General features: G+C 34.5%; 18 protein-coding genes across 20 annotated transcripts; 9 read left to right on the top strand and 9 right to left on the bottom strand.

The window, feature by feature from the left end:
• Positions 1-4,315: 4,315 nt before the first annotated feature.
• Positions 4,316-10,715, bottom strand: LOC145629491 (serine/threonine-protein kinase D6PKL1-like). Its single transcript, XM_081682103.1, has 3 exons — positions 10,345-10,715; positions 8,466-9,570; positions 4,316-5,426 (listed from the first exon to the last, which is right to left on the bottom strand). Exons 2-3 carry the CDS (start codon positions 9,422-9,424, stop codon positions 4,544-4,546), a joined length of 1,842 nt encoding a protein of 613 aa, XP_081538229.1. The 5' UTR covers positions 9,425-9,570; positions 10,345-10,715; the 3' UTR covers positions 4,316-4,543.
• Positions 10,716-15,523: 4,808 nt separating this feature from the next.
• Positions 15,524-20,009, bottom strand: LOC145627487 (uncharacterized). Its single transcript, XM_081679879.1, has 9 exons — positions 19,872-20,009; positions 19,603-19,785; positions 17,882-18,011; positions 17,710-17,790; positions 17,382-17,581; positions 17,047-17,142; positions 16,873-16,966; positions 16,637-16,750; positions 15,524-15,981 (listed from the first exon to the last, which is right to left on the bottom strand). Exons 1-9 carry the CDS (start codon positions 19,941-19,943, stop codon positions 15,878-15,880), a joined length of 1,074 nt encoding a protein of 357 aa, XP_081536005.1. The 5' UTR covers positions 19,944-20,009; the 3' UTR covers positions 15,524-15,877.
• A 1,589-nt stretch (positions 20,010-21,598) lies between these two features.
• On the bottom strand, positions 21,599-28,331 carry LOC145629490 (26S rRNA (cytosine-C(5))-methyltransferase NOP2B-like). Its single transcript, XM_081682102.1, has 17 exons — positions 27,914-28,331; positions 27,532-27,704; positions 27,365-27,428; positions 26,948-27,081; positions 26,760-26,843; positions 26,571-26,645; positions 26,411-26,482; positions 26,244-26,317; positions 25,888-25,940; positions 24,953-25,062; positions 24,707-24,775; positions 24,263-24,337; positions 23,893-23,985; positions 23,737-23,816; positions 23,545-23,644; positions 22,338-22,651; positions 21,599-21,977 (listed from the first exon to the last, which is right to left on the bottom strand). Exons 1-17 carry the CDS (start codon positions 28,188-28,190, stop codon positions 21,914-21,916), a joined length of 1,911 nt encoding a protein of 636 aa, XP_081538228.1. The 5' UTR covers positions 28,191-28,331; the 3' UTR covers positions 21,599-21,913.
• Positions 28,332-31,982: 3,651 nt separating this feature from the next.
• Positions 31,983-35,027, bottom strand: LOC145629489 (heterogeneous nuclear ribonucleoprotein 1-like). Its single transcript, XM_081682101.1, has 6 exons — positions 34,854-35,027; positions 34,720-34,760; positions 33,915-34,078; positions 33,656-33,755; positions 33,322-33,491; positions 31,983-33,009 (listed from the first exon to the last, which is right to left on the bottom strand). The coding sequence occupies exons 1-6, from the start codon at positions 34,904-34,906 to the stop codon at positions 32,500-32,502; spliced, it is 1,038 nt and encodes a 345-aa protein (XP_081538227.1). The 5' UTR covers positions 34,907-35,027; the 3' UTR covers positions 31,983-32,499.
• Positions 35,028-38,414: 3,387 nt separating this feature from the next.
• LOC145627486 (GBF-interacting protein 1-like) lies at positions 38,415-47,922 on the top strand. 3 transcript variants are annotated; one of them, XM_081679876.1, is made up of 11 exons: positions 38,415-38,690; positions 39,420-39,463; positions 40,220-40,331; positions 41,270-41,314; positions 41,499-41,543; positions 41,753-41,885; positions 42,007-42,473; positions 43,299-43,533; positions 44,518-44,806; positions 46,181-46,639; positions 47,255-47,922. In XM_081679876.1, exons 1-11 carry the CDS (start codon positions 38,489-38,491, stop codon positions 47,543-47,545), a joined length of 2,322 nt encoding a protein of 773 aa, XP_081536002.1. In that variant the 5' UTR covers positions 38,415-38,488; the 3' UTR covers positions 47,546-47,922. The 3 variants fall into 3 exon arrangements, with proteins under 3 accessions (XP_081536002.1, XP_081536004.1, XP_081536003.1); XM_081679878.1 differs by lacking the exon at positions 41,270-41,314; XM_081679877.1 differs by lacking the exon at positions 41,499-41,543.
• A 1,742-nt stretch (positions 47,923-49,664) lies between these two features.
• LOC145627485 (nucleotide-sugar uncharacterized transporter 2-like) lies at positions 49,665-52,145 on the top strand. The gene is made up of 6 exons (XM_081679875.1): positions 49,665-49,997; positions 50,257-50,465; positions 50,564-50,657; positions 50,769-50,935; positions 51,039-51,209; positions 51,446-52,145. The coding sequence occupies exons 1-6, from the start codon at positions 49,947-49,949 to the stop codon at positions 51,726-51,728; spliced, it is 975 nt and encodes a 324-aa protein (XP_081536001.1). The 5' UTR covers positions 49,665-49,946; the 3' UTR covers positions 51,729-52,145.
• Positions 52,146-52,779: 634 nt separating this feature from the next.
• LOC145628332 (uncharacterized) lies at positions 52,780-53,325 on the top strand. Its single transcript, XM_081680613.1, has one exon. It carries the CDS (start codon positions 52,780-52,782, stop codon positions 53,323-53,325), a length of 546 nt encoding a protein of 181 aa, XP_081536739.1.
• Positions 53,326-53,955: 630 nt separating this feature from the next.
• Positions 53,956-58,550, bottom strand: LOC145627484 (uncharacterized). The gene is made up of 6 exons (XM_081679874.1): positions 58,003-58,550; positions 56,529-56,999; positions 55,754-55,977; positions 55,250-55,396; positions 54,760-54,984; positions 53,956-54,333 (listed from the first exon to the last, which is right to left on the bottom strand). The coding sequence occupies exons 1-6, from the start codon at positions 58,270-58,272 to the stop codon at positions 54,090-54,092; spliced, it is 1,581 nt and encodes a 526-aa protein (XP_081536000.1). The 5' UTR covers positions 58,273-58,550; the 3' UTR covers positions 53,956-54,089.
• A 696-nt stretch (positions 58,551-59,246) lies between these two features.
• LOC145627483 (ABC transporter G family member 26-like) lies at positions 59,247-62,372 on the top strand. Its single transcript, XM_081679873.1, has 9 exons — positions 59,247-59,444; positions 59,547-59,836; positions 59,929-60,084; positions 60,194-60,377; positions 60,510-60,788; positions 60,892-61,176; positions 61,313-61,597; positions 61,735-61,842; positions 62,006-62,372. The coding sequence occupies exons 1-9, from the start codon at positions 59,247-59,249 to the stop codon at positions 62,273-62,275; spliced, it is 2,055 nt and encodes a 684-aa protein (XP_081535999.1). The 3' UTR covers positions 62,276-62,372.
• A 1,751-nt stretch (positions 62,373-64,123) lies between these two features.
• LOC145628331 (uncharacterized) lies at positions 64,124-66,868 on the top strand. The gene is made up of 2 exons (XM_081680612.1): positions 64,124-64,321; positions 64,847-66,868. Exons 1-2 carry the CDS (start codon positions 64,124-64,126, stop codon positions 66,866-66,868), a joined length of 2,220 nt encoding a protein of 739 aa, XP_081536738.1.
• Positions 66,869-68,088: 1,220 nt separating this feature from the next.
• LOC145629488 (uncharacterized) lies at positions 68,089-71,026 on the top strand. Its single transcript, XM_081682100.1, has 2 exons — positions 68,089-70,017; positions 70,548-71,026. The coding sequence occupies exons 1-2, from the start codon at positions 68,167-68,169 to the stop codon at positions 70,656-70,658; spliced, it is 1,962 nt and encodes a 653-aa protein (XP_081538226.1). The 5' UTR covers positions 68,089-68,166; the 3' UTR covers positions 70,659-71,026.
• A 15,765-nt stretch (positions 71,027-86,791) lies between these two features.
• Positions 86,792-91,146, bottom strand: LOC145629487 (uncharacterized). Its single transcript, XM_081682099.1, has 8 exons — positions 91,041-91,146; positions 90,431-90,591; positions 89,729-89,835; positions 89,541-89,582; positions 89,352-89,439; positions 87,581-87,680; positions 87,241-87,347; positions 86,792-87,145 (listed from the first exon to the last, which is right to left on the bottom strand). The coding sequence occupies exons 6-8, from the start codon at positions 87,587-87,589 to the stop codon at positions 87,022-87,024; spliced, it is 240 nt and encodes a 79-aa protein (XP_081538225.1). The 5' UTR covers positions 87,590-87,680; positions 89,352-89,439; positions 89,541-89,582; positions 89,729-89,835; positions 90,431-90,591; positions 91,041-91,146; the 3' UTR covers positions 86,792-87,021.
• LOC145628329 (farnesyl pyrophosphate synthase 1-like) lies at positions 89,102-96,009 on the bottom strand. Its single transcript, XM_081680611.1, has 17 exons — positions 95,896-96,009; positions 95,157-95,181; positions 94,915-95,030; positions 94,727-94,813; positions 94,517-94,633; positions 94,333-94,421; positions 94,174-94,225; positions 93,471-93,566; positions 93,257-93,298; positions 93,074-93,163; positions 92,711-92,782; positions 92,508-92,630; positions 90,431-90,534; positions 89,729-89,835; positions 89,541-89,582; positions 89,264-89,439; positions 89,102-89,140 (listed from the first exon to the last, which is right to left on the bottom strand). The coding sequence occupies exons 1-17, from the start codon at positions 96,007-96,009 to the stop codon at positions 89,102-89,104; spliced, it is 1,491 nt and encodes a 496-aa protein (XP_081536737.1).
• A 2,057-nt stretch (positions 96,010-98,066) lies between these two features.
• LOC145628328 (uncharacterized) lies at positions 98,067-102,139 on the top strand. Its single transcript, XM_081680610.1, has 5 exons — positions 98,067-98,800; positions 98,921-100,037; positions 100,151-100,245; positions 100,393-101,536; positions 101,651-102,139. Exons 1-5 carry the CDS (start codon positions 98,067-98,069, stop codon positions 102,137-102,139), a joined length of 3,579 nt encoding a protein of 1,192 aa, XP_081536736.1.
• Positions 102,140-104,694: 2,555 nt separating this feature from the next.
• On the bottom strand, positions 104,695-111,523 carry LOC145627482 (cytochrome P450 CYP72A219-like). The gene is made up of 5 exons (XM_081679871.1): positions 111,110-111,523; positions 108,499-108,713; positions 107,601-107,845; positions 105,700-106,108; positions 104,695-105,220 (listed from the first exon to the last, which is right to left on the bottom strand). Exons 1-5 carry the CDS (start codon positions 111,396-111,398, stop codon positions 104,789-104,791), a joined length of 1,590 nt encoding a protein of 529 aa, XP_081535997.1. The 5' UTR covers positions 111,399-111,523; the 3' UTR covers positions 104,695-104,788.
• Positions 111,524-113,718: 2,195 nt separating this feature from the next.
• Positions 113,719-118,196, bottom strand: LOC145627481 (cytochrome P450 CYP72A219-like). The gene is made up of 5 exons (XM_081679870.1): positions 117,827-118,196; positions 116,596-116,813; positions 115,387-115,631; positions 114,655-115,060; positions 113,719-114,291 (listed from the first exon to the last, which is right to left on the bottom strand). Exons 1-5 carry the CDS (start codon positions 118,107-118,109, stop codon positions 113,863-113,865), a joined length of 1,581 nt encoding a protein of 526 aa, XP_081535996.1. The 5' UTR covers positions 118,110-118,196; the 3' UTR covers positions 113,719-113,862.
• A 5,452-nt stretch (positions 118,197-123,648) lies between these two features.
• On the top strand, positions 123,649-126,704 carry LOC145627480 (E3 ubiquitin-protein ligase At1g63170-like). Its single transcript, XM_081679869.1, has 3 exons — positions 123,649-124,577; positions 125,007-125,373; positions 126,463-126,704. The coding sequence occupies exons 1-3, from the start codon at positions 124,057-124,059 to the stop codon at positions 126,604-126,606; spliced, it is 1,032 nt and encodes a 343-aa protein (XP_081535995.1). The 5' UTR covers positions 123,649-124,056; the 3' UTR covers positions 126,607-126,704.
• Positions 126,705-131,020: 4,316 nt separating this feature from the next.
• LOC145629486 (farnesyl pyrophosphate synthase-like) lies at positions 131,021-135,048 on the top strand. Its single transcript, XM_081682098.1, has 12 exons — positions 131,021-131,303; positions 132,457-132,481; positions 133,038-133,153; positions 133,244-133,330; positions 133,416-133,532; positions 133,616-133,704; positions 133,784-133,835; positions 134,069-134,164; positions 134,273-134,317; positions 134,406-134,495; positions 134,569-134,640; positions 134,762-135,048. The coding sequence occupies exons 1-12, from the start codon at positions 131,193-131,195 to the stop codon at positions 134,888-134,890; spliced, it is 1,029 nt and encodes a 342-aa protein (XP_081538224.1). The 5' UTR covers positions 131,021-131,192; the 3' UTR covers positions 134,891-135,048.
• Positions 135,049-141,052: the final 6,004 nt, after the last annotated feature.

Genomic DNA, 141,052 nt, shown 5'->3' with positions numbered 1-141,052 from the left:
GCCCACCTTATTGCACTCCTGGAGGTTATTAGGGAACATGGTAAACATTTCGGCAATTTTTTATTTCCCGACGAAAAAAAAAAAAAAAAAAATTCAAAACTGAAGTCTAATATCCACGTTTTTAAAAAAATTTAGAGGTTTTGGGGCCTGGTGTAGAAAATTATTAATATTTTAGGGGATACATCTCGGTGTCATATAATGCCGTTTGAAACCATATATGATCATTATATGTTGTCATAAATGTTCGTAGTAGGCTTGAGTTAATGAAATCCGTGAAAGTTGTAAACCGGTAATTAAATTGGCCGTTTAAAGGCAAAATGGATGGTTTCACCAACCCAATTGGACTCCCAGAGGATATAAGAGACCATGGTAAACATTTCGGGAATTTTTATTTTTGGGTAAAAAAAAGTCTAAAAATTCCAAAATTGAAGACTAATATCCACGCTTTTTGAGAAATTTTGGAGGTTTCAGGACCCGGTGTCGAAAAGTCTTGAAATTTTAGGGGATACATCTTAGGGTCATATAATGATGTTTGGAACACTATAAGATCATTATTTGTTGTCATAAATGTTCGTGGTAGACATTAGTTAATGAAATCGATGCAAGTTGTAAACCGGTAAATTGGTCGTTTAAAGGTAAATTGGATGGTTCCACCCACCCAATGGGACTCCCGGATGCTATTAGGGACCATGGTAAATATTTCGGTAATTTTTATTTCCGAGCGAAAAAAAGTCAAAAAATTCAAAAACTGAAGGCTAATATCCACGCTTTTTAAGAAATTTTGGAGGTTTCGGAGCCCGGTGTCGAAAAGTGTTGAAATTCTATGGGATACATCTCGGGGTCATATAATACTGTTTGGAACTTTATATGATCATTATTTGTTGTCATAAATGTTCGTGGTAGGCTTGAATTAATGAAATCGGTGCAAGTTATAAACCGGTAAATAGGTCATTTAAAGACAAATTGGATGGTTCCACCCACCCAATTGGACTCCCGAAAGGTATAAGGGACCATGGTAAACATTTTGGGAATTTTTATTTTTAGGCAAAAAAAAAAGTCTAAAAATTCCAAAATTGAAGACTAATATCAACGTTTTTTGTGAAAATTTGGAGGTTTCGGGACCCGGTGTCAAAAAGTGTTGAAATTTTAGGGGATACATCTTGGGGTCATATAATGCTGTTTGGAACCATATATGATCATTATATTTGTCATGAATGTTCGTGGCATGCTTGAATTAATGAAATCGGTGCAAGTTGTAAATCGATAAATTGGTCGTTTAAAGGAAAATTGGATGGTTCCACCTACCCAATTGGACTCAGGGAGGGTATTATAGTCCATGGTAAACATTTCGACAATTCTTATTTATGGACAAAAAAAAAGTCAAAATATTTAAAAATTGAAGGCGAATATCCACGCTTTTTGAATAATTTAGAGTCTTAGGGGCTCGGTGTCTAAAAGTCTTGAAATTCTAGAGAATACATCTCGGGTTCATATAACGTTATTTGGAACCATATGTGATCATTATTTGTTGGCATAAGTGTTCGTGGTAGGCTTGAGTTAATGAAATCGATGCAAGTTGTAACTTGTAAACCGATAAATTGGTTGTTTAAAGGCAAATTGGATGGTTCCACCCACCCAATTGGACTCCCGGGGGTATTAGGGACCAATTGGACTCCCAGGGGGTATTAGGGACTATGGTATACGATTCGGCAATTTTTATTTCTGTGCGAAAAAAAAGTCAAAAAATTCCAAAATTGAAGGCTAATATCCATGCTTTTTGAGAAATTTTGAAGGTTTCGGGGCTAGGTGTCGAAAAGTCTTGAGATTTTAGGAGATAAATCTCAGGGTCATATAATGCCGTTTGGAACCATATATGATCATTATATGTTGTCATAAATGTTCGTGGTAGGCTTGAATTAATGAAATCGGTGCAAGTTGTAAGCCGGTTAAATGACAAATTGGATGGTTCCACCCACCCAATTGGACTCCCATAGGATATTAGGGACCATGATAAACCTTTCGGAAATTTTTATTTCCGGGCGAAATAAAGTCAAAAAATTTCAAAATTAAAGGCTTAATCCACGCTTTTTGAGAAATTTTGAAGGTTTCGGGACCCAGTGTCGAAAAGGCTTGAGATTTTAGGGGATGCATCTCGGAGTTATATAATTCCGTTTGGAATCATATATGATCATTATATGTTGTCATAAATGTTTGTGGTAGACTTGAATTAATGAAATCAGCGTATGTTGTAAATTGGTAAATTGGCCTTTTAAAGGCAAATTGAATGGATCCACCCAATCAATTGGACTCCCAAAGGTTATCAGGTACCATGGTAAACATTTCGGCAATTTTTATTTCCGGGCAAAAAAAGGCAAAAAAATTCCAAAATTGAAGGCTAATACCCACACTTTTTGAGAAATTTTGGATGTTTCGGGTAGAGCTTTCAATTCGGGTAAACGGGTCGGGTTTGGGTCGAGTCGATTCAGATTAATTTCACAATCTATGCGGGTCGGGTTCTGGTTGGGTCATGCTTGAGTCGGGTCATGTCGGGTCATACTTCTTATCGGGTTTGGGTTGGGTTTAGGTCGGGTTATTAACAGGTCGGGTGACATTTGGGTCGGGTTTTACGGGTTAGGGTGATTCTCGGGTTCGAGTCAGGTTCGATTCAAGTCAATGATATGCGGGTTAGAATCAGGTCAGGTCATTCTCGGGTTTGAGTCTGGTTCGGTTCAAGTCAATAATTTGCGGGTAATAATCAGGTCGGGTCATTTTTAAGTCGAGTCATTCTCGGGTTCAAGTCGGGTTCGGTTCAAGTCAATAATTTGAGGGTTATAATCAAGTTGGGTCATTTCCAAGTCGGGTCATTCTCGGAGTCAAGTCGGGTTATGTTCAAGTCAATAATTTGCAGGTTACAATCAGGTCGGGTCATTTCCAAGTCAGGTCATATTCAGGTTCAACTAACTATAAATAGATAATTACCATTTTTATCAAGCTAATTATTTCCTTTGAATATAATATATATAGCAATATACTAGGGAAATATAGTTTATAATTTAAGAAGATAATTATCTCCTTTGACCATACAACAATTATATACTATATTTAACTCTTAAATTTGAGGATGATGCTCCTTTCTTTTGCTGGCCTGGACCGACTTGGTCTCCCTAGACAAAATGCTTTGATCAACAGTAATAAGGTTGTCTAAATAGCATTTAAGGTGATTTGAAATCGAGTCAGGATTAATTTAGGTTGAATTTAGGTTGGGTCAATAACAAGTCGTGTTGATTTTGAGTCAGGTTAGTGACAGATCGGGTTGTATTTTTGGGTCGGGTTAGTAATAGGTCTGCTAAAATTCGGGTCGAGTCAAAAACAAGTCGGGTTGAATTTGGGTCAGGTCAATAACAAGTCGGGTTGATTTCGGGTCGGGTTTGTAAAAGGTTGGATTAAATTCGGGTTGGGTTAGGAACGGGTCGGGTTGAATTCAGGTCAGGTTAGTAACAAGTCGGGTTAAATTCAAATTTTGACGTGTTAAAACGGGTTTGGGTCAAGTTCGGTTTAAGTCGGGTTTAGTTCAGGTCAATAATTTACGGGTTACATTCGGGTCGGGTCATATCCAGGTCATTTCATGTTCGGGTGTCACATATTCGGGTCAACTCGGGTTTAGGTTTGGTTTCAGGTCGGGTCAAGTCGGGTTTGAGTCACCATTTTTTGGATTTAGATGGGTCGGTTAATAATCGAATTTGAATCGGTATTTCAGGTCGGGTCAACTTTTTACAACTCTATGCATAATTGCATAAAAATTCTCAAGCCAAAATCAAATACCAGAGTCCAGAGAACAGTACAGTGGTAATGAAAGCTCTTAGAAAATTAAGACTAAAAACACGTTTGACCCAGGAGGCCTAGAGTAAGCATAACTGTAAAAATTACTTTGTATAATGACAACTTTCTTACAAAAATTACACAAATTCATATTAGACCATGCGAAATTTTGAAATAATAATGTTACTTGACTAACTTGAGGTACATTAAGGTATACATCACACCTTTCATAAGGAAACCAACTAAAGTAAGACATAACGCCTTTCAAAAGGCAACCAACCAAAAATTACCCAGCAGATGTATTCAAATGACGAAACATGGAAGACGTTGATAATAGAACAACATATTTTCACATGAAAAGAACCGGAATCGATATCTAATACTTCGTATAATGCTTGAACAACTAAATGCAGCAAGTTTGTTCAAAATAGGAGGGGGCGGGGGAGGGAGGAAGTGATTATTATAGTTATACAACTATAGTAAGAAAAAGAAAGAAATTTGAGCACTTCAATTTCACTGAAAATACATTGAACTTCTGCCACTCTAATTATGCAACCCTTCAATGTCAATGTCAAACAAACATATGATCAATATATAAACCACATGAAAAAAAGAAAAAAAATACCTAAAGTTCATAATCTGTTGACATCATACCTGTAGTGTTTTCAGCCAACTCTACATCTTCTCTCAATTTTTAACGTCAAACAGCAATGGGCTAAATAATTTAAAAGAAATCAAATTCCAAATAATTATCGGACCCTTTCTGGTCCGGCATACCGACAGCCATAGCAGCTTTCTCGCTTGATGACGCAGGAGGAACGCGAATTCGCTCAAACTCCACTGGCCTTGGTATTTCTGGAGGGCTGGCACACCGGATCAAAGCCCAATTTACACCTTCAAAGAAAGGATGTTGCTTAATCTCTGTTGCTCCTCGTTTGTAGGCCAACCTATGCTGCGGTTCCTTCACTAACAAGCCTCTGATCAGATCCCTTGCCTGAAAACTGACAGCGGGTGACTCTGGGAACCGCAAAGGCTGCCCAACGACGTTGAAGAGGGTTGCTCGATTCCCCGATCCCTTAAATGGTGTCTTTCCAAACAAGAGTTCATACAAAAATATCCCAAAAGTCCACCAATCAACCGCGCTACCATGTCCCTCGCCTTTGATGATTTCCGGAGCCAGGTACTCATGGGTCCCAACAAACGACATTGATCGGGCACTTGTGGGTTCTGCAATGAGCTCAGGTAGTGGGCTAACTTGGTTGCCAACTTCGTTTTTTGTTTTAGATTTCTTCTCTTTTTTGGATTTGCTTGAAAAGAGTCTGGGAGTAAAACACGTTGTGGGGGCAACGCATGATGGCTGAATACAAGAGGGTTCAATGCAGGCAGGCTGTACACAATAACCAGAGCTCTTCTTTAAGCCTTCGTTCTCAACGGCTGCTGACTTGACAAGTGTGGGGCTTACAGCACACCGAAGTGAAAGATCAAAGTCAGAGAGCATAATATGACCATCTTCCCTCACCAGGACGTTTTCCGGTTTGAGGTCACGGTAAATAATCCCAAGCATATGAAGGTATTCCATAGCTAGGAGGACTTCTGCTACATAAAACCTGTAAGTCAACATGATAATGTAGAGAATAAGCATATAGGTTAAATCAATGGTCAGGAGTTCAATTAGAAATCTTGAATAATTTCACTTTCAAACATATACTCAATTCTCAGCAGACACTCAGCCACTCATAATGTCGTAAATTAGGAATAAATTACAAGGTAGGATTATAGTTAAAACATAACTTCACCCATTTTCATTATAAACATGGTGATTAGAAACAGTTAATGATGTAACAAAAAAAATGATAAGAATTGATGCCTGGAATGTCTACACTATCAGATTCGGACAGCAAACTACAAGAGAAAATGTCTCATGAACCATCAACATTCTGACTAAGCACGTTTGTGAGCTGCAAATGCAATTGACATTGTATTCAAAACACAGGCTAAATGGCGTGTCATAGATCCCTACCTTCAAGTAGTAAAGTATGTGCAATATAACATCTACAAAAATATGGGGATACCCTAACTTTTTTGTTCACTAGGAACCATTTTTATATTACCGCTTTGGTACTTCGATATTCAGGAAATCGTAATGTTATTATACCATTAAATTTTCGCGTCTAACAATTCTTGTGAAGTTAGTATATTCAAACAAGAAATATATATCATCAATTTTCGTCATCGTCATCACATCAGAAATCTGACATAGATGCATGATTTAGCCCTAATTGAGCAAACTAAACCAAATTACTTCTGTAATGACCCTAAGCGCTTCTCCAGCTCAGGCTGGTTAAAGCATCTTTAACCTTAGCAATGTTTGTATGAGTGACTAATAAGCATATTGCCTCTATTCCCACCTAAGATCAAGAAACTAGTTCTAAATAAGGAACCTAGTTCACATTTTATCTGTGAGGACTTAATGTAGCACAGCACTTGACCAAATTCAGGCAAAGCTCGTTTGTGATGAAATTTGCTGTTACTTATTCTACTCGGATCAAGCAAATCAAACCAAGAATATTTATATTAGACTAAGGGACCCAGCTTACATAAGGTGCCCACACACCTCACAGGATCTGAGCTATGCAGCTAGCTCTGCTCAAGCTCAGAGAAGATAGGGTTGAAGTGCAAAGCTTATGGCCAAAGACAGGTCATAAAAACCATCAAATCCACAAACCAGTAATACCCTGTTTATGCAGAATCCGGACAAGAAGTTCATCAAGAGCAAAATATTCAACAATCACCTATACCTATCTCTATTGATTTCTGAAGAGCTAGATCATTAGCATATCTCAATTAACAAAAAGGTTGGACCAGTGTTTCTGAAAAATAAAAGTGGTTCTTGTTCTTCCAATGCCTAGAATTGTCAGTTTCACTAGCATAAATGCCATTCAGCAAACACATATTTGTTCTTGCATCATGAGATGCACCTTTTTTCTCATAGCAGATACGGAATCTATATCCCATAAAACTATAAAAGTATAGAACCAACACAATATACAACAAGTCCTGCCATTACATCAATGTAAGAACTATTTAAGTTCTTAAGTTCCACTACATCAATGTATTCACCTCTTCCCCGCCATTACTCTTGTCATTATTTTTTTTCCCAAAGTTGACCATAGGAGTTGTTTGGTTTAACAAAATCAAATGGAGTGGATTGAGAACCCTTACTATGGTGGTCTGGATTGAGAACCTCAAATTATGTTAAATTGATTTGGTTTACCTTGGAATGAATTTGAATTTAGTTAGGGTTTGTGTCTATGGTGGATATAGAATTTAGGGGGTAAAGTGGGTATGAGATTGTATGAGGTTGGAGTAGAGTTAGATACTAATTGTATGAGGTTCCATAGCATAAAATTTCCATCAACATTGGAATGGATATAACACCATTCCACCCCATTCCAAAAGCCCCAAACACCCCCTTAGTAGCCTATCCTAGACATACATATATGTTACTGGATTTCTCTATCTTGATATGTAAAAGCATACATTACACCATCAACTGCTTGACTAGCACCAATACAGAGTAGATTGGGTCTTTTAGATCTAATGAACAATCTAGTGCAAACTACCTAGACTATATGTAAGGAAGCAATCTATAGTAGTTTTGCATTGAACCATAAACCCTGAACATCCTTGCATTTTGTCATAAGATGCAGCACTATCTGAAGATTGTATATTCTTCAAAAGTGAATACTAAAAGACTTTAATTTCATAATATTCATATACAAGAACGCGGTTTTATATTTTTAAGAAAATAAATCATTATCAAAGGTAAATACTCTAATTTTGACAGCATTTGTTCATTAAGTATGAGGACATGGTATTGGGGGGGGGGGGGAAATGGCACAATTTTTGTACATGAAAATCAAACACAACCATAGAAGGTACACTTGGAAAAAGATTAGCGTGGATTAACCAGTTCTGGGTGGTTTAATTTATTCATCAGTGTGATTTTGAAATACTCAAATACACCTTCATCTTCCATTACAGTGAAAAGGTATCTGAATGCCCTTGTCAAAAATTCTTATATACTTCTAGTTCATAAGAATTTCAATCACCGCAGGATATCAGCAATCAGGAGTCACCAAGCATAAAATACAGCAGCTAATCAAATCCATGACTGAGCCTATAAGGCTTGGCAACATAACTTAACAAAAACCCGTATTCCATGCTGTAAAATTTGGGTATAACTTCTACAAGTAATATTTTTAATGTCACTCTAAATGAACAAACTTAACTTCATTGCTGCAACAACTCTAGATTCAATTGAACACATAAATTGCACGCATCTAGATTTTGGTTTCTAACTTCAAAAAGATTGTGTTTGATTAGGCCCTTAGACGTGTAAATAAGTAGTACATGCAGGGCATATTAAAAATTTAGAACAGTGTCATTGGTAAAATAAAAAAGGAGCAGTTACAATACAGCCGACACACAAAATCTTCCCAGGTAAAGTGAAGATGCAAATGAAAGTTGAAAAGGATTAACATTCAGCATACATCAACTAAAATAAAGCTTCAAGAGATTTTCAGAAAGATAATCCATCATGCAAAAAATGACAAGCAGATAGGCAAAAGGACTAAAAATCTTACTTTACAGCTTGCTCAGTAAAATACTTCCCAGGCTGTCTCTGCCGGAGAGTGTGCAAGTCACCTCCAGGGCAGAACTCCATGACTAAGCATGAAAATTTCTCTGTCTCAAAGTGAGTATAAAGAGTTGGCAGGAAGGGGTGGTCCAGGGACTGCAAGATTTCTCTCTCTGTTTGCGCCCTGAGCAACTTCTTACGACTTGCAAGAGATGCCTTGTCCATAACCTTCATTGCAAAGTAACATTTCGTACCAGTTAGCTCCGACAGATAGACACTCCCTATATCACCGCATCCCAACCTCTTCAGAAGCCTGAAGTGGTTTAATCCCAAGGCTCCATCTCGTGCACGGACAGCCTGGATGGCTTCCCACCTCAAGTCTTGTGATTTGTGCGGTTTGTTGACACTACTTAAACTGCTACAAGTACTTTCATCACTCACATCGCTGCTTGTGCTAGCTCTGTACATACTACTCTTTCCACTCTCAACAAATTCAGCCCGGCCACTAGTCTTTGCGCTACCACTTGTCTTCGCAAGACTTCCTGCGCCATCGCTAACTTTGGCAGAAGATAATCCAACTCCTTGCTCTGATGTTTTCTTCTCATCCTCAGAACCAAATTCTACCGATCCTCTAGTCCCGTTACTTTGAGCAGATGACCCAGGTGGAACTAGCTTGTCATCAGCCAAAGACAAACTAGGACCAAATTTATCAGCTACATCATTGCTAGATTCCTTTTGATTAGCATGTAACAACTTCTTCTCAGCTACACTATCACTCACAACTTGCTTTGATGAAAAATTTTGCATAGATGGAGGTATCCTATTTGGAGTAAATGGTTCTGTTCTACTAGGCTTATTCGTTGGTGGCGTAGGTGAAGGCCTACGAGTATTCCCTTCAAGAGACTGAGAACCAGAGGCTTTCCTCAGCCTATCCGGAGAAGTTCTCGCACTCGGTTTTGACGACATTTAGATAAATATACACTTATACAGACAAGATAAATGGAAACAATTCTGCATACCCATCACTAAGCCAATCATTTCAATCCATCAAACCCACCAACTGCAGTTCCATAATCTCCCACTTCTAGCTCCATAAATAAAAAGGCTTTTGTCTGAAACAAGTCAACCAAAATGTTTCAGCACAACCATATAAGTAATCTACAAAATACCTTCAGTATATGGATCAACAAGCTACTCATTTCACAATTATCCCCTCTAAAAACCCATAAATTAACATGTATTGAATAATGAACATATGCTAGTAATCTGCCAATATACTATAAAATTGAAGATCATCCTTCAAAATCTTGTTTTCCCACAGTTTCTTACAATCTAAAAGCACCCTTCATTCTTTCAATGCATACTAGAGCAAGATCAAAAAACCTCAACGCCCAAATAACAAAAAAGAATCAAAACGAAACCGAACCCAAACCCGAAAAATAACACAATAATTGCAAACACAGTTACCTCAACAACCAAAAAACGAGTTCATTCCCCCCAAAAGAAAGGTACATTAGCAATTGTCCAAGAGCAAGACAAATTGATCAGTCAGTATAAATGCCGGGCCAAGTAATGGCTCAAAGTGATCATAAAAGGACAATTAACAAGCAGATAAGAGCAAATTGATTGAGAAATTAAAAAAGAAAAAATATATAAAAGTAAAGAGAGTAATCAAAATCATAAGCAAACAAAAGGGTCAATCAAAAAGCATGTATAGATCCCATCAATCACAATAGACCCACTAAAATTGATCAAAAACTTTATTGTAAAATTGGATCCAAGACCTAATAACACCCCCAAAAAATAAAAAAATAAAAACCCAAAAAACCAATGACAATAAACAAAAAAGAAAGAAACCCCAAAAACCCAGATACTACAAAACTTACCAGTGTTGCAAAGATCAAAACTTTAGGGTTTTGGGTGCAGAAAAAGGTGATTGATAAAATTGTAGAGAAAGATAAAAAGAGAATGTGAAGAAGAGGAAAGGGTGTTGTTGATTATTGTTGGGAGAGAGTTTGGTGTTTGTGGGCAACCATCAACTCTAACTCTAAGAGATGAGAGGGTCAAAGGTAAAGTGAAGAGGAAAAAGAAAGAAGAAAAAAAAAGGTTTTTTTGTATCAATAATTTTCAATGTATTTTGTCCCAAACTTAAGGGTCTGAATCAACATGTGGGCCTCTAAGACCTCCAACCTGTCTCTCATGCTTTTTAGGCAGTGTTTGGTTTCCATCCTTTTTACTACAAGTCTACAAGTACCAAAATTGGTATTTGAGTTCGGGCGATTATCGGAGTAAGCATAAGTACGAACTACGGAGTATATTATAAGGGTCTGTTCTCATGAATATTTTATAAAAGAAGGAAATTAGGAGCTGAAATGAAAATAAACTTATAAGAACAAATCCTAAGTACTCCGTAGTTATAAATACAAGTATGATCTAGTGTGTTGTATAATCTCATACCAATACTTGTGAAGTTATGATTAAATATTTAAATATATTTGACAAAACATAATTTCTTTACTATAGAGTACCTAATAATAATTTTGCGAAAAACACACCTAGTATGACACAACTCATTGAATAAGTACCTAGTGGAGGTTCTCCCAATTTATCATTTTGATCAACTTATTAGGTAAATCAAATGACATTTTGTAAATAATAATCATAGAAAATTATATTAATATTATTTTATTATTCACCATCAATGAGTCATGTCAGACTATTTAACATTTGCACGGCGTTAAATAACTTTTTAAAGTAGACTTAAATCGTTTCAGAAATAACCGGCACATCAATTCTCCAATACAAGTATATAATTAACTTATTCGTGAAAGTGTATTAGATTTATTTTAATTGTAAAAATTAATTTGATTAAATTGTGTCAAATATTGTTGAATAAAACGGTATGACCTCACAAGACAAAATCAACTTGAAGGATTATTGAAGGCCTCTCATTTACATGGTTTTCATAAAAAAAAATATATAGTTCTAAGTAACATCAATTTTATATCTTGTCAATTGTCATTGATAGATAGATTTGTATTGGCAAACAAAAGCAGCTCGATCGATTTCATTTATTGCTAAAGTATTCCTTTCTTGTCGATCTTTTCGTCATGCAATATTAAAATATAAATCATTTTTGATAGATTTAATTATATTTAGCTAGCTAGATAGGTGGACCATTAACCTGCCATTGCACTTTGCAATGAACTGGAACTTAAGTATTGAGATCACTATCAGATTAGTTGTTAATTACGTTCTAATTAGAAGAAGTGGATGATGATTAATTTAATATTTTCTTCGTTCAACAAATATTGCATTGTATGATTTTCGCATTAAAAGGACAGCTTATAATAATAATAATAAGTAATTTTGTTAAAATTATACATCAAAGTAAATGCTATAATACTCCCTCCGTCTAATAATCTTATTTAACCTAGTCATTGTAGAAAGAAAGGTTTGCAACTTTGCATAGAGTTGGTAGCAAATTGTTGTTTATTTATCAAAAGTTTAGGTAATACGTTGTCATCATCATATTAGTATTGTCGTCCAAAATTGTTCATCTACACAAGAATTGATTTTATATGCAATTTACATCCCAAAGCATGAAGATTGCATACGTACATTAAGGAGCTAGCATCGAATATGGTGGCGCTCTAGGAAACACATTAATAATATATCCCTTGCGGCCCTCATATATGTGTATGACTTTATGGCTTATCTATAATCTTTCCTCTGTTTCTGATCGAATAATTAAATTAGTTAAACTTAATTACACACATGTTAACATACTATTTTAATATTAGCTATTTGATTAAATATCAATAAACAATATAAAAAAGTTGATAATATAAAGTTTTATATTAATACGTATATAACAATATTGTTTTTATACATTAATTACTAGAAACATATTGTCAAATTAAAGTTAGGGTCTGTTCTCATACGTTGAAATTCAGTTAAGTTAAGTTCAGTTTAGTTCAGTTCAGCTCCTAATTTGCTTCTCTTATAAAATAATCAGTTCAGTTCAGTTTAGTTCAGTCAATGAAAACAGGCCCTTAATATATACTCCATATATAGTTAAAAAAAAAAAAAAAACATTTAAAAAACAACAGTAGGAATACAACGTATCTAAAAGTTATATGAAGTATATATTACTGATATTATAGTAAATAGAATACAAGTACTATAATTTATGGTCTTTTTCATCATGTATAAATTAGGTTCAAGTACAAATTCCAAAATAGTTTTGTCTCATAATTTGGTTGATGGCCCAAATTTTGATTTTCCCACGGCACGTGGAAAACTGGAATCCATACACATACGAGAATGTAGGTTTTTACGGTGACTCCAAGTTTCCAACCCTCCTTTTTGGCTCTCTCGCCCTTTCCCTTTGCATGTGCCATATTATACCAATGAAGTATATAATCTTTGGGGATAAGGGAAATCCTTTAAATGATCAAGTCTCGCGATGTTTGATCCCTAAAATCTCATGGACATGATCACACGAGACGGAAGCAATATCACTATTTCATCACTTCAACCTCAAAGCTAAATATATACTTATATGATATTATATTTTTTCTTTTGTTTCAAATTAGTTATTGTATTTTAACTTAGACACTTTTAAATGAGTATAAATGTATTTCAACAATCATGTAAAATATGTTAGATTTCTTTTAGTGAGTATATATTCAAAATATTCTCTTATATAATTTTATCTCATTGATTATTAGAAGATAATCATAGTTATGCATTAAAAACGTGTCAACTAATAATTACTCGTATCAACATACTCCGTACAAAAGTTTTTTAAATAATTATTTATAGACGTTAATTAGTGAGACACATACAAAATGTTATGAATGGGAGTTTAGAGATGCATACAAGTAATTGTTAAAACAAAATTAGACAAATTAAAAGTGATGATAAAAAAGAAAATGAAGACAAACTTTTAAGATCAAATATGAGTATAATATAGTAAGTATGTATAACACTAGTATATCTTTGTTAATTTGTACCAAAATAATGTTAAGATTGGAATATATGGTCATAAACTCATAATAATCTATTGTTTTGTTTTCCGTAAACAATTCTTATTTAGGTCATACAATAGAATCCTATGCCCTTCGTTTTTAATCATACGAGGCACCACCACATGCAATGCATGTGCATACATTTATATACAACTCCAAAAAAAAAAAAAAAAAAATAAATAAATAAAATAAATAAATATACGTTTTTTTTTGTTTTTTTTTTTTGGCACATATGTATTCCAGGTAAAAAAAAATAAATTAGTCTTTCTTTTTCCAAATAACAAAATGTCTAAATGTTTAGATTAGGGTAATAATGTCTTTAAATAGTATATGTAATAGCTTAACTTGGAGTTTCGACTTTTGACTCCTTGGTTATTATAGCCAATTGACCCTTGTGTGCTTGAAACTTTATATCTCCTACGCCTTTATTTGTATTAATTCTTCCATAATCAAAGTTCGTCTTAAATGTCATCTATTTTGTTGATCCCTACTTTTTATAGTAAATGTTACGGTGACAATTGATAATCTGATGAGCACAAGTAAAAAAATACCTTCTATAATAGTGTTATTTTTATTTCATAAAACAAGTAATAAGATAAGTAGTAAAAGTTAGGAGAACTGAAAACCGAAAATGATATCAATCACATAATCGGCGACATAATGTGGCAAATTGACAACAACATATGAAGATGAAGTGATAGTTATCAGGATTGGGTGGAGGGGGCTGCGTTGGAAATTGCCACAACCACAAAGACCCCCATTAATCCTTAACCTTAAGTTCTTATCAATAACAAAGTAGCTGTACTGTACTTTAATTTTGTATAACAATTTAGTGGTTTATAATACACAATAATTCTAAGGAAAAAGCTGTTAATTAAGTTGGGTGATACTTTCACTATAAGGTTTTTTTTTTTCTTTGTTTGGGACCACTCTTTTTAATACACAGACTAAATAATTAAGGGTAAGCCCTCTTTATTAATTAGGGTTTAGGCAAGATATTTTCTCATTATAGGAAAACACATAGGTTACATAGCCTTTACAATTATAATCCCAATATGTTTATCATCACATGGCCAACTAGTCATAACAATCAATAATCCCCTCTTCGTTAGAATATATTCTATTCACCTGATTTTCATTTATCAAAACTAGCTTATCTTATCTTATCTTATCTTATCTTATCTGAACTTACCTGAATTTATTAGACTAAAATTTATTTTAAGAACAACTTGTCTATTATGGCTCCGTTGAAGAGATGGAGATATCGATTAGGGGCACAACACCATCCTAAAACATACGTGTGTTAATGTGTTGTATATAGATATTGAAATGTCAAAGTCAAAAACCATATTGATTATGGCTCCGTTGAAGAGATGTGGAGGATGAGGGGGGCCGGAGACATTGGTCCCAAGTTAGATTATAAGTGCAAGAGCGTATGGCATTTCAAATATATGTACGAAATAATTTTTTGTAGGATGGGCTGTAATTTTCTTACAAAATTAGATCTGAATCTCTCCAAATGTGAGGCTAAAAGTATGCATCATTGAGGTTTAGCCAATCAAGTGGACAAGAATCTAGCCCCCCCCCCCCCCCCCCCCCCCCCCCCCCAATTGTCATGTATAACTACGATCTCATGTGACAAACTCAGAACCCTAACAAGTAACAACCTACTACAAGTCTAAAATACATTCTCTTTTTTGGTACACACAAACTACTACAATATGACATTAATACATTACAGAATTCTTTTAATATAATGTGCTAAAATAACAATAAACGTGTAAAATTTACACGTGCAGCAGCCAGGCAGCCAGCACTCAGCAAGACAAACAAGTATTATAATAACTATATAAACACAATTATTCAATATAAATGGTCTTGGGAGCAAAGCACCTAGCCAAAAATAAAATGAATCTATAAGAAAAGGAACATGCGAGGATGAACCAATCTTTCACAAGTAGTTTAGAAAACAGCGTACTTCAAAATAAGGTAACGTCTCGAGTTTTGTCGCATATTAGCTGAGATATGCAGGTGAAATAACAATGGCCAAGTAAAGCAAGCATTATCCATAACAGGTTTCACATCAATAATCTTGCCATTTTACAAGGTACAGGTTCTTGTTTGGACCAGAACATAGCCACACAAAATTCGATCCAAAACATTGGCTATTAAAATTCCTAATTGTCTTGCTGATTAATGCTTGAAACGAATTTGGCAGAGATATCTATACAACCACCAAAACCCCCTTTTACACAGCTTATTTCCAGTTTTCTGAAGCACTCCGGAGAGGTTATAGGGTTGGAATTGTCCTCCAAGACTCCTAATGATTTGGCTTGATAAGCATATGTTTTGCAACCAATATTCTGATTCACAGATACAAGTGAAATTATGACAGTTCGGTTATGATACGTTCACACTTGTCTTCCAAGATCTTCACAGCTTCGGTAAATAGCACCTCAGGAGACAACGCTCCAGTTGATTCAACAGTGACTGGCAGCAAAACAAATATAGTTAACTCTAAACCATAATTCTAATATACAAAGTTCAAAAAAAAATTTACTATAATGCAGGACTAGAAGAAAGATTGATATATCAATGCCACACCTAATACTAGACTGCAATTGCCTGGCCACCAAGAATTTATCACTAAATAGACCAAAATTAAAATCGCGAACTATTTAAGAATGTCATTAAGGATAAACAGCTTATCCTGCACGCCAAGAGGCGAGTGGTGGTTCAAAAGTAAGAAGGTTCGGTTCCTCTGCACAAGAGATATGACAACATAAAATGTAAAGAGCCTACCACAGTCCTTTAACAGAAAACATAGTTGCCCCAGGAATGTGAACTCTCAGCTCATAATGCACCTTCTCAAACTTGAAACAATAACAGAACCCAAATGGATAAAAAGTAATTCTCAATGAAAAACTTCCCTGAGAATTTAAACACACAAAGATGAAACCTTAGGCTCCAGTTCTCCATCTATACATGGAGTACAAAATTTCTTGCTGCTGAATGAAGTAGTATTCCACAAGAAATCTATAGCTTATACAATAATCTTCCTAGTAAGTGTAATTCCAGCTAGAAAATAACAGGAGGCAAATTTTTTAAGCATAAAATAGTTTATCATTGGATGAGCATAACTTACATATAAAATGATCTTTCTTACGCCGCAAAGCGACATATTTGTCCCATCCTTCCCCTCTAATGCATTCTCTGCAAAGGGTACAGGATCTTGGTCGTGGGGCTGTTGCTTTCTTACCTGTTAAGGCGCAAGTTTTGATAAGGAAGCAAAAAGCAGGAAGGGAGGGGGGGGGGGGGGCATATATATCCGAGAAAAAGCACAAAATCATTTGTGCAGTGGTAATATGAAGAGCACAATACCAGTAGGAGTGTCTTCAATGTCAAAAACATTAGCTGGACATTTTTGTACCAGCTTTTCTGCCTCTTCATTAATAATATCTTGCAACAGAACAACCTATGCCATAAAAGTTGATATCAGTATAGTCACACAAAAGGAGGGGGGGGGGTGATCAGATAGCATTGTAAGCATTTTACCTCAGGAAGCATCCGGTACCAAGCAGTCGCAACTGGGGACCACTTTGCATGTTCTTTACCAACACCTTTAACAGCATGTGCTTCAAGTTCAATTTCCTGGACATATGACAAAGTTGACATTTGATAAAATTAAACATCAAGACTTCACAAAGGAGTTTGTGAACAAGCATCAGCAATTGATAAAGGAAAAACAACAGCCCACAAGGGGACAAGAATCACTCAATCGACAAACTGCCATCTTTAATTTAACTACCTAAGTAAGTTTAATAACAAGCTGCTAAACTCAATGGATTAAGTTACCAGCAGATACAGAAAGCAAGAGATATGAAAGCTACCTGTCCTGGCCCAATCCTAGCTAAAGTGATATCAGGATACTTAGGATGAATTGGATTGTCTGATAATTCAGGTAGCCCATCCTGGCTCGACTTAAAATTAGTATAAGTTTTAGGTGCCGTGGTTGAACTTGATGCTTTATTTTCTATCTCCAATAAGAACATACTCCCTTTTGGCAACCAATTCAGTTCTTCTGACTTGACTACAGCAAAATGATAGCAATCATTATTCATCACAAGCAAATGAATCAATGAAGGTGAACAAGTAGTACAAATTACAAACTAATTTGCAAACCCCTAATATACTCTAAGGATAGTAGCAAAGATATACCTGACCGCCGTGGTTCTTTTTGTTCACAACGGGCATGAAGTCCAAAAACAATGGTGTTTTTCTCATTTGGTTCATCCTTTTCTAAAAAAATATATAATTAAATCGTTAAAGGCAAACAAATTTGGTAAGTTCATAAACGTATTGTTATCAAAATCAAACACAGAGCTTATACCTGACTTATAAGAAAATAACCTCGGATCAACTCTTAAGGGAACGAGCCCCAATCTGTGCGCAAGAACCTCATCCTGAACCACTGACGTGTTTTTTGCTATAAAAACCTTCTCAATGGCCATTGTGGGAACCTAAAATAACACTTCAAAGTTCAATTTAATTTTCACACAGAAATCACCAAGTCATTAAGTTTCCAACTTGGACCATGCATAACAAAGCATAAGCCACATTCATAGACATGAAACAATCTAGCTTTAAATAAAATATAATACATTCAATCATTCATCTTCCATCCTCAACTCTAAAATAAGTACAGAAGAGATCCTGAAACTCATATAATGCTGCTAGTATAGCTACCATCAGTACCATGATAGTCTGTATAATTCATTGGGTATAGAGAAGAGGGTAATATTATGGTATTGCATGATAAGTTGGTTAGGATTAGCTTGGAGAGGAGAGTCAGTAAGAGAAATTGGGGGAGCTGCCATACATAGAGGGGATCAGAGAGAGAAGGAAATCGAATAGTATTGAGTGAATTTTACATTGCTTTAGCTTGTATCCAGCCACTAAAAGGTATGGGGTGTATGCTCAGTTTGATAATTTAATCCAAATCACAATCAACTATCATTTTCCCCTAAATTCTCTTCTTCTTCCTCGTTTCTACACCATGATTCAAGTCAATTTCATCTGCTAGAGTAAATGTGAGAGTAATCAGCTAATCATAGAAAGGGTATATTCAAAATTTCATCTTTCTGACATTTTCTGGTGTAATTAACAACTAGTACACACAATTTTAACCTTTTCAGTTCATTCCTCGAGAGGGCAAGTCATATAATCCAGCACTAGAACTTATAACACCTTGTCCGGTTAAATTTTCGGTCTTTTCATTGCCTAACATTTTTTATACAGAGGGCATGAGGATTTATTTTTTTCCTCAAAGATTTGGAACGTCTCTTCAAATTCTCAAGACAGAGAACTTATTCTCTGGTGTAGCAACCTTTCACTTAATACATCTCCTAGGAAATCAAATTGTATTTTATGCCAGGGGTATCAGGAAAGCCTATAAACTTGTATTGTGGACCTCAAACAAGGAAACAAGTTTCGGTATTTTTCTTATATCCTCACTTTGTCATCTACACGCTCATCAAAACTCGTTCCTCTGACGTTAATACCCCTGCTAAGCAACCTCTTTATTTGTTTGCAAAACCACTGTAACTTCAACTATTTGACTTAGTCAATCATGGGGAACTCTTCCCAATTTCTAAAGATAATGCACTATAATGTATACTATCTGACTAAATTGTGCCACACTCTTACTCCCACAATTGGGGTAAACTTGATACATCACAACACAAATCTTACTTAAAAGAAAAATGGTCATAATAATCAGCTCATTCCTAACCTATTCCCCATTAATCAGTATCTCCTAAGCCAAACATAAGTTACTACTCTACTACGGATATTATATTTGATCAAAGATGAAAACTTTTTCCAACGTCTTGCGGTAGTACATGTGACTATTATTTCCGAACATACTAAGTACATATTTCTATATCCAAAGACTCAATCCTCATAAGCAACAATCAAATTATAATCCACACATAATCAAACAATAATAGAATCAAAAACCCACAAATTCACAAAATAGGTGACATACATAATAACCATCAAATTAAGCAAAAAAAAAAAAGTTATTATCCAATCCAAAAATGAATAATTTACCTCGGAAATGAGAATTCGTCGAAAAGCATTAGCCAAAGCAGCATCAATACCAATCATATCAAACTCAATTTCATCCTCAGTAAGACGATTGACAACGACTTTAAAGTCCTTAAAGAAACTCTCTAAACTCGAATTATCAACGTCCATTGAAGCATATGCTCCAGAATATAAAATTGATTCAGTCTGTTGACAAAAAACGCCATTAATAATGGAGAAAATAGAATCAAAGATAAAATTTACCAGAAATTGAAGAAAGGAAGAGAGAGTACGTCATTAGGAGCATCGAGTTTGCAGGAGACGCGAGTGCGCTTGAGCTCGAGGTGGTCAGGGAGTTTTGGCATCGTTGTTGCTTCTGTGTGTTTTGAGAATTTTAGGGTTTAGGGTTTTAGGAACCCCCAAAATCGTTTGTCTATTTAAACTTAGGGGAGGAAAAGGAAATCATGAGCTTGCCTCTAAATTGAACTCTTTTGGTGTTTGCCACATTACTGGGAACTTGGAACCTTCTATAGCATCGGGCCACTTATCTAATTGAGTATGGTTTAATTTTGGCTTGAACCATATTGCTCCTAAGTCATTGGATTTTTTTTTTTTTTTTTTTTTTTTTTTTTTTTTTTTTTTTTTTGGTGTTTAGAGAGCCACTAGTGCGAGGGTCAGAGTCGATCTCCTGCAAACGAGAAGGAAGCTCTAACCACTTGAGTTATCCCTCACTCTCTACTCGTATGTCATTGTGTCCATATAGATGAGATTCTGGATCAAGTCTAGCCAAATCTGATCAATTTGTGACACCAGTATTAATAAATACAAGTATGGTTTTTATCAATAGTAAAATTATAAATATTTTCGTTTTAACACTAGTAGTAAAATTTGGTCAATAAAACACAATATTATTAGTAAAAACCAATCTTCATCAAAGACAATTTGAGGGTGAGAATTCGCTTACTCTTGCGCAACTTCCACAGGGTCTTACCTACTAACCCATACTAGATTACCTGTGGAAGGTTCCAATTTAATAGGGCACCTTTTATTGGCGTACCAAAACAAAAATTAAATGTGACACTACCAACCTTAATGACCTAGTATCTTCTTTTAGAATTATGCTAAGTTTCGAGAATCATCCTCAGGGAATAACCATATCAATAAACATGTTCACTCTTGTCAACTTAATTTATGAACCCCGCGGTGCTTGCATTGGAAGGCCGAAAAGGATTTAGCGACAACAAAATCTTAGGATTACTTTGCGCCAAAATAGTAGATTCGTATCAAAGCATTCAACAAGGTCAGAAGCTCCTACTTCTCAAAGACAAGTTCATTGTGACACTGCACTCAAAGAACAAGTACTCCGTACAACAAACGTTACTCACTTGCCTCATAGACAAGCCAACAATGCCGTTTATAAAATGAAGTTTTTGTACAGAAGATATTTCCAATTGATATATATATTTCTTGTTGCACAAAATGCTAGGTGTTTTATTTTGAACTAGCCTTCTATCCCGTGCAATGCACGGTTTATTTATAGGTATACTATATAAATAATTATTTTTTAATATATTTATATTGGCAAATGAATAGGTTGTAGAGGAGAAGAAAAAAATAATGTCATAACACATTTTGGTATTTCATTATACTTTAGATAATATCACCATGATACCAACCACCTTATTCAATGATACCAATGAACAAAAAATTGTTTTGTTGGTATCGATATAATTTGTCGTTGGTATCATGTAAAATACCAACGTGTGCTGAGTCATAAATGACTCTAACAGTTAGAGTCCAATAATTCTTCATCAATTCAATACAAACTGGCCTATCCATGTACTTTTTTTTTTTTTTTTGACAAATCCATGTACTTTCTTAATCCTGCAGGATTCTACATTCACAGGATCACATTTCCTCTAGTTTTTTCCAAATGGTATAAACTGAACAGGTTCATGCTTTGCCAAAAAAAATCTCTTGAAATTTCAGAGTAATTGACCTATCAAATAAAAATTACTCATACAGAACTTCAGAATAATACAATACACCATAATGTCATAAGCATAATTCTTTCAAAGATCTATCTTTCCAGTTGTTTTGAACAAAATTTTCTATAACATGTGCTCTGATTCTACCATTAACCTCTAAAGGGCACACATAATTTACTCCTAAAATTTTGCACAAAAACGGAAACAAAAAATAAATGGATACAAAACATTTTTCTTTTGTGGTTTTAAGAAGCTGGATACAAAACTGGGAACTAATAAGAGAATTTGTTCATCATGTTAGTAAACAACATTCTTGACAGAATGGTTTGAGAGGTATGCTCAAATGATCATTTACCGCCTTTCTTCTTGCCTTCTACCTTCTTTTTCCTCAACTCTTCTCTCTTTTCTTCCCTGCACATGTTTTAACGCACCATTGTCAAATGCAAAGGAAGCATATACTAGTGTAATTAGACACACGGCAACAAGGCTCTAAAAGCAATATCTACATTATATGAAGGGAAACAATCAAAGATTCTATCTTAAAAGTTGAAACCATAAATTTACGTTTTTTGAATAATGAACAGGGCAAGAATCCAAAATTTTTCAAACTTCAAGTAAAAAAATACAATTCTTCACATCATGGATAATCTAACAGATCATGAAACCACAATTCTTCAAATTTCCAGTAAGAGATCTGCTGATAGATTTAATTTTATGAATGATTTAACAGGATATGATGTTCAAACTTCCATTAAGAGATCAGTTGCTCACCTTGCTTTTGAAACTTCTTCACGAGATGGAAAGACCCTTTTCTTCCTCTTTTTTGGAGGTGATACTTCGTTTTCGTTATCCTTAACATTTGTCTTTGAGGTCGTTTTCTTCTCTGTGAGTTTAGAAGAAGGTTTCTTCTTACCATTATCCAAGGGAGTTTCATTCAAATCCTCGGTCTCTTGTGGCTCGTCATCATCTCTTTGTCGCTTATTAGACTTCTGTCCATCAGCATCTGTGTCATTGAGATCCTGCTCTATTGTTTCTGATGGAACATCAGAGCGTGGAATGGGATTTGTGTTGCTTACTTTTTTTAACTGCAAAATGAATTTATGAAATAACAGAAAGATTAACTTACAATGCAATACACACATCACATCACATCACATCATTTAATCAAGATCATGCTGACAACTTAGTTACATACTCATCAGAGAACGCCTTAGAAAACAAATCCTTCTTAGGTGATTTATGGAAAGCAGTTAAACAACCTTGATTAACCCATACCCCAAAACCGAAACAGGTGAACAAGTAGAGTACACAAGGGGCTTGAGAGATCCATGTTGGAGGAACTCAGCAAAATGACCCTGTAACTTCGAGAGCGCTTACATTGACATTTTCATAGTTCTTTTCTAATGTGGAACAAAACAAATCAAGTGGTGCAATGAAAATCCAAGTGTTGAATACAGGTTCCATAAGGACCATAACCGTGTCAGAGTGCACCTGACACGCATACTGAATGTAAATAGACGAGTCAAAGTATCAGTAGAGAGTAACTAATTTTCAGTCCAAATTTTTCTAATGGCCCAACTAGGCTGATTCTATACCACCATAACAGCATAATGCTTCTATCAGTTGTTGTATGTAAAAGGTTCCATAACCGTATCAGAATGCACCTGACACGCGTACTGAAGGTAAATAGAAGAGTCAAAGTATCATTGCCCCTAAGAAAAGAGAGTAACTAATTCTCAGTCAAAATTTTTCTAATGACCCAACAAGGCAGATTCCACACAACAGCACAACGCTTGTAGCAGTTGTTGTATGTATTAACAAAAAAGGACACATAGCAGAACCCCCCATAACTTTACAAGAATTAGAGGCAAGGTGTCAGTCAACCTGTCAGAGTCTGCCATAGCTATAGTAAAATGCATACATACATGTCATACATTCAGGCTACCACTTTTATGTTAATGGGACAGTAAAGATTTACCTTGGCCACAAAAAAACCATCCATATTGAGCTTATGGGGGTAGATCCGCCTAGTCTTGTCTAATGATGGATGAAATCGATATTGCCTAAAGTTGACAAATCTGAGAAAAAAGGTAGATACTAGATATCATCAGATATCTTAGATAATCAGAATAAGCGGTTATGATCAACAGGACTCATAAATTAGGATTACCCTTCCTCTCCAAAGTCCAGTCCACATGAGACTAGTTTTACATTCCGTTTCTTCAAGGCATAGTCTACTACTGCTTCATTCTGCAAGACTTTAAATTAAGAGAAAATATTGGACAGTAAATGATATTAAACATAGACAAGTATCCATTTCACAAACCTCCATAACCATGATAGAACAAGTTGAATACACAACATATCCTCCAGTTTTTGAGTTTGCATCCACCAAATCAATCGCAGCTAGAATAAGTTGCTGGAGATATGGGTCAATAATCATATGTAAGCAAAAAAAAAATAAAGAATAATCCTACAGTGGCGAAAAACTACAAGCCTAGTGCCAAATTCTTAACACCAACATCAATTAAAGTAGCTACAATGGTTGCGTCGGGAAAGTTCCTTGACAATAGGACCAAACTTTTATTCATAGCACACATTCAAATGTGCCTTAATAATATGGCGAAATTTTTTATAAAAAGCATATTGATGCCTCAAAAATCACGATGGGAGTAATAATCAGAAAAAATAAATACCTGTTGCAAGTGAGCACATTTCTGTATCTCTTCAATGCTTTTAGAGGATTTTACAGATTCATCCTTTGATATTACCTACAAAAATATGACAAAATCAACACAACCTCCTTGCATGCTACTAAATCTCAACTCAATGATGCTCAAACTAGACTAGTAAACCTCACAAGCAAGTAGCATATCATGTAAAATTTTATTTTTACACATATAAAATATCCCACATCAGTTTACAAAGGGGGGGGGGGGGGGGGGAATATCACATACTCCTGAGTAGGCTGACTTAATGAATAGGGCATAACCCACAAAATACAATGTCTATTTAACAGCATTTACTACTATATGAAGTGTGAGCGCATGCATATATGTTTTCTCTACTCGATTGATTTATCAGCAAATAAATGTTTGAATCCTGTAAGCAACAAAATATAAAAAAATTATAGTGCTTACCCCTGTTCCGCTGCAAGGGGCATCCAATAGCACTCTGTCACATGAATTAACTCCCAATACCTTTGTTAGCTACATGTTAAAGAAAAATAATCAAGATCAGCATGTACAACTATTAAACATCCATCTACGTAGCCATGCTTGAATTTTAGCATATTTATAAATGCAAATACAAAGAATGAAAGGGTATAGAGACAGAATTACAAACTTCTAACAAGAACCACAGCATATCAGTAAAAAGAATCAAACCTCTCTTCCATCATAGTTTATAACTATTGTGTTCGTCACCCCCATGCGGCTAATATTTGCAGACAAAGAGTGAAGCCTCTGCTTTTTCATCTCATTTGCAAACACTAATCCTACAAATAGATGATTTAAAATGAGAACTTCTGTAAGATGAATTTATGACAGTTTAATCAAGCATTTATGCTCTTGACTTCAGATTAATAATCATGCCATATGGCCCACACTGCAAAAAATAGTCATGGAGATTTAAGATTGAAACAATGATCTTTAACAAGTGCATATCATAACCAACAGCTATAAAATTGGAATATACAGTAATGATTTCAGTCTCAAATATCAATGGAAACATCTTTAGTGAAATAAATGTTCGGTAGTAGGAAACAGAATTCTAAGGATCCACTTACAAGGAAGTGAGCAACGACACTATAGGAGATCATCCTATAAGGATTTTAGAAATAGACAAAATTTCTTAAAATTTGGATGATCAACTTAGTTTTTTAGAATGATGCTGGCCTACTGGATTCTAAATAGGAGGTTTTATAGAGATTGGCTCAACAGTTTTAAGCCTTTAAAGCCATATTGCATATTTGTGTATTGTTCATTATTATTATTTCCCGAATTTTTTGAAGTTGACTCAGAACTCAAATATCTGCACAGCTGAACTCGCCTTTTCACTCTATAAATAAAAATAAGTGTCATTAAAAAAAAAAAAAAAAAAAAAAAAAAAACCCTAAATTCAAGTAAAATAGAAAAGGCCTTCCAAAAAAAAAAAAAAGAAAGAACCTACTTACTTCCCTCCACTATTAGCGAACAGCCAAATTCTATAACTAACTAAGAAATTTTGAAAGCTGTAACAAAAATTTATAGTCTTACACATATGAAAATCCTAATAAGAATACTACGGCGTTACAGGAGGGAAAATATATATATATATATACCTGTGTTCTTCATATGAGCAGCAATATATGTAGTTTTCCCACCAGGAGCCGCTCTGCAAGTATCATAGAAACACAGCACATCACAACCATTGGCACGGATCAATTTCACTATCTTACTATCCAACAAAGATTTATACTAAAACGGATACCAACAGGCATGAGACAGCCAACACACGAGAAATCTAAACTATTATGAGTGTGCAGCCTCATCCTTCTTCCCTCTTTCTTGATAAGAAGTGAAGGGGAGAGAGGGGGGGGGGGGGGGGGAGAGAGTAGGTGACCTTGAGGACAGGAAACATATAATGTCTTTCTTCAAAAAATAAAATTCAAGCAAAGTAGCAACATAGATTACTTACGCCATGTCGACAATTTTCTCTTTTTCTTGAGGAGCTAAAGCCATCACTGGCAAGAAGGAACTTGCACTTTGCAACTGCAGCATGTCAGAAGAAACACTTAAATGTCAAGTGAACTAAGATGGAATCAGCATGAAAAAACCAGTGCACTTTTATAAATAATAAGATACCATGTAGTGACCAGCCATATATTCAGGAGTGGCACCAATTGGCACTTGGGATTCATATATTATTAATCCAACCTACACAAAGCATTCAAAGTGTAGTGTTAGAACCAGCTTTTGACCAGAAAACAGAATTTTCCTACCATGCATGCGCACATATACTTACCTTTGACCACTTGCCCAAAGGGTCCAAGTTCACTCCTCTGTTCAAGAGAACATCAGCAAGGTCCCGTCTACGTGTCTACATCAAAAGACATGATATATGAATTCTCAATAGATCAAGTACAATTGAGACTAATCGTGAATGTAACTGTGTAAGACATAATATGCATAGAAACATAAGTCACAATGGCACCTTCAATGTATTAGTTCTTATACACATTGGACGAGGATTTTCAAAAGCTTCAATGAGTTCCAATAACTCAACAGGTCGGAACATCTGTAGAAGTTAGTCATAAAGTTAGCATATAGCTAGTAAGAAAAATGCAAAATTGAGATGGAGAGATAAAGAATCATTGCAGAAACAGAGTAAGAGCACAATACCTCTGACAACATCCCAATCAGGAACTCATTGTAACCGTAATATGTAGACAAATCGGTTTTAAGCAGGTCAGTATAATCTTTCCTTGACGCCCCTTCTTGTTTCAAAGTCCTAAACTTTGAAAGGATCCGAATATCTAACATGAATAAGGGAGGGAGGCATTAGGTTTCACGAACTTGAATCTCAAAAACTAAACTTGTACTGTGAAACAGTCTCAGGTTCTCAACTATGCTTTACATTCAACAAAACACATTGCATTTTTTTATAGTCGTAATAAAATAATTAATAAATGGATCTTATATGACAGGTACTTGAGGAGTTGAGGTAAAATGAAGAGTCCAAGTAACATTGAGATAATGCGAGTATTATTGAGACAAGATAATCTGTTATCTATCTAATAAAATAAAAAATAAACATACTTTCTTTGATTCTTCTCTGGAGACTAGGAAGATCAGGAGGTCCAAGTGCCTCTAGTTCAAGCTCCTACAATTCATTCCCAACGAAGCGAATATATTTAGTTAATTTTCGACACAAATACAAAATGGAATACTCTAAGCAAACAAGTTATAAAAACTTTATAATATACCTCCTTGGTTGGCAGTCTAAACTCAGTTTCTTCCTGTATATTGAGCTTCAATTCATCATCTGCTTCCTTCTGTTGCCTAGCTCGTTTGTCATCAATGGCTTTCGACGACAACTCAATGTTTTTTTCATCAGAATCATCCGAATCCGACCCCGAACCCGACTCAAAATCATTACCTATGCAATAGAGTTCACAATTAGTCCAATAATCATTATAGTCACTACAATTAAATAACACACAAAAAAAAAAAAAAAAAAAAAAAAAAAACCCAAATTATTCAACCAATCAATAACAAATTCAAAACGAAAAGGGTTTTATTTCCTAAAATCAACAAGAACAATTTTAAAAATTATCAAACTAACAAGAACAATAATAAAAATTCAACCTCCTTCTTCATCCTCCTCATCATCATCGTCTTCCTCATTATCAGTTCCACTTCCAGCAAGAAAATCATCCTTAAGTTGGTTATCATCTTCTGAATCATCAGATGAACTTCCACTTTCAGTTTCAAATTCATCAATTTGTTCAGAATCATCTCCAGATAATATATCATCAATTTTGTTCTTCTTCGTGTTCTTCACTACTGGAGCTTCTTCTTTTTTAGTCTTTTTGGCAATGAAATTCTCGACATTCTTCTTCTTCTTCGCTGCTATAGCAACCATTTCTGCTACTTTTCTGAGGAGAGAGAAAGAGACTACGAATTGAAAGAGGGGTTTAGGGTTTTTCTTCTCCTCTTTCAATAATGGCTAGGGTTTATTAGAGAAAGCTGATTTTTTTTATTTTTTTTTTTTGCCTTTTTTTTATTTTTTTGGCCTTTTTTTGGCAGTAGTTTTACTTTGTGGATGGTTATTAATTGGTTATGGCTTGGCTTTGAGCCTCTTTTGCAAACTGGACTCTAGGCCCTTTCAACCAAAATACTCCGTACTTCATTTGTTGTTTTTTTAAGGGTAATGTTATAGCATTAAAAACACTCCTGAAAATTGTATAAAATTAGGAATTCAGGACAAAAATACGCGTAATTAGTGTGTTTTTGTCATGATTTTTTAAATTTATACAATTTTCAAAAGTGTTTTTAATGCTTATATGTAGCCCTAAGAGCTATATATAACATTTTCCCTTTTTTTAACTTGAAATATCTTAATTCATCACTCCTGTCAATGCATAATCTAGGTATTAAGATATTTTGATAGGATTTATTGAGACTTTTTATACAAGAACCTACGTGACTATGTAATGCCTTATGTATAAATTACAAAAAGATCAAAAATGCATGTGTGAATTGTACAAAAGTCAAAGTAGGTCAAGTAGAACAGAGGAAGCATATTCTGTCAAAAATTCATATTCAACGCGTTTTGTGTGCGACTCGTCACACATGTGGTCGCTTATAAGTTGTAAGAGTACAAAGTAACCCCTATAACATTGATCGAGTATCCCCTATAATAATGATCAAGTACCCCTCAAAACCTAACCATGTAACCCCTGACAAAATAATCCTTGTGTTACACTGACTAAGTAACCCCTATAACATTAACGATGTAACCCCCACGATGGCTAACCACATGGTGGGTCAGCCACATGTAAGAATTTGTGATTCATATTTTGATAACTAATGGTGTATTACAATGATTGTATTTTTGTTAAGAAATTCATTGTGATTATAAGCTCAATTTATAAAAATACAATATAATTAGAGGCATATCTTAAATTAAGACAAGGTGAACTTTAAACCTCTAATTAAAATTATACATAGTACGTTCATACATCATATTCTCTATCTATATCTACTTTAGAGGTTGGGGGGGGGGGGGGAGGGTGTGCCTTCACAAAAGATCTTGGCTTGATCACAATAAAAATGGAGTGATAAAATTAGAAATGGTACATAATTATAGGTAGCTCTTTCTATCCATGACCACAATAGGACTTCTTTCAATTGTGAAAATGTGAAATCAATGAGAAGATGACCAACATCAATTGTGAAAATGTGAAATCAAGTATATACATAATGGTTTGATCTCTTTTGGAGAGCACCGAAGTATTAGGCTCTATCACAATATAAACCCTCGGAGTTGGTTCAATGTGTGGAACATAGATTCGTGGTTGTCCAACATTTTTCAACATTCTTGTAATTGTCATATTGTCGGTGAAGTCAATAATAGAGATGGAGGGATAAGATGTTGAAGGGGCGCGGGCATTTGTAGGAATGTTGGCTAACTTTTTCAATAGTTGTACTATTATGAGGAACTACATAGAAGAAATTAAGGTAATCATAAAAGTCCGTGTCATAAACTAGTTGAGGATCCATTGACCATTGCCATGTTTGGCGTCATGTGACCTGACTCGTTCTTTAAAGGTGTAACATTCCTGTTCTTATCGCTATTACGTGTTAAAATCTCATTATTGTCAGAAGAACTTGTTGCACTAATAAAAAGTAGAAGGTGAGGTCTGATCAAACACACAATTATTAAAAGGTACATTTCACATGTGTGGTACGTGTAATGTACGTAACGTGCATGTAGTCATGACCACGGAGTTGATTGCTGCAACACTCCAATTAGGGTGTAGCTTCTTAATAACAGTCGCAATACCAACAACATGAGGGGTTGCTATTGTCCTATTGATGTTCTGCTAAATAGGCAATATGGACTTTTGCATTAGGTTGTTATTGATGAATATGTATTACCTTTGTTTCTAAAAATTCAACTCACTTATTATTCATATGTTCAAACAAATTACCATATTATATGATTTGTACAATAGAAATAGATTAGCGTGCGAGATCTTTTTAGATTCCCTTTAATATACATTTTTAAATATCACAACATTTTATAATTTTCATTTATACTAGCCGAAGATATTCAAGGTCAAAGATTTTCATTGAATAGCGCGCAAAAGTGAAGTGAGTCGAATTTTCAGAAATGGAGAATGTACAAGTTAAATTGCGTAAGAGTAAAATAATTATATTGTGCAAGACCGAAAATTTAGTTAGTAAACTTTTGAAATACCGTATCAAAGTGTAGTCCTACACCATCTATTTTTCATGATTTTTACTAGTTACTACCCCATATATTGATAAAATCTCTATTCTCTACTATAGCTTAAGTCTTCACATTCATGCACAAAAACAAGGAATGAGATGGGAGTTTTGAATTGAACTCATTTTGTAAAGTTGATATAAGAAAAAACAAAAAAAAAATATTCTAATATTCAATCAATAACCAAACCTCAACCCCCGGTTTTTTCCTCTCGTTGAGTTCACTATCCACAAACTTCTACTTGTGCGTTAGCTTTGGTTTAGCCTTGTTAATTGTTATGCGTTCATTTTGAGGATTTTAGAGTATTAAATCCGCAACCATAGATTAATTTTGAAAATATTAGGATCATCACTTGCAATACATTAATCTTATTGCAATGCAAATTCAATTTCCAAGTATAAGATCAATTATGATACATTAATCTCATCACGATGCAAATTCAATGTTTGAGTGTGTTAAGAATTTTATAGTACTTAAACTCCATTAGAAAAGAGAAACAAAAAAAACTAGAGTTAATAGTAGAGGATAATAGCCATTAGTGGGAAGACATGGGTTAAATTTTGAATTATAATGCAACTTTCAAGTAAAACACAAGATTTGACGTCAATGCGAGGTAATTTGGGGGTGGAGATTTACATGTACAATTTTAGTTCGGTAAACTGAAATAAAGCAACTTGTTTTTTAAGTACGGTGGGAAGAGGGTCAAGATGAATACTTTATGTAAAACTCACGTAATAAGAGAGGAAATTAATCATTCCTTAATAGAATTAATATACAATAATGAGAATTTAATAAAAGGAAAATTAGCAAATACAATTAATCTAACAAACAAATGAATAATCTAAATATGTCAAACCAATAATTTATACAAAGTGTAGTTGAATTTTTTTCTATCAACAAGATAAGTACATCAAACAGAAACCTGTTTCTTTTGGGTGATTGAAGGCTCTAATCATCTCCACGTTAGTAATAAAAAATCCAAACCATGAAGTGCAAAAAAATCCAGATACGAGACACTGAATAGATAGGTATTAGTTCTGTACATAAAAATAGTAGAAACGATGAAAATATTGACTTGCTTTAAGTTAGATTATTATGCTACTACCCATTGCACAAAAAAGGAGTTGCTACAATCATACCGTAAGTTCTCATAACCATAATATCATGTCTCAGGTAAATCTGAGCTGCATGGCAAGACAACTCCATAACTTCAACCCCGATGTGAGCTAAGCCTCTAGTACTCAACATTAACCATTCATAGACCCAATTACATACTAATGGACTAATATCAAGCAAAAACAATATCCCAGAAATGTACTATAACGGTAGCACCTAGAGTATATAGCCAGGCTACAGAAAAGAAAGCAGATAGAATAACACAACATGCATTCAGAGTCTAGGCCAACTCATGAACAATCAAAGTAGAGAGTCATAAAAACAAAGAAGCTGCACATTAAATCTGACAATAAATCAATAATACTAGTATTACAAAGGATTTACCAGAAGATGCACATGTCCAAAACGAAAACAATAATAATGAAAATATAACCTCTATAAAAAAAATCAGGTGACAGTAGAAAACACTGGCAGATACCCATTGGCAAATACTTAAGCCCCTCTAGCTCATTCCAATCAAGGATTGCATTCAAAAGCTATGTAACAAAATAATTTGCACCAATATCTATCTAAATTAAGATAAACTTCATCTAGCATCAAAAATCCACATAAGATACTGATACTAGAACAAGGTTAACACCAAATTCTTCAAATCATACTACATAGTTGTCTAAACCACAATAATAAAGACGTCAATAAAAGCAGATCTTCTAATGCCTTAAGCACTTGAGGAAGCATCTCTAATTCTCGTCGGGGTAGTACCTATCAGGCCAGACATAATAGGAAGGACAGCTCCTATCTCGAACTTAAGAACACTGATTTTCTACCGTGAATAAGGATGATACCGACTACTTCCACTATAGCCTCCCTTACCATAGAACCCACTAGCTCCACCATAACCAGCACTAGCGCCGGAATCATAACTGCCGCCATAGCCTGAAGCTCCATAGCTACCATAACCTTCACTTCCACCATATCCACTTAAGCTGCCACCAGAGTAAGCACCACTAAATCCTGCACCATAGGGACCAAATCTGCTAGAGTACCCAAGGGATGACTCTCCTCCATAAGCCCCTAAACTACCACCGCCAAAAGAACCATATCCTCTACCATATTCCCCTCCACTACCATAGCCTCCATACCCAAGCCTACCAGCAACACCTCCAGACATCCTATAGTTATTACCTGCACCATACCCACCATCAAAAGCCCCATAAGAGGCTCCATAACCAGCATAACCATCCCCATAAGAACGGTTCCTAGTGTTGCTACCATAAGTAGGAGCTACAGGATGGTTTGTGGGTTTCTTTGGTTCGGCCTTCTTGATCTCCACCTACAACAAAGCAACTCAGTTAACCTAAAGCCTGCTCCATCAAACTAAGATGAGAGTCCTCTTATGGCAAAATCTATATCTGTATAGAACTATAGACGATATCCATGACTACAAACTAAAAATCCTTAAAAGAAGAATATTAAAAATTGAGCATTTAGCAATGAAAATTGATTCTCAGCTCAAAACAGGTTTGTAAAATTCATTGGTGAAAATAAAATGCAGACAAACCCACAAGCACAATAGATAAAAACATTTCCTAGTAACATGGGTTTTCCAAACAGAAAAGTTTGTTGAAAAGTTTGTTGAGCTCACCTGAGTACCCTCCATGTCAATCATATTTCCCTTGGAGAGTATTTCATCAACCACGTCTTCGTTGTCAAATACAATGAATCCAAACCCGCGAGAACGATTAGTCTCATGGTCTCGTATAATTTGGTGTTCAGTCACCGCCCCGTACTCGGAGAAAAAGTTTCTGAATTCATCTGAGCAATCCAAAATTAATTCAGATTTTCAAGTCAGGTCTTAACTTTGAATAGCATTTAAATATGAACATGAAAAAGATGGATCAGTCATACCACATGCATGCTTTGATCTATTACTCAATGTACAAATATCGATCAGGATAAAATCAAATAAAACAGCATACCTTCTGAGACGCTCGAAGGAATGCCTCCAACAAAAATCTTTTTTGTCTTGAAATCCTTTGACTGAGCAGCACCTTTTGGTATAGTACGCTTAATCTCAACCTTGTAACAAATAAGAACACAATTAAACTAACAGAAGACACAAATCAACAATAAATTGTCCAAGTATTAAACTTTCTACAAATTCCAACACATGATGAAGAGAATAGTACTTTGAACTGCAAAAAAACACCACTAATCCATAGAACTACACCACAATACCTGTTTCCCATTAATGATTTGAGTATCCTCAATAACTTTGTCAACAACCGAGGGATCAGCATAAGTGATGAATCCAAAACCCCTTGGCTGCCCACTGTAACGGTCTTTCATAATAACCGAGTCCGTTATCTCACCATACTTCCCAAAGTGCTTGATAAATGTAGCTATTTCACATTAAAACAAATAGAAACATAAGACTTGTAATAATTACTAACAATCAATATAAAATTTCACAATAATTCAGCCAGACGAACAAATGAATACACAATTAACAAGGCAAAATCTAGAACTTTTAACCTAAACAAAAAAAAATGTCACTGCATCCTTGGTTCAGTATATTAGAAACAAACATATAAAATCATAACTTAATTTAGAAAAGGGTCTTTCTACTCTTTCATTTAAACATTTCCATACCCCTGAACATTTACACCAGTTCGAAATTCGGACAACTAACAAAGCGAGTATCCAAATCAAAAATTCACCACAAAACATAACAAATTTGGAAAATTGGATATTCTTCCTACAGAAAAATATAATTTTTCTACCGCCATGGCTACAATTAAATTACAAGCTCAAATCCCACCAAAAAAAACACTAATTCATTATTCATGAATACACGAATAGTTAAATTGCATGTATTTAATTATTACAGAGTATATTAATATCAAATCATATTAAAAAAGCAAATAATTTGAGAGCCAAAAAACAAAAATCGAAAAAGGGGGAAAATAAGTAAGAATTCATTAATTAAAAAAAAAAATTAACAAAAGTAATGTAAATTAACAGTAGAGAAATACGAACTCACTGTTAGTAGTATCTTTGGGAAGCCCGCCAATGAATATCTTCCTGCAAACAAACATCAAAATTAAAAACAAGAAAGAAGAAGAATTTAAGCAAAAAAAAATGAAAATTATTGCAAAAAAGGGGAAAAATTCGAACCCAGGGCTAGCGCCATCGCCGTGAGGACCATCCGCCTTGAATTTGGAAGCCATTTAGCCGGAAAATCGAAACTCCGATTGAAATTTGTGTGGGTTCAGAAGATTTTAGGGTTTCGATATGGAGAAAAGGGGGAAAGAGAAAAAGAATGGACTACAACGTCTACAAGTATATAAATAAAACCTTGAAAAAATAAAATAAAGGGGTTTATATACCAGTTTACTGAAGTACTGACTAATCTCATGGGCTTTTCTTGAAATATTCAGTATGTACTTTTTTTTTTTATTGCGCCCGGTGGGAATGAGAAATAACTCAATAAGTGCATTATAGAGCGAATTATAACTTACTTTGGGTTTCCTTTGATTTATTGAGCTACACTGAACAAAGCTGAAATGAATTGTTTATGAAATAAAGAAATTAGGAGCTGAACTGTACTGAACTAGTTGGAGTGAAATTAAGCTAAAGAAAACAAACCCTTTACATACTGAGGGGGATTTAAACTTGAAACATGTATACATTTTGTCAAAAAAAAAAAAAAAAAAAAAATTGTACACATGCTACGACTTTTAAATTTCATTGGCAATTTTTCCTTGTAATGTTGTTCAAATTTCAATGGAATAAACATTAAGATGACATCTGAATGAGAAATATCTATTAATGATACTACCTATTATTCTTATCAACATTTTTGTAAAGAACATTCGAAGTACATATTGCTACTTTTGATCATAAGTATCGTAATATTTGTATTAGATTATGTACTTGAGCTAAATCGTGATATTTTCTGGCAACGACTACCCAACCCCACCCACGAAACCTCCCCCTCATCAGCCCAATTCACAAAATAACCCCCTCCTTCGTTCTACCCACGAAACCGCCTCCCCTCCTCATCCCCACCAACAAAATCAAACTCCCTTCTTCCCACCACCTTGCGAAATTTGGATTTAGGGTGGTTCGAGCGTTAATTTAGGGTTAGGGGAGTGCGGCTAGGGGGGGCAACGTTGGCAATGGAGGAGAGAAGGGTGGGTAGGGCTATAGGGGAGGGTTTAGGGTGATTAAAGTCGTTTAAGGGATGTGTTTAAGGTGGTCAACGTCGTTAAATTGGTGTGTTTAGGGTGGTCAGTGCAGTGAAAAGGGTGGTTTTGTGGGTGGAGCTTGGGAGGGAGGTGGTTTTGTGGGTGGATTGGGGTAGTCAACGCCGAAAAATGGGGTCAAACCTCATTTTTCGGTATAAAAGGTATTGATTTGCAAAAAAAATTGATTAAGGTGTGTCATTGAAAAATAATAATAAGGTGGTTTCTTGAAAAAACTTGCTTATAAAAGGTGGTTTTTTTTGCAAAATTTCCTAGATTGTATTCATGACTCAAGTTATCTCCTCTAGTTTGAGAGAAAAGTTGAGTGTCTTAGACAATGACTTCCCTTAATCTATCCCTCGTAATGTTATGTCTTGAATAAAATTACTTGTAGTTTGTGATAAAATTGAGTAATGTAGCCCATGTCTTAGACCTTATTAATATTGTAATTCGATCTCCCTCTTAGACTTTAGTAGATTTGAATTGGTAGTTGATAGATGAAATCAAACCAAAACCATTTAATTAATCTAGCTTGTTTAAATGATAATATTTGGTGGATGATCCAATGCCTCTTATGGGTTCGACACTTTCTTACCCTTGCTACTAGTTAGTGAGACCGAGATAGGTTATTATTTGATAGGTTGGTGGCGCTCTATCAACTGGGTGGAGGTGGTTTTGGTGATGTGTGAGGGTGGTTTGAGGTGGGTCAGGTCGGGTGCTAAATGGTGAAGAAGGTGGCTATTCTGGTAGGGCGAAGGTGAGGAAGGTGTGGGGTGTTATGTGTTGGTGGCTTAGGGAAAGAGAAAACAAATACCATGGAAGGTAGGGAGGAATAGAAGTAGAGGAATTTGGAATAATTGAGTGGGTGGGGAGGGGGGGGGGGAAGAATGATTAAATTACCCTAACAAACAACAACTAAGTTAATCATCCTTGTCGATTCCATTTCCCTATGCCTTTCCTAGATACCCCCAACAAAATGCTCTCTTGGTATACCTAAACCCTCATCTTATCCATCTTAGTTATATTTATATGTTGATTTAGAAAACACATACATTAAATATGCAGCTAAAATAGTAAGCTTGTATAGCTACTCTGTTGATCTCAAATTTCAAGCCTCACCTTTTGGTTTATCACACCTAATATGTGTTAGGCCGATTGAAGAAATGACGCATGTCATACTTAATAGAAACACTTGTTAGCACTTTATTCATGCTTAATTGAGTATTAGATTGTCATGTATAATTGATTAACTTGTTAGCACACTATTCACACTTAAAAGTATTAGACTGTCATATATAACTATATAATACGTGTTAGAACGAATACATAAGTGACATGTATAACATGTCATGGTTTTATGAAAACACATGTTAATACTCCATTCATCCTTAAGTAAGTATTATGCTGTCGTTTATAATTGTATAACTTAATAACACTCCATTAATACTTAAGTAAGTATTAAATTGAAAGTAAAAAAAAGTAAGTATTAGACTGTCATATATAATTGTATAATACGTGTTTGAACGAATACAAAGGTGACACGTAATATGTCATGGTTAATGGAAACACATGTTAGCATTCCATTCATGCTTAAGTAAGTATTAGGCTGTCATTTATAACTGCATAACTTAATAACACTCCATTAATGCTTAGGTAAGTATTAGGCTGGAAGTAAAAAAAAAAAAAAGTGTCAGGCTGTCATATAAAACTATATAATGCGTGTTAGAACGAATACAAAGGTGACACGTAGCATATTTGTTATGGTTAATGGAAATTAAACACATGTCAGTACTCCATTAATGCTTAATTAAGTATTAGGCTGTCATTTACAACTGTATAACACTCTATTAATGCTTAAGTAAGTATTAGGCTGGAAGTCAATAAAGTATTAGGCTGTCATATATAACTGTAAAATACGTGTTACAACGAATACAAAAGTGACACGTAACATGTCACATATACTTTTTAGAGACACTTGTCATCTTACTTAATATTCCCTCTGTGCTTGATGAACTGGCACATATAACTAATTGGGAACACTTGTTTACATTCTATTCAACCCTTTTTCTTCTTCCAAATTGGAAAAAATGACTAAATTACTGTATTTGTAAAAATTAATAAGAGAGAAACAATTACTTGTAAAATAATTGATATCTTAATTTTTACATTGAATAATCCTATTTTTCAAAAAAAGAAAAAAAATCAAGATAATTAGTGTGGCTTTTGACAGACTAAATAGCCGGTAATTAAAAATTAAAATCATGTATAAAGAAATTCAATTAGTGAAATATTGCTTAAAATTGTTGTAAATCAAATAATAATTCTTCAATAACTGAGTTAAAATTTTTTAATCTTGTCTACATATTTACCATTTACATATTTCAACAGTAAAAGAATTAGTCCAATTAACATTTAATTATGCTCAAAATATTTTCCTTATATAATGTAATAAAATAATTAAAATGAAAATCTCCCTCTTCAAAATCTCCCATTCTTACTTTCTCTCTCCTCTTTCTGTTTCTCTCTCTGTGTTTCTCCTGTCTGAGCTTCAACCAACACCAAACAATGAGCAACAACAGCGGCGCCTCCTCTTCTTCTTCGTCTTCTTCATCTTCTTCTTCAAGGGTTTCGATCCCTAACAATGTCCGCAAAACCATTCAGCATATCAAAGAGATCACCAGTAATCACAGCGAAGAAGACATCTATTCTATGCTTAAAGACTGTTCTATGGATCCTAACGAAACCACTCAGAGACTCCTTCATCTTGGTTTACTTCCTTTTTCTCTCTCTTTTTTCCCCATTTTTCCCCCTGTTTTTTGTTTTTTTTTTTGTACTTTAATTTATTGAGATTATGCCTTATTTTTCTGGGGTTTTTGTGGGTTGATGCATTTTGATGATTTATGTAATGGGTTTTTGGTTTTATGCTGTTTTTCGTACTTTATGTTTGATTTCCCCCTTTTTATTTTGCTTTTGTAGGTGATTGGTAGGGTTTGAGTTTTAGTTTCATTGCCCTTTTTTGTGGGTTTTGCTGGATATGTGTTGTATAGGTGTTGATTTTTAACTCCATTGATTAATTAAGAGAAAAAATGTTTAATTTTTGGGAATGGTATGCCGCTTGACTTAAATCCGACCAATTGCTTTGGTTGTGGTGGCAAAAATACTTGGAAGCAAGGATAAGGTAATTCAGTCCACAGGGCGGCTTTGGATCGAATTCAGGAAGGTTGTTCGTTGGGGTGGGGGGTTATCTCATAGGTTGGATGATTGCCTTTTTTTTAAAGTTGAAGCGGAATTTGCTGTACATTTTAGTGTGTCAATCATGGTTTGGTTGAGGTGGTGGTGGTAAGGGGGTGTGTGACTGTGTGTGTGTGATGTATGTGTGTGATGTATGTGTGATGTGCTTCTAGTTCAGGAATTATTGTTATTATATTGTTATACAAATTTCTAAGGTATGTACAAAGTTATTAACTAGTATTGTAACAATCTATTGGTTTTGCAGATACGTTTCATGAGGTGAAAAGGAAGCGGGATAAGAGAAAGGAGGTATTCACTACTCATCCATCTGTGACATGTAGTTTAGCATGTACAATCTTTATTCAAGTTGCTTACTGTATTGCTACCTATAAAGAGGCAAATGTTCTGAATTTCTGTCATAATTTCAAAATTGGTTTTTGCTCAATTTATAGTGGTGTTTTAGATCTTAGATTTGGTCATGATTTTAAAACCACTTTTGCGGGCAGTGCAGATGGTTTGCAGTTTTCGTGGCCTAATGTTAAGGTCACGGTAAGCTCAAAAACAAAACCTTTACTATATTGCTGTGCTATGTTGTTTGAGGTTTACCAAGTACTACCTTGATTGGTCTGATGCATTGATTCATTGATTGCTTTGTTATGCCAATTTTTGTTTATTTTCCACCATGCTTTAATGTGGGCAAGATTTAGCTCTTTGCTCTTCTGCAACACTTCAGGACTAATGAGATTATACCAATCAATATGTAGGGAATGTGCTTCACTAAATAATTGGTGTCTGTTTGATGACATTAAATCATTTAAATACATCGGAGTTCAACACAGATCAAATGGACCTAAGTTTTAGTGAAATTGATTCGCTGTGGTTACTTAAAAAATAAAGTCTTCCCCTGTCCTTCTAAATGGAGAAAATATCAATTGTGTAATTGAATTTTCTAGTAGATTATTGCATATTATGGAATACAATGTATGAGTTTCTTGCTGATCCTTTATACACGTGTTTACTGTTTTTTTTAGTAAATCTTGATTTTTTTTTTTTCCAAATGTATAGTTGCAGACAGTGAAGAGCAGACCAGGTGAAGATTCTAGGTGGAAACCTGGTCATCAAGGGCGAGGGACTAGGAATGCTCGAGGGAACTCTTTTTCTCAGTATATTTCTAATGGTACCTTTTTTAATGCCCTTCTCTACTTAATATTCTGATTTTGCTCCAATCTAAAATAGCATCTGATTAGTGATTATGCACACACATTAGTAGATGTGCACTTGTGCAGTAGGTGCACTTGGATGCTCTCACAGTCTCACATGCATTATGACACTTTGTACACTTCAAAACTGTCCTCAAGCCAACTCAGTTAGTGGTGGTTTGCTGAAATGCAGGGTTTTAGGTAGTCTGACATCCAATATATAATTTCTGAGAATATTGCTGTTCCTGGTCCTTGTGGTTCCTCTTTTTTTTTTTTTTTTTTTTTGTTTTTCCCATTTCAGTGTCCACCTTTTCCGTGATTGTCTTGTAACTCCATTGAGAGAAGTTCAAGTTTCCTGAGAGATGTAGGTGCTTGGATTTGCATTTCTTATTGTATATGAAGTTTGGAGTGTAGTTATAATGAGAATACAAAGTGAATACTGACACAAATATCTTTGCTGTATGCACAAGTTTGAACAGAAGAATATTGTTCCTGATATTGTGTAATCTGTGTATCTTGTAAAATTCTTTTGGTGTCGTAGCCTCGTAGGGAAGTCAAGAAAAACCTTAACTTATAATGGAGTACTTTCTTAAGGATTCTGAAAAATACGAAATAGTATTTTCTGTCCACTTATTCTTCTGCTTTTTTTTTTATTTGGCTGCTCATTTTTCACTCTTCTGGTGGGGGTGGAGAGGAGGTAACTAATATATTTTGAAAATAAGAAGCGATATTTAGACAATTACTGATCTATTAAACTAAGATATTCTAATAGAGAAGCTAAATGCGTTAATTATCTAGTTGAAAATGGTTTTACAGTTTCACATTGATGAATTTTGTGGAATACCCTATCTCTTTGTAACTTATTGATCTATGCTTGGATGCTAATGTCTCCTTGTTTTTTTCCTGTTTATGCTAGATGTTGGGGGTCAGAGAACAGCTGCCATATGCAAGGAGAATGGAGGTAATTAATATATTTTGAAAATAAGAAGCGTTTTAAGAGAATAACTGAATGATTAAACTAAGATACTCTAGTAGAGAAGCTAAATGCGTTTTTCATCTTGTTAAATTGATGAATTTTGTGGAATTCCCTATTTCTTCTTAATCTTATGGTCTCTGCTTGGATGCTTCATTCCTGTTGATGCTAGATGCTGGGGGTCAGAGGACAGCTGCCATACGCAAGGAGAATGGAGGTGATTAATATATTTTGAAAATAAGAAGTGATATTTAGAGAATAACTGAATGATTAAACTAATATACTATTGTAGAGAAGCTGAATGCGTTTTTTAATATGCTGATACATTTTCAAATTGATGAAATTTGTGGAATACTCTACCTCTTCTTAACCTTAAGATCTCTGCTGGTTGCTAATGTCTCCTTGTTTCTTTCCTGTTGATGCTAGATGCTGGGGGTCTGAGGATTTCTGCCATACACAAGGAGAATGGAGTAGAAGAGAGTAGAGTGAGAGGTTTCAGGCATCCTCCTCCGCCTATTTCCAAGGGAGCAGACTCTATTCAATTACGCAATCTAGAGAAGTAAATAACTTTTAGGCTTACCAGACTACCTTGGGGCCACCACTTAAAGCTATTTTTTTCTATCATGTCAGGAATGCATTTAGAAAATTCTTCCATTTTTAATTTGTAGCTATCCGTGCAGGTCGTCTTCCATTGTGAATGGGCCACTAGAGCTGTCTAATGGTACCCTCAGTGGGAGCCATGGTGGCCAGTCAACCTACCTATCCGACAAAAAAATTGATGCTAGTGCAGACAATGCAGGTAGTGTAATGCCCAAGGCTAATGCTGAAAATGCACCCTCTGCTTCAGATCCTGTGCTGGTGCCCCCATGTGATTTGCCAGTTACTACAGATGGTTCGATTAAACGGGAAGTGGGAATTCAACATATGTCTGCTGACACATGTACTGATCTTGCTGATAGAGGAAATCATCTGAACCAGCATGAACCCCAAAATGTTGACAGTTCTCAGGCATCTTCATCTGCAAGTGAAAAGCAGCTGTTTGAAGTTGTAGAAGTTGCACATCCAAAAATATTGGGTGAATGCCCTTCAGCCGATAAGAGTCATGTTTCTGACAGTGTTACTGTTGTCAAGCCTTCCTCACGACAAGGTATTGACCCATCAAATAAATTTGTTGCTCTCTCCCTCTCCCTTTCTCCCTCTCCTATCATATATCACCACTTCTCCCATATATAATTACTTCAATCTTTATTTATGTGCTTTCTATGACAATTGTTAAGTGCTTCAACAATCGGAAATTCAAGCCAGTGTTTCAATGCAGTTATGTTTTCTTGATGTGGCGAAGACACTGTAACATATCTCATGCTTTCTTACCGCTTGATGGCCATCCATGTCTGACTGGCTTTGGTCTGTAGACCTTAAAAAACTTTGACTTTGGCCTCTGGGCACATCATAATGCCCTACTTGAGTGTGTGCAGGTCTGCTCAGTCTGCACTTAATGCTGCTCTGCTTAAGTTTGTGCATGGCCTTTTCAGAGGCAATTATTAAGGCTCAAAGACTTAAATTTTTATGTATTTGTTAATGATACTTTTCTATTGCGTGGCTGACTTTATAATTAGATGTTTGCTTCGAAGCCACCTTTGGCCTGTTTTGGATGCTTGCATATTCTTGTTCGATGATTTTAATACTTGCTGATTATATGATAATGCATTTGATTCATGTATTTGCTCATCTCTATTTTCCCCCAAACCTCCATTAACATGTTTTGTCCTGATCTGGTATCTAATTATATATCTTATGGTTTGACTGATTATACTGTATGATGTTAGAGCTGAAATGCTTTAAGAGAAACATTCCAAGTTATGGACTTTGCTTGGCGCCATAAACTAGATCTTATGAAAGACATGGTTGATCAATGACACTGTAGCAGTTTTTGTTTATGGTGTTTCTCAATAAATGATTTTAAATATTTCAGGTGTAAAGAGTGCAACCACAAAGCTAGAGAAGTTAAAATTCTCTGATGGTGAACATGTCATCATACCGCAGCATATCCAAGTTCCTGACGCAGTGAAAAATGTACTGAGTTTTGGAAGCCTTGATGCATGTTTTGAGGTCAGGGAAAACTGTGTTGTAGCCATTGAAAGCAATGGGAACTCTGACCTTGGCACTGATTCAGCTCAAGAGGAAACTGTCAGCAAACTTTCTTCACGGTCTGTTTAGTATGCTTCTCCTCCCGCACTCCTCATTAATCTGCTACTTGTTAGGGTTCTATGTCTCCTTGTATTAGGTGTCCTCTTTTGATACGAGTTTGCTGATGACTGTTTCTATTTTGGTTGATAAAAATTCCTGATTTCAAGTTTGCTTTCTTTCTTTACTCTGTTGAAGTGCTCACTGCTCAGTTATTTTTTGTTGCTCAAAAGAATTGCATATTAATTGCCATTCCAACTTTGTAAGTTGATTTAGGCCCTGTTTGGGAGAAAGCTGAAAGCTGAAGCTGATTGAGTTAGCTGATTTTGACTAGCTGATTTTATTAACTGATTTGACTAACTTATTGTATTAACTGATTATATAAAAGTGTTTGGTAAATAGCTGATAGCTTAAAGGTGATTGAGTATATGAAATGACCAATAAGCTAATTGTGGGGTAGGTAGTTTAGATAGGATTTTAAATTAAATGAGGTTATTAGTGTCATTTCATAATAATTAATGAATAAGCTAATTGAAAAAGCTCCTAAAATGAGCTTTTTCAAAAATAGCTTATTTAGTGGAATAAGCTATTTCAATAAGCTTACTACCAAACACTTGTATTAGCTTGTTTGACTAGTCAATCAGCTAAAGTTAGTCAAATAAGCTAATATACCCCCAATAAGCTAACTACCAAACAGGGCCTTAATCTGTTTTAAATACACCTCAGTGATGAATGTTAAGTTACAACTTAAGTGATATGTGGACTCAAGGGATGTCAAACAGTTCCATTTCAACATGGAATGCTGAATCTTGATGTTGTAGATTTGCTGCATTTTTTTTGGGAGCCTAGTTATCATATTTGTGGGTCATGTGTGCTATGGAGTTTCCTTTGTCTTTCTAAATGTGGATGTGTGTTTTTGTATCTTCTAAAAAGGATGACTGGTGGAGTTTATTGAGTTAAAAACCCTATGGCTCTAAACTTATATTTTTATCTCAAACTATGTGCAGTGATCAAGATGGAATTTCAGCTTCACCCCAGGCAATCCATGCAGATCATTTACAACCAGCTTCTCATTTACCTGGCAATAATTCACCCATTGATACAGAAGTTTCTTCATCTGCTACAGTTCCAAAAGCTGATCAGCCAAAACAAGAGACTTTGCCAGCTGTAGGCCCTCCGTTTCCTGTTGTTCAAACTGCTCCAAGCTACACTTTTGGTTTCATGCCTCCAATGGTGGCAAATATGCTTGCCCAACCTGAAGGATTTGAGTCCCAAACTCATGTTTCAAACTCTCTGGTATGTTTTACTGGGACCTTTGTCAAGTTTTATTATCTCAAAAGGTTGCTGATTGATTTGGTTATTGCCTATGTCCCTTGTAGGCATTCTAGCACCCATCCTCGTTGAAAATGCTAGATTCATTAAGCACTTTCGATTAGGTCCTTATGGCTAAGGGAAAACTCAAGTCCAATTATATTGGAGGCATCCTAGCACAGTAGCACCCATCCTCATTACATGATCATTAGAAGCATTAGAAGTGATTGAAATGCAAACAGAACCTTGGTTGATGAATTTGTACTTATTATTTGAATTCACACTAAAGTCAGGGTTTTCCATCTTTCTTGGAAATTAGATTGGACTGCAATAGAAATTTTAGTGGCTGTTTGGTGGTCATTGTGATCTAAGGAGATATGAAATTTAAGTATGGTGCGATTTTATTTGGACCATAATCTATATCTATCTATATCTATATCTATATATATTATTATTAAAACTCATAGGAACAACCTGCTAACGCCATGTGTCACCCTTAATGATTATTTAGTGCCACACGTGCACCATGTATCATCATATGTGTATAATTTTTTTTTCTCTACTGCATTGAATTATGTAGTAATGTGTAGTTAATAAAAATTACTCTATAACTTTAATTCTCTATAATAATATATAATTTTCATGAAAAACTCTTCATATGTATAACCTCTATATTTAAATTTGACATGCATATTTCAAATATATATTAATAAAAGATAATATAGATTATTATATTTATCACTCACTTTATTATAATCTGTATTGTTTAACATTAACTGTTTTTATTAATTTTGATCAAACAATTATAAAATACGATGTACCGAGGCATCGCCTGGGCCAATAACTAGTTTCTTTCAAATACCTTGTTTCAGATTTAGACCTTTCCATAAGCATGCAACATTCTGTGAGCAAGAATTATACGATAATTAAAATCATGTAAAACTGTTATATAGTCTTGTACTCCATGATTATGTGATTAGCTTAGGACTCTTTTTTGCATCTTGCCTGTTTTTGCTCTGTTGAGCTCACCTGAATACTCACCTAACTGTTTTTTAATGATTGAAACTGATATTTACTAATTAAAACTGTTTGTACTGATTTCAAAGTGTCTTGTTACATGTGGTTGGGGGATTTTCCTGATTGGAACGGATTTTTCCTGAATGCTACTGATTGTTTTGATAAGAACTGATATCTGCTTATTAAAAATGGATTTTTGTACAGATCTACACTGATTCTTACTGTGTTTTTTTTTGGGTAAAATTGAACAGGGCCTTTGTGCTTAACTGCCAACTATGATGTTCTGACTCTTATTTGGAATTAGTTTTTAGGTTCTGACTATTGTATGGCTCTTAATTGCAGAGTTCTACAGCTGTGTCTACTTCTGTATCCACCCCTCCTCCAACGCAGTCTGATGCTGGGCAAAGCTCCGTAGCAGTATCTTCCCAGCCCATTCCTCTATTCCGTCATCCTTATCCTCCTAACTATATACCTTATAGCCATTACTTCTCTCCATATTATGTAGCTCCTACAATGCATCAGTATTATGGTCACACTGCATTCCCCCAACCACTTCCTACTGGCAATATGTATCTATCCCCACCTACTGCTGCAGCAGGAATGAAACTTTCTCCTCATTTTAAGCCAGGTTCCAGTACAGGAAACCAAGTGCCTTTAGGGGTGCCATCTGGCTATGGGGCATACAGTACTGCTCAGGTTGCCTATAGTCAAAATGCTGCTGCGACTTCGGGAAATTCCAGTAATGGTGAAGATCTTGGCTCACCTGCCCTAAAAGAGAATAATATATTCCCTGGACAGCAGGTTGGTTTATGCTCTGTTTAGCTTTGTATTTGTTCATTAAAGCATATTTTTGTTTTAGTTTTGAAATTGAGTAGATATGGTAAATATGACAATATTCTTACTATTGTTAGTCTTTGGGGAAATCAAAAGGCTCGGTTTTGAGTAAAATCTCAAATTAGCCCTTGTTTCTTTCGTATTTCCTTTAGTCATGTTCATTTAGTTTGATAATTTGGTTACGGTGTGCTGTTATTGAAACATGTGCCAATATCCCTATATGCCAATTCTGATACTTGTATGGCTGGCTCCTTGTGCTAGTATTTTATTCTGGTATGTTAGTCCTCTCAACATAAAGTCTGAGATCATCCTCTCTTCACTATATATTTTTTTTCTCATATATTTGTGCGATCCAATCCATGTTATTGTAAATCAATTAGAACTCAGGCTCACTGTCCTGAACACTTGTACTGATTCTTGATGTTTAAGTCAAAACTTGATTGATTACTAATCTATTTCCTGCATAAATCAATTAGAACTTCTGCATTTTTCAACGTAGGCTCACTGTCTTGAACGCTTCTTATACTGATTCTTGATGTTTGAGTTAAAACTTGATTGGTTACTAAGCTATTTTTTGAACAGAGTGAAGGTTCAGCTGCCTGGCTTCATCCAGCAGCAGGTCGAGATACAACAAGCTTCCCGTTGAACCCTTTCTTAAATCTTCCTCAACAAGGACAGCACATACTCAATCCTCAATCTGGACCTGGCGGCTTTGCTCTCTATCATGCAATGCAACCCATGGGAAGTCCAGCACCCGGTCTTCCACTGTTGCAGCACTCTCAACCTGTGGCAGGATCAGTGGAATCCAATGGCCCACCTTCAAATTCCTATCAACAGCCGCAACGACAACAGCAGGTTAACTGGAACATGTAGTTTCACAGCAATATTTGGTACATGACTAGAATGGTCTTTTTGAAGCCTTGTGGAGGGGAGGAGATAGTATACATCGGCCTGCTGATAGTGTAAATATAGAACAATTTGTGGCCATGAATTTGAAAAAACTGAAAGGGAAAAAAAAAGAAAGAAAATTAAAGTGAGTAGATTTTTCTTTTGATCCCCATTGATATGCAACGCTTTCGGAATAGTTACTAGGAGTTGTTAATGGCTTCCAATTTTTAACATTTTCATTCTTTTTGGATTGGAGGCTGATAGGAATTTGGAGAAGTATGAAATGAAATCGTTTTTTGTTATCAGAAAATCATTTCTCCTGTATATTGGATTTTGATGAAACATGGTGGATTATAGAATTTGTAATTGATAGGGAAAAAAAAAAATCAGAGTAACTTATTCTATTAATCATCCAATTGTATCTCTGTTTGTTATTCTTCCTCCCACCTTCCCTTCTCCCCATTCTTTTTTACTTCTTTTTAAAGACAGAGTATATATCATACTTTGTATACAATTGAAAAATGGATTAGCCTGTAAACCCGTGTGATGCACAATTTATGTATCACTACAATTTACTCCGAACGATAATACTTTGAAAATGTGAGTTATATTACATGGTTTCTAGATACCGGAAAATTCATCTCATCTCTCAACTTACACTCCGTCGTTTACTCTTAACTACAATCCAATACACATCTTGTTTAATTCATTCAAAACCTTTTATACTTCTTACTTGTATTTTGTTTAATGCTAACATAGAAACCTTTTATACTTCTTACTTGTATTTTGTTTAATGCTAACATAGGAAATATATTCAATGCTTATGCGTAGACTTTAGGTGGCATAAATCATACGAGTATCATTATTAGCCTTATTTTCCCCTCTAATTAACAACTTATCCTATATATGAATATGTATGCAGGTAAAATATGATCCGTGATGCCCTCAACAAATGCCGACCAAGTCACTATGATTTTGTTCACCTAGTATCCTGGTAATATTTGGCATTTTCTTCCATATTTTCTGGGGTAAATAATAGTTAAAATAATAAAAAAAAGCTATTATCAACCTTTTACTTCAATCTCACATAAAGCAATTTTTATTTTAATTAACTATAATATTCTTCTCTATTTTTTTTTTGTTTTAAGTAAGTTGCTCATTGATCATATATTAGTACATTCATGAATTGATCAAATTTTCATATATTTTTGCTCATAAAATAAAAAATATAGGTGGTTATGCACTAATTAACTTATTACTAAATATACATTACGGAGTACAAATTAAGAGTTTGTTAAAACAATCTTTTCAGTATTTTGATCTTTCACTAAGAAATTTTACAAGCATTTCTTTCTTCTTAATTAGCAATGCTGTTTAAGTTAATGATTTTGATACATCAACAAATTTCTTATATTCAATAAATTTGATTCTATACTTTTATTTTTAGAGACATTCCAATTAAGGAAACATCTCTAAAATTTTTCATCCTTTTATATAAATATCTATTTACCAATAAAACCTCATTCTTTAATTTATTTATTTTAATACTGTCATAATTGTTGAAGAGTTTTTCATGTCTGGAAAACCAAGGCAAATAGTAGTAGTCCTACATGGGACTGTGGAGGGATGCTAGTAAGTTTCTCAAAAGGAAAGAGAGTGATGCAGGAGAATCAGGTTTATTTTCTTCTTCTCTTCAATCTTCCTTTTTTAATGCAACAATGTTAGATTTTAATGCCAACGAGTTGTTGGTCCTAGGTGCACATAGAATTTGATCGTAACAATAAACTTGATCTTTTACGTGGTAGCATATGTCCTAAAAAAGTTACATCTCATAAAAATATGACATTTTAAAAGTGTGATATGTGTATATACTGTTCAAATCTCCCGTAAAACAACAATTTTATTCTACACAATCAGATTAGAACATACTTATTCTAGAAAAAAAAAGGGCATTTTTATTTAATCATCTAATCTAGTTTATATAATTATTCAATACCATAGGTTATACTTTGAGTATTTGAGTGTGACTAAATCATGTCCCTTTGTATATAAGCAATCTACACAATTAGTTACGTGTGTCACATTCAATCTTTGCATTATTTAATGTTTGTTATATAGTTAAGATCATAAGTGGTCCATATAATTGATTCAAAACTTGTTGGTTATTTTTCTTAGCATCTAAGTGAATTGAGTTTCAGTTTTATTCCACTCTATTAACAAAGTTTACAAACTTTCTCCTTTACCTGTATTTGTTGCATTCATTTTTTTTTGTGTTTTACCAGGTAGAGCCCTGGAGGAACTAAGAGGTTCTCTGTACAATGATCTACGTACGTCTTCAGAAACCGCCAAGCGGCAACAGCAGCGGTTCTGTGGCCCTGCCGTGGCCATGTCTTTCAATTTCATGGTCGCCGTTGGGATTATACTCACCAACAAACTGGTACATTTTCTTTGATCTCATTATTTTTATAAAAATGTGGTTAGATGGGATTTATTTCATTACTTTATAATGCATGTCTGTATCATCCTTTTCTAGTTTTACTATGTTACGTATGTTAGTTTGTGTGTTGTACATTTGTACTTGATCTATCTATAGAGGTGACAAATGAGTTGTTCGCTTTGATGCTTATGCATAAGTAGCTTTGTTGTAACTTAAGCGAACTCGGTTTATTTGTTTTGTTTGGCTTTGTTGGTTACAGGTGATGGGGAAAGTGGGATTTAATTACCCAATATTCCTAACATTAATCCACTACACAGTAGCATGGATTATGATGGCCTTGTTCAAAGCATTATCTTGGCTTCCAGCCTCACCGCCTTCTAAATCAACACCTTTTTCTTCTCTGTTTTCTCTGGGAATTGTCATGGCTCTTTCCAATGGCCTTGCCAACACTAGCCTCCAGCATAACAGGTTCATCAGATCACCTCCGGCCTCTTCCAAACCCGAAGATGTAAACATAACTTAATCTGGAGTATGCTGTATTGTTCATGCTGTTTTTCATTTTGCAGTGTTGGATTTTATCAGATGGCTAAGATTGCTGTAACTCCAACAATTGTTCTCATAGAATTCGTCTTTTTCCGGAAGACCATATCTTACAACAAGGTCTGCTTTCTGTAATGTTATATGACCTATGAAATTTAATTACCAAACAAGGCTAAGTTTGCATATTAAGTGATTTTAGAGCTAAGTGTATGTTATACTTGTTCGTTTCAGGTCATGGCTTTGGGTATAGTTTCAGTAGGTGTAGCTGTTGCAACAGTGACAGATCTCGAGTTCAATGTATTTGGTGCTTGTGTTGCGGTTGCTTGGATACTTCCTAGTGCAGTGAACAAGATACTGTGGTCTAATCTACAACAGCAGAGCAATTGGACTGCTCTAGCGTAAGAAACATCATTTATTGATTCAGAGTTGCTTCTTCGAAATTAGTCTTGTAAGGTTTTTAAACTAGGACACTTAATAAAGATAGTCTAACTAATAATGCAGATTGATGTGGAAGACAACTCCTGTCACAATATTCTTCTTAGTAGCTTTGATGCCGTGGCTTGATCCTCCTGGAGTTCTGTCCTTCAATTGGAATGTCAGTAACTCATCAGCAGTTGTGTTGTCTGCTGTTCTTGGCTTTCTGCTACAATGGTCTGGAGCTTTAGCACTCGGGTACTTGTTTAGCCCTTCAGTTCTATGAATTATTTTATCTCAAGTACCCGTGTCTGATCTGATACTCTACATTGTCACATTGGCATAGACGTACTCTTCACTTTGCACTCAAAACATGCCAAAACATTACTATAAAGTGGCTAAAGTTACATTCATGCAACAAAGGTCTCAAGAAAAAGTAACAAAATACTTGCTAAGAATTTGCACAGAATCTGACTAGTTTTATGGAAATGCAGGGCAACATCAGCAACATCTCATGTAGTTTTGGGACAATTCAAGACCTGTGTCATCCTGCTAGGAGGCTATCTATTGTTCAATTCAGATCCAGGACCTACGAGTCTTTGTGGAGCAGTGGCAGCGTTGGGTGGCATGTCAGTTTATACATCACTTAGCCTTAATGAATCCGTTGAAAGTGTTGTGAAGCAGTTTCCGAGCTTGAATCAACTTGCAAAACCTAAATCAGACATTGAAGAAGATGAGGAGAAAGCAAGTGTGATAAGCGTCTCAAGTACCGAGTGATTAAGTAGTAGTGAAAGGCTGATAGTTTACAAAGAAAGTAATGTAGGGGGGAGTGTACTGTCGTCGAAGGTGCAAAGGAAGAGAAAGTAAGAGAGTGGCTTATTTTAGCTTTGATAATGCATGTTGTACAGGAGAAATGAATATAGGATTATTATGAGTTCAAACAGCAGTCAGCTTTTCCGTTTCTACTGATTAGGCTCGAAGGAGATTTACATGCTTTTAAGCTGAATTTATGTCATTAGTAACTCCATCTTTGTATTCCTAGGCCATATTGTTCAGTAGCACTTGCTGATTTGTGCCTCTCTCCACTACTTCTACACCACTTTCAGTCACATGCCAGCATTTTCTCTGGCATGGGGCCCTTCGTAATTGCGGCACTATGTATTGTTTTGCAAATCAGAGTTGTAGAAGTTTTTGTTTTGTTTTGTTTTGGTCAGTTGGTGACTTGAAGTTAAATACTCATATTTATCCAAGATTTTTAGTTCATTACCAAGTATAGAAATTGTTTTGCATAGTTGAGTGTGTTCATCTCTTCTGAGATATATTATCATGATCAGTGAGTAATATCTGCTGTGAAACATTTATGCAAAAGAAGTAATATCTGTCCTAGATATATCATGCATACTTAAACATGATAAAACAGAATTTAGCTGATGAATCGTCCCTTGCTATCGCAACAAACAACTTAATTTCCCTTCGAGGTCCAAAAGAAGTTTCTGACAGCCTGAAGAAGCTTGATAGGCTTATAGAGAAAGGTGATGGAGGCCAGTTACGGCTGGCTCGTGCACTGGAGTCAAAACTCTCAGTCAAGCAGAAGGAAGCAGTCTGTTAATCGAGCTCTTTTGCTTATTCATGCTAACAAAATTGACCAGGTAACTTCAGTCTTGTCTTTAACAAAGTGTCTGTCACATGTTTACTTGTTTGTTTCTTTATTTTTAATTATAGTATATCACCAACTCATACTTAATAGTTTGTATATTTAAGGCATGAAGTAGCATTGAATGCACTATCTAATTTTCAGGCTCGGGAACTTGTTACTGCTTTAGTGGGAATGTTTCCAGACAGCGTGACGCCTGTGCTGCTTCAAGCTGCAGTACTGGTCAGTGAGAACAAGGCTGGCAGAGCCAAAGAAGTGCTGGGGCAGTTTGCTGGAAAGTCCCCTGACAAGTCAAAGGTATTTCTCCTTGCCAGAGCCCAGGTTGCTGCTGCTGCTGGTCACTTTCAAGTTGCTGCCGAGTCCCTTTCAAAAAACTCTGATATACAACACATGCCTGCTACCGTGGCCACTATTGTTACCTTGAAAGAACGTTTAGGAGATATTGATGGTGCTGAGGTTGTATTAGACAATGCAATCAAATGGTGGTCCAATGCAATGACTGAAGACAACAAACTTACTGTTATCATGCAAGAGGCTGCTGCTTTTAAGCTAAAGCATGGTAGACAGAAAGAGGCTTTGGAGTTGTTTGAGGAACTTGTTAAGAAGAATAGCAATGTTGATGCTTTGGTAGGATTAGTGACTACTGCTGCTCATGTCAATGTTAAGAAGAAAATACCTTTGTATTTTCAGCATCACTTGGATGTGCTCTTAACTCCTTAACTCTAACTTAGCTCCGTTTGAAAACTTTTTGGCACCATATCGGGTAAACATTTTGCTCATCGTTTAATAATTTGTTTGGGCATCTGTGGTCTTACTGCCATGGTGACAAGACTGCATTTTAATTTCTGAGTGTTGCTGAGCAAGATCACTAGATCAGACTGAGATGTTTAACGTTTCTAAATTCCCTTCAATACCTTGGACTGTGCCTTTGACTTACTGTTGCGGACCGACATTTTCGTGGACAAAAGTTATGAGCAAAATCCTATGCTGGATAGCAGCAAGGAGCATTTTAGTTAGTTTGTTTGCTTATGAGTATGCGCAATTTGGTCATTGTGGCTAATTTCAATCATCTAGTTGCAAAAATTACGATCAACCAAGCTTACTGGTCTTTTTATCAAAACTCAAAAGAGAAGATCGATATGAATTTGCTGTTTACACTTGAAGTTAGTATGCAATAGAAAACATTAAGCTTCCTGCTATGAACCTGAATCTACCAAAAACAACAATTATGGAAGCCTTGTAAAAATGTATCATCGAAGTAAAAAAAAAAACAAAGTGAACTTGAACTTGTACATGAGTTCAAAGGAGAGAAGATCTTCATTTCTTGCAGTCTTTTTGTATTATGCATCATATAAAAAAAATAATATATATATCTTCAAACTTGTGCTTCATACAAAAATAACAAAACACAAACTACACCACCTCCCAAAATAAAAGTCAGAGAATGGCATGAAATTCATCTAGGATCTAGTTCAGGGATCACATTAATGATTCATGAGGGTTTTCTCTAAATGTTCATTCTCTGTCCTCATGGCATCAAGGTCAGCTTGCAGTTTATGCTTATCCAAACTCCGGGAGGCAATTGCTGTTAACTTTACTTCAAGTTCTGCAACTTCTCTTTGAGCTTTATTAGCTGCAAGGATTTGCTCCCGAATCTTTTCAAAGCATGCATGTATATTTGTTAGCAGCTTGTAAGCTTGGCGACCAACAGGATCTTTCTTTGCTTCCCTAAACATAAATGTTCGAACTCAAAAATAAGTCGGTAGCACTTTTGTGACAAAGCAATTGTTACAGAGATTTTTTTTTTTTTCATTTTGAGGGAATTAAGCTTACAGGCTGCTAACAAATATACATGCAGCCTGTAAGCTTGACGACCAACAGGATCTTCTCTTCAACTTAAAAAATTTAGTGAAATAGTTTCATTCAGTTAATTTCAGTAGCTGCATTACTTAATCAGTAATATCACTTTTAATCAATTAAATCAGTATTTATTAGAAAAGTAATTTCTATGAATATCAAGTGAATAGAAAAGGGCCCAAGTTACAACATTTTATGACAAGGGAAAAACATATGCCATCAATTTTATTGTCTCAAATTCTTAAGGTCTTCCAGAGGGTAAAACAATACACAAGCAAAACTTTTCAAGGTTCTCACCTTAATATCGTTTCATCAACCACTGCATATGTTCGATGAAGGCGTTCCTCAATGGAGTTACTCTCTAACTTAAGCTCTCTTGTTTCCTTCAAAATGCGATCAACATCTGTGTCCAATTTCCGACTGTTCTTTGTAATCTCAGTGATCCTTTCGATATATGATCTCCTAGAAGCAACTTTTGGCTTCTGCTTAATTTCTCCTGTAAGTTTAGTACACTCCTCTTCCCTTTAAAAAAGACAAGAAAATTTAAGTCATTTGCCTTGAGTTTATAACCAGCTCGAATGAAAGTATGAATGAGGGAAGCCAAAACCAGATCAAGCAAGTAACACTTGATTACTACAGTAAAGTCTTATTGTCAAAAATTTACCCAGTCATCACAGCATAATTAACTCATTAGGAAACTATATGATGGTAATACAGCACTTAGGATTACTATAAATCAGGATGCTCATGATTAGGTTCAAAACAGCGTAAGCTGTAGGTACTGTACCTCTTTCTGATTTCAGATAAAACAGTATGAATTTCACTATCAATGTCTTTCAGTTTCTGCAGTTTGAGCTGACAGTCAGGATTACTCTCACAAAGGGACTCCAGAAGATTCCATTTTTTCTCTTCCAAAGACTTCCTATCAATGCCACTGTAAAGATAGAAATACAACATCAGCATACTACAGAATTACAGATCATTTTACATGTACAACAAATTAAGCTAACCAACTACGTTTACCCATAACAGAAAATGCCAGTAACATCAGCTAGAATTATTTATATTTGTTTTGAAGCCACAACATCATATACTGATGCTGCAACGAGACATTAGGATTTGCAACATGCCTTAAAAGCTACACTGGGATTGTCTTACACTCTTACCAGCCTACCAATTATACACTGTTTTTTGGTTATAATAATTTTTTTTTTTTTCAGTTAGAGAAAATCACCCAAGTACTCAATCCAAATTCAATCTTAAAATAATGCTAAAAGCATTAAAGCATCACCGCTGGTTCTCCAACTCGTGAAGGTTTTCGCTTCTCGAGACTATTTCTCCACTGAGTTGCTCAACATAGTAACTGAATGAATGCTCATTATCAAGTGCCATTCTCATTGCTTCTTTGAGTAGTTCATGTTCTTCCTCTAGATGGTGTAATTCGAGATCTTTTCCTGTATCCTTATCAGGGAACACCATATCTTGACCACATCTGCTTTCTACCATGCGTTTCAACTGCATAATATGTAAAGGAAAAGAAATTTTAAGACAAATCTGTAAACCTTAGTACACAGGTTGTTAACTCTTAATTTTGCTTCACATTTGACAGAGAAAGTACTCTCTCCATGCTAAAAAAGTCGTCAAATTATCCAAACCCTCATAGTTAAGGTTCTTAAGGATCATACATTATTTTGCAACACAAAAAACAAAAAAAAAAAAAAAAAAAAAAAAAAAAAAATCTTCAACAGTATTAGAGTCATTCTTGTGTTCAATGCAGCAATGCCCATCACATAATTAAAGTAGTGACACTGTTAGAAACCAATCATAAATCACTGCAGAATATTACTTTAAGAATGGCAGCAGCTTTTCCCGGTACTCTAAAATAGAATATTTTGTTTAGGACTACCGATTATGAACAGAGGGAGTATCAATTTTCTGCTGTCATCCCACTAAGATTTTACACCACATAAAAGGGGCAAAATGAAAATGAAGTCAAGAACAAGTAGCAACAACATAAAAGATCCAGTCTTGCATATACAGATATACTATAACCTATTCAGTAGTACCTCGGGTGAGAACATATCACAAGACATTGAATCCAGCTCAGGCTTGCAAGTTTCTGAAACAACAGTAGTTTCCTTAACTTGAGCAGCCTTCTCAATCAAGTCTCTTGCACATGCTATTGTTTCTTGCTTGTCAACTTTGCCAGTTATAGCTGCCAAATCCAACTTCTCAGAAACAAGATTATCTTTAAGCAATGGAACTTTGGCACAGTTTCTCAATGCTCCCTGTGCATCAGTCTCTGATCTCCCATCCAGCAATTCTTCTCTAAGTTTCTGATTGTTCGGGTAGACCAAAGGTTTCAGTTCAGGTTCAGCTTCAGCAGTCGTCTCAGAGCAGGTCCTTGAAATGTCAACATTGCTGGACCTCATATTATCCGTAAACTTGACAGTTTTCCTGGCTTGAGACAATTCAGAAAGCTTTTCCACCAAAAATCTGACCAACTTATGCAAGTCCTCTTCAGACGGGTACAGGAACTGCCGTAAGCAACATATATATTCTGTAAATTATAAATAGTAGTTATAGAAACATAAGCATAATGGTAATGGTGAGAAATGATCAAGAATATTAGAAGTCATTAACAATTCCATTTGCAGACTAGAACTATAGAAATCTAAAACACAATTCTTTAGCAGCAAGAGAACAACCTTCACCAACTACACAATTTCATCTAATATCATCCAAGAAAAAAGCAAGAATTTCTCCCCATACAAAGGCAGAATATAACATGACAAAGTTGGGAACAAATACAACCTTCCCAAACTTATGCAATCAGTTATGGCTGATATATTTGCGCTAGAATTTAAATTATGAATTCTAGACGGCGACAAAATGATCAAGTCAGAAAAAATGGTTTCATTCACTAAACTATGGAATTATCTATCTTATTAATTATGAAATGATCAAGTCCATACATTATGAATTCTAGACGGCGAAAAATGCTCAATTTTCAATCAACATTGAGAATGGCATACACATAGGAACATGAATAGATTGAGCTCATTTGATACATAGCAAGATAGACTATAGCACATCCAATAAAAATTCTCGGTACGATACGTATTCATATGTAAATCTCATAAAATTACTTGTACTTCAAAAACACCATACACAAATCACTTAAAACACTGTTAATTGTTGAATATACAATTGCAAAATCTTACTCAAGCTTAGTCACCACAAATCCCATAAAAGTACTCGTACTTCAAAAAATGACAATTTAAGTGATTAGGGGAGACTAGCACCAGCCTATCGTATCCGTTCCATTCACCCGTTGTATACAAGACCTACTAATTCTTTCAATTCATTAAAAATAGGCCAACATTTTCACTTAATTGATAACAAAAACACAGGAAAATACAAGAAAACAACAAATTGATAGATAAAGATAATTAATTTATTTCCAATCTCAAATAAATTCCATAAATCAAATATACAAATTGCAATAATCTCCATTAAAGATAGAGAAAAAGGTTATACCTGATGGAAGCTAATCTCAAAAGGGTACCCGAATTGCTGAAAAAGGGAGGCCAAATGAGTGCAAGAATTGACCTTTTCTGCCATGGAATCAGGGAGTGAGGTTGGAAACGACGACGTTTTATTGGTGCTGTGAAGGAGAAGAAGGAGAGATTGGGAAGAAATGGAGAAGAAAGATGAAGAATCAAGGTCTTTAATTGAAGTGATTTGAGATGGAATTTCAATCCCTAGATTTCTGAGTGAGCTCATTAATATCTCTTTCGATTCTTCCATTGTTTTTCCTCTTCAATGGCGTTCTGCTGTTCTTGGGGGTGTAGGACGAATTTACAAATCTCCTTGCAAGCAAGATCTGACTCGGGTACTAGTGTCGGACACGATCACATTGGTACATATTTAAGTGTCATATTTGGTTAAATTTTGATTTTAACCCAATATAAAGTGATTAAGTGTATCAACTATCAAGGATCTTACACGAGTACATTAACGAGTTACGTGGAGCAAATTCTCACCCTACTAAAAAAAATAAAATAAAAAGTACTTCGTACAATATATTAAGGATCCGACACAGTCACGCAGGGTATGTTAATGAGTTCATGTTTTAATTTTTAATTTATTGTAATGACTATGGAGGTTATTGCTTATGTCAATTGTACATTTTTCATTTGGTAAATTATGAATTTATTTTGGCAAAATCCTCCTATGGATAATCGAAAGGCATTTCTAATTGACACATATAAGGTGAATAGTAGAAACATCAAAAGCATGGAAGAATGTGATCCTTCTTTATAAGAAGATTTATTTTATTTTTGTTACATTTTGGCCTTGTTCTTGTAATGCAAATTTGGCTCATTTCAACTAAATAGAAAGATAAAAAGTCTTAATTGTTGCATGCTTGTGATGATGCTTCTACTATACATCTTCTGTGTATCAATTAGAAATGCCTTTGTTAGTTGCATTTTTGTTTAGCTTGAAAGTTTTAAAAGTCATGTTCTTGGCATTCTTTGTTAAACTTTTGAAGGATGCAATTCAAGAAGCTGATAAAAATTAATTATGAGAAAAAATACATAACTAAGAGCATGAAAAAGATGATGTTCACCAACTTTTAACACATCTTTGATATATAGTTCATGTTTTGGTTGATTACAGTTGACTTAACATTATGTTAGATTGAAAATAATGCTCTGATAGTATGATACAATTTTACTTTTAGTTTAGGCTAAAAAATTTCTTGTTAAATCACAAAAAAGATGGAGATTAGGAATCAGGACGAAATCGAGGACATGACATCAGTAAAAATTGGTTCAATGCAGATTGCAGGAAGCAATGGGTTTGGTCATAACATAGACTTCATGTCACAAGCCTATCTCAGGAACAGGAGTTCTGAAATCATCATAGAAGATGATTCTTCGCCTTCAGTGGACCGTCCTCTTTCGATATATCTCAAGGTACTTAACATACATGATCATCAATAGAAACCCTACTAACAGTTAACTGCAATATGGAGTTAACCATTTGCTTTAACTTTTTTTTTTTTTCGTTTTTGAAAGTTTGAAGATGTTGAATACAAGGTAAGATACAATCAGGGATCAACAGCAAACCCAGTAAAAGCAGTGGTATCGAAAATGGCCTCACAACTCAATACAGAACATGACAATTATAAGCAAATATTGAAGGGCATAACAGGAAGCATTGGCCCTGGTGAAATTCTGGCTCTTATGGGTCCTTCTGGTAGTGGTAAGACCACCTTACTTAAAATCATCGGGGGTCGACTGCAGGAAAATGTCAGAGGAACTGTAACTTACAACAGCATTCCTTACAGTGCTGCTCTTAAGAGGAGGTTAGTCAGTAACTTCAAGGATTTATGATCTGATCATTGTAGGCCAGTAATAGTAGTACATTCTTAATGAGTACTCTCAATATCTTCTACAGAATCGGGTTTGTGACACAGGATGATGTGCTGTTTCCACAGCTGAGTGTTGAAGAAACCTTAGTTTTCGCGGCATACTTGAGGCTTCCAAGCAATATGAGCAAGAAACAGAAGTACCAAAGGGTTGAAATGATTATCAAAGAACTCGGCCTTGAAAGGTCTATCTTTTTAAGAATATACGTGACTGATCATACATTAACCTACATGTATATGCAATTATTGCAAATGTATGATGATTTTGTGATTGATATTGTTCTTTTGATGTAGATGCCGTCATACAAGAGTTGGAGGAGGGCTAGTTAGAGGAATATCAGGAGGTGAAAGAAAACGAACAAGCATAGGTTATGAGATTCTAGTCGATCCATCTTTGCTATTGCTCGATGAACCAACTTCAGGACTTGATTCAACATCTGCCAATAGGCTAGTTCAAATTCTTCAAGGCCTTGCTAAGGTTCTTATTTCACATCAAGCAATTTTTTAAATAGCTAACTTAGCTTGTAGAAAATTTCTCAAGTATATACCCTAGCTCGATCCCAATATAGCATTGGTTTGTGACATATGCATACATTTTTGCTAATGATAGGCAGGAAGGACAATAATCACAACGATTCACCAGCCTTCGAGTAGAATGTTTCATATGTTCGACAAAATTCTCCTGCTATCAGAAGGATATCCTGTATATTATGGCAAAGCTTGGGAAACCATGGACTACTTCTCGTCTTTAAGGTTCACTCCAGAGATACCAATGAATCCTGCAGAATTCTTGCTTGATCTTGCTACCGGACAAGTAAATGGCATTACTGTTCCTGATGAGGTGAAGAAGGAAAATGGCTCCCCTGTATCTGACAAGGCTGTTCTGAAAGTACATAACTCTTGCAAAAACTCTGTTACATTTTTTATTTTTGGATAAATTAATGTACTTGTAAGGTGTACATCATGATTGGTTTTGTTTGTTCAAATGGCAGTACATTCAAGTCAAGTACAAGATGCTCTTGGAGCCGAAAGAAAAGGAAGAAAATCATAGACTGTCAAGCATACCGGAGCATCTTCGAATAGCCATCCAAGTAAAAAAGGACTGGTCCATGACTTGGTGTGACCAGTTCTGTATTTTGTTTAAGAGAACATTCAAAGAAAGATGGAGGGATTATTTTGACAAGTTAAGATTACTTCAGGCACTTGGAGTAGCACTTTTATTAGGCCTTCTTTGGTGGAAATCGAAGAGTGAAACCGAGGCTCAACTAAGAGATCAGGTACATGTACTTATGATTATCCTAGTTTTTGATAAGAATATGAAATGTATTTCCTACAATAATATCTTTAAAACTGGTTTATATACAATTATCAATATGTTTTACCTTGAGAAAATTTTTAATTTAATTTGTCTAGGTTGGTTTGATGTTCTACATATGCATTTTTTGGACATCCTCGTCGATTTTTGGAGCAGTTTATGTATTCCCTTTTGAGAAGATTTACTTGGTTAAAGAACGAAAAGCAGACATGTACAGACTAAGTGTGTACTATGTTTGTAGCACACTCAGTGATTTGTTAGCTCATATACTCTACCCTACTTGCTTCATGTCCATCGTTTACTTCATGGCCGGGTTCAAGAGAACCGTAGAGTGCTTTTTCCTTACCCTCTTTGCCATCTTACTCATCGCGTTTACTAGTCAAGTAAGCTGAACTTTAACTAAACATACAATTAGTTACTAAACTTTTAACTTCATGTTCTCTTTTGAATGTTGATTTACTAGTATTAACTACTCAGTTTAGATGAATGTACATTTTTTTTTTATTGTGCAATCGATTAGGGGGCTGGAGAGCTTTTCGGAGCAGCAGTTTTGAGTATTAAAAGGTCAGGAATGATTGCTTCATTGATACTAATGTTGTTTCTTCTCACTGGAGGCTATTATGTTCAGGTATGTAACTTTAATTTCAGTCTTTTCAAATATTAAATACTCGTGTTAAACAAGTTAAAAAATAAAGGTTACGTTACATACACCTAGACCTCTTGCAACGTGTATTGTGTATCATAATTTGGTAGTAATATGTACTGATTTATTGTTATTGTTATCGTTGCAGCATATACCAAAGTTTATGAGATGGTTGAAGTACGTATCGTTTATGTACTACGGATTTAGGTTACTATTGAAAGTGCAATACTCAGGTGACCAACTATACGAGTGTGAAAGCAGTGGAGGATGTAGGCCTCTGCAGAGCTCCCCTTCCTTTGACACCATCAATTTAAATGGTGGCTTGCAAGAAGTTTGGATCCTTCTAGCCATGGCTCTCGGCTATCGGGTACTCGCATACATTAGCCTCCGGAAAAGAATCAATTCTTGCCATCTTTGATCATCTAGATGTACTACTAAAACTCTTCTTCTAGACTGATTGATTACTTAACTGTCAAATTGTTGGTAGGATAAGTGTACAATTAATGATAGAGAATATACGCACAATTATATTTATTCTATTCATCCATTATTGTCAATTTATTTATGAAGTGTTAAATAAAGATGGTTATGAGTCGTGCCAAGTCAATGTGCTTTGGGGTTAACTAGTTCAGGCAGATGACCTAAGTGTCATGCTAAAGCCTTTTTTTTTTTTTTTTAATTTTTTTTTTTTTTTTTATTATTTTAGTGAGTTTTATCGTGTCGTGCTAGGTTGTGCTATTCCTTGTCGTGCTCCCGAATAAAGGCAGCCTAGGTCGGCATGCACACACAACAACAATTTTTTTTTTTTTTTTTTGGTGATGGGATGTGGTGATACTGCGGACGGCTAGTCCGGCTTAGTGCTATCTTTAAACTAATCTAACTATATTTTAATTCACTTTATATATTTTAATTCACTTTGTTTTGGCAAGTTGAGTTTCCAAAAGTGCAAAAAATTAGACATTAACTCACACTTGATCAATAACGTCTGCAAACAGTTTGATTTATGCTGTTATGCATGTTAATAGTCATGAAGCACTAATCTTGGATGTTTGTGAGTTGGCCTTGCTTTACATCCAACCGACTTGATCTATACATAATCATCTTTTATGTAAGGCATGCAATGCACCACACTAGGGAATTAAACTAAGAAAACTATACTACTTAAACCCGAACTAGATCCAATTCAACTAATAATTCCATAATCCAAATTTCATAATTCAATTCCGTATCCATTTTCATGAAACCTAACTAGCGATTAATAAAAAATTAATAACCTAACTTATGGAAGCAGTTGGCCACTATATGTACAATGATGCATGGTTCGTTACGTATGAGTAACTACTAATGCAATATTAGCTGATTGTTCCAATATTATAATGGAAGTTTCGTAGAAAATTCCTAAGATGACAAAGGACTAACTTCTGAGCGAGCTTATTAAAACCAAAAGGTAAAATTTAAGATTGCACAATCATGATGTCAGATTAAAATACAAGAACAAAAAGTTACCACTGCTGAAGAATTTTGTATTAGATGATAGTTGAATTTTTTGAATAGATATATAGTGATCTATCAATGGCTAAACAATGTATCCAAGTACATGCTACGGTGCTACCCCTAGTTTTGTCCATGCTCAAATTATTTGGTCGTGCTAAATCGAGAGTCTAATCACGTACAAGTCCAGTAATGGTTGGAAATCTTGGGATAGTTCATTAGATTGGACTACTAGTCTGAATGAGATTTATTTCATGACAATAAACTTGAATATGAGCTTAGAAAGGTTGCATTATAAAACTAATTGATAATAGATGGAGTAGCCCACCAGACTAATTATTGTGTTGATGTGTATAGATATATATAAATAGCGAGTATCAACTAGATTAGTCAGCCAAGGTCAAATTCGGACCACTTGTAACAAGATTAATCATCCTTTGTTCACTAAGTGTTCCATAATCTGATACAGTAATTAAGCAATATGATTAAGTATATTGCTATACATTAGGCCATCATAGAGCTGTATGAAAAAACAATGATCTACCTACTTTTAACATATGAAAATCATTTACTTCCTAGTAAGATCCAAAAAGGAAAATTCTTGATAAACATCATCTTGTCAAGTTTTAGGCGGAACAAATTATTTTTTCTTGTGTACTGTATATATATATACTACCACAATTTACTAAAACTACAGCACCCAAAATTTCTAGAGAAAAAATTTAAAAAAACAAGCCAAAAATGGGCTCATTCTTGTAATGTATCTAATAGATATATGGAGTCATGTAGCAGTACTGTCCCATGGAGGGAGATGTTTCAATCTGCATCGTTTCGTATGCCTAAATCCGATCCTTTTTCTGACACTGAAACAACTGATCATGTACTATCTCCTAAGGATCATGCTTTGCAAACACAAGGATTAAGCGCGATTTATGTACCAGAAGCAGCTGGCAGAAGTTCATGTTCTTCTGAGGTACATCTTTGTAGGCTAACATTATATACTAGAGTTAGTAACGTAGTACTAGCTACTTCATAACACTTTTCATAACATTTTAAAGGGTTGATCTTATTTTCTATCTATGTAAATGATTTCAGTCTCAACATGTCTTTGAATTCAAAATGTTTATCACTTCTTAAATAATTTCTTTCTATTCTCTTTTTCTGTCCTGTTCCGAAAACACACATAACTTTCATAACTATATAGACCGAAATTGAGCCTAAGCAAGCCTACTAGTTTAGGATTGATAATTGACAGCAAATTACAAGAACAAGCTACCATTTGTTAGTTTGATTTCTATGAAATACTGAATTTGTTCCTAGCTAGTTTAATTTTTAAAAAAGTCGAAAACTTGATTTATTTACTGCACTTAGTTGAGGTAACTATGAGTTCTACATGACTAAAACTTCGTATTTAGTCATGTAACTTGTCTTACCTCCAGGATCAAATTGAGAAGGAACATAACACTAACCAAAGGCATAATTCCTTGCAAAAATGCAGATTCGTGGGTTGCGTTCTTATTCACTAGATCATAATCCTTCCAGCAGCCTCAACTTGAATTCAGAAAACTCTTCATCTGTCCCTTGGCAAGTCATGTTTCGGACTGCTTCGTTCAGCAGGCCTGATTTATCTTCTCGAAACCAAAATCCAATCACGGAGGATAGTGCAGCAGCTACAGAGAAGGCAGGACATGATATTCTAGTAGACTCTAAACTCGTAGAAGTGTCAACTGATGAAAGAAATGTTACAGGAAGCACTTCAGAGACTTCAGAAAAAATTATTGAAAAGATAGAAGCTAAGCAAAAAAGTTGTTTTGCTTCTGATGCTTGGATATGGGTTGCAGTCTATGTTACCTTAGGACAAGCAGCAGTCACAGTTCTGATTTCTCTATCCTACGGAGTCTCCAAATTGCTCGAAGAATACATAAGACCAATTATATGGGCATCCCTTTGCTCGATTCCTTTAAGGGGAATCCAAGACACCCTTGTTGAGTTCTGGTCTGAGCCTCTTGAAGCAGGACTAACTGATGCAATTTTAGCAGTACCAGTGGCAATTTTACGAGCTTTTGCAGGAACAATAATTGATGCTCGCGATGTATTTTCTTGGGTTTTCTACGGAGAGAACAAGCTCAAAGATGTAAGGCCAGAAAAAAATGGCTTCATAAGGTTGGTCCGAAGGCTGGTTTCGTTCAGTCTCTTCGTGTTTGCTTATGAGCAGATTGGAAGATTTGGGGCCTTCACTCTCATTGGATTAGGCTTCATGCTCAGCTCGAATCTCTCAACTTCAACAATCTCTGCAGTTTCTTCATTAAGAAGTGACAGTTTTCGCCAAAGGAGCAATACTTGTACACAACAAAACAAGGTAAATAATCCTAATCTTGATAAGATTAGCAGGGTTGTTAGTCAGGGGATATTAAGCAGGCTGAAAACAATCCTAGCAGTAGGACTAATTATCGGAATGATCATCGGAAGTTTAGCTGGTTTGATGTTCTTCACTTACCAAATTGGAGCCGAGGGAAAAGATGCAGTGATTTCGATAAAATTCCAAATTGAAGAGAGCAACTATGCAGAGAACATCTTCATTAAGAAATGGATACAGGAGAATCATGCCATGGAGTTGATGGATTGGTACACTTCTGAATGCTACGAGACATTATTACACCAGATTGATAAATTCGCGTATAAATACAACTTATCAGAATTCATAGAAGTAATCAAGCATTTTGCCATCACTCCATATAGTGATGATTTCCCTGAAAATTCATCCATTTTCTTTGGCCCTCCCCAGGCAAGAAAGTACACCTTTAAGCTTAGAAATCTGATGGAAAAGCCGGTTCTTAATAAGGCGAAATGCCTTGCAACTCAAGGGATGGATTTATGGTTCTGGGTACTGACAAACAGCAAGTTCCTCCTAGATGGAAGTGCACATTTTCTGCTGTACATAGGACATGTAATGGTCTCAGGAGCAGCAGGAATAATGCAATTTCTGCTACAATCAGTAGTATTTTTCTGGGTGTTGTACTACCTTCTGACATCAGATTCTGGTGGGGTGACTGAGCAAGTAATGAAGGTTCTTCCCCTTCAAAAACTCGTCAAAGACCGATGTGTCGAGGCCTTAAACAATGCTATATCAGGAGTGCTTTTGGCAACAGCAGAGATTGCCTTCTTTCAGGGGTGTTTTACTTGGCTTCTTTATAGGCTATTTTCGGTACATTTTGTTTACATGTCAACTATGCTTGCTTTTATCAACCCTTTGCTTCCAATTTTTCCTGCTTGGCTTCCGACATTGCCTGGAGCTGTAGAGTTAGTTTTGGATGGAAGATATTTTTTGGCAATCAGCTTCTGCATAACTCATATATTGGTGTTGGATTTTGGAGCATTCGAAATCGCAGAATCTGTGCCCGGTTATAGCACCTATCTTACTGGTGTTAGCATCATTGGAGGCATGACTTTGTTCCCTTCTGCATTAGAGGTAAAATTTACTGATCAAATTCCCCTTATTCTGTTACTTGTTCTTGTTTAATTTCCTGAAACAAACATATATACTTTAATACTTCATGCTTGAAAAAAAGAGTACATAAAAGATTCACTTACTAATTCATGTAGCATGATTCATCATTTTACTTAAATAATTTAACATAACTTGATTTTACGTATTGTTAAATATACACCTCCAAGACTTTATCAATTAACTTAATTGACTAGATGACGTTATTCTATGATCATATAGTATAACAATAATAAAACGGAGTTATCTTAATTATAACTTAAGAACTCTACAAAAATTGACAATTTTGCAGCTTACTATTTGGGGAAAAGGGATATAATACACTTATTTGTAAGTTATTTTCTTGCATTTTATGATGATTACAAGTGATATATGATGCTGAGTTGCTGAATGCTTAAGCTTAGGCATGTGAGCTTTCTGATAATACTAATTGATTAATGAAGGTTAGCTTAGCTATGAAAAAAGATAATTAGACTAGATTAAACCCTTAATAAATTTAGACAACGAAACATCATAATAAGATATTCAAAAAGCCTAATATCTACATCAACCACTTTCCCCCACCAAAAAATAAACAATCAAACCAATCTCTCCTCTATCAACTCCTCACATAATAAAATCAATCTTTTTGTCTCTTCCTTAATCAATAATTTCCAACCTCTTAAATTATTAAATTCCTATTAAATATAGAGTATTATTAACTTACAAAAATACTACGTATATATATTATACATTACTCTCACATTTTCCTTTAAAAATCAGTAAAAAAACTTGGAAAATGCTATACATAGCCCTAAGGGCTACATATAAGCATTTAATTTACTCTTGAAAATTGTTTAAATTTAGAAAATCATGACAAAAACACACTAATTACACCGATTTGCGCGTGTTTTTGTCATGAATTCCTAACTTTATACATTTTCCAAGAGTAAATTCAATGCTTATATATAGCCCTAAGGGCTATGTATAGCATTACCCAAAAAACTTTAACTATGAATAATTCTTGTTCATATAAATGTGATAACTTGTTAAATTCCTGTTTTTTTCATATAAATTACAAATCGTTGAATTTTAAAATTGTACAAATGCAAATGAGACAAACAAAAAGAAGCAAAGATATTTTTTTTTAAACAAAGAAACTGAAGATCATTAATTAATTAATCCCAATATTATAAACATTTTATTATATCCACCCAATCAAATTCCACCCGTTAAATTGGGAAAAAAGTATTAATTTTCTCTCTCCTACTTTTTTTCATTTCTCCATCAAAAAAATTCAATCTTTCCACCAATTTGATCATCATCTTTCCTAAATGGAACTTGTCCCATATTCAGACCCAAACGACCCTTCTTCTTCCTCCTCCACCCCACCTTGGCAAGACATGTTCCGATCAGCTTCTCTCCGAAAACCCACCTCCCCACCACCTCCACCACCGTCTACGGCGGCGCGTGACTCCCACGCGCCGCCTCCGTCTCATTCATCTCTCTCCGGTGACCCCCAAGTCCGGCTAGCCATGTACATAGCCATGGCACACGCCTTCCTCCTTTTCTCTCTCCTAACAGTTTACGGCGTTTTCCGGCTCCTCGAAGGCTACCTTCGCCCCCTTCAATGGGCCATCCTTTGCTCAATCCCTTTACGTGGGATTCAACGAACCCTAGTTTTGTTCTGGAAAGATCCATTGCAAAAGGGTTTCACCGAAACGATTCTCGCAATACCCGTTTCGATTTTCCGGGTTTTCGTTGGTACAATCGTTGAGATCCGAGAGCTTGTGTTCAAAAGGAAGGAGAAGAAGTCGGATTCCGATGAACGTCGCCGGAATCGTCGCCGGAGAAGTGGGTTTTTCCGGTGGTTAAGGTGGTTGTTGTCTTTTAGTATTTTTGTTTTGGTTTATGAACGATTTGGGGTTTTTGGGGCAATTGGGATTTTAGGGTTTGGGTTTTTGTTTAGGGCTAATAGTGTTGATTCTACAATGGATGCTGTTTCTAGTTTTAGAAGTCAGAGTTTTAGGAGAAGTAGGGTTAGTGCTTTCTTTAGTCGTGGAATTTTGAAGAGATTGGAAACTATTGTTGCAATTGGTTTGATTGTTGTGATGATTGTTGGGTTCTTAGCTTGTGTTATTTTCTTTTCGTATAAGATTGGGGTGGAAGGTAGGGATGCCGTTTTCGGGTTGAAATCTCATGTAGAGGAAAGTAATTATGCTGAAAGAATTGGGTTTAAGAAATGGATGGAAGAGAATGATGTTCCTGGGATGGTTGATAGGTATACTACTAAGTTTTATGACACTGTTTCAGAACAGATTGATGGGTTGGCAATGCAGTATAATATGACGGAGTTTGTGGCCGGTATCAAGCATTATGTGATTAAGCCGGCTAATGCAACTGGCCGGTCTACTGAGTTGATGTCGCCTTCTCCTTATGCTGAGAAGCTTATAAGTTTGAGGATGAAGTTTAAGGATCGAGAGTGGTGGGATATTTATACTGATATTGATGCTATTGCTAGGGAGCTAATTGCTAGTCGGGTTGATTTAGTTGAGAAGGTGAAGGGTTTTGCTGTGCAAGGACTCGATGTTGGACAGCGTGTGTTTTCGAGTAGCAAGTCTGTTCTTGGTGGAGGTGCTAAGTTTATGTTTACTATTGTTGGGTCAATCGTCTCTGGAGCTGCAGGTTTTATTAACTTTATATCGCAGTCAATGGTGTTCTTTTGGGTTTTGTATTACCTTATTACATCGGATTCTGGAGGTGTTACTGAGCAAGTGATGCAGTTGCTTCCTGTCTCGAATGCAACTAGAACTCGGTGTGTTGAAGTTATTGATAAGGCAATTTCCGGGGTTATGCTTGCAACTGCTGAGATTGCTTTTGTTCAGGGTTGTTTAACTTGGCTTCTGTTTAGGCTGTTCTCCATTCATTTCTTGTATATGTCCACATTACTTGCATTCATTAGTCCTTTGTTGCCCCTTTTCCCGCCATTTGTAGCAACTGTCCCTGCTGCTGTACAGTTTGCATTAGAGGGTAAATACATACTGGCAATTTGTTTATCAGTAATTCATAATGTGCTCTTGGATTATGGGGCTTCTGAGATCCTGGAGGATATACCAGGTCATAGTCCATACCTTACCGGGCTTAGCATTATTGGTGGAGTGGCATTGTTCCCGTCTGCTGTTGAGGTAAAACTAAATTCGGGGTGGAATTCTTCTAATGCATCTTCATATCTTGTTACTGACTTACTAACTTGCTTATCAGTTATATGCATGTCAACTGTCACAATTAGCTCAGACTGTTGCATTTTCTGCTGGGGAATCTTGTTTTCCATAAATTGCATAATGTATTTTTTATGATCATCAGTGTTAAGCGATTATATGATTTTTGAACCATTGAGGTCTTTGTGTCGTAGAAAGTTACCCGTAGCTTGAAACTTTTACTAATGAGGTAACTGGCGTGTGAAGATAATGTGATCAAAGGAGTCAGAGACATAATTTACAATTCTACTTCATATTAAAGTTGCAGCAGTAGTTTGAAATACTGATCTACGCATTACTGATTCGTTGGCTTTACATGGATTTTATATTCGTGAATGTGCCAACGTGATGGGTTATCTTTTCTTGTAGGTTTTGGTGCTTAAATGTTGCTTTCAAGTCCTATGTGGTTAATATTGGTATTTCTCTCATACTGAATCAATGTTTCTTTTGTGATGCAGGGAGCAATAATGGGACCTTTAATAACAACCGTTGTTATTGCCCTTAAAGACTTGTATGCTGAGTTTGTGCTGAACGAAACAATGGAAGCAAAGGAGAAGAGTAGTGAGTAAAATCAAATTCAGATTCCATCTGAGTACCGCCCTCAGTTATGAACAATGGCTGATCTACTCATACCAGTCTGTCTAGTACATGATTTCCAGGAACACGTTGCTCAGAAAATATGATCCATTTTTGGGAGGATAATTTATTTGGCAACTTGATCGAAAGCTGTGTCGATCATTGTTGTAATTTTAAGGCAGTGCATTTGTAAATTTGTATTATTTGTTTCATAGTCTGTTTTCAATTTTTGACAGTTTTGAGTGGTATTCAGGTCTCCCATTTTTGCTGTACCTAAAGGCTAAAGCCATTCGAACTGAGGTCCTTCCAAACTTATGTTGTAAAGAAATCATAAGAATACAAATGTATTATTGTTTTACAAGTTTTCCAATGTTGATAAGTTGTGTTTATAATTATCTTTAATTTGCTTCTATGCTAGGGGACTAAGGGCGTATGATATTGTGGTACATATCCTTGGTTGAAGCTTTCATGTTTGAAGTTTGTATGGTGCCCAAACATTTTCTAAACTGGTTTTACTAAGACTTTAACTCTACTCGAGTCAAAATGCTAATACAGTAACAATTATATTCAAACTGCCCAAAAAAAAAAAAAAAAAAAAAAAAAAAAAAAAATCATGTTTAGAACGGAGTAATAAGGGTTCATCTTCATCTACTAGTCAATTCTTTCTTTCATTGATTAAATCTACTTGCACAAACAATTAGCCTTCAATTTTGGATTTTTTTTTTACCTTTTTTCGTCCGGAAATAAAAATTGCCGAGATGTTAACCATAGTCCCTAATACCCCCCGAGAGTCCAATTGGCTGGGTGGATGAAACCATCCAATTTGCCTTAAAACAGTCAATTTACCAGTTTTCGTACTTGCACCATTTTCGTGAACTCAAGCCTACGACGGATATTTTTGACAACATATTATGGTCATATATGGTTCCAAACGTCATTATATGACCCTAAGATGTATCCCCTAGGATCTCAAGACTTTTCGCCACCAAGCCCCGTAACATAAAAAATTCCTCAAAAAGCGTGGATAATAGCCTTCAATTTTGGAATTTTTGACCTTTTTTCGCCCGGAAATAAAAATTGCCGAGATGTTAACCATGGTCCCTAATACCTCTCGGGTGTCCAATTGAGTGGGTAGAACCATCCAATTTGCCTTAAAACGGTCAATTTACCCATTTTTTTTACTTGCACCGATTTCGTGAACTCAAGCCTACCACGAACATTTTTGACAACATATAATGATCATATATGGTTCCAAACGTCATTATATGACCCTAATATGTATCCCCTACGATATCAGCCACCGAGCCCCGTAACAAAAAAAAATTCCTAAAAAAGCGTGGATAATAGCTAGCTTTCAATTTTATTATTTTTTGACCTTTTTTCACCCGAATTTAAAAATTGCCAAGATATTAACCATGGTCCCTAATACCCTCCGGGAGTCCAATTGGGTGGGTGGAACCATCTAATTTGCCTTAAAACGGTCAATTTACCCGTTTTTGTACTTGCACCGATTTCGTGAACTCAAGCCTACCACGAACATTTTTGACAACATATAATGGTCATATATGGTTTCAAACATCATTATATGACAATAAGATGTATCCCCTAAGATCTCAAGACTTTTTAACACCGAGCCCCGTAACATAAAAAATTCCTCAAAAATCGTGGATAATAGCCTTCAATTTTGGAATTTTTTAACCTTTTTTCGCCTAGGAAATAAAAATTGCCGAGATTTTAACCATAGTCCCTAATACCCTCCGCGGTTCCAATAGGGTGGGTGGAACCACCCAATTTGCCTTAAGACGGTCAATTTACTTGTTTTTGTACTTACACAGATTTTGTGAACTCAAACCTACCACGGACATTTTTGACAACATAAAATGGTCATATATGGTTCCAAACGTCATTATGTGACCCTAAGATGTATCCCCTAGGATCTTAAAACTTTTCGCCACCGAGCCCCGTAACGTCAAAAATTCCTCAAAAAGCGTGGATAATAGCCTTCAATTTTGGATTTTTTTTTTACCTTTTTATGTCGGAAATAAAAATTGTCGAGATATTAATTATGGCCCCTAATACCCTCGGGGAGTCCAATTGGGTTGGTGGAACCATCCAATTTGCTTTAAAACGGTCAATTTACTTGTTTTAGTACTTGCACCGTTTTCGTGAACTCAAGCCTACCACGAACATTTTTGACAACATATAATGGTCATATATTGTTTCGAACGGCTTGATATGACCATAAGATCTATCCCCTAGGATCTAAAGACTTTTCGCCACCAAGCCCCGTAACATAAAAAATTCCTCAAAAAGCGTGGAATATATCCTTCAATTTTAGAATTTTTTGACCTTTTTTTGCCCGGAAATAAAAACTGTCGAAATATTAACCATGGTCCTTAATACCTTCCGGGAGTCCAATTGAGTGGGTGGAACCACCCAATTTGCCTTAAGACGGTCAATTTACTTGTTTTCGTACTTGCACAGATTTTGTGAATTCAAGCCTACCACGGACATTTTTGACAACATAAAATGGTCATATATGATTCCAAACGTCATTATATGACCCTAAGATGTATCCCTTAGTATCTCAAGACTTTTCGCCACCGAGCCCCATAACGTAAAAAATTCCTCAAAAAGCGTGGATAATAGCCTTCAATTTTGGAATTTTTTTTGACCTTTTTCTGTCGGAAATCAAAATTGTCGAGATATTAATCATGGTCCCTAATACCCTCCGGGAGTCCAATTGGGTGGGTGGAACCATCCAATTTGCTTTAAAACGGTCAATTTACCTGTTTTAGTATTTGCACCGTTTTCGTGAACTCAAGCCTACCACGAACATTTTTGACAACATATAATGGTCATATATTGTTTCAAACGGCTTGATATGACCCTAAGATCTATCCCCTAGGATCTAAAGACTTTTCGCCATCGAGCCTCGTAATATAAAAAATTCCTCAAAAAGCGGGAACATATCCTTCAATTTTAGAATTTTTTGACCTTTTTTTGCCCGGAAATAAAAACTGTTGAAATATTAACCATGGTCCCTAATACCTTCCGGGAGTCCAATTGGGTGGGTGGAACCATCCAATTTGCCTTAAACGGTAAATTTCCCGTTTTCTTACTTGCACCGATTTTGTGAACTCAAGCCTACCACGAACATCTTTGACAACATACAATAGTCATATATGGTTCCTGTAGACACCTAAAAATGTCTCCCCAAAACCAAACCCGATGATGAACAACCTTTCACTGCCATTATTGGTCGGGTTTAGTATTTAATCTTTGGAGTGCTTAAATCCATATTTCCATTTCATAAACCAACCCAAATTCTATCCAATTTCCCCAAACCATAACTTATTTTCCTCTTTTCGTGCCTTTAAACCCAAAATAATTCATTTCGTGTCCTTTAAAATCATTCATTTCGTGTCCTTTTTATAAAAACGTTTAATCCAGTTTATTTTGGTCCATAATCTGGGTCAAATGATTGAATAGTTGGATGGGTCTTTAAAAGAGCTTTTCAACGATATATTATAAGCCCAAATTCGAGTATAACGAATAAGTTATGGCCAAAATATTAAACTAAGCCCAAACCGAACCTGAGCCCACCTTAACTATGACCCAATGATCATGTGGAGGGTCCAAATTATTTAATCCCATTCCTAAACCAATTAGGATTAATTAGAAGCTTCTAGAAGTTTTTAAAATATCCTAATTATCCTTTTTGAAAAGATAAGATTAAAGAGTTTGAAATTGAATAAAACTCCTTTTTTTGAAAGTCCTAATTTTATTCGAATTGAAAGACATTCAAAGATAGACAGATATTATTTTCGTGCCTCATATTTTTTATCCAAATTTTATATGGTTGGATAGCCCTTGAAATTATATTTCCAATGATATATTATAATAACAATTACGAGCTATAACGAAAAAGATATGAATAAAATGTCAAACTCTATTCAAAACTGACTCCGTCTCACTATTTAAGCCATATCTTTTATTCTACAAAATATTTTAATCTGATTCTAATTGGGTTAGAAATTAGACTTCAAGAGCTTTCCAACGATATCTTATTCATCTTATTCCTATTTCTGGATCAAAAGATATGATAAAAACAAAAACCGCATAAACTGCTATCTATCGCAAGAGTTTTATCCGATTCGAATTCTTATCCCTTCTTTTTTCTCTATAAATAGAGGTCATATCTCCCCTTTTTCAAGGATCAACAAGCTTGATCATAAAATCCTTCTCTCTTTTACACCAAAAATCATTCTCTTCTCTCTCTCCCACATATTCTAAGCCTTAAATCTATATTCCTAATTATACCATTCTTCCCTTAAGCACTCCAAGGAGTCTATACTAAACCCGAGGTTCCGTACTTAAACCAAGGCGTGAAAGGTATAATTAACTGAGGGTTTGGACCAAATCAAATATATATTTATTTAATTTAATTTTCATTTGCTTTATATCTTTATTGAAGTTACTAACAGTTTATTCATGATGTAGCAATTTAAAGGAACGCGCGGAATGTGAGTAATTAATTAATTTAATTACTCTTATTTTATTTTAATATTGCTAGTATCATGATTAGGTTATTTTATATTTGATTTGACTAACGCTATTATTGTTAAATTGCTTCCAATATTAATGTTTATTCTATTATTGTTATGATCAATATATTGCACGTTTAAAGGGAATATGTAATTGAAAAAATCACGCCTAATAAGATAATTTGGACAACCGGTTTAGGCTCCTTTTTAATCTTGCTGTTAAATCAAGTTGATCACAAATATTTTAGAATTATGTGTTGCATTAATATTCAACCAATTTAGCATAATAATAGGTTGGAGCAAATTGAATCTTTGTTTGTATGCCTTTGAGATCGCAGGAATCAATTTTCACTATAAGAATCGAGTAGAGGCCAATACGGGCGAATGTAACTCCTTGACTCACTTCGTACCATCATCCCCGATCCTCACAAACCATATGGAGTTAGTAATCTCATGGATTATGAATGAGGTGTAACCTTCACGGGTCAATCGTTGTTGCCTTCGTTGTCTCTTATTCGTGGTTGCCTTTTATGATCCGTGAACGGTTTACAAGTTCCTTAAAAACTTGTTGGCGGCTCCCTACTTTCCTTGTCCCTAATTGTATTATGTCAATTCCCACTTCCTATGAGTGCCAAACATATTCACCACATGCTTTAACGTAAGCGCACTTCGAGCGACGCCTACAGTTCCAAACATCATTATATGACCCTAAGACGTATCCCCAAGGATCTCAAAACTTTTTGCCACCGAGCCCCGTAACATAAAAAATTTCTCAAAAGCGTGGATTATAACCTTCAATTTTGGAATTATTTGACCTTTTTTCGTCCGGAAATAAAAAATTGCCGAGATGTTAACCATGGTCTCTAATACACTCCGAGAGTCCAATTGGGTGGGTGGAACAATCCAATTTGCCTTAAAATGGCCAACTTACCCGTTTTTGTACTTGCACTTATTTCGTGAATTCAAGACTACCACGGACATTTTTGACAACGTATAATGGTCATATATGGTTCCAAACGTCATTACATGACCCTAAGATTTATTCGCTAGAATCTCAAGACTTTTCCCCACCGAGCCCCATAACATAAAAAATTCCTCAAAAAGCGTGGATAACAGCCTTTAATTTTGGAATTTTTTGACTTTTTTTTCGCCCGGAAATAAAAAATTGTCATGATGTTAACCATGGTCTCTAATACCCTCCGGGAGTCCAATTGGGTGGGTGCAATCATCCAATTTGCCTTAAAACGTTCAATTTACCCATTTTCGTACTTGCACTAATTTCGTGAACTCAAGCCTACCACAAACAATTTTGACAACATAAAATGGTCATATATGGTTCCAAATGTCATTAAATGACCCTAAGATGTATCCCTTAGGATCTCAAGACTTTTCGTCACCGAGCCTTGTAACATAAAAAATTCCTCAAAAATCGTGGATAATAGCTTTCAATTTTGGAATTTTTTTGATATTTTTTCGCCCAGAAATAAAAATCGTCGAGATGTTAACCGTGGTGCCTAATATCCTCCGGGAGTCCAATTGGGTGGGTGGAACTATCCAATTTTCCTTATAACGGTCAATTTACCCGTTTTCGTACTTGCACCGATTCCGTGAACTCAAGCCTACCACGGACATTTTGGACAACATATAATGGTCATATATTGTTCCAAACAGCTTGATATGACCCTAAGATGTATCCCCAGGATCTCAAGACTTTTCGCCACCGAGCCCCGTAACATCAAAATTTCATCAAAAAGCGTGGATAATAGCTTAATTTTGGAATTTTAGGACTTTTTTTCGCCTGAAAATAAAAATTGTTGAGATTTTAACCATGGTCCCTAATACCCTCCGGGAGTCAAATTGGGTGTGTGTAACCATCCAATTTGTCTTAAAACGGTCAATTTACACGTTTTCGTACTTGCACCGATTTCGTGAACTCAAGCCTACCACAGACATTTTTGACAACATGTAATGGTCTTATATTGTTCCAAACGGCTTGATATGACCCTAAGATGTATCCTTTAGGATGTCAAGATTTATCGCCATCGAGCCCTATAACATTAAAAGTTCCTCAAAAAGTGTGGATTGTAGCCTTTAATTTTGGAATTTTTTGACCTTTTTTCGCCTGGAAATAAAAATTGCCGAAATGTTAACCATGATCCCTAATACCCCCGGGTGTCCAATTGGGTGGGTGGAACCATCCAATTTGCCTTAAAACGGTCAATTTACCCGTTTTTTACTTGCACCGATTTCGTGAACTCATGCCTACCACGGACATTTTAGACAACATATAATGTTCATGTATGGTTCCAAACATCATTATATGACCCTAAGATGTATTCCCTCAGAACCAATGTGCCTCTCACCTGATAGTGCTTCCTTAATTAATTTTGTCTGCTTCTGGTAGCGTGTCCTCGTTTTTGTCAAACAAGTGATTGTTGTGTTGGGTTAATTTCATCCATCACGTCTATGTGTATCAAGTGTGATATACGGAGTACAGTACATTTAATTATTTTTATACTAACTACTATTTTTTTTTTTTTTTATCATATAGATTAATTGGGACTTCCTCTTAGTTTAATAACACATATTACTTCCATTTCGTATTATTTGCGGTAATATAAACAACGGGGTGAAATGGATCCATACCGTGATTGCTACATACGGATTTTGTATTATCGATTTTGCACAATTATCCGAGCCACTAGCTAAAAGAACTCAACAACAAATAAATCATAGTAAAGAGTAGCTAATCTAATTTGTAAATGAATACATCACTGTACAAAAAGTGACTTGACGCTATATTCAGCTCAATATTTTCACATTTGGATGATCATTTGTAAAGAAATGAAAAAGAAAGTATGTGAGAGAAAGTGGAGAGTGGGGACCATAGAAGAGAGAGAAATGACTAAATATAGAAGTAATGTATTTTTTTTTTACAAAAAAAAAAACAATCATAAAAAAAGTGATACATTAAAAAAACGGGGTGAATACAATTAATCTAGACCTAGCAATCTTGACCCAGACCCGATGATCCGACCCATGACCCGAAACCAGTGACTCGAAATTGACCCAAAACCCGAATCAACCCGACCCAACCCATACCCGACTCGAAGTGGAACTGACCCGACCTTGACCCAGGGATAATGACAAATATGACATTGTTTGAACACTAATATGGCTTAAAAACATATTATTACCGTGAAGATAATTAGATAATATGAAAATGAAGACGATTTTATGGTTACGATTTAATGTTATAATTAATTAATGGAAAATTTAGAAAAAATAATCTCAACTTTGTCTAATTTACGTAGAATAATCCCAACTTTTGAAAATACTGGAATAATCCGAACTTTATGGGGTCTTGTATTTCTTCAATCCCTATAGGTCAGTTTACCTTCTATTGCAGGTAAATGTCCTACGTGGCATTGTTTTATTTTTTTTCCTTTATTTCTTATATGACTTGGACCCTTTTTTTACTTGACTTTAATTTCCCAAATATCTTCCCCTTTTATTTAACGGTCACAATTCTTATTCTCCCTATTCTCTTCTTCTCTCCCTGTTGTTCCCCTGTTCCAGTTACGAGGTGGTGTTACTAATCATGGCTAGTGGTAGGTCTTTTCAAAGTGGTTCATACAGTTCTTCATCAAACTCAAGGGGTGGAGGTTGTTATTCAAAAACAAAGTGTAGTTGCGGGTTGGATGCGGTGGTGCGAACTGTGAAAAAGGGGCATAACAATGGTTCGAAGTTTTACGGGTGTCCTAAATGGCCGGTAAGTCAATAAATATTGTAGTTTTAATTGTTTGGAGTTGTAATTTGATATTAATTGAGTTTAATTATAGTTGTGGTAAAATTCATAATCAGGGTTTTACTGTAGATTTGTTAATTAAGAGTTTTGTGCAGGATACAAATTGTAATTTCATGAAGTGGATTGAAGCAAGCAATGAGGATGAGCTGCGATTTCAAATATTTGAGAAGGATACTACTATAGCAGAGATGGAGTTTCAGAAGACATTGTTGGAAGAAAAGATGAAGAAATTACAAGGGAGGAAGGAGAAACTAGAGGAACAAGTGAAACAATTGGCAAGGGAAGTTGGCCAGCTTAGAATTGAGCTCATGCATTGTTCAAGGGCAGAATCAAATTTCTCTAGGACTTTGATTTTTGTTTGTATTTTTGTTGGGATTATGGTTGTGTATTTGAAGTAGGAGTATGCTCATGTTGGTTGGTTTGTATTGAAGACATGTACCCAATTAATCCTATGAAATGAAATCAGTTTAAGCTTTATGTGCAAAGTAGCAAAGAACAACACTTCATAAACACATGACATATATTGCCATTGCCATAATCATTCCAAAATTACATAATGTTCACATAATTTCCACAGCCACACAAAATGGCGTAATACTGACTGCAATATTGTTTGCAACAACAAAATACTGGTCCTTTTAATGTAAACAGCCACACATACTGGCATAATTGTTTGCAACAACAAAAAACAAAAGATTAACAGACATAGGCCCCTTCTAATTAGGCTGATTGTTCAAAGTTGACTGCTGACTTGATTGGCTTCCCATAACCAGGTAATTCAATGCTCCTTGATTTACTGACATAGTCTTACCACCTCTGCTGCTGGTCCTATGGCTTGGAGCCCCCCTTCTGATATGTGACATAGAAAAGGCAAAGTAAAGTTACAAATTGATAAAACCTATAATTGCAAAGAATGACTCAATCATTATAATCAGATCACACAATACACACATTGGTTATTACAGAACCATCTTCTCCAAAGAATACTCTAACTCCCTCTGGAAGATTTGATCTTCCCCTACCTCTGCCTCCACCACCTCTGCTTGCCCTACCTCTGCTTCCCTGGCCTCTACCACCAGTAGAGTCTCCACTAACAGCAGCAGTTTGGTGTGATTGGCCTCTCCCAGTAGGAGGTTGTGCACCTGCAGCAGATTGACCTCTCCCAGCAGCAGAATGAGCACCTCTAGACCCTCTTCCTCCTCTTATAGATCTCCCACCTCTCCCTAGCTGTGTAGGTTGAGCAGACATTGAAAGGTGAGTAGTATCAGCACTCTGTTGTTGGTGAGATGGCTGACCATCAGCCCTTGGCCTTCCCCTGCCCCTTTTAGCTGGTGGTTCAGGTTGCACAATGTTCCCCTTCTCTGGACATCTTCTTTTATTATGACCTTTCACTTTACACAGTGAGCAAGTCATTTCCACACCTGTTTTGGTCAACACACCGGGCTTTTTTGGGTTCTCATATGGGTCCTTAACCCTTTTCTTTCTTGGCCTTCCTGGCCCAATTTTAATGGCCGGAGGCTGCAAGTGGCAAGTGAACTTAGGCCAGTATCTTTCACCAACTAAAGGTGGAATTGAGCCTGGTTTAAATGACATTAAACACTAATGAGAATGCTGAATAATTGTAGTAAACTGAAAAATACAGAGTTGAATTATTTACTGTCAGTTACCTGTATAGGCTTTCATGTAGGTTTCCTTGGTGTAACAGGGGTACACAAATTCTTCTGCTTCTCTGTTTAGGAAGAAGATGCAGGCAATGACATGCCTACATGGAATACCTAGCATATCCCACTTCTTGCAAGTACAACTCATTTCCTCCAAATTTACAACAACTTGATATTGGCAATATGTGACATTAAATAATTGCATTGATGATGGGAGCACCTCACACTTTGAATCTTTGTCCTTTTCTTAATTAAGCTTGCTCTGGATCCTTGGACATATAACAGATGTCCATTTCTCCATTAGCTGCCTTTTCTGAACCAACCTTTGCATCAAACTTGTTCTGATATCCTCAAGCATGTATAGAAGGTGCTTTGTCCTTGCATTTATAATATAGCCGTTGAAGGTTTCAGCTATATTACTTGTAATTGCATCTGTTTTAATGGTTGTGCTCAGAAATGCTCTGCAAAAGACACTTGGGTTGTAGGCTTTGAAAGCTAGTGCAGCTTCTTCATTGATCTCTGTTAACTCAGCAAGTGCTTCCTCATAGTCAGCCTGGTTGTAGGACTTTGCAATCTTCCAAAACTGGAGTTTAAATTCATCACCCCTGTATGTTTTGGACCAGTTTGCATAGATATGCGTGGCGCAATGTCTATGTTATGCTTTAGGCAGAACAGATGACACACCAGTCAAGATGGCCTGCATTACAACAACATTACCATCAACTTAAACTCATACAAAAGTAAAAAAATACAACTAGGATTACAATTTTCATTACCTGATGTTCATCACTGATGATTGCTAGTCCATCACCATCACCAAGCTCCAGGGCTGATTGCAAATGCTTCAGAAACCACTCCCAACTTAAGAGATTCTCCCCCTTAGTTACACCCCATGCCACGGGGAACATCTGGTCATTAGAGTCCCTCCCTACAGCAACAAGGAGTTGGCCTCCCAAAAAAGTTTTAAGAAAACAGGCATCTACAGCCAACACCTTTCTGCATCCCTCAATCCACCCTTTAGCCAACCCCTCAAAGCAAATAAACAACCTTTGAAATACTGGGGGGGGGGGTTGCTTGGGCATGACAGTGACTAATGTAGAGTGGGAACTAGGGCTACAACTCTCCAATGCAGCCAAATACCCCCTACTTTCTGGTAATGCTCAAACATTGAGCCATGCAACAGTTTATGAGCTGCATATTTCACCCTATATGCAAACTCCCTAGGTACTAACACCTTGTATGCTCTTCTAATGAAATCAACTATTTCTTTGGCTGGCAGTGGGGTCTGGTTTTAAACACATCAAGGAATTGTTGTGCAACCCACTTGTCTTTCATTTGCCTGTTCTTCTTCATTGTTCTATTGCAAGTATGCTGTCCACAAACCCTCTTGACTATGTATGAAGCCTTTCTAGAATGCCATGATGCATATATGTAAAAATGACACTCACCAATGCACTTCACACCCAACCTCTGTTGCCTATTCTTGTTCCCAACAGTGAAGGTCAAATTTTTCCCCTTAACAACAGCATACTTGGCAACTGCCTGTCTGAAGTCTTCCCTTTTTGCAAACCTGTATCCAACTTTCCATTCAAACTGAGAGAAATCAGAATCTGGATTCACTAACAAAGATGCTCTCCTCTTCCTTCTAACATCATCACCCTCATCTTCACTAACATTTGGTGATAAACCTTCATCCTCACTTTCCTCATACTCACTCAGACTTGGACCACCTTCATCATTGACAACACCTGCTACTTCTTCATCTGCAGCCTTCCCCTTAGCAGCTTCTCTTTGCTTTTGTTGAGCTAGTTCCACCAAATGACTGTTACAAGCCTTCACTCTCTCCTTAGCTGTAGCAAACTCCTCATCACTGACATCAGAATCACTTTGTAAATCCTCTTGTAAAAAAGCTTCATCAATTTCATCCTCTATTTCTAGATCTAGCCTCTCCAAGTCCACCTCTCCCTCTACATCAGCTTCACAGTCATCATCCTCAGTGTCAACATCACTATAAACTTCACCAAATACTCCTACCCCTATTTTTGAACTCCCAACAGCTACACCTTTCCCTTTGTCTACCTTAGGATCATAGGGTGGGTCTTCTTCATCACTGTCATCAGTGTAATCTGGGATAAGGTCATTTAATGGTATTGGACTATCAGGCCTGTCATCATATCACTCAAAATTAGGTTCCTTAACTAGTTCTTCTTGTGAGGATGGTTTCTTTTTAGCAGGGGAAGAAGTGAGGTTCAGTGAGGATTTTTGTGAAGTAGCAGGATGCACAGATTGTAGATCTAGGGCATGAGGATAAGAAGTGGGTGCAGCATTAAAATCAGGCTCTTTTATTTAAAGTGAGGTGGAAGATGCTCTCTTTTTTAGTGGGGAATCTCCTTTTGATATTAATTGTGGTTGAGTGGTTTGTATCTTCCTAGGACTTGACCTTACTTTAGTCAAAATACTTTTTTTTTGTGGGCCCCTTTTTGGTTTCATTTTCTCTGGTTTAGATGACTGAGGTGTACTTTGTGAAGCTTGTGTTACTAACAAGGGTTCAATTTGGGTTGGCTCAATTTCTTGTGGGTCATCATCTAGCTCCTCTTCACCATGCAAAACATACAACTCAACACCCCTGTACTTCTTCCCTAATGCTGCCAACTCAATTGCATCAGCATCAGTATTAATTCTCCTCAACCCATCACTCATACTAAGTCCAGGAATCAAATAATACAGACCCCCAACAGCCTTACCCTTACTACATTCTTTCCCCAACTCCATTAGGTCAAAATAAGATAATTTATCAGGGTCCACTGACTTTGTCCTACCTCTACCTCCCTCATATACCAGTTGACCAGTGTCAAGGGTCTTAAATAAACCACCATGCCAGAATTTCAAAGAGATGTTCTGGAAAAACGAACTCATTCCAACCTAATAATTCATCACAATCCAACAACCAGCAATAACCAAATAAAATTACTGAAAATTATTCATTCAATTGAAAACAAACATAATTCAACACATTCAGTAGGGAATTGCTAAACCAAGAAATTCATGAACAAATCCCAACCACACACAGACAAGTCGAAAACATACTCAACAAAAGCAATCAAATCCAAATTGTATACACCGGGAAGAATTCAGAATAAGAATCAAAAAATAAAACAAAAACCCAAAATTCGCAAGTTTCTAGGGTTTACCTGAAATGTGAATCAAATTGTCCCTCCTCGTCCCGTACTTCCTCCAGTCAATTTCCAAGCTTTCCAGAAATGGTGATTCGCAATCAACGTCAATTTGAGGGTGGTTGTGTTCAATTATGGTGGAGAGTACGTTTTTTGAACGATCGTTTACTGAGTTTTAATGGCGGGTTTTAATGTTGAGGTAGATGGGTGGTTGAGTGTTCCACGTCAGCTTCTGCTTTGAGAGGGAAATGAATTGGTGAAGTCAACAAAAGGGTCTTACTCAGTTCAATGGGTAATGTTTACCTACATAGCCGGTACCAAGTCAAGTGGGATTGAAGAAATACAAGACCCCATAAAGTTCGAATTATTCCAGTATTTTCAAAAGTTGGGATTATTCTACGTAAATTAGACAAAGTTGGGATTATTTTTTCTAAATTTTCCTTAATTAATTGATATAATAAAATATGACAAAAAGATTATGTCAAACGATTTCTTTGGAGAAAAGAAATGCCAAAGTAGTTTACTAGTAGGACACGTGACTGTGAGTCATTCGTAGTTGGTGAAAAGAAATGCTGAAGTGAGGAAGTGTTTGTAGCAGGCCACAGTGCCACACTGTGACCATATTACAGTATATAATTCAGATTTTACAGCTATTTTTTAATTGCAATTGTACGATAAACATAATGTGACTACGAACTTATGAATTATGAATAAAAGTTGGGAGAAGTTATTATCCTGATATATGAATATAAATTACCTTTTTAACTAATAAATTTACTTTTTGTTTTTTTTTTTTTTTTGTTTTTTTTTTTTTTTTTTTAAGGAACCGACAAATTTACTATTTTTAATAAAATAAAAGGTAATTAGGTTTATAGTTATCCATTCCATTAAAAAATAATTAAAAAGGGGTTTATAGAATTATAGTTATCCAAAAAATCGGTTAAAACTTTGTCTAAAAAAAATGGTTATAACTTAAAGTTACCAAAATTATTTACATAAGCACGTATCACAACTCACAAATGCACAATAAAAAATTAAAAATAAAAAACCAAATATTAATAACATATTAAGGGTTAAAGCTTTGATTTTTATATACTTAGTGACATGCTAGGGTTTGTTATTAATCTTGTTAGTATCATGTCTAGGATCTTGCTATTAGTATGCTTTAACATAAACATGATTATAATAATTATGATTATTGTTGTGTCGAATTATATAATTTAACGTAATTTGTTAATTTACGAATTATTTCATGTTATTTGTTAATTGACGGATAATTTATATACTCCGTATAATTTAATTATTATTATGTTGCTTGATATTTATAGTTATTGCTTGATCACACTTTTTATACATGTTTAAAGGGAATTTGTACTTGTAATCACGCTTAATAAGATAATTAATAATCTTTTTAGGGTTAATATGATTATAATTCAAAGAAAATTATTGATTGCATGTTAGTCAGAAAGCGTACATGAATACGATCAGAATAAGAGAAAAAGAAAGAGAAGGAGGTAGAGAATGATGAAGAGAAGGGGAAAGAGAAGGAGGTAGATAAGAATGAAGAGAAGGAGGTAGAGAAGGATGAAGAGAAAGAGCCCTACAATGGCCCATACTACAAGCTATCCATGAGTCTAGCTTGGGTGTATTTTTTAGTTAACAACTGGAATGAAAATCCCAGCAAGGAGAATGGTGACCTAATGCCAAGAGAGTTGAGAGACAAATTTTATATCCATGGTCTAATGTTGTGTCTACAACGATTCAAGGCACCAAGTGTTGGCTTCAATGAGGAAGAGGTATTCTTCTATTTACATAATGATATTATTGATAGAGAATATCTCATCCTAGGTACGGCTGTACACAGTTTGGTCTGGACCGTAACCTAACCAGACCAAACCGCATTTTAGCGGTTTGGTTTGGTTTACGGTTTGGAAAAATACGGTTTGGTTTCGGTTTTTTGGAAAATACGGTTTGCGGTTTGGTTTGGTTTGGTTTTTCAAAAATTATAAACCAAACCAAACCGTAAACCAGTAAACCGCAATTTAATATTTATATATTTTTAAATAAATTATAATAGTTATTACATATTATAAAAAAATTAAAAAAACATGAAAAATCATTAGAAGACTATACGGTCAGTATACTACTATACTCTATACTCAATCTCAAATATCAATACTTAAAATTCAATAGGTCGTATAACTATAATGGAGTATGAATTATTTTTTTGGACAAATGTATTATGTTTTTTTCCACTGTTAATTTGTTATGTATTATTTTTATTATGTGTTATTTTGTTAGCACTTGATTAGTTGGTTGTTATTTTTATTGAAAATTTGTAGTAGAATTTAATCCCTTTGGACTAATTATTAGAACTTTATTATAAATTTATTAATATTTGACAATTTTTAGGAAAAAATGTCGTCTCATCATAAACCGCAAACCAAACCGCATTATTACGGTTTGGTTTGGTTTCAATATTAATATGGTTTGGTTTGGTTTGGAAAATTGACCAAACCGTATTTTGCGGTTTGGTTTGGTTAAGACTCAAACCACACCAAACCAGACCATGTTCACCCCTAATCCTAGGTTTAGATTGATCCATAAGATAAACTATTTGGTTAAAATTGTTAAGCCATTAGAAAACCCATGTTAAAATTGTTAAGCCATAAGATCTACTATTCATGGCATCATTAATTTGCGGGTTACATTCGGGTCGAGCCATCTCCAAGTCGGTTGATGTTCGGGTTCGGGTCTCAAATACTCGGGTCAACTCGGGTCTTGGGTTGGTTTCAAGTCGGGTTCGGGTCACTATTTTTTTGGGTTCAGACAGGTCGATTAATAGTCGGGTTCGGGCGGTATTTCGAGTCGAGTCAGTTTTTGACAGCTCTAATTGTGAGTACAATAAGCAAATATGGAGTTCGTATTGAAACAATATTCCCAAAGGCAATAGCTCGAGACCAAGTTTTCATTCAAACAAGTAAATAAACCTTAGCTTGTCCCATCCAAACAATAAAGAAAAAACCCCCTAGCTCAAGCCATTTGGACACAAACATCGCTTCACAATCACAAATCACTTTAGTGCACTATCAGGGTAATAACGACATTCTGTTTCAAGGAATTGTAATGGATACAGGAAAGTAGTTTCATCTAATGGCCAAAGCAATTTACTTCATGTACTTGTGTAAAAATTTCCTGTGGAAATCACTCCTGATGGTATCATTAATGAAGCGTTTAGTTGCTTTCGTCTCACCACGTGCTTGATTCTTGAACACAACATCATCATCCCACCTGCACCACATATACAGGATAACTTAGGAGATTAGAAAACAGTAACAGTCCAGTAGTCACATCATTTGTACTTGGCTATAATTTTCAAAGCTAACCTTCTTTTAACATTGAAGTTAGTCGGAGCATTAACATTAATTAGAGGGTTTCCTCTCATAAGTTCTGCTTCTTTGTTTTTCAATTCTTCCTCTTGTTGTTGTCGATCCTGCAAAGATGTATCATCAATTTCAATTCAGTCAAAAGTTGCATTACATTTATTAATCATTACCAGTGGCGAAGAACACACCCCTACAAGCATATTGTCCTCCACCCCACCCCACCCAAAAAAAAAGCAGAGAATATATAGATAAAAGGATAAATTAAATGAAAAACAAAGGTTCAAGAATCAAATTACAATACGGATGTGTGAAAAACTAGTTCAAGGTTTAACAACTGCACCTTTCGCATTTTTTCTTCAGCCCTTTCCTTCTTTATTTGTTCAAGCTCCGCTAAAAGCGCTTCAGTTTCATCTTCATCATCATCATCCTCATCATCGTCACTAAAAACAGAGGAAATTAGCACGTATCAAACCAACATGTCAAAACAGATTTCTCATGCACGAACAGGAAAAAAAAACTGATCAATCATAATGTTATTGTAAGAAAATCTGTCCAATAGCTCTGCACATATATTTGAACTTCTGCAGAAACAATTTCTAATCAAAATCCACAAGCATTTATGTTGCCAAGTACTTTCAGTCTTGATCAAGAGCTGAAGCAACCCTTTCATTCAAGTTCAGCACTTTTGAACAAAATTTTTTAGCATTCTCACCACATTACACATATCAGAGGCAGAGAGGAATTCAAAACCCAGGAAAAAGAAAAGAAACAGGGGAAAAAAATCAATACCAGGTACCTTTATCTTAAACAGAATGGAATATTTAAGGAAAATTTGCGAGAAACAACCTTTTAATTTTAACATTTTGCGAGAAACTACCTTTTAAATTATTTTTTATTAGAAACTATCAATTATGATTTTCTTTTTGGTGAAAGACTACCACTCAATGTTTTTCGGCCAATGACTATCTATTCCGGCGTTGACTTGCACACGTGACTAATTGAATATTTGGTAAAAATCTGTACAATTTCAGAATTTGAGGGAAAAACCCCGATCTAATTGAATTGAATCGGTTTGGGGAAAATGATTGAACAATTGGAAAATACTTACTCAATTGCTATAATTTGTAGTGTCAAATTCTTGAAAACGCTCAATTGTTGTGTGCTTGGGCCTTGAGGTATCCTCGCATACGAAGAGTTTCTTAGTGGAGTAAGAGGAGAGAGGCAGCGAGTGGGGGTGGGGGAAAATAAAATTGGGGGAATTGGAGCTGATGAAGAGTGACTAAAGGGAGGGAATTCATGAATAGAATTAGGGAGAAGATAGTGATTTAATGAATCACGTGACTTGTACGTGAATTCAATGCCGGAATAGGTAGTCAATGGCCGGAAAATATTGAGTGGTAATCTTTCACCCAAAAAAAAAAAAAAAAAAAAATCAGAATTGGTAGTTTCTAACAAAAAATAATTTAAAAGGTAGTTTCTCACAAAATGTTGAATTTAAAAAGTTGTTTTTCGCAAATTTTAATTTCATTTATTTGCACGTATCATTCCTAGGTGGTAATTTAATTTCATTTATTTGCAAGTATCATTCCTAGGTCGGGTACTAATAATTGTGATGTGCTAGTTTGTATCAGTTCCTTCCCTCAAAAGTCTTTCGACTTTAGCGGAGCTTGAATTGATTTAATACAAGTCCGAGCTACCTTTCTTTCAAAAAAAAAGGTACCCGCTTATCTGCGCAAAAAATCTAAACCAGATACATTTAAGTGTTTAACTTAAACACAATGATATAAAATTTCTTTTCTTTGCAGACTCGCAGTATTTTGTGCTACAATCTATACTCTCATCAAAAGAGATGCAAATGGAACTAAAATATGATGTAGAGCACATGGTATGTGTGTTCACACTGAAAATCATAAAGCACCAATTGAAGCTTATACTAAGTAATAAAATTATATATCCTTTTCACTCTCATTTAACATAGCCACATAGGCAATATATGAGCAAGACGAAAGAAGTAATAACATACAAGCAGACAGACTAGTTTGCGTAACATCATAAATGAAAAGCAAGTTGAAGGCAAAAGCAGAAACAACTGAACAGGAAGTTTGCCTAACCTTTCATCGTCACTTTTTACATCCACATCAGAGTCATCAGCATCTACACTTCTAGGAATGATACGATCTTCAATATCCCTCTTTGAACCTGCAGGCACACAATTATTTTTTCCCATTAATCCTAATATCAATTAATTAATAAAATGGAAAACTATAAATTCAAAACAAACAAACATAGGCAGCACCTACCTTCCAGAAGAAGATGGCTTCCTTTTCTACGATCTCTATCCTCTGCATACCACACGTAACAAAATCAAGAAAGTGGACAAATGAAAGTAATTCAATCAAGCAATAAGACACTCCTTGAGCAGAAGTTGTATAAACAATGGTTAAGAACCAAACTGATTCTAACGTCTATTATTCTCAAACTTTCTTACCACCAAAAGATTTGTCTTTAGATGAAAAATGCCTTCGTTCACGCTCTTCAAGTTCTTCACGAAGGTCCCTCTTCTGAAGTTCATCCTGGGTGTCCTGTCCATCCTTCCTGTATTAAAACCAGAAACCGTGGTTAGGGGGGCAGTGCAAAGTAGATCATTGCAAGCACAAATTTTAAAAGTAACTGCAACACATCACATGGGAAAGCTACAAGGAGGTAGCATTATCGTCTCCAAACAAACTATTATTGTCTTAAACTAAAATGAATATGTCAATCAACAATATCATGAAACATCTGGAGATCCTGCTATTCACAGATACTAAGGCCATAACTCTGTCCACATGCCACACAAGAATACTGGATCATAAAGAAAACAACAATCACGGACACCTAATTCACCCTTAGAATTTATTAATGGCATCAAGCATACACAATCACACAGCAATAAGAACACAAAACCATGGTTTAATCAGCTTAGTCACATAGCTCAACTACATGTATACTTGAGCATCAAGCAACAGAAAACTATCACATTAAGCATATATGTAATTCATAAACTCCCATCATCCAATAATTACTGGTCACACTAATGGTATAGCTTACATTATAAATGTGACAATTAAAGCCGGAAGAGGGTGTATTTATCCCTTGCTAACTGCCTGCCTATATCAAACAAGGTAAAGCTAACAAAGTAAATTTATACCTGGGCTTCAAATTTGTATGAGCTGCAAGATCCCTGGAAGAATACTTTTGAGACGGGCCAAAAATCCTCGTACCGCCTTGCTCGTTGCCACCCTTGGCAGGTGCCTATGTAGGTCTAGCAGCAGTCGTCATTCTTTGTAATACTCACCTACAAATCAAAAGCTGCAAAAACACCCAAATTTACCAAAACGAAGATGACACAATTTCCCACCTTCACCAAGAAATCAGCTAATTTTCTCACAGCTTAACATAATCAATCTCCACTCGAAAAACCAATAATTTGATTTGCAGACTTGAAAATTCACCAAAACAAGACTCCCCCCAAAAAGACATCAAGTTCTACACCTCTAATCAACAATCCCCAAAACCTAGATTTCAACCAAAATCACTACCCCTGCAGCAAAATAGAGGGAAAATTTCATACAACTTCAGCGAAATATATGGAAATAATTTGCAAAAGATGTGTAATTAATATAAAATCAGCGAAATAAACCCTAAAATTGAGATTAGATTACCAAATTATGATTCCAAGAGAAACGGAAATTGAACATCAAGCATATATATATATATACGAAATCGAATTGAAATTTTTCAAGGAATTAATTTAATACCTGGGAAAAAATAACGAATTTCCTAGTCGCTTGAATTTGATTTGTGGGAATAGAAGAACAGCTGAAGAAGACGAACTTCTGGAATGAAATATTTGGATGCGAAAATATTTAATAGAATACCGTATTTATATACTACGTATTTTTATTTTTCCATTTTCATATACGGAGTATTTAGGGTCTGTTCTCATACTGAATTGAACTCAATTGAACTAAAATGAATATTTTATAAGAGAAGGAAATTAGGAGCGGAGCTGAACTGAACTGAATTGAACTGAACTGAATTTCAACGTAAGAGAACAGACCCTTAATACGGAGTACTTGTAATAATTTGCCTTTTACATTATTCATACGAATATGTTGATTTAGACCATCTCGAAAAAAAAAATGTTAATTTAGACCACATTTTCATGATGACAATATAGTAATATGACCACATTAATCTCGATGTACTGTATAGTTTATAAATACTGCGTACTAATTATGAGTGCATGATGCAATCAAGAGAAGTTCGTTTACTACTGATTTATCTTTCATGGAATTTAAAAAAAAAAAAATTCTTTGGCAAATGGCAAAGTTGAACCTTTAGTTATTACACGATCTTAAGGCTCTAATGTATCCAACTTAATGAGTAATTTGGATTGGGTTGATTCTTTATCCTACATTTGGTTGAGTGGACACTATTACAGTTGAGCTTGAATTGTTTGATAAAAGCTAGGTTACAAGCAAAATATTGAGTTTTTATCAATTCTCACGTGAGTTTTCAACTTGAGTCTTGAGTCATTTTTAAATCATTAATGCTCGCGAAAAATCTTTAATATGAACATTCACTTCTATTCTTTTTTAGAGAATGAACCATGCATTCACCTTTGGAAAATTATACTTCGTATATGTTTCGCATCAATCAAAGAACCACAATCAAATTAATTCATGGTCATTATTAAGGGCTATGTTCATTCTCTTCAACATTGTTAAATGTAAACAGTATTATTAACTTATTTTCATCATAATAACTCAAAATGACTAGAGATTATTTATTTCAAAGATCAATTGTGCAGAGCCTATGACAATTTTGAAATTGGTCATATTAAATAGGCTTTCATTTTGTTTAGTTATGTTACTTTCAACAACAAAATCTTATACTTGTAGTTAATATTTGTCCTAGTATCTTTTCACATAAATAAAATATATGCAATTTAGATCACTTGTATGCTTTATTAGTGGTTCTGTTACAACATGAACCCATAATTACATCAATAATTATTTTCTCCACCATATATGCAGTTATGTACCCCTGTAATATACCAGAGATTAAGTCATATATCATCTTATGTTGGTTACATTCAAATTTCATTACCTATAAGATATGCATAATTGAGTATACAACAACCAAGTAGAAAATTTTTAAAGCCCTAGTTACAGAAGTAGTATTTAGAAAGTGTGAAAATAGAGAATGAGTTTTAGTTATGCCCTCTTGCTGTATACTTCGGCCAAGAATGACTTCAGAATTGCTTGCACTGCCGCGCTAGGATATGCATCAATGGATGTGATCAACCGTACGTAGTTCTGCATCTCATACTCGACATATGCACCCTATATATAGGATGTTACAAAGCTCAGGAAATGACAGGAACGCAGAGAAGAAAAAACAAACAAGAAATCAAATAACTAACCTGAAGATTGAGCTCATTGTAGAGTTCCTTAACTTGTGCCACACAAGCAGGATCTTGTTTGCCATAGTTTTCCTATCAATCAATCAATCAATCAAAGCCTTAATCCCAAAAGTGGGGTCGGCTAACATGAACCAAATTTGATTATTCCGTGTAGTCATCAACATAAATCTTTCTCCTCCATCCCTTACGATCCAAAACTTCATCCTCACGTAAATCCATGCACTTCATATCCTTCCTCACTCCTTCCAACCAAGTCATCTTTGCCATAGTTTTCCTGAACACCAAATTTATATGCAAGAATTGAGTAAACAGAATGATGAAACTGTCACAGTACTGTATCAAGATTGCGCGATCATAACTTACATGTAAGACTTTTTTCTGTTCATCATTACAGAGTTCTAGAGCTTTCACAACCAACCACGAACACTTAAATTCTTCAATATCAGTTCCAGTCTGAAGTGTAAAGCATAACATATAAGAAACTCAAATAAGCAGACGTATTACATTTTAAGAATGCAGTGGCAGTTAGTTTGAACCCTTGCTCACCTTGCCATTTTCAGGTTCTCCAAAACAATTAAGATAGTCAACCTATAACAGAAGAAATTAAGCATCAAATTTTTAAAATTGAACACAAATAGACCTATCAGAAATAATGATGTCTGTTTTATTTGTCGAACTAGCTTGTGTTTGAATTTATACACATTCTCTCTTCCTGCTCCACATGGAGATCGAACAAAATGTTGTAAAAACAAAAACTAACCTGAACTTGGAAATAATTTCCTATGTCAATTAGAATGCTTTTGGCATTAAGATGATCATCAAGATTTTCTTCAGACATAAGTAAAGCACATGCAACCTGTAAGTTTAAGGAAACATGTCACATTTCACCAGGATTAGTAATAAATTACCTCCTAATCGAATTAAAAAAGAAAAGATCGCGGATCACCACTATGAAGCTTATATAACTTAGCTCAAAAATGGTAAATTATAACTTAGGTTTTACACGAAGGTAGTATAAACGATTCAGTTTGACAGTTTTCGACTTCAATCAACTAAGGTCATGTACATACCTATAATGGTACATATGTTAGCCACCTTTTCCTCGTTACTAAATTAGTCTTTCATTTATACGAGGCTTGATGCATTTATCACATACGAAGTACATTCTACTCTTTCAAGATATGCAATCGAAAAACTCTGTATTTTGCAGCTCAGGAAGCCAGGTGGCAAAGGCATAAGTGGTGCAGTAACAGCTCAAAGTGCTAAAAGGGAGCTGAAGTATACCGAATCATGTTACTAAGCACTGATCATGCAGTGCAAAAGCTTAAACAAACTCTAAGGAAAAAACTTACACCTGAATTACTTAGAGTTATAGTGATAACTTATAAAATTGAAAGAATTTAATCAAAAACAAGAAATATGCGTATGAACAGTATATGACATAGTTCAAGAATCAAACTTACAGATAGATAGCATGAGTAGCTAGCAGTTTTGTACAGAACAATGCGGCGATGACTACATCAGGGAAAATGAACTTAGAAATGTTAATTAGATATATGAGCAGTTAAATTTATGTAAAGTTATAAGACAAAGGAATAGAGGAATGATTTAGCTCTACTAACAGATCCAATGAATATTTTGAAAGATCTTTTTCTTCTTCTAAAGCAGTAAGCAGACTGTTCATTTGTCCATAGGCAGTCTGAAATTCAACCTGTAATACACAGGACACGCGTAACATATATGCATAACTATATTAACATGTAGCGAAAACTGTATGTAACCTCAGACCAAGCAAAGCATAACTACCTCATTAAACAAATCCAAGAGTTCCACATAATACTTCTTATTTCTGAAATGCTTCTTGAGAACTCTTTGAATTTGATGTCGAAGTATAACACCACCATTAGCAGCCATCATGCGAATCTGAAAGGGGTAAGAACAATCCACTTACAGCAGATTTTACAGCTAATAATGCCTTCTCAAGAAGACTGAATGTAACCTAGGATATATACACACCTTTGGATCTTTGAACCATAAAGGCCAATCTCTCTTTGTAGGATGCTTTTCCAAATATTCACCAAGAAGAAGGAAATATGATTGAAGCTAAACAAACAAATTTTTAATAGTTAGTCTACCCTCTGTAAGTAATGAGTGATTATTATACAACAGCACATACATACGCGAGGCATAGTTTATGTCTATACCCATTCGATACACCATCCAAGTGCAGAAGCAAGAAAGATTTCATCATCAGTTAGTTCTTTTCCATCTTTCAAGAACTTGTAGCTGTCAAGAACAGAAATCCCTCGACTTAACTTCTCTGCAGGTCAAATGAATCGAAAACAATTCGTGAGCTAACAAATTCATAGAGACATTATATCAAGGCAAAGATAGTTTACAGAAATTTTTGCAATAGTTAAGACAGAGATTTTTAAAGGTTCCTTACCTCCTGAGCTGTCCTGCTCCAGCATCTGAAACACGGTGCAGAATATCAGACATAGATTTCTGCTCAATATATTCATTCAATCTTTTTATAATCCGTGTTCAAGCATTATATATAGGAATATGATTTGGTATCTAACTCAAGCCTTAATTTGAACACTATCAATACTTAGCTTTGGCCTGGTATGATTTAGATGTAATACTAGAATGGAAATATAAATCAGAACAACATGCATATTTCATAAATAATTCATCTTTTTCTATCAATGGAACTCACAAAAGAACTTTAACACTACTAATCAGTTGAGGTTGAGGTAGTGGGATAGTGGTTTCGCTCCTTACCCCAGATCCCCTATGGTCTATGGATCAAATCTTACGCGACTCATTTGAAAGATTGATTCCCCACACATGCCTTAGGTGATCCCTTAGCTTTTTCTTACCCAAAAAAAAAAAAAAAAAAAAATGAAACTAACTTAACTATGATGAAACATATACTTTGTAGTATATATGCATAATTGTATGTGTTTCAACTTAACTATGATGAATCATATACTTTATAGTCACAAATTCTTGATTTGTTTTGATGTTTATGAAGGAGATTAATAGTTAAACAAATATCAAATGAAAAAAAGAGATTAATGTACCAAATATAAATTCCAAAATTTAAGAAAGTGAAATATATATAAAAACTAAATAAAGGAAGAAATTAATACCAAGAAAACTAAGTAGAAATCATTGAAAGCATGGTCAACCCATTTTCGAGAAATGTCAATCCCATCAAAAGCAGGGTCATTCATGAGTTCAGATTTAAGGATTTGGTAAACATCAAGAAACTTTGACCTCAAATTATCACTCATTTTTCTTTTTCTTTCGTGCAACAAACAATTAACCTGCAACAAGAACAAGAAAAAACTTTAATGTCTTGGTGTTTTGTAAAATGTCAACATTTATGTCTTCTACTCTTCATAACTTGCTGAGTTGCTAGCTAAGTGTGTTTCTTACTCCTTCCATTTCTTAATTAAACGCCTTCATTTTCGGGAAGGAGGGGAGGAAGTTCCTACAGAGTTTGAATGACTCATTTCGAGTATTGGCGGTAGGTAGTTTTGTTAAAATAAGGTGACCTTTATGTCATGTTAGCTTCGATATCACCATGTTAGGGTATCAACTCAACCAAAAGTTTATACTGATGTTTAAGACCTATGAATACATTTAATGATCTATTATTTATGGAATTTGACCCTAAATCTTGAATATCAAGTTTACTTTAAACCAACACAATAGTTTTAAATCTAGTCAGTCAATCTATCTAGCAACAATTGATTACAAAATTTTCTTGTATTATATGAAATGTGCTCGACTGTTTGTATATACTAGTTTGTAGCTGATTGCATTTCAAGCAAAGCCAAAGGAACTTGACTTCACGTGGCATTAGTTGACTCAACCGTTAACAATTTCATAGTTTCCTTCGAACTGATCATATCATTGCTTGATTAATAAAGAAAACGTGGCTTTAGCTTGTTTGTGAAGCGGTTATCATCATCCATCCCACTTTTTAAGCAACATTTAAGAAGCAAAATGCATGTCATCTAATAATCCCTTCGTCCCACTAAGATCATCTTACATACTAAAATTATTGGATTTTCTAATGAGTTTGTTCCATCTTTTTCTAAGTACATTTTTACAATGCGATGATAATCCATGATGAAAAGCACCTCTTTGCCAATTCTCTGATGTCAAAAAATCACGAGTTAGGCCATGTTCTTTTAAGCTTTAGAGTTGAGTAGGTGTCAGCAGAGCAAAATATTTATAATATGTGTAGCAAGGCTTAGTAGAGCACAACAAACCACAACAACTTAAAAAATCAACAGGGCCTTTATTACACGTACTACACAAACATATAGATATGTTGGGTTAATCTTCCCCGTAATTATGTAGTCCAGAATCGGACAAGTGGCACCTTCTTGCAAAAAAGAAGAAAAAAAAAATTGTTGCCAAATTTTTCTTAAAAATGTAGTTTCTCACAAAAAATTATATTTAGTAGCAATAAGAGGTCATTTTGTCAAATTTGGTTTTAAATTAGTTAGGCTATTTAAAAGGTAGTTTCTCTCTTTAAAAAAGAATAAGGGTTTGTTCAGTTCAGTAGTTCAATTCCTAATTTCCTTCTCTCATAAAATATTCATTCTAGCTCAGTTCAGTTCAATTCAACTCCATTCAGTTCATTTCAGTAAATGTGAACATCCTCAGCTTAGACGTATATTGTGTAAGTTTGAATATGCATATTCAAACTAGTTTTCCCACATCCTTTTGGGGTCGGCCCAAGCAATTGGCTTGATGAACATCAAGAGCCGCAAGATGCGTCTCCACTCAAACTGGGCTCGCCATCTCTTTATCTGGGTTCTTCATTCCCCACTCATGTTTCTAGTGAGTCAGGGTATCCACCCGACTCTTCTTCTGGGGGTTTCGAATTTTCACACTCTCCACTATCAGTCAATTACTCTCCTGATGAAACAACAGTTGATTCACCGGCGGATTTAGAGGTGGATTCGGATGAAGCCATCCCCATGGATTGGTCACCGCAACATGCTCCTCCAAACCCGGGTATCCGCATCAATGACACATCACCTCCCGCATCGAACTCTGGTAAACATGCGGTTCCCTTGAAGCTGAAAATGGTTAAGGGAAAGGAAAAAATATGGAATTGGGTTCGAACTTCTTGTCCTGCAAAACGGCTAGCATCGATTTCAGAGCCAGACACTCCACCAGCAATACCTTCTCCGGGGTGTTTAGCCTGCCTCAAACAGATAAAACGGCGTAAGGGTTTTGCAGATTCGCCGGTTTCTGTCTCTGATTCACAGTCGAATTCTGCTTCTGATGAGGTTTCGGTGGTTCACCTTCAAGAACCACCACCTCAGCCATGAATATTGGCGCTTGGAACTGTAGGGTCCTCGGAACGACGGACTCCCCTAAAGTTCCATACCTAGCTTCACTTGTCCGCTCTTTCTCTTTAGATATTATGTTTATAATGGAGACTTTTGTTGGGCTTAATGTTGCTGTACATAAGCTTAGTTCTCTTAAGTTTGATGGTTTTTGCGGTTTGGACTCATGTGGTCTTAGCGGCGGGTTGGTAGTGTTTTGGTTTTCCCCGCTTAAGGTAGTACCTATTGTAATGACCTCTAATGTAATCTTTTGTGAAGTTTGTACTCAAAATGAAACAAAATATATTATGTTTGTGTACGGATCGCCTCACTTTTCGGATCGTTTATCTGTTTGGGCAGAAATTTCAAATCTTTTACAGAAATATCAGAATGTGATTCTTATGGGGGATTTTAATCAAGTTGAGTATAGCTCGGACAAAGTGGGAGGTTCTAAATTTATTGCTGGTCAAAATGAGTTCAGGGATTGGAAGCTTGATATTGGTCTTTTAGACATTCCTTTCTCAGGCCCGACGTTCACTTGGACTAATGGCCATAATAATGGTGATCCTACATTTGAACGCCTTGATAAAGCATATGCTACTCACAATTGGCTTCTTGATCATCCAGACGCCTTCCTTCTTCATCAGCCCATTCTCTTCTCGGATCATGCGGCTGTTATTCTTCAGGAAAATGCTATAGCAGTACACCGCAAACCATACAGGATTGATAATTGGTGTCTACTATCAAAAGAAGTAGCCACTATTATATCACTCTAATGGGCTTTGGAATGTAAAGGTTCACCTATGTTTTCCATCTCCCGAAAACTTGAGGTTTTACGTTCTAAATTACTTAGGTGGTGCATCTCTCATAAGAAACTGTGGGGTATTAATTGGAAGGAGTTGCATTCCTCTATCTATCCACTAGCTGAGCAGTTGGATTCTAAGCTTCATAGGATTCTATTTTTATCCGCCCGGGACGAACAGGTGGCTCAGGCTCAAACGACCCATATTTACTGGAAACAACGAGCAAAGGTCAAGTGGGATGCTTTAGGGGAAATGCATTCTCATCTTTTATTCTCCTATGTTCAAGATCGCAAGCGTCAAAACAAAATCCAGGGGCTTCAAGACACTTTAGGTAATTGGATTCATGATCAACAGGGTATCCAAAGAGTGATTTTGGATTATTTCTCTAACCTGTTCAAGTGTAAGAATACTCGTCCTTCACCTCCTGATTTTGACTGGTCGGATCTCGACCTCCCATCTCTTTCGGATTCTGATAAATGCGAGCTTATGTCCCCTATTTCCACTGATAAGGTCAAGCAGGCAATGTTTAACATAGATGATTCCAAATCTCCTGGTCCGGACGGTTTCACTTCAGCATTTTTCAAATCCTACTGGGCAGTGGTCTGCCCCTCAACTATTTCGGCGGTGCAATACTTTTTTCTTCATGGTCATATGCTTCGTGAGTGGAATCGTACCTTTATTATTCTCCTTCCGAAGGTTGAGCAGCCCCAGCAGCCCTGCCAGTTTTGTCCTATTGGCTTATGTAATGTTCTTTACAAATGTATAGTCAAATGTATTTCTTTTCGTCTGCGAAAAGTTATCCCCTCCTTAGTCTCAGAATGCCATAACGCTTTTGTTCCTGGAAGGCTCATGGCAGATAATGGTCTTCTTGCTCATGAAGTTCATTCTTATATGAACTCGTCGCGAGGACGGACTATGTCGGCGGCTTTAAAGTTAGATATGAATAAAGCATATGACAGAATTGACTGGGAATTCCTTTGGAAAGTTTTACAGGTGTTTGGTTTCCCTCCTTACTGGATTCACATTATCAAGCAATGTGTTTCCACAGTTTCGTATCAGATCCTCGTCAACGGCAATCCTACAAAGGTTTTTAGACCCATCCGAGGTCTTCGCCAGGGTGATCCTCTTTCTTCTTATCTTTTTGTTCTTTGTATGGAGATTTTTTCGGTTATGATTCGAAAGGCAGAACGTGACAATCTTTTCCAGGGGGTTAAGATCTCTTGCCACGCTCCATCAATCACACATTGGTCTTCGCTGATGATTCTCTCCTGTTGTTTCAGCCGTCCCCTGTGTCTTGTGCTAATGTGCTTCAGGTGGTTAATCAATTTTGTGATCTTTCTGGTGAGATGGTAAATTTGCAGAAGTCTTTTGTCCGGTTCAATGCTAACGTTCCTTCAAACTTCCGAGATTACCTGGCCTCCACATTACATCTCAAGGTTGTTCCAAATCTGGGTCCCTATCTAGGTCTCCCTATTGATCTGGGTAGGAGCAAATGCCAGGCTTTTTAGCCTCTACTTGACAGGATTTCTTCCCGTCTCACGGCATTTGCTCCTCTTCATCTTTCACCCTCGGCAAAGCTAGTAATCATCAACTCTGTTTTGGTGGCGTCCCTTAATCATGTTCTTTCGGTTTTTAAAATTCCTGCCTCCATTACGGATAAGATTAATAATCTTTTGGTTCGATTCTGGTGGAGGACATCTGTGCACTCTAAGGGTTTGGCCTTGGCTCCGCCTTCCCTCTTGTTCACTCCTAAAGGAATGGGCGGTTTGGGTATTCGTCATTTAGGGGTTTTTAATTCTTCTCTGCTCGCAAGGCAATCTTGGCGTATTTTGCAGAACCCTCAGCTTCTTCTTTCTCGGGTTCTCAAGGCGAAGTATCCTTCCCTTTTTAGTATTCGATCTTCGGAACGTCTTCCCCGTTCATCCTGGGGTTGTAAAAGTATTTTGGAAGGTTTTAACATCTTACGGTCTGGTCTCAGTTGGAAGGTGGGTAATGGTTCTCAGATTCGAATTCTTCAGGATTCTTGGGTGCCTGGTGTTCCGGTTCACTTCAAGAATTCTTCTGCTGGTTCGGTTCAACCGACACTGGTGTCTTCTCTTCTAGATCCCAGCACTAACGCTTGGGATGCTACTTTAGTGCATTCTCTTTTTCCGCCTTCCACAGCCGTTAGGATCCTCAGTCTTGAGCGTCCTCCTCAGCCCATGAATGATTTTGTTTACTGGAAATTTACTAGGGATGGCAACTTCTCAACTAAATCAGCCTATGCTCACGTCATTCAATCTTTACATCAGGTCTCGTATCCGACCAATTTTATCCTGCCCTTGACCTGGGCTAGGCTTTGGGCCCTTCCTATCCTTCCTAAATGGAAAATTTTCCTTTGGAAGATTGTTCACGACGCCCTTCCAGTGGCAGCAAAACTGCGGGATAAAGGCCTCCCTGTGGATCCGTTATGCTCCTTTTGTCATCAGGTTCCGGAGTCCTTGGATCATTTATTACTCCATTGCCCCTATTCCATTCGTCTCTGGGCTTGTGGTCCTTTGGGTATTCGGCCTCCATCCCCGGATACTCCGTTGTTGCACTGGTTCTTCCCACTGCTTGTATTGGTTATTAAGCTTGGAGATTGGAACAGGTTGGACTCCATTCTTTCCTTTGCCTGGGCAATTTGGGTTCTTCGTAACAATATTCGATTTCGACAGGAGGAGTATTCCCCTATCTCTGTCTTCCGCATTGCTCAGAACTAGTGTTTTAGAAGCTCTGATGCTCGACTTCACTTTACTCAGCCCTCTCCTTTACCCCCAGGTTTTGGGTTTCAGATTCAGTCAGTTTATCTTCGTCGGGAGGGTAATGCTTCACCGACCGTTGTTCTTCTTATTGATGGGGCTTGGGATTCCAGAGATTGCAGAGCAGGTGCTGGTTGGTGTTTTTATTCTATGGACACAAATTCGGATCTTGGTGGCGGTGCTCAGGCATGTTTTGCTATTTCGGCGTCTCATGCGGAACTTCTGGCTTGTTTTTTTGCCCTTAGGATGGCAAGTCATCGTGGCTTTTCTAAAATTCGCATCCACACAAATTGTACGAATTCTCTTTATGCCCTGAAGAATGATTCTCCTTTAGACATCTCTACAATTTGGGTTCGGCAGCAGATCATCGATCTCCTTCCCGCTTTTCAAGTTTGTATTCTCCAGAAGGTTCCTAGGCATTTGGTTCTCCCAGCTCACCAACTGGCGGGTTCTGCTAGGATGCGGCATTTACTTCATTATGTGTACTAGTTTCTTTCTTTTCGTGTTAGCCTTTGTCAAAAAAAAAAAAAAAAAAAAAAAACGTAGTTTTCCATCAACTCTAAAACAATACTAATGTTTTCTCCCCAATCAACCTGTTATCGATCTAGCTAAAAATGGACCCGTCCACAAAAAAGAATCTCAATTCGAAAAGTTGGCCCTTTTGTGTGTTTGTACACCTTAGAATGAAGTTAGAAGGTCTCGTTACAACCTTTTTTTTTTTTTTTTAATTTTTTTTTTTTTGGGTCATTCAATTTTGAGAGTATGGTGGTGGTGGTGGTGGTTGTAGTCCTTTCGCTTGAGGATAAATTAGCATACATGCATGGGAGCTTCTTTGTATATTCCTAGCTACTAATATGATGAAGTGGATATATTATTATTCTAATTTCTACATCTAATTAAATTCATTCATCAACTAGTCTAGTCTTCCCACCACCCATCTCAAACATTATTTTTAATAAATCAAATATTCAATAATTAATTACTTTGTAAATTTTTTTTTTTTTTTTTTTTAAAAAGACTAGTTCTATGCTGGATGGAAGACTTAGGTGCAACTAACTACCATATAAATATAATAATATGTGCTACTATAGTCTAAATACATGTGAAGCCTAGTAAGTTAGTACAAAAATGAAATTATTTAGTCCAACTCCCAAATTATAATAAGCTCATGAAAATGACATTTTTGGAAACAAATAAAAGTTTAATTAAATTATAGGCAACTTGAGTTTGAGGGGTAGACTAATTAAAAGAACAAACATATTGAGTTCACAATGTTATTATTATGTTCTAAACAAACATAATTCAAGAGAAAAATAAAGCAAAAATTTAGCTAGTGAAAGGCTTTAGGTTGCCTTTGTGGTGGTAATGGGGAAGCTGTGTTGTTCATCGGAGGACGACGAGACGAATTTCACTGGACTCTTGATTGTTGCGTTCGTTGCTGTGATGCTGTTCTATGTCTGCCTCCAAGAACCACCTCGGCGACGTGTGGTTGCCGTGTACCGATGCTATTGATAAGTTTGTGACCGATTGTCTTTTCTTATGTTTCTTGAAATTTTATGTTTTCATATATATCAATTCCATGTAAAGATCAGTGCATCTATATATGTTATTTTATTTATAAGATGATCATCTTTACATTCAATTTTATATGTTTATTTTAGCTAGTAATTAAGCTAGATAAAACCTTAAGCATATAAGTCCCAAAAAAAAAAAAAAAAAAAAAAAAAAAAAAAAAAAAAAAAAAAAAACTTGAGCATCTTTCAATTGATGAAATATACAAGTATATAGTAACATTACAATTTGGAATTGAAGGGATGATTCAAATGTTGGTGGTGCAAGTGTTGTGCACGTACATGGATTAAATAATTAATTTGATGTGGATCGTTTAATTTAATACGCTGTTAATAAACTACATTTGATATTTAAGGTGTGTATGTTATTTACATTTTCATGTTTATTGTGTTTTTTTTATTATCTATTTCGTATTTGGCATTGAAATAGGATGGTACTAAAACTACTAATAGGATGGTACTAGACTACTAGCTAGATAAAATCCGTGCAAATGCTCGGTTTTTCAAATAATGTTAAATATATAGAACTTTTATATTTTTCTAAATTTAATTGTCATGTAAAATTTCGTTTTCATGATGACCCTCATAATTTAGGAGTTGGATTGAATAATTTAATTGGGTAAAAACATCCCTACATCCCTTCATATTAGAAAGATGATCGAGTTTTAACCTCTTGAAACCATGTAAGCAGAGCTATATAAACATTAAAAAAAATGGTGATTATAAAGGTTGTTCAATCACCCAATAGGTCAATTGGCTATTTAAGGAAAATGTTGTTTTGCATAAATTATATACAAAGTATATAATATATTGATTTTTCATATTACAAAAGTTATGTGGCATGAAAACCCTTTTGCACGTACAATTTATAAAATTAAGTTACAACGAACCATAGCTTCTACAAATCGACACACATATATTTTGGTTTTTTTTGAGGATATACATATATTTTGGTTGAATTTGTTGTATTCTACCACATGACATTTACAACACTAGTAGGAGATTTTTGCAAATTAATATCAACCAACAATACACCGACCTTTTGTATATTCCAATTCATACATCATTTCAAATTTTATTATTCAAATATACGTACAAAGTTATTTATAATTCAAATATACATAAAGTATACAGAACCAAAAAAATCGTGAGAGTTGAGGTATGGTTAGTGCCTTTCTCCTTACCTAATTTTTTTTTTTTTTTTTAAAAAAAAAAGCACTGATATATATTACTTGGTTCATATCTATCATATCACCATCTACTTACCATTTTTTTTTTTTTTTTTTTTTTTTACGAACACCATCTACTTATGGCCTGTTCTCATACGTTGAAATTCAATTCAGTTCGGTTCGGTTTAGCTCAGCTCAGCTCAGCTCAGTTCAACTCAGCTCCTAATTTCCTTCTTTTATAAAATATTCAGTTCAGTTCAGCTGAGTTCAGTCAATGAGAACAGGCCCTTACTTGATTCTTACATCATATCGAAAATATAATCATAACCTACAATTATATTATAAAGTATATAATATTAAACTTATTACATTGCAAATGAAATATGAACACCTATAATTTAGATACGATGCATAATTAACTTAGCACCAAATTGAGGACGAAGAGTTCCAAAACCTATAGTAGGAGCATGAAAATAGGATGGAGAGAGCTCAAAGGAGAATCGTTGCAAAATCATTGCCAATGCCATCTTAGCTTCCATCATCGCGAAATTCGATCCAATGCATATACGAGGCCCCCATCCAAATGCAAAGAAACACATATTATTTCCTTTTGTGGCCTTCAAAAATCCTTGTGAAAATCTCTCCGGGTTAAATTCCTTTGCATCAGTACCCCATAATTTTTCACTATGATGAATAAAAATAGTTGGCAAATTAACATGTACACCCGCCGGTAGAACAATATCGCCTACTCTCATTTCACGGCTAACCTTTCGGCTAAGGGAAAACACCGGCGAATATAGTCGTAGAACCTCGTGTAGTATCATGTTCACCTAAACAAATTAATTAAAGCTCATAATAAATCAACATTTAATTTTTTACATGATAAATCAACATTTAAGCTATGGGTTAATTGATCAAATAATATTTAATTTTTTACAGTTAATTATACTTCTGTATTACGTACTAATAAATCAACATATATTATTTCATATGAACTTTTTTACGTACCGTTCTTATATATATACCATTAATTAATTAGTGATAAATATTAAGTGGAAATAACTAATTAGCCAATAAAAAAAAACAGATGGGTTAATTATGGCGGTAACCTAGATTATATCTTGTGCACAATATGCAAGATGTATATGATGCATGGTTAAAACAATTAACTAGCTTAGCCTATTTACTCGTATATACTTTTGATACACATCTTTGATATATATTGTGATTACCTAACTAGTCTGCAGCTCGATTAGCTTAATTATCTATGAATATGTATACAAAATCACAGACATGTATATATACATACCTTTTTGAGTTGGATTAAGCCATCAACATGAGGTGTATTGTGACCGAACGTGGCGAAAATCTCTTCTCGAGCTTGTTCTTGCCAATTTGTGTGTTTGCTTAGCAAAACAAGAGTCCATACCAACAACGACGAAGTGGTGTCTTGTCCGGCAACATAGAACATTTTGCACTCTTCAATAACCTCTTTCATACTCATCTTAAATTGATGTTGTTTGTTATCATTTCCATGTAATAATTGATGATCTTGTACTCCTTCTAAGTTCGATTTTAGCAATAACCCTAACAAGTCATCTTTAGCTGCTTCACCATTCTCCATTGCCTTTTGCCTCTTTTGAATCATATCTTTTAACAATGATTCCATTTCATTGACGATTTTCGCCTCCTTCTTGTTTGTTTTAGTAGGAAGAAACCTAGAGACGGACCAAGTATGTACCAAAGATGAGAAACCTTTATCAATCTATGTATCAGCTAGCCATAGATCTACTCGATTAGCTAGCTAAGGGTTATTATGTTATTGTATTGTGTATTCACACGTTCTTATAGTGGTCGTTTGAAAAATAACTACCATTTTATTTAAACAATAAAACTTATATGATCAGCTCAGGTTTTTTTAATTATTATTTGAAGGAAAAACCGGTCAATTATTTTTATTTGATCGGTTCATTTTTATTAAATTTATTAATTTATTATTTGAAAAAAAAAAACAATCATAAAGTGCATAATCATTAAAATACTATGATTGTCATAATTCAATCGACCATTACTAGGGGTGTTAATTCGGTTAAACAGTTCGGGTTTGGGTTGTGTTTATCAGTTTCGGGTTATAACGGGTCGTTTTATAACGGATTGAAATAATAAACGGGTTGGTTTTGAAAATTAACGGGTCAGTTCGGTTTGGTTTTTTTAATTGCAGTTTCTATTCTGATCGGGTCCTTATCGGGTCGGGTTCTAGTCGGTGCGGGTCATAATCAATTTGGGTTGAATTGGGTCGGTTTGAAAACGGGTTTAGCCCATTTAATGTGGGTTTCGGTTAAAAACAGTTCGGGTCTTAATCAGGACGGGTCGTAATTGGTTCGGGTCATAATCAGTTTGGGTTTAACTGGGTCGGTTCGAAAATGGGTTTCGGTTCAAAATAGATCGGGTGAAATCGGGTCCAACCATTATCATTTCGGTTATAATTGGTTTAGATTGAACTTGGTTGGTTTGAAAACGAGTTTACCCAATTTGAAACGGGTTTCTAACCAAATCATATCGGGTTAAAATTGAGTCGGATGATTATAGAGTCGAATTAGTCATATAATGTGTAGGAACGAGTCATGTTATAATCAAGTCAAGTCATAGATAAGTTGGGTTTATCGAGTAGTGGGTTGAAACAGATTAGATCATAAACATATTGGGTAACAGGTTGTCAATGACTCAGTCATAACGGGTTACGGGTTTTAAACGGTTTGGTCATAACGGGCTACGGGTCGTAAACGGTTCGGTCACAACGGGTTACGGATTATAACCGGTTCGGTCACAACGGGTTACGGGTTGGAACGATTTAGGTTTATCGGATTTTTATCGGGTTTTAACGGTTTTCGGTTTAAAACGGGTCGGGTTACTATCGGGTTTAAACGTAATCGGTTTGGGTTGCTTTCAGTTTCGGGTTGTAACGGTTTGGCTTGATAACGGGTCGGGTTAGTAACGGTTTGCACAAATTCGGTTTAGTTCAGTTTCAATTTGGAAAAAATTGGGTCGGGTCAGTTTTCGGTTTCCAAAAAACGAGTTTTAAACAGTTCAGTTCCTTTACGGATCGGTTCGAAACAGTCGAGTTTAACGGTTCGGGTCAGAAACTGACAGCTCTAACCATTACTGTATAAAACTTTCTGTGAGGAACCCTTTGAAATGAAAGAAAAATACCTGGATCCAGGAATATAAACTGACTGCATGGCTTGTACAGTAATACAAGTATGCTCTCTTAAAAGTTCAAACACTCTCCTTCCTTCTTCAAAACTACTTCCAAATGCAGCTCGAGAGATTGCATCTGCCGAAAGATTGTGTAAAAATGACCACATTTCTACCTCTTGAGATCCCGTTTCGGGTGTCGTCTTCTCCCATTCTTGGATCATCTCATTGCAACTCGCATGAAATGCTGGTACCATAAGCTACAAAAAATAATTCAAAGTTGTAACAAAATGCAAATTATGAATTGTAATTGAGAAAATATTAAAATGGTCATGCATATTATTCTTTGGTACGTCAATAATGATTTATTACAAGGCGATCCCTATTTTTAGTCCAATCAAATCTTACTCGGACAAATTTTACTCCTTCCATCTCTTAAAAGTTCTTTATGCTTTAAGAGCAATTTTATGTTATTAAAATATCAAAATAGGAAAAACTTTTTAAAATGGGAGAATAATTTACTTTCATTTTCTAACTTCCTCCAATTCAAAAAATTAGAAGTGATGTTTTAAATTCTAATGCTTTAAAAAAAAAAAAAAAAAAAAAAAAAAAAAAAAAAAAAAAACCCAATTGTAGTACGTAAGGTATCAATGTGGGATACTAGGTCAGGGTTGTATCGAGTCTATTTTGAATCATGTTAAACTATTGTATCCATGCATGTCGAAATCTATATTTATCAAGTCCGTTTTTGAGATTATATACTTCCACCGGCTACTGTGAATTTATTTTTTTGGTGCAAGGCTATTATGAATTTATGATTGTACCAGTATAACATAAAATTTTAAAAATGGACTAAATTGATATATATTTTTATAAAAGTAAGCTAAATTTAGTATAATAGATTAAAATAAACCTTAATTTTCTCCATATGGAAGGCAGGATTAAGCAATTTCCTTTCTCGGGCCCACTTATGGCCTTCGAGTCTAACCAAACCATTGGTAAGCCTCTTCAAAAGTGGAGTCGATGTTTTTGGAAAATCATAAATCTTTAACATTATTTCTCTTATTTCTTCTGGTTTTGTTATCATCACTGTTGGCGTTGGTCCGTTCCATAAGAATGATCTATCACCTGCATTTTATAATATTACATTTTCTATTATTATTAATTTTTTTGTTATAATAAATGGAAGAAAACTAAAGAAAACAACAAATTAGAGTATATATACTATGTGATCGTAACAATCATAGCCGGACATACATACGAGAGGAGAGTCTGTTAAATACAAATTAGAGTATATATACTCCCAAAACATAAGATGGCTGGATATAGCCCACAAAACATTACCGTATGAAGTTAACTGACTCAAGGCATATTCTAAAATGTAACATTTTAATTAATTATAACTTTATAATCTTAATTAACTATACTTTTCTTTGTTCTAATTAATTGAAGCAAAAAATTACAAATACGTACTCATGGTACGTGGAATAGGGACATGATTTTATTTTTATTTTTTTTAATTATTTTTTTTTTATTTTTTTTATTTTTTTTTTTTGTAGAAGATGATAGAGCGTCCAAGCTAGACTTATATTAATGCAAGCTTATCATCCTTGATCAGCTAGTACATACGACGGAGTAATATCAGGGGGGACAAAAGTTTTCCCACACCTACCCCAAAAGGAATTAGTGCAACCAAGTGATGAGTGACAATGTAGTTGTCATCATCATATTAATGAACAACAAGAAGATAGAACTATGAACAATGGTTATACGTCCATTAGAAAAAAAAAAGTTATAATTAATAAGATGGTTGTCAAATGATTAATTAAATTAATAACTATTGCAATTACTCATCCAGTCTAAAGTATATACTCTAAATTTATGTACACATGTTTAAGCACATATGTTTAGAACATTAATACTTTTTTTTTTTTGACACAAACATTAATACTATTATTGCAATAACTCATCCTATCTAAAATAATACTCGTAAGTACTCGCTCTATACTTCTAAATTTAAGCACATACTTTATACAAAGTACATGTTTAGAGGTTTGTTCCCAAAAAAAGGTACATGTTTAGAGATTTTTCACAATTGATACCAATATTTTAATTTTAGAATTGTATGTCATCAATTTTCTAAACATTTTCCCTTTAATATTTACAAAGTACTCCATATAAAATATAATAGGTTACTTTGAATATGTCAAGGTAGGTAAAGAATTAAAGACATATTTTTGACCAATTCTCTTTTTTTTTTTTTTTTTTTGGTTGCTTTTTAGTACTATGATTAAAAAAATAATAAAAAATTTGATGAACCTAACATAAGTAGTACATACAACTAATACAAGTATATATTCTTCAGAATGAGCTAATAATAGTTCGATAGTATCACGATCGAGTTACGTGTAACATGGACTAACAAAATTAGCTATATGACTCGATCTGATGAGAGTCGTGGAAGAATAATAGATAGCTTTAGCCTCATAGTTATCCACTAAAGATAGTTTATATATTATGAGAACCAAGGCTAAAATAAGAATTAGGAACTAATCTATTAGGCCTTTAAATCATGTTAATCGGACGGCTCACATGCTTCTCGTGTCATTAATGTCATTTTTGTAATATTATAACTTTACAAAGTAGTTTCTAGTTTCATTTCTCAAAAGTAAATGAAAATTTAGTAAATTAAAAGTAAATGAAATCAGTCTTAAAGTAAATGAAATTGCCTTAAAAGTTAAAAAAAAAAAACCGAAAAAAGTTTGAAATTAAAACAGCGGAATTACGAAAATATCATTAATGAGAGCGGGTGCAATGTGAGCCATTAGATGAAGTGTGATCAATGGTTGAGATTAGTTCCTAGTTCCTATTATTCACCTTGGCTCTCACATGATCTCAATTATATACAGAGTATAAAATTAGGTCTTAAAGAGACGTATCAATTAATGTAGTTGACTAGTTGAGAAGTACAATCTAGGAAAGTGAGATAAATCTTCTTTGTCCGAATGAAATTATGTATCTAATTATTTTCATAAATATATTATACTCCGTATATGATATTATGCAGTACTTCCTAAAAAAATTTGGTTGAAATTTCAGGCCTAAAATTGTTATAAAACTCAATAGTAAAAAACTAAAAATAGTTTATTTATGTTATCGAATACGTCACAATTGTACCCTTTAGCATTTTCGAAGTAATAAAGATTATGATCTCAATAGACTTACCACATACAAGACAACAACATCAACAACTAACAACAAAACAATCCTCAAAACTTCAAAACTCTTATTAACTTAATTGAATAATGGATAGATGTAAGGGTTAGATGCACACAACTTTACACACATAAAATAACTAATTAGACATGGAACATGCAATATATATATCTTGAATATTGGTCCTTAACAAGTTAATATGACTATAATTTAGTAAAGACAATTAAAAAGATGGAAAGATGTTATAATTTATAAACTTATAATATGTAAATCAAGCTAATTTAATAATAATGATCAAAGTATCATACCATAGTTCTTGATAATTTGATGATGAAAAGGGAAGATCCGAGGTACAAAATCATTTGAAAAGTGCTCCATTGGCTTAGAAGTGGTTTGTTTCACCATCTTAGCAATTTCTTTGGTGTCACCAAACAATATTCTATAAGATTGGCCTCGAAACCCTTGTTTTTTAAGGCGTCTTTCTAATTTCTTTGGTTTCAACCACACCCAAATAATTGCTTTCCATACCAATGATATTGTAATAATACACACCAAAGAAGTTGCAACACTATTATTGCTCAAACTTAGCTTCATCATATTCGATCTACTAATTTATTTATTTTATTTTTTTGGTTGTGTTTGATTATGAGAGAGAAAAAGAAAAAGAGAAAAAAAATATATATAGGGAATTATTTGAACAAAATATAGGAATAATTAGTATTTATATAAGCTTAGTGTTTTGACTTTTGAGGCCAATATGCATATAATGCATGCATGGTCCATAATTATTGATGTTGTACTACTATAAAAATTAAGATGTCTTACTTGAAGGGGTTGAATATCTTGTTGTGGAGGGGCCCCAATTACATATTTGTTAATTAATTTGTTAATTAATTAAAATTTTCATGATCACGACATCCATTTCATTAATTTTAATCTCTACTATAATTTTTTTTTTTTTAAAAATGGGGAGGAACCACCTTGATAGTTGATCGTGTTCATAATCACGGAGTATTATCTATTTAATTAAATATATTATATGAAGTTTCACCTTCAACTTTAACTTATCAACCCGTGATTAGGATATTAAATTAATGTTAATACAACACCAACAATTAGATAATGAACTAATGTACATGAATTTCATAAAAATAAATAAATTAGGTGACTTTTGATATCGTGTTAGTTTACTCAATATGGTAGTCCTTTTCCTCTATTTATTATACGTAGTTTCAAATAAGGTTACAACAATATACAAGAATACCATACCCTATATCAAGAAATTCCTATAAGAACATGATATAGAAACCTATCAAAGTGTTATTATTTTTCAATTAAGATCGTTTTGCTCACATCATTTGAGAAAAGTAGGTGATTCTAGCATTAAGTGGAAGATACCAATTACAATTAGCACGAAAATAAAGCTAGTTGACTTAAATCATATTATCTATATCGTCAAGTTCTTGGCAAAACATCACCTTTGTAGCTTGCACTCTCCTTTGACATTCTTTGATTTTGGACATTAACTTTCTCTGTCAAAATTTCACTTCAATTATTTCTTCTAATTCCTTCTTTTAATTTGGTGTTGCCCTCTCTTTTTTGTGTACTTGGGAGGAACATCATGGTCCACATGTCTTAGAATCTCAAAGCATGGCTTGTGTAATTAAATTGCGTTCATTTTACCGGATTTTTATTAATCAAAACTCAAAATTTTTAATTTAGATAACATTAACTTGAACAATCTTTACTTTTACCGAATTGGACTTATTTGAACTTATTTTATTAGTATTTTTTACAAAATAAAGCAAACTATAAGTTTTGGGTGGTCATTTAAATTCCTGACACATCCTAAGTTAATAAATTTGATCTATACTTTAAATTGGTTGATATATATGTCATTTAATTTTACTTGTTGTAAAGGGCATACCCTAAATAAATTTAACACGTCTTTCTCATTTAGTATAATATATAAATTAATTAATATTGTATTAAAATTAACGAAAGCAGTGACATCAGATCACACCGTTGCCAGTGCACCTAGTCAATGATAACTATAGTTGTGGCTGGGAAATCAAAGCCGGCAGTAGAAAGGAAAGCTGATTAGCAGGTTTGGAAAATCTTAATCTACTTATACTTTTGAATTATTTGGTGGCTTAAAACGTTTGTGATATATATACTGTTAAAGACTTAAAGGACCAACTCAACAAAAAGCTTAAATTGATGGTTAAAGTTCAAGATTAGTTTATATACTCTATTATGCCCTTTACATGAAAACCTGTTGAGCTTGAAATGCGAATGAATGCAGTTTGAGCCCCCAACACCTAGCATGAAGTAAAAAAAAAATCAAGTTAATCAAAAATTTAAGCTGATAGTTAGAATAATCCAAGACCGGTTTATATATTATTCTATCAGATATCCTTATAGTTTTGAAAATTCAACATGTACATGTAGCGTTTATTAAAAATTCAATTAATACGATACCTTTAATATTATCCATCAAATCTCACTTGAAGTTTCCACCATCCAATATCAAACAAAAAAGAGATGGAGAGCTACATATATTGGCCAATGGTTGTGAAATTTTTAGCTTAGGGGGCAGCCCATTTAATATAATTTAATTTTAATTTGATATGTAATGCACAACATGGATGAAATAATGAATTACTACTTATGATCTGCTTCTCTGTTATGTGGGAAATAAGAAGTTTTAGCGGTCTAAAATTATGCAATAAGCCACATATAAGACTTTGTGGTATTAATATGTGCATGCATGTCCTATAATATGGCCTTAGATTATGTAAAAGTACTACTTACTCTGTTTAACATTAAGTGTAACGTAAAATGACCAACATCAAAGAGATGTGAGAAATAGAAAAAGAAAATACATTACTATTAAAAAAGAACAAAAAAAAAAAAAAAAAAAAAAATAAAGGTATAATTCAACGAAATCATATATACATATATACACTACAACAATAGACTACTTAAATTTAAACTCGGCTTTATTATTGTTCTATATTGTACAAATTGTAGCAATATATTAAATTAAAGAAGCATAATTTTAGATACGACGTAGTATTAGGTTAGCACCAAATTGAGGACGAAGGGTTCCACGGCTATTAGTAGGAGCATGCTCGTAAGATGGTGGGAGGTCTAAGGAAAAACGTTGCAAAATCATAGACAACGCCATTTTAGCTTGCATCATCGCGAAATTCGATCCAATGCATATGCGAGGCCCCCATCCAAATCCGAAGAAGCACATCTTTCCTCCGGTTGCATTCAAAATCCCTTGTGAAAATCTATCAGGGTTAAACTCTTTTGCATCAGAACCCCAATATTTTTCACTTTGATGAACATCAATCAGTGCTAATTTGACTTGTACACCAGCTGGTAGAATTGTATCTCCTACTTTCATTTCGTGGGAAACTCTTCTTGTAAGTGAAGGTACTGCTGGATAAAGTCGTAGAACCTCGTGAAGTATCATGTTCACCTAGACAAGTTAAAGCCCAAGAAACGACATATATACTGTTAGGTACAACCGTACAACTGTGAGTATGTTTGACTCTTGTTGAAAGATTAAGTGAACCATCTTTTAAATAATGTTAAATAATAAATTAACTTTAGGTCGAGATATTATTGTGTTTGTTTCACTTTTTGATAATCTTTAGGTTGGGTTATTTTATAACAAGTACGTAACTTTTTCTATACCAAATAAATTTTTCCTAATTCAATTCTTAAGTTTAACAAGGTACAAGTTTAGTATCAACTATAATGACCGATGTTACAAGCGGAAAAGCAAACTAATTATGAAATGAAACAGCCAATTTGCTCAAAGTTATAGAAATGTAAGTACCTTTTTCAGCTGATTTAAGCCTTCCAAATGAGGTGTATCGTGGCCAAAAATCGCGATAATCTCCTCTCGAGCTTGTTCTTGCCAATTTTGGTGTTTGCTTAACAAAATAAGGGTCCATGTCAACAGTGTTGAAATGGTTTCTTGTCCTGCAATATAGAACATTTTGCACTCTTCAATAATTTCTTTCATACCCATTTTAAAATGTTGTTGTTTGTTATTTCCATGTAAAAATTGATGATCTTGTATTTCTTCTAGGTTCGATTTGAGTAATAACCCTAACAAATCATCTTTAGCTGCTTCTCCATTCTCCATTTCCTTTTGCCTCCTTAGAATCATCTCCTTTAACAATGATTCCATTTCATGGAGAATATTCGCCTCCCTTTTGTTTGTTTTTGTTGGGAGAAACCTAAAAACCGATAAAAAAAAAAAAAAAAAAAAGGGTTATTAAACTCAGCCTATAGCTAGTTAATACATTTACTTACATCAAACACGACACAATAATAAGTATAAAACATATTCCTGGATTTCGACCATCACCTTAACCTTTTGGTTGAGTTGGTTCTCTTATATGGTATCAGAGCTAATATGACACAAAAATCACAGATTTAAATCTCATCCACCCCACTTTGAAGTAGAATATTTATTTGTAAGAAAAATCACATACTCGATCAAATGTTAATGTCTATATTATAATAAAGTTAAATGATATCTATCAATAACGCAATTACATACCTAGATCCAGGGATATAAACTGATTGTATGGATTTAGTAGTTATTGAGATGTGTTCTCTAAGAAGTTGAAACACTCTCCTTCCTTCTTCAAAACTACTCCCAAATGCTGCACGAGAGATTGCATCCGCAGATAGATTGTGTAAATACGACCAGATTTCGAGCTCACTCGATCCTGTTTTTGATGTCATCTTCTCCCATTCTTGTATCATGGTGTTACTACTCGCTTCAAATGCTGGCACCATATGCTAAAACATTTCCAAAATTTATAATAAGCAATGTAATTAATTCAATAAAACCTCCCTAATTCCAAAATAATTACAAGTATACATATGTATGTATTCTGTCCTATTCCAAATATAAGTTTAGTTGTAGGTTTTTTTTTGTGTTTAGAGAGACACAAGGGCGAGTGATGATATTGAGCCCATGAACAGTCCACATGTGAGCATTCTCTTGTCCCACACTAAAAACACTAAAGAGGAAGTGTAGTGGTAATAAAATCCCACATTGAAAGAATTCAAGAGTTACCACCACAATATAAGGCTAAGGGGCTACTCCCCTTATTGCCATATGGTTTTGAGGTGGAACCTCTTTGGTCTTGTAAAGTGGTAGACTTACACTTTCCCGTGACGGGTGCGGCCCAGACCCGTATTTAACATATGAGAATCTATTCTAGAATGATCACCTGTATCTATATATATATTAAAACCCAAGGCAAGAAAATGATCATTAATTTTAATGCTCATAAATTCTTATTTTTTAATCCTCATTCTTTCGTTTGCTCATCCATACTTTGAAGAAATTTATAATGGTCGATAAAAATTCCTTTAACAAATAAAGCAGACTAATATGAAGTATAAAAGTTAGGTTACTACATATTTCATAATGAATTTTGATAGTGTTTAATAAAAAATTTTAAAAAAATGATTTTTTAAAAAAAAAAATTATAAAACCACCAATAGATTTCACTTTAATTTATTAAAGTTTTTTTTGAAACAATTTACTATAGTTTTTTATATAAAAAAATAACCCGGGGCATCGACCAGGCCTCAAACTAGTTATTTCTTATATGACCACTATATCAATGCATGTTAATATAAATGGACTTAAGACCTAAGATCAAATTTCGCTTTATGATCTGCCTTTTGTGCCTAAATCTACATATATACACACGAAAAGAAAAAAAAATCCAATGGAAAGTTGGAAACAAACCTTTAATTTCTCCATATGGAAAGCAGGGTTGAGCAATTTTCTGTCTTGAGCCCATTTTTGGCCTTCGAGCCTTGTTAAACCATTAGTAATCCTTTTTACAAATGGGTGTGGTATTATCTTCGTAAAATCATAAATCTTCATGAATATTTCTCTTATTTCTTCGGGTTTGGTTATAATCACCGTAGGTGTCGGTCCATCCCATACAAAAGATTTTTCACCTACATGTATGCATGCCAAAAAATTAAATTTCAATTATTATTATACACTTAATTATACCTTTTTAAAACAAGGAATTAATTAATAGATCAAAAGTAGGTTTTTCACACACAAAAAAAAAAATAAAATAATAATAGACCAAAAATCGATCGGGAAGGACTACTACAATGGATTTAAGGTATGTAACTAGTTTTTTGGCCCGGGCGCTGCCCCGAGTCATCGTTTCAATTTGTTTTACTTGTTAAAGGGATTTTTTTTTCCAGCTATATGTCATAAAAAATGTTTCTTCAAGTAACAGATTTTGTGGTTAAGGTAAATGTTATATTGTATTAATTTGTTTTACTTGTTAAAGGGATTTGTTTTTCCAACTATATATCATTAAAATTCTTTCTAGTAACAAATTTCGTGGTTAAAAGAAAAAACCTTGATTTAAATTTGGGTTACACATTTTAATACTTAAATATAAGTACTACCTCCGTTAACTTTTATTTGCAACTTTGGAATATTTTATGTCTCACAAATAATACCCCAAAGTTGCAAATAAAAGTTAATGGAGGTAGTATATAACATATACTTAAGGTTGAGTTATTGAAATAAATGAAATTAATTTTCTAATCATATTGTTGTCAGAATATACACATATAAGTTGGCAATTAAAATTTTTGAATATATTAACATGCATAACTCTTTTTAATACAACTTTATTATCATAAGATTTGTAATTGGAGTGATGGTTAAAGCTTAACTTTAATGAAGATGAGGTCATGGGTTCAAATACTATTGATAATAAATTATTATTTTTTGTGTGGAAACATTGATGATTGGTAATAGTAGGTGACATGGCAACACGTGGCGAGATTGACAACACGTGGCAAGGGTACAATGCTTGCCTTTGAGTTTTAATATATATATTGATATGTAACTCAATTTATTACGTATTAACTGCAATCGCACGTGACATTTATAAAAAGACAGAGAAGAAATCAATAACAAAAGTAATAATGTGACGGTGTACCATAGCTCTTGATGGTTTGAAGATGGAAAGGGAAGATCCGAGGGACATAATCATTGGAAAAGCTTTCCATGGGATTGGAATTGGTTTCGTTCACCATTTTAGCAATATCTTTGGTGTTACCATACAAAACCTTGTAAGGGTGACCTTGTAATCCTTGTTTTGTAAGGCGTTTTTCGAGTGCTTTAGGCTTCAACCATATCCAATTCAATGTTTTCCAAACCCATGCTATGATGATAATACATACCAAGGAACTTGCAATGTTGTTTAAGAAGGTAATCTCCATAATAGTTATATTCTACTTCTACAAAATAAGATTTTTTGTGTATGTATCAAATTATATGAGATAACGGAAATTAAATAATTAATTGAAACAAAGATGAGGAATAATAATAATAATAATTACTCAATATTTAAAAGAATTTAGCTTTGAATTTTATGAGCACCACTAGTCGTACATTATTTTGCTCATGACGTCACTACTTACATGGATAATGTCTCTTCATGCAAGAGACATCAAACACAAATTGGATAAGTAAGTAGTAGAAATTTAGGGTCAAGAGTTCTAGACCAAGACATCAAGCTTATTACATCCATGTAATTTTGAATTTTCGGTTGTTCCTACAATTAATTTATTAATTAATTAATTAATATGTTGTTTTCCTATATATGCGGCTATGCAAAATCGGGTTTACTAGGTATTCTCACCAAAACTCTAGAATTTGTATATCTAGTGATATGATAGATGTTTCAACTTTTTGAATTTGACTTTATTGATGCTTATTATTTTGAACAATGATTTTATTGATATTTTTTTTGGGTTACATTTATATAAAAGTTTTTAAGAAATACTTCTTCTATTTTTAATGAGTATTGAAATAATACTGTATTATCGTTTGGTATTAACTTTAAAAATTATTAAGTGTTATTCTAGATGCGCAAAATCACGTACTCCTATGCCTAGAGCGAGTGACTCAATAATTATATGGGTTAGTGATAGAGAAAATGGAGAGGAAGACGAGATGGAGAAGAAGAATGGAGAGGATCGGATGAGCGAAAGAGAATTAGGGTTTCGAGTCGAAAAATCTAAGCTCGTGATACCGTGAGAGAATATGAGAATATTTGTCGTGCCTTTCTCATTGATTAAACATAAGTATATATACAAGATTATACTAGGGTTAGAGCTAGGGATACATTAGTAAAATACAACTAATAATATACAAGATTATTTACATAATCTAACAGTTAGCTAGAAAAACTAATTTGTAATCAGGCAAATGAGTGATGAGTTAAAAATGATTTCAATAATAAAAACTATACACCAACCTTGACATTTGTGTACCTTATACTTTTCAAATTACATATCTTTATCGCTTACTCATGTCGCGTATTTATTTATAATATAAAAATTATAATTTTCTTATTTAGATGTGACTTTTCTTTGATAATGACGTTTGTTTAAGTCTTACTGTCTTAGTCATGACATGCATGCATGAACCAAAACTATGCGAGTAGTGGGGTTTCAAATTCAGCCTCTCAGGTCCATTTTGGACCAATTTATTTCCTTTTTTTCTTCTCATTTTCTTTTACTTTTACTTGTTTGAACCATCTTCAATCTAACATGATCCACATGCATAAACTACGAGTAGCATTTTATATATATATATTTTTTACCTAATTGTAACCTCCTCAAGTCCTATTCATGAAAGAAACACGTGGTGGTGAAGATTTGGTCCTATTACCTATAAGGGCATTAATAAAGCAGTCAACAACATAGCTAATTGACGTCTATCTTTTTTAAAACACAATTTTAACAAAACTTGGTTTCATAATTAACTCAAATTGGGCGTGTGTACTTGTGAGTATTAATTTTTTGGGCTCCTAATCTTAATAATATATTGACGGACCAATATCTATCAAGGCCTAAAAGGCCCAACTAACGGAAATGACTGCGCCTTTGGATCCACCAAGACTTACCCCAAGCGCCCTGCAACTTTGCAAGGAACGCCCATTTAAAGATATCCAAATTCTGCTACTCCCTATTATGCCTTGGAAAAAAAAAAAAAAACCCTATTACATACGTAGATACGTTGTTGCTTGGTAATAATTGTGGATGATTAACTAGATTAGTTAGTTTTTTTTTTTTTTTAAAAAAAAAAATAATAAATAAATATTATCTCCGTTACAGGTTATGTGCAACGATTAAACATTTTCCCTCTCTGATTTATGTCAAATCGTTGCACATAACTTGTAACAGAGGTAGTAACTAGATTAGCTGGTTATAAAAGGTGGTATACAAGATATGAAATTAAACCTCGTCTACATTATTTGCTGTTGTGGCTCTTTCTACACCCAAAAAAATTACTGTAAAATTTTTAGTGTAAACTTTAAAATTTTGACCATGAATTTTCATAAATTTATAAGAAATAAGTTAGTTATGTAATCAAGATCTCATTGGAGTACAATTTTTTAGCATACGAAAATGGAGGACATAAATATAAATTGATTAATTAATTAATTAAGTTAGTTATTGTTACGGCTCAAAAAAAATTTGTGAAGACTGTAAAAAGTTAAATGTTAGATAATTGTTTACGAGGCATGACAAGGACATAAATATAAAATTATTTATTCCAATCCATTTGTTCCCTTTACAATTAAAATATTTAAATAAGACTCGCATACAATAAAAGTTAAAATAAGAACAAAAAGAATCAAAGGGAGTATAAATTTCGATGAGAATTTTCTTTTATTCCTTTTCATTTTATTTTCTTAAGACTTTAATAAGTTTATATGGTGTTAGACATATGACAAAGTGAGTTATATATACATATATGTATATAGAGTATATTTTAGGAAAACTACTTACACGATTAATTAGTAGATAGAATGACTTTTGAATTAGGTTGCGCATATCACATTTGCAAACTGCTAGAAGTTTCTCTCTAAACTCACATCTACTAGTCCTCATCCAGAAAGGCACAAAGTCACCCAATAATGAATGAAAACCTTTATTTAGCAAAATAAATAAATTAATTATATTTAATTATATTGTTGAGGCACCTAAAAATGAAGTAAGAGTGTGTGGTGGGCTCTACTACTTCTACATCCAAACTTAGCTAACTAAAGTACTTCCAAAACATAGTCACTTTCCCTAATCAAATCACACACATATTCACAACTATATATACTTCCTCCGTTACGTATTATGTGCTACATTTTCTAAAAATGGATATTACACATTATCTGCAACAAACTAAAACTTTCCCCTTTTAGTAATTTTTTTACTTAAAATGACCAATATACCTTTAGTTAACTTTACTAACACATATTAAATGGTTAAGATTATATGTTATTAACATATTAACCAAAATTAATTAATCAATCATCTAAACCCATCCCAATCTCTCTCCTCCTTCACAACCACCTCCACCACCATTATCACCAACTTTTCTCTATCACTTTCCACTGCCACCGCCACCACCACCACCATTTTTCTCGCGCTTCTCTCACAGCGACGGTTCGATCCACACCACCCACCCAGTCCCAACCCCGAATCCCCCTGAGCACCTCTCCTCCATTGATGTCTCCGTGAAACCCCCCCCCCCCCCCCAAGTCGTCTCTGTCGCCCAAACCTACCCCTGTTGCGCCGAGATCCACCGCCGATCGAGTCACCAGCCTCCTCATCCATGATATTGTCGCCGATCCTTCTGGAAATTGAAATCCTGAAAATTGATTAGGGTTTGCGGTGGTGAGAGAGTGTGTAAAGGGTGGTTTGTGGTGGTTGCGAACTGGGTGAGCTTGGTTGAGGTGGTTTCAAATCTTGGTTGTGTCGGTGGGGTTTCAGATCTGGATGGTGGGGTTCGCGATGTCGCGTCGCTTAGGTGGTGGGTTTTCGCGATTAATTGGCTAGCTAGCTAGTGAGGTTTCACATTGTCGCAATTTCGCTCAGGTGATGGGGTTCCGCGATTTGGCTGGAGGGGTTTTGGATCATGGTGGTGGTGGTGGTTACGGGGTAGGCCTAGGTAAGGTGGTGGTGGTTACGTGGTAACGACGAGTGGGGTGGTGGTGGTTACGAGGTAACGACGAGTGGGGTGGTGGTGGATGTTGCTGCTGGCAGGTGGTGTGGTGGTGGCCATTAACTCTCTCTCCTAACCTTAATCACATACCTTTCATTTAGTTAATCAACATTAACAAATTTTATCTTGGGAAACGTGTAACAAGGTTTGTTGCACATAATGCGTAACGGAGGAAGTATATATATATATATCAGGGCCGTCCTAAACATTTTCGAGGCCCTGTTCTAATTTTTAAAATGGGCCCTAATATTTTAATTTTAAAACAAATTTGAGAGGCAATGTAATTTTAATAACTAAAAATCTTTCTTTCACTTTCTTCATAAAAAAATCAAACTTTCTTTCACCATAATATAAAAAAAAAATAAAAAATCATCTTTGCCTATAATGTCGTTAGGAACCGGCGGTTGAACATCCTCACCAACAATTATAATATACTCTGTATCAATATTTCATATCAAACCAACAATATAAGTTTGATGGTTCAGATTTTTAGTGGCAAATCAATATTTTTTTTTTATTTTTTATCTCCACAACAAATTATTCAATCAATATTTTTTGTATGGAATGATTGAAATTTGGTAGGACGTAGGAGTATATATTTTGGATGTAAAATTATAACTGTTGAAATGACGAAAAAAGGGATTCAAATTGCTCCATGCATTCACAATTACGATGTAAATTCACATAAAATAAAACAAAGATTATGGAAGGGTCATATTTTTGGTGGCAATTGCAGCAATCAGAGAGTAGTTAGAGGGGTTCTGTTTTTAATTGGGAAATTTAAGGAAGTTAAAGAATTAGAATATGGAAAATTAAAATATTTTGTTGAAAACCAGGAAGTTAATTAGAGATTTATTTTTACGAGTAAACTAGGAGCTGTTACTTTTTTTTTTTGAGGAAAATGCCGTGATTTCTTGAATGTCATTAGTGATTTAATGCAACTATGCAAGAGAGGAAGTGCCATGAGAATCGATTTTAACACTTAAAAAAAATAAATTGGGCCCCTTTGGTTTTGGGGCCCTGTGCAGCAGGTCTGCTTGCACAGGCCCAAAACCGGCCCTGATATATATATATATATATATATATATATATATATATATATATATATATATATATATATATATATATATATATATATATATATCTTATGTATATATTCGGGATCAATAAAACTCTCTCATCTATCTGTAGTTAACATATATATTGTCATCAGTGAACTACGTAACACTACAATATTCTATATCAACCCAAAAATTCCATGAGAGCGAGATAGAGGGAATGTATGAATTGAAGGTAGGGCATATCCAAGTATTAGAATCAAAGAATTACATAAATCTCAACCATATGTGGTGATTGAAAATGCATGACAAGGACACAATGCAAGTTTATATATATGTACTCTATGTAGCAACTTCAGGTGCAAATAATCTAAGAAAATAGAACTAATCATACTAATTTATGCACCAAGTATATATAATCCAAACTACTGTAGGTTGGATTAGTTGGCCAACTTAATCATCTTAAACACCCACTAAACCCTCCCAAAACTCAAAAACACAAAAATAAAAAAAAAAAATGAAAATGAAAATTCCTACTTCACTTTCCATTATTATTTTGAAAATGACACTAAATATTGTAAATAAACATGAAACTTGATTTGCTATACATCTCTGACAATTCCATTTAACAGAACCATACCCAAATCCTAACTACTCTTATGAGCTCAATTACATAAAAGATTAGATAATAATTTGTTGATTTAATTAAATAACTAATTTGATTATTTAAGTAAAATAATAATGAACACAATAAATATATATAATTAAATTTGTTAGGCCAACAGTTATTGTAGGAAATTCCCTTTACGTCTATTTCAAAATCCATCCAATCTCACCAATTCCTCTTAATATTATGGGTAATACATAACCTTCTATAATACCCTTGTTATCAAAGCAAAGGTTTTGTTGGGTTGTTGGTCACCATCTTAAAACCCAACTTCACCTTCCTCTCTTATTCTTCAAACTTCACTCTTTCTTCAAATGCTACAAATGAATTCCTACGATCATCATCAACTCATTAATAATAATAACTCGAGTAATAATCCTCAAGCTTCGAAAATAGCTAACCTAGCTTAGCATTCATTTTTTTTCCCCCTAGATGGGGTTTTCTAATAATTATGTACATATTCCACTTTCATCATCAAGTTTGTTACGTGGTGAAACACGAGGGGAAGGTGGAGAGACCGCGAATGAAGCCCTTGTTACAAGTAGTGATAATGATCAAATAAGGCCGGTTAGGGAAATTCCGGCTTCACTAGTTGTAAGGGTGGCAATGAGGGTATCGCGAGCAAAGTGGTTTACGTTCCTTAGAAGGGTTTTTCATTACCAAAATGGATCAAGATCTCACCTTGGAGAAAACCCTTTTAATTCTTGTAGTTGGATGATGCTTGAATTTCTAGCACTTGTTATTCAAATTTGTGTTACTTTGATTACTCTATGTTTTTCTAAGGAAGAGAGGCCTGTTTGGCCTATGAGAATATGGATTATTGGTTATGATTTTGGTTGTGTTATGAACCTTTTTATCCTATATTGGAGGTATAAGCATTACCATTTGGTACAAGAAAATAATGGGATAAACATTCTTGATTTGGAACAACAAAGAAACAATGAAGAACAAAGGTACTTTTTATTACTTATTATCAAGTAAATCACATTTTATTATTTTGTTGCATACTTAATTACTTAATTTTGTCTAGTGTCAATACAAAAAATTAAATTTAAAAGAATTATTGTACTTGTAATATATATTTTAAATCCATGGATAGCATGCATATGTTTAACTTTAATGATATATATATGATTAGTTCATGATCACATGTGGATTTACTTTAATCTAAATAATGTATACATGCCATACCTACTAAATGCATGCACATATATAAAACATCATTACATGTTATATCTTAATTAGTTTATAGATTAATTAGTATGCAAAAAAAACACATTTTAAGTTATTAATCTAGCTTACAAACTTTAATAAGATTGATGTGCTACAATTAAAGTATGCTAATATATTATTGGTGTTTAATTATACATGGTTTTGGGCAGGGGCTTGCATTTGGTGAACAGATGCAGGGCATCACTAGACTTGTTCTTTGCAATGTGGTTTGTGATGGGGAATGTATGGGTTTTCGACTCGCGATTCGGATCCTTTAACCGAGCTCCGAAGCTTCACATTCTTTGCATAACCATATTGTCTTGGAATGCCATAACTTACTCCTTTCCTTTCCTTCTTTTTCTTCTTCTCTGCATTTGTGTTCCATTAATTAGTAGCTTCATTGGCTATAATATGAACTTGGGTTCTGCTGAAAAAGGAGCATCTGATGATCAAATATCTCAGTTACATTGCTGGAGATATAAATTGGTTGAGACCAGTTTAGGTGCTGGGAATTCCTCCCCTACTAAGGACAATCCAGTAAGTTCAACTCTGTTCGTTTGTCTCATCATTTACTATTCATGCATGTGGTCAAGCCAAGCTAAAGATCCGTTTTATTTACCTGATTTTAATTACTTAATTAGGCCATGTTTGGTAAATGGCTTTTGGTGGCTTTTTGGTTAGCTTTTGACTTTTGGCTTTTTTATGAGGTCAAACAGCCAAAAAAATGTGTTTGGTAATTGGCTTATTAGCCAGTGAAAAAGCTGGTTTTTAAGCCAAAATGAAAAAGTTGCTTAAAGTAGCTTTTTTGTTGGCTTTTGGTTTGTTGGCCCACAAATTATCTAAAAAACAGCCAACTACCAACAATTAATTTACCAAACACTTTTATAAACAGCCAGCTTTAACAGCCAATTTCAAAAGCCATTATAAACAGCCAAACATACCAGCTGGTGAAACACGCCAGGTGAACCAGCCAACAGCCAACCGCGAATAGCCACTTGCCAAACAAGGTCTTTATCTATTAAAACCTTATATAGTAAGAACTTATTTTAGCTGTAAATTAAACTTGGATAATCCTTATCAAACCTTCATCAAACTTTTTTTTCCTAAATTTGTTTATTTATTCATTTTTATTTTTTTCGAAATAAGTGATAATAATAAGGAAACCAATGCAAACATAACCTGAAACTTTGACGACCATGCATAAAATTAAGTGATATAAAAGATTTTTCTTTAAGGGCTTGTTCACTGCAGCTTAATTTCAGTTCATTTCACTTTAGCTTCAATCAGTTCAACTCCTAATTTTCTTCTCTCATAAAATATTCATTTCATCTCACTTCATTTCAGTTTAGTTCAGTTCAGCTCTAATTGGTTCAGCTCGGTTCAGTAAATGTGAACACGCCCTAAGACATGTTTTTTTCCTCAACTTATAAATAAATACGAAGTAATTATTAGTTTTTAATCAGTAGAAAATTATTATTTTAATTCACTAAAAATCAATATTATAATGTAAAAAATAAAAAATCAGTCTAAATCAGGTGAAGAAAATAGGATCTTCATGCACTTGTGTGTTATTAATTACTTGATAATTAGCACCAAAATTAATTAAATGCTTATTTAATGTTGCAGGAGTGTTGTATATGCTTGACAAAATACAAGGACAAAGAAGAGATAAGGCAATTGCCATGTTCACATATTTTCCACAAAAAATGTGTGGACCAATGGCTTAGGATTATATCATGCTGTCCTTTATGTAAACAAGGTTTAGATTGATCATAGGTAAACTGTTGAGATATTGTCACAAAAATTATACTAACAAGAAACTTAAATACCCCCTTTTTCTTTATAATTTCTTAATTATATCAAGTATATTATAAACTGGGGTATAGATTACTTTCATTGTACAGCTACTTTTTCACCATATATTGTATAGTAAGAGTATATAGTATATTATATAGATTGTCTACAAATATATGAGGAATGTAACAATTTCATCATGAAATCCTCTTTTATATATATACGAGTATAGTATACAAAAAATAATGACATCTTAGGGTTTTTTTTTTTTTATTTTTTTTTTTTTTCTGGGTCTGTAAAGCATTATTTTTTATGTTTTTTTTTTTGGTGAAAATTTTTTATGTTCATATTAAAGGTTTTACAGTTACTTTTGTTAGTGTGCAGTGGTTAATAAAACTACAAATTTGATTTTGATCATCAGCACCTTTTTGGTGCAGCAGGCCAGGCCACACCATATGACACCATATAATAAGGGTTATCCGAGTTATTTTGTTAGAGGTTACATGAGTTATTCAGTTAGGGGCCGGGTTACTCGAGTTACTCGGCCAGAGATTACTTGAGTGGTTCGGACAGGGGATACTTGAGGGGTTCACTCGATCAAGGGTTATTTGAGGGCCTACTCAGACAGGGTTTAATTGAGGGGTTTACTCGGCCAAGGGTTACTTGAGGGGTTACTCGGTTAGGGGTCACTCGAGTTATTCGGTCAAGAGTTAATCGAGTTACTTGGTTAGGGGGTCACTCGGTCTTGGATTCTATGAGTTATTACTCAGTCAGGGATTACTCGAGTTACTCAATTAGGGGTTATTTAAGGAGTTCGGTTAGGGGTTAGTCGAGTAATTCGGTCAGGGATTACTTAAGGATTTTGGTCAGGGGTTACTCGAGGAGTTCGGTCATAGATTACTTGAGGGTTACTTGAGTTAACCCTTAACTCAAGTAACCCCTGACCGAGTAACTTGAGTAACCCCGACAACTCGAGTTACCCCTGACCGAGTGACCCGAGTAATCTCGGACCGAGAAACTCGAGTAATCCCGACCACTCGAGTAACCCTGTTGCACGGTACAGTAGGCCACATACATAAAATTGAGTTTCATCATACAGTTGAGCGATTATATGGAGCATTTCACGAACTAATAATTCTCTCATTCGCTTTTGTTGTATCTATTTGGAATCTCGTAAGACAAAAATAGAAGTAAAAAATAAATACAATTCAACGTAAATCAAAATTCTTCTAACCACATAATTTTCAATTTATATATCTAGGGGTTTTTAATTTGGTTATGTGAGTTGGGGGCAAAATAGTCTAACGCAAAACTAGTCAACCTTCTAATGTGAGCGTTTGGTTGATAGAGGATTGATAGAGAGATTTGAGTCCAAGTGGGTAATTTTGAAAAGCTACAGTAATTTATTAGGAGATTTTTGGTGAGATAGATTTAGGTCATTGATGAAGCCTTTGAAGGAAAATGACTATTCTATTCTAAACTAGATCTAATTTACTACCCTTTATCAAGTTTGCTCAAGCATATACATGATATTAAATTATGCATATTTCACTATTGGTCATGCATATATATGGAGTATAAATATATATAATACATTATCATCTAACAACTACAAACATCTAATACAAGCATAATAGGCTACCATCATACATTATCATCTAACAACTACAAACATGAATAAGTTTAAACACTTTTATACAAACGTCTAATACATGCAATTAGTCAAAAATAGCTCACACAATCAATTAGTCAAACTAGCTTAATCATCATACAAAAAGATCAAGCTAATAATTTAATCTCTTGTCGCCAAATAGCTTAGGCAAATAGATAGAGCCTTAATAAACTTTCATCAACTATAGCAATCTCATTCCAATTAGAATAATAGGCTATGTTCTCATGATCTCTCGACATTTTTATTTTATTTTTTGAAATAGTAGTAAAATTAATTCATTAATAATCAGCTCTCTCTACATAAGAATAATATCTCATATTGTCTATTTTTACATCCTATATATATATCTAATCTTTTCTCCTTCAATTTCGATTTTTGATTAGCTTTTTGTATGGTGTGATGAGCAAAATTGTCTCCTATGGCTGTATTCCAATTATTATGACGTTAAAGATAGCTCCTTTTTTTAGAGGGAAAAAGATAGCTCCTAACTTCCTAAGTATTCTTTATGCAACATCAATATTATTATTACTATTTCCTTGAAGATTTAAAGTATGATCTGATTAATTATCCAAAGTACAAAGAATGTGATTAATTAATTAAACATCTTCCTAAAGATGAATATCTTTAATTATCCATAAAATATTGAAAGTCTTTTTTTAAAGAATGCCAAATATATTCTTTGTCACCAAAAAAGAGTGACATATTCAATTCTACTAGTATATTTCTTATTTTTGTGCATTTTATTTGCTGGAAAGAGGAAGTACGAATCACATTGCTTTATTTTGCCCATCTTAGTGGAAAATTTCCCATATCCACTTCGTCACATGATATAATGTGGAGAATTATAATTGCTTTAATTATGCAAAATTATATTATGGAAGACAAATCTTATATGCTTGCGTTAATGGGACCATGCACCCTTTAGTTTAAACATTGGAATCAAAATATTACATATACCCTTAGCTCAATTTATATTATGCATGTACGTGACGGCAACCTCCATTGTTTATATAGTATTCGGGTTTATTCATCTCGGTCGTAGCTGAAACTGAATTTATATTATCTGACTACTTAACTAATTTTTTTTTCGTTAAATTTAATTTTTTTTTTTATTATTATTATTTTTTAATATGTGTTCATGAACACTTGTTAAGTCAACTCATGTTTATATAGTTGAAAAATCAAATAACAATCCTTTGGCCTTGTAAAATTTGTATATACATTTGGGTTTAAAGTGTACACAAGTTTATTTTAAGTCATATTAATTACATAAGTAAATATACTCTTTGGTGCAATGTACACCTAGTGCAAATTATAATCTCATTGGATTGAGTTCAATTTTCTTGGTCCATCACAAACCACAGTGCATATAACAATAAAAGTATATAATACATTCAAATTAGTACGTATTTATTTGAGGATGTATGAGAAAATTACATGTAAACTATTGTACGTAATTATTAATGTTTAATTAAATTGATTTGACTTAATAACATTTTCCTATATTGATTTACTAGTCTAGTCCAATCCGATTTTTTTTATTTTTTATTTTGTGCGTTTGCGTCAATTTAATATTTTGCAGTCTGGACTCTCTTACAAATTTTGACATCTTTCATAAGAATTGAACTTATAACTCATGAAGTCATGATACATAGGCCTTCATTCTGAGTTCAGTCCTAAATAACCACTAGGTCAAGATATCAGTAGTTCAAATTTCGGATTTTATCAATTTATCATTGTTTTCTTTACACCCAAAAAAGTTGTTAGATCTATGATTTTGGATTTTGCTGATTTACTCTGGCATTGATATTACATAATCTGAACTGATTTGCTGTAAAAAATAAAAAATGTAGAAAATGTCAATGACAGATTGTCAGGCACTTTTTAATGGTAGAGCTGACTGTAGTAGACGACGCCGTTTGGAGGAGGACGAGAAATTCATGCAGCACGTGCAACATAGAGTCAAAAAATGGAGTAATTATTTATCGTTTAGCGAGGAAAGCAAGTGACTCCTATACCCCCCATAATTGCCCGAATTTACAATTTTGCCACTCTCTAATATTCAATCAAACGTCAAATTTAGAAATTTACCAAAAAAAAGCTCAATTACATTGACAATTATGGGCCAGTATGTTTCCAAAATTAAGATAGAAAAGTAGTCAATTCGAGGTAGCAAATGAGTCACTTCAATTGAATTCGATTTACATTGTAAAATAGTTGTGACTCATGCGAGTACGGATTGAATGAAGTCGAATTAAATAAGATCATGTTCAATTTTATTAACATATTTTACATCAATACATGTAGTTTCGATTACTTAGTATTATTTATATTTAGTCCGATCATTCAAGTTAGGCTACCATTCAAAATAACACATCCTATTGAACTCTATAATAAATTCACACATTCTATGTCATTAATATTTAATCGGGTAATTCATTATAATTATTAGTCTCAAATACTCTGTGTTATTCATATTTAGTCGGGTCATTCAAGTCAGGTTAATTCCACCAATCAAAATAAAATCCTACTCCGTATTAAATTCTATATCAAATTCACACACTCCGTGTCATTAATATTTAATCTGGCAATTTATTACAATTATTAGTCTCATATACTCCGTGTCTATTAAAAAAAAAATACTCCGTGTCATTCATATATAGTCGGGTCATTCGGGTCGAGTTAATTTCACCAACCAAAGGGAGTTGCTCTTGCTCCTTGCTTCCCTCGTGAATGGGTAGAATTCTGATTTGTCCAACCTCAAATTTGACTCTGCTTATATAAACAAACCCAAGAACAATTCTCAATTTCCTTAACTCTTATTTCCCTCTCTCTCCTCTTCTCCTCTCTTCTCTCTTTCACAAACTGAAAATTTTCCAACAAGAGAAATATGAGCGATCTGAGGTCAAAATTTCTCGAAGTTTATCAAATTCTTAAATCTGAGCTTCTCAATGATCCTGCTTTTGAATGGACTGACACTTCTCGCCAATGGGTTGACAGGGTATTTATCAATTTCTTTAATTTCACTTTTTGTTTCCTTTAATTTGCAATTTAATTTTGTTTTTATATGGGGTTTTAATGAATTTTTTTCCTAAAGGATTAACTACCCTTTTTTTGTAATTAGTCAATATTTTCTTTTGTTTACTGATAGATTAAACTGTTTTAGATTGATTAATTGATCTGGGTATGTTTTGTTTAATTTAAACTATTCATTACTCTTGTTTATGTGTAGCAAATTGCATGATTTAGCTTTTGATTAGTTTTATTTAATGTTTATGCTATTTATAGATGCAATGTGTTTCAATCTGCAAATTAATATGCCTAATTGTCTGATCTACGGTCTATGAGAAACCTTTGAAAATCTTAGCATTTATGCTAATCTATGTTTGGTTAATCTTAATTAAATAAAATGTTAATAAAATTTTGAATTTTTGTTCTTAAATGTGTTCCAATAAGTTGTAGATTGTCTTGAGTTTCCATTTTAGAACTAGATTTATAAAGTTTCACTAACATTAGTAAATAAAGTAAGCTAGATAATGCAAGGCCATCCAAGTGATAACACTTTGCCTAAGAAAAACTTGCTTAGACTTTGGTGTACTTCAAACAAAGCTATCCTTGATTCCTTTCTACCTCGTGGCGTACCGTTTAGCATAGTTTAGTGAACATATCACTGTATTAATTCATATCTAATCTGAAGAATAACTCGATCAACAGTTAACTTCCAAAGTCACTTAGAGCAGCCTTTGTTGTACTGACTTAACATGTCCATAATGCTGACACCCCTGCCTCCTGGTTCTCAGATTTAAGCCTAATTATCGTCTCTTAAGATGAATTTAGTTAGACTTCTCTATGTATTTAATCATGTCTTCTAGCAATTTCGAGTGCTAATGCTATTGAATCAAGAATGTGAGACTACTTGCATCGGAAATCATAAGATATAAGTGGAGCTCTTGGGTTTTAGAGTTTTGGTAGTTACAGTTTGAATGCAATTACTAAATTCCTTTTTGTGCCTAATTGAGAATAAAGAAGTAAAAAATAATTCTGTAAAATCATTGAATTTTAAACCGCCTTTTTCGTTTTTTGAAGTAATACTATGGTGTCGTATATATGGTTCTTACATGCTCTTTTTTGTTGTGTTTTTTTTTTCCCTGCAGATGCTGGATTATAATGTTCCAGGAGGTGAGGAAGTCCTGTCCTTTTCAATTTACTCAATTTTTAAATAAAAGCTGGGCCATGTTTGGAACATAAAGGATGTTTGGCATTTGATTCTTTGCTCTATCTTGTGTTTGTTCTTTTGGAAGGAAAAAAAATTGTTTAAAATGTTTTATGGTCACCTTAATTTTATTTTTTTTTAACTTTATTTTTTTTATGATGTTGAGGAAATAATTGTTTTATGCGAAGCGTATCTTATGAGTGACAAGAATAAACAAAAATATAATAATAAGTTCCTCTAATAGATTTCTGATGTATCATTTTAAAATTTTCACCGAATGATGTGATGGTTATGAAAATTTGAAATTCAAAAGGCAGTGAAGTTTAAGATATGTCCTTCATCCTAGTATACTTTGATATTTATGTAGCTTAACTTTTGGATGAACAAGATATTGAAGATAAAAAAAAAGTCATGTGGAACGAGTATCTAATTTTATTCAAACAACGCAAGCCAAAGCCCAATTTTATTTGAATTCCACAAGTTGCTTTACCTAACATTTTTGTGCGGTTCTGTGTCTTGCAGGGAAGCTAAATCGTGGGCTTTCTGTTATTGACAGCTACAAGCTGTTAAAGGAAGGAGAAGAGCTGACTGAGGATGAAATTTTTCTTGCTTCAGCGCTGGGGTGGTGCATTGAATGGGTATATAGATAGCAATTTTCACTGAAATTATGTAAATTCAGGGAAACCACTAACAGGAATTTTCTATTTTCTGGTCCCTCTCTCTTACAGCTTCAAGCATATTTTCTTGTTCTTGATGACATCATGGATAACTCTCATACAAGGCGTGGTCAGCCTTGCTGGTTCAGAGTTCCTAAGGTTTGCTTTTCTAAAAATAATATTTCATTAATTCTGTATTATATTCTTGTTAACTCAGTATTTAATGGAAAATTTCTCCTGTCAGGTTGGGATGATTGCTGTCAACGATGGAATAATACTTCGAAACCAAATACCAAGAATTCTCAGGAAGCATTTTAGGGACAAGAAGTACTATGTTGACTTGTTGGATTTGTTTAATGAGGTAAGGATGCTTTGTAAAGAGTTGGTAGCAAGGGATAATTGTTATGAATTGAATATGCTATAAGCCTTTTCCACCGTTTGTAGGTAGAATTTCAGACTGCTAGTGGACAGATGATTGATCTGATCACTACCATTGAAGGAGAGAAAGATCTTTCAAAATATTCATTGGATCTGTAAGTGGAAATGAAACAAATTTTCTCTTACAGCTTTGCTTTATACTCATACAATCACTAAAGTTGAATTGTGATGCAGGCACCGTCGCATTGTTCAGTACAAAACTGCTTATTACTCATTCTATATTTCTGTAAGTTTGATTCTCAGTTGTTAAAGCAAGCTTTTGCTGTCATTATCCTGCTGATGGCTAAATAGTTTTTCAAAAAGTCAAATAATGTGCATCCTGTAAGACTGTATTGAAAGATAATTAGATCATACATGTGGAGAAAAACTTGAGTGAAATTGTAATAGTTCCATAAAATTCATTCAATTGCTGCTACTAGATGATGTCAACTATGTCTGACATGTTGCTCTAACATGCAGGTAGCTTGTGCTTTACTAATGTCTGGTGAGAAGCTTGAAGATCATGAAAATGTCAAAGACATTTTGATTAATATGGGAATATATTTCCAAGTACAGGTCAGTTGACAGCATAAAATAGATGAATGTACCTCCAGTTCTTATACATTTTTCACAGAATTACCTTTTGAATGTAGAATGATTGATTCTGATATTTTTCCTTTGTAGGATGATTATCTTGATTGTTATGGAGACCCGGAATTCATTGGCAAGGTGAGATACAAACTTGTTGCCTGCAATATTTTTTAATTTGTGTATCTGATTATTCGAAAGTCTTAATTTTATGATATTTACTCTTCAGATTGGAACTGATATTGAGGATTTTAAGTGCTCCTGGTTGGTTGTGAAAGCCTTAGAACTTTGTAATGATGAACAGAAGAAAGTCTTGCATGTAAGTACCGTCATTCTCATGATTTTAAGGCATTGCCATATTTCATGTTCTCATCCATAAATTGGCTTTCCAGGAAAATTACGGCAAAGAAGATCCAGCTTGTGTCGCAAGAGTAAAAGAACTCTATAATGTGCTCGATCTTCAGGTTAGTATTTTCAAGTGTATTATGTCTTTTATCTATCTATCTTGGATAAGTCTCAGTTGTCTCACCTATTATCTTTACGAATTCTCTTCCCTATACTGAATATACTCATCAACTTTCTTAGGGTGCATTTGCCGATTTTGAGAGCACAAGTTATGAAAATTTGATCACATCTATTGAATCACATCCTAATAAGGCTGTACAGGCTGTCCTGAAGTCATTCTTGGCGAAAATATACAAGAGACAGAAGTGAAGTCTTGGTGCTTTCGCCCTCAATTGATTCTTGATTTATTTTGTAATTGGTTTGTTGTGTTATTTAGGTGCTTTTGTAACTTAATTTTTTCTGCAAAGACAGCTTATATTTAATTATTTATAAATGATCCCTTCCACTTGTGAAGGAGATTGCCTTCATGTCTAAGTTTGTCCTATGTTTAAGCATCTTTAACATGTCTGGATCAGTGATCACGTTCATTCTCTCTCGAGTATTGACCATCATCAATCTCCCTAAAAGAAAATTGAAAAAAGAAGTATGCACAAACTCCCTATTTGATGCTCCACGACAGAAATTATAGAAGTTAAAAGACAATTTTCAGGTATACTATTCATAAACCAGGAAGGCAGGAATTGAGAATGCTCTGTTCTGCAGTAGCTGTCATAGTTATGGTGGATCCAACTCTACTAAAGCACAAAATAGTGTTCGTAAAGGTAGAGTTTTAGAAGAATAACAAAAGGTAGTTTTTGGGGTAGTCGGGTGGGTAGAGTTTGCACACTTCCACCGTAACATACAGTAGCATATACTTAACGCCTCATCAATCTGTATGCGTATGTAACTGCTAATCTTTTTTTTGCTAACTTCCTTTCTGATATTGTTAAAAACTGAACTAATACTCAGTATGATTTTATACTAATGCTGTATTCTTGAAATCTGAAATGTGACATATTTACATTGTGAAGTATTGTAAATTTGTAATGTCTGTAATTCTACAAGTCTACAATAAAGCGAAATGCAATGATCTTAGGCTATACATAGCTCTTAAGCATGCATTATTGTTCAGGTGCATGCCCGATTACATGTAGTTGCCATCAGAGATTTACAGTGATCCAGAACTCAGAAGAGTTTACTGAGTGGTTTTGGTGCACAACTGTAGTATCGTCGTTCCAAATTTCATTGATTTTAGTTTACTGAGTTGTTTAGGTACAGTTAAACTTTCATGTTCTATTAGCAGAACAGCATAACAGAACATGCAAATATGAATATGGAGTAAAAGGATATGAGGATGCAATCACCAAATTTCTAGCTCGAGAACAAGCTGCAGATTCTCTGTTCTTGATTTTTAGTTGATGTTTTCTCACTGGCTGGTAATAGCTTGTGAGAAAACAGTTCTTAACTTCTTATCATGATACTCACAAACTTCGCATACTCTCATCTTAGGAGAAACTGTCCCTAAGAAGAATTTTTTTTTAAGTAACACCCTATTTCTTCTCCAATTCTATTAGGTTTGATGATCGATTGTCTGCAACATTAGAGGAAATTCGTTCCTTAAGGTCAAAATACTGTAAACTCGAACTCGAGCCTTGTAGGGGTAAATGGCTCATAGGAGGAGTGTCTAAGGTGCAAAGGAGGAGAAAAGGAAGAGAATGGCTTATTGTAGCTTTGATAATTGTTAGGAAGATTAGGAGAAAATTTTACATATATTTTGAATGGTTGTTTCCTTGATTATAGGATATGATTAGTACAAGAGAATATCTTGTATATTATTTTGCTTATTGTTAAATATGAATAAAGTGTCGAACTCTCTCTTCCTTTCTCAATATGAAACACTTCCATGTGTTGTTTGGGAAGTTTATACTTGAACACTAATTGATACCATGCACCTAGAGCTAGAAAACTAAAAACGTAGTTTTTTAATCGATATTTATATTTAATATATTTATAAATGTCAAATTCGTTGCCGTTTAAAACGAATTTGCCATTCAAAATATCCATGTACATAAAACAATCCACAAAATCGTCACAACCTAGATGCACGCACCGATAACACATAGAATGATAGAAACATTGATTCATACCTAAAATTAGTAGTCCAATGGCCTAACAAAATCATAAAACAGAGGTAAATTAGCTGTTTATATTCTAAATATATCACAAAATTGTGTTATTAAAAATAGGAAGCTCTTAAAGAAGTCATCAAGAATAAATTAAACAAGCTCAAATTGGCCACTTTTGTTCTATTTACTTGATATTTTTCTTCCCCTTTCTCTAAGGGGTTTTGTTCCATCTCTGGTCAATTCTTTACCAAAAGAGAAGGCACAACAAATTTGGATACCCTAATTGATCTTCTCACATTGCACTACAATTTTCATCATATATTATTCAGCATTTTGAAGACATAATTATAAGGTATCTCTTTTATTATTTTCCTCGTTTAATATGTTGATTACATAATATCATTCGTACATATTATAAATAATTGATCGTTTACATCTAATTTAACATTTATTGCTTTTGACATCATTAACATGATTTTTTTATTTTTTGATCATGCATCCAATAAGTTTAGAGAGGATTTAATATTATTATAACATTAGAAGCCCTATAATTTGCTAGCATGCACACTTTTGTAAGCTAAAAAAAGTCCTGTTTAAAGCTACCTCAATTTTATTTTAACATCCTCATTGCTTATTTAAAATGGAATCGATTGTTACATTTGAGATTTTGCAAAAGTAGTTTCCATGTCATGCACGGTTATTGTTAATAACCTTCATTAAATTATTATTATAATTAATATCAATTTGATGGGTTCACAATTAAGACTTTTTTGGGGGAATCACTCTATATATGATGTACGAAGTATAAGAAATTAGGCTCATAGTCTAAACATAGGTTATATGAGGTTATGAACCTTGAGTGCCACAAACCGGTAGTAAACTATCAAAATATTAATTTAGGAGTTAGTTTTAATGAGAATGCTCTTGAAACTATGCCTCCAATTCAAGCATTTTGTCTTTAAAAAGATTTTTATTTTATTTTTTAACAAAAAATCTCCAATAAATTCCGATCTTCAATTCCACAACTTGTTATTGTAATATATTCCGTGTTAATGCACGGGTATATTCTAGTAATTCTATTTTTATGTTTCTTGACAAGTTCTACGTATTCCTAATTCAATGTCTATAAAAAGCAAATGTTATGAATAATAATCTACAATTTTTTATTATCATTATTATTTTTATTTTTATTTTTATTTTTATTTTTTTTGGGAATATGATACTTGCTCTGACACGTAAATTAGTTTCTGGTTGAAATTTATAATTAATAGGCCCTAAAACATTGGGACACCCATGGATCAAATAAAGGAGGAGCCACCCATGAGGCGCAAAAGCTCATTACAAAATCTAAACAGAGAAGAGGCCCATAAACAAGAAGAGGCCCAAAAAGAAGCAGAGGCCCAACTAAAGGGCCCATTAAAAAAGTCGTCAAGTACCCGAATAAATCAATAAACTGTCTTTGCTCCCCAACTACTCATGTCGGATCCTTTCGATGTCGGTTACATAGACACGGGAAAACCGGGTTTCGCCGTGGGCACTCGGTCGGAGCGGATCTATCCGAGATGGATGACAAGTCAAATACTAAATCAAGCTCATCCTCCTCAACCATGCAAATGCATTGACTAAAGGAGGTTTCATTTTATGTTAATATTATGATATGATATTGTATTAATTATTTATGTGAGGGAAATTAAAGTGCCTTGACTTTGCTAGCTTTGGTGTGTGAGATTTAAGGGTGGAGAAACTTGGATTAATTTTTTTTTTGACGATACCTTGTATCTTCATTCTTGTATGTAAAAAAAAATTAGCTATTGACAAGTTAATCTTGTTGAGAAGTTCTAACTAAATAATTTGCAATTTATATGATCCATATAAACCACATTAGATACAAAGCAAGTTCGATACATTTTCGTATACAATAATAATCCACTGATATGTCTTTTCATCAATAGTTGTTAATTACTAAGGGCATGTTCTCTTCAGCTTAATTTTAGTTCAGTTTAGTTGAACTCCAATTAGTTCAGTTCAGTTCAATTCACATCCTAATTTCCTTCTCTCATAAACAATTAACTTCAACTCTATTCTGTTCAGTTCAGTTCGGTAAATCAGAACATACCCTAATATTTATAATAGTTGATTTGTTAAGTTAATATGATGCAACTATTAGGAAACAAATTAAAACAGCAGGTTTATTATAATCTGAGAAATAAAGATTCTTGTTATTGTTGGAACAATATTTAGTTTTATTAAACTTTGAACTCGAAAAAAGAAGTCTATTTTATGAAAATTCAACTCCCGTATGTTTTGTTTTTTTTTTTTTTTTTTTTTTTTTTTTTTTTTTTTTTTAAGAATCCCATAATATGGCCATATTCTCGGATTAATGTGTGTTTATGAAATGCAAATTGAACCCTACCATCCATCTATGCCTTTGCATATGTTGCCCACACGATCAAATATTCTAGAAATTAGAAAATTGCTCCTTATTAAATTAATCTCTAGACATTAATCATTTATCGTAATTAATAAATCTCAATTTGAAAACTTACTAGCAAGCATGAACTCCTGTAGCATCATTAGTTGACTAGTTCGACTATATACGAGTAAATTTGTTTTTCTTATGTTTGATCAGCTGTTTTTCTTTTAGGGCTCTCCTATATTATGTATCCTCAATTTATTACATAGTATCATTGATTTTTTGATTACTTTTATATCACGTCGATCTCTATTAATATTTTCATTGATCGATATTATTTTTTTCCCTAGGCCTCTCATTTTTCTCTAATAATAATCCGTGGTAATTTATTAAATTATCCTGCTTAAATACGAGGAGTAATACACATCGACCAATTTCAATCTTTCGACTACAAAGTAATTATTAGACATTAGTAGAGTCTTTTATCACTATATATATTGACAAATTAGTAGTAGAACAAGTGGTTTATATTCAATTTTTTTGGAGCTACAACTTGTACAAATTTCTATTATGCAAAAGTTAGTCATTGTTAGTTGTCCACTCGTTTATGATTTATCAACTTTATTTATGTTTGACGTTATATTAATCAAAAAAAAAATGTTTAGTGTAAAATTATTATAAATACAAGAACAAAAACAGCTTATTTGTTATCAACCCAAACCTTGAGTATCTTACAACAACCAACTTAGCAATAATCCTCCAATTTTGCTACGTTATTTTCACTATATAACATAATGGGAGGTCCAAAGGTGCTAAATATAGTACCAGGAATAATAATGTTTGTAACACTATTGTCCCTAGCTACCACTTCCACCACTTCAGCCACCGCGACTGCTCCCACTCCAGCCCCCGCGACTGCTCCCACTTCACCATCGCCTCCTCCTGTATGCGATGGTGAAGGTACCCCCGCCATTACCCTAGCACAAGACGAACAAGTAGTCTTGAATTTCACAAACTTTATAGTAAAAACCAACGTCAAAAAGCTTGTAAATGGTACGTTCGTACAATCCTTTGTTGCATGGACGTCTAATTGATTGGGATGTGGTAGAATAATAGATACACGTTCACCTCAAGAGATGGAAGCAGCTATTCTTAAGTTTTGTCAAGGAAAGGAATTTGTTTCGATTTTCGAAGCCTATGTCCTTTATCTCATACAATTGGCCCGGGAGTCTCAAGGTGGCTCGCAACATCAGCTCCCTCCATCGCCGCCTAGTGGTGCTTTTTCGAACGGTATACCATCGTCTGTTTCTTACACTGATCTTGTTGATTCTCAGATTGCTAGCTATGAATCTAGTATCGAATCAATGGGAAACATTGGCTAACAAGCATTATAAGCCGAGTTGCTTGGTTTACTTGTGAGAGGTCTTAGTTCATTAATGTTTTTATTTCTACTTATCAAAAAATAAAATTGTACGACTTTTGGTGTGTCTAGTTGCAATTCGTAAGGTGTTTTTACATGGTGTGTGATCATGATGTATGGTCTTATATTTTGTTTTCTTAAAATTTGTCAGTTGTTGATTGTAGTACGTTTTTCATATTCACTTAATTTTTCTATGAGTGTATTATTTCCATGAGTCATTATGAAATCCTATTTATATTGTAACAAGTTCTTGGATAGATGCCTATCTTTAATAAAACGTTTTTTTTTAATAGAAACAAAACGAAAAAATATTAATTAACCGTAACTGGCTTTACAAAAGATTGCTTCAAACTGAAGGCGAAATATGAGGCTATATATGACACAACTCACCGAATGCTTCAAGATATGCGCAAAATAGAAATTGGAGATTAAAAAAAAAAAAAAAAAACAAACAAACAAACCAATTTTATTATTATTATTTTTTTTTTTTTTTTGGAAACCTATTGAAAAGTTAAAACTACCTTATTCTAGCT

Source organism: Chenopodium album, chromosome 4 (genome assembly GCF_948465745.1).
Source record: "Chenopodium album chromosome 4, dcCheAlbu1.1, whole genome shotgun sequence".
Classification (NCBI taxonomy): domain Eukaryota; kingdom Viridiplantae; phylum Streptophyta; class Magnoliopsida; order Caryophyllales; family Amaranthaceae; genus Chenopodium; species Chenopodium album.
Note: the sequence above shows the minus strand (reverse complement) of the source record. Positions and strands in the feature narration are given on the sequence as shown.

Bases quoted from the DNA above. Each gene is read 5' to 3' on its own strand.
- LOC145629490 (XM_081682102.1), bottom strand. From the start codon at position 28,190: ATGGTTGCTATAGCAGCGAAGAAGAAGAAGAATGTCGAGAATTTCATT. The intron at 26,844-26,947 runs GTATTGTGCTCT...TAACTTCTACAG, and splicing joins TGATTGGGATGTTGTCAGAG to ATGTTCCGACCTGTTGAGTT. The intron at 26,483-26,570 runs GTAAGTATATGT...TGCTTTGTGTAG, and splicing joins CTTTGGGCAAGTGGTCAAAG to GTTGGATTAATAATATATGA.
- LOC145627483 (XM_081679873.1), top strand. From the start codon at position 59,247: ATGGAGATTAGGAATCAGGACGAAATCGAGGACATGACATCAGTAAAA. The intron at 59,837-59,928 runs GTTAGTCAGTAA...TATCTTCTACAG, and splicing joins AGTGCTGCTCTTAAGAGGAG to AATCGGGTTTGTGACACAGG. The intron at 61,843-62,005 runs GTATGTAACTTT...TTATCGTTGCAG, and splicing joins CTGGAGGCTATTATGTTCAG to CATATACCAAAGTTTATGAG.
- LOC145627485 (XM_081679875.1), top strand. From the start codon at position 49,947: ATGTCTTTCAATTTCATGGTCGCCGTTGGGATTATACTCACCAACAAA. The intron at 50,466-50,563 runs GTTCATCAGATC...TTCATTTTGCAG, and splicing joins ACTAGCCTCCAGCATAACAG to TGTTGGATTTTATCAGATGG. The intron at 50,936-51,038 runs GTAAGAAACATC...CTAATAATGCAG, and splicing joins AGCAATTGGACTGCTCTAGC to ATTGATGTGGAAGACAACTC.
- LOC145628331 (XM_081680612.1), top strand. From the start codon at position 64,124: ATGGAGTCATGTAGCAGTACTGTCCCATGGAGGGAGATGTTTCAATCT. The intron at 64,322-64,846 runs GTACATCTTTGT...GCAAAAATGCAG, and splicing joins GAAGTTCATGTTCTTCTGAG to ATTCGTGGGTTGCGTTCTTA.
- LOC145627486 (XM_081679876.1), top strand. From the start codon at position 38,489: ATGAGCAACAACAGCGGCGCCTCCTCTTCTTCTTCGTCTTCTTCATCT. The intron at 40,332-41,269 runs GTACCTTTTTTA...TGTTTATGCTAG, and splicing joins TTCTCAGTATATTTCTAATG to ATGTTGGGGGTCAGAGAACA. The intron at 41,315-41,498 runs GTAATTAATATA...TGTTGATGCTAG, and splicing joins CATATGCAAGGAGAATGGAG to ATGCTGGGGGTCAGAGGACA.
- LOC145628328 (XM_081680610.1), top strand. From the start codon at position 98,067: ATGAATATTGGCGCTTGGAACTGTAGGGTCCTCGGAACGACGGACTCC. The intron at 100,246-100,392 runs GTTCAATGCTAA...TCTACTTGACAG, and splicing joins TTGCAGAAGTCTTTTGTCCG to GATTTCTTCCCGTCTCACGG. The intron at 101,537-101,650 runs GTTCTTCGTAAC...CACTTTACTCAG, and splicing joins CCTTTGCCTGGGCAATTTGG to CCCTCTCCTTTACCCCCAGG.
- LOC145629488 (XM_081682100.1), top strand. From the start codon at position 68,167: ATGGAACTTGTCCCATATTCAGACCCAAACGACCCTTCTTCTTCCTCC. The intron at 70,018-70,547 runs GTAAAACTAAAT...TTTGTGATGCAG, and splicing joins TGTTCCCGTCTGCTGTTGAG to GGAGCAATAATGGGACCTTT.
- LOC145629487 (XM_081682099.1), bottom strand. The intron at 87,146-87,240 runs GTTAGCTTTGAA...TATGTGGTGCAG, and splicing joins AACTTCAATGTTAAAAGAAG to GTGGGATGATGATGTTGTGT.
- LOC145628332 (XM_081680613.1), top strand. From the start codon at position 52,780: ATGTTTCCAGACAGCGTGACGCCTGTGCTGCTTCAAGCTGCAGTACTG.
- LOC145629489 (XM_081682101.1), bottom strand. From the start codon at position 34,906: ATGGCTTCCAAATTCAAGGCGGATGGTCCTCACGGCGATGGCGCTAGC. The intron at 33,756-33,914 runs GTATTGTGGTGT...ATTTGTTACAAG, and splicing joins AAATCATTAATGGGAAACAG to GTTGAGATTAAGCGTACTAT. The intron at 33,492-33,655 runs GTATGCTGTTTT...TGGATTGCTCAG, and splicing joins TCCTTCGAGCGTCTCAGAAG to ATGAATTCAGAAACTTTTTC.
- LOC145627482 (XM_081679871.1), bottom strand. From the start codon at position 111,398: ATGATGAAGCTAAGTTTGAGCAATAATAGTGTTGCAACTTCTTTGGTG. The intron at 108,714-111,109 runs GTATGATACTTT...TATAAAATGCAG, and splicing joins TCAAATTATCAAGAACTATG to GTGATAGATCATTCTTATGG. The intron at 106,109-107,600 runs GTATTTTTCTTT...GTCCGTCTCTAG, and splicing joins GTTTATATTCCTGGATCCAG to GTTTCTTCCTACTAAAACAA.
- LOC145627484 (XM_081679874.1), bottom strand. From the start codon at position 58,272: ATGGAAGAATCGAAAGAGATATTAATGAGCTCACTCAGAAATCTAGGG. The intron at 57,000-58,002 runs GTATAACCTTTT...TGCTTACGGCAG, and splicing joins TTGAGATTAGCTTCCATCAG to TTCCTGTACCCGTCTGAAGA. The intron at 54,334-54,759 runs GTGAGAACCTTG...ATTTATGTTTAG, and splicing joins GTTGATGAAACGATATTAAG to GGAAGCAAAGAAAGATCCTG.
- LOC145627487 (XM_081679879.1), bottom strand. From the start codon at position 19,943: ATGCCAAAACTCCCTGACCACCTCGAGCTCAAGCGCACTCGCGTCTCC. The intron at 17,791-17,881 runs GTATAAGCTCTG...ATATTTTTTTAG, and splicing joins GTTATTTTCTTATAAGTCAG to AAAAGGATGAACCAAATGAG. The intron at 17,582-17,709 runs GTATATCTTTGC...ATTTTGCTGTAG, and splicing joins AAAAGAACCACGGCGGTCAG to TCAAGTCAGAAGAACTGAAT.
- LOC145628329 (XM_081680611.1), bottom strand. From the start codon at position 96,009: ATGAGTGATAATTTGAGGTCAAAGTTTCTTGATGTTTACCAAATCCTT. The intron at 93,299-93,470 runs GTTAGTTTTTGT...CTTCTGTTATAG, and splicing joins GAAATTATTTCCAAGTTCAG to GTTGACTATCTTAATTGTTT. The intron at 90,535-92,507 runs GCATAACTAAAA...AGACCTACATAG, and splicing joins CCGAAGTATACAGCAAGAGG to GCACCTGCCAAGGGTGGCAA.
- LOC145627481 (XM_081679870.1), bottom strand. From the start codon at position 118,109: ATGGAGATTACCTTCTTAAACAACATTGCAAGTTCCTTGGTATGTATT. The intron at 115,632-116,595 runs GTTTGTTTCCAA...GAAATGTTTTAG, and splicing joins TCCATATGGAGAAATTAAAG to CATATGGTGCCAGCATTTGA. The intron at 115,061-115,386 runs GTATGTAATTGC...ATCGGTTTTTAG, and splicing joins GTTTATATCCCTGGATCTAG to GTTTCTCCCAACAAAAACAA.
- LOC145629486 (XM_081682098.1), top strand. From the start codon at position 131,193: ATGAGCGATCTGAGGTCAAAATTTCTCGAAGTTTATCAAATTCTTAAA. The intron at 131,304-132,456 runs GTATTTATCAAT...TTTTCCCTGCAG, and splicing joins CTCGCCAATGGGTTGACAGG to ATGCTGGATTATAATGTTCC. The intron at 132,482-133,037 runs GTGAGGAAGTCC...TGTGTCTTGCAG, and splicing joins GGATTATAATGTTCCAGGAG to GGAAGCTAAATCGTGGGCTT.
- LOC145629491 (XM_081682103.1), bottom strand. From the start codon at position 9,424: ATGTCGTCAAAACCGAGTGCGAGAACTTCTCCGGATAGGCTGAGGAAA. The intron at 5,427-8,465 runs GTAAGATTTTTA...GTTGACTTACAG, and splicing joins TTTACTGAGCAAGCTGTAAA to GTTTTATGTAGCAGAAGTCC.
- LOC145627480 (XM_081679869.1), top strand. From the start codon at position 124,057: ATGGGGTTTTCTAATAATTATGTACATATTCCACTTTCATCATCAAGT. The intron at 124,578-125,006 runs GTACTTTTTATT...GGTTTTGGGCAG, and splicing joins AGAAACAATGAAGAACAAAG to GGGCTTGCATTTGGTGAACA. The intron at 125,374-126,462 runs GTAAGTTCAACT...TTAATGTTGCAG, and splicing joins CCCCTACTAAGGACAATCCA to GAGTGTTGTATATGCTTGAC.